At 49.5% G+C, this 138,269-nt stretch overlaps 1 protein-coding gene across 3 annotated transcripts; it reads right to left on the minus strand.

Moving 5' to 3' along the window:
* Positions 1 to 28,124: 28,124 nt before the first annotated feature.
* Positions 28,125 to 119,418, minus strand: BANF2 (BANF family member 2). 3 transcript variants are annotated; one of them, XR_009247422.1, is made up of 6 exons: positions 119,272 to 119,418; positions 92,488 to 92,726; positions 87,782 to 87,907; positions 76,895 to 77,060; positions 28,586 to 28,657; positions 28,137 to 28,325 (listed from the first exon to the last, which is right to left on the minus strand). XR_009247422.1 is itself a non-coding variant. In XM_058679327.1 (5 exons), the coding sequence occupies exons 3-4, from the start codon at positions 87,905 to 87,907 to the stop codon at positions 76,914 to 76,916; spliced, it is 273 nt and encodes a 90-aa protein (XP_058535310.1). In that variant the 5' UTR covers positions 92,488 to 92,726; positions 119,272 to 119,418; the 3' UTR covers positions 28,125 to 28,657; positions 76,895 to 76,913. The 3 variants fall into 3 exon arrangements, 2 of the variants coding, with proteins under 2 accessions (XP_058535310.1, XP_058535309.1); XM_058679327.1 differs by having other exon boundaries at positions 28,125 to 28,657; XM_058679326.1 differs by lacking the exons at positions 28,137 to 28,325; positions 28,586 to 28,657 and having other exon boundaries at positions 76,870 to 77,060.
* Between the last annotated feature and the right edge of the window lie 18,851 nt (positions 119,419 to 138,269).

Genomic DNA, 138,269 nt, shown 5'->3' on the forward strand with positions numbered 1-138,269 from the left:
TGGATCAGACAGGTTCCCAGCCCTAGCTTTAGTGTGAGCGTGTGAGCCATTGAGTGGTATTTGGCAGTGGTTGATGTTAAGTAGCCCAGGTCAGGTCTCCATGTGGGTTGAGTTAGGCTTCACTGCACGGTGATGTGTATAAGAGCTGAATGGGATGTGGGACAGACCAGACCAGTCCACTGCTCATGCTGGCAGGCACAGGAACCAAGGCAGGGGAGCAGCCCAGTGGGGGTGATTGGGGTCACTCTGACCTGGCTGCAGCTCCCGATGGTGTATATATGAGGGTTGAATGTGTGGTGGGTAGAGTTGGGCTGGGCCGTAACACTCACTGGTTTGCATAACAGATGGGGCTGGAGGTCTCAGCTGAAGCTGCACAAGGGCAGGTCCCAGTCCACTGGCAAAGTCAATGCCTGTTGCATCTCCATCTGCATTCAGCCAAGAAAAGTCTCTGTGTGTGCCTGGGAGCATGGCTGAGTGAGGGGACCACCTCGCTGGGCGGGTAAGGCCCTTACACCCACTGCCCATTGTGGCAGCCTTGTTCTCCGCCCTCATGGAACTTTGGGGACCTCCTGGGACGAGAACGAGAACACGGTCATGGTCAGGATGGGCTTGCTCAGATCCACCCTAATACGGAGAGAAAGCTGGGAGGGACTGAGGGAAGGGTTCCTACGCCTGGCACAAAGCCTAACCAGAATTAGTTGCTGGCCACAATCCCCCTGGCAAGGACCCCCACCGGCTGCTGTGTGTTCTGTCTTGAATGGGCACTCATCACTGGGCCAATAATGATGGTTTGAAAATATCTGAGGCACTCCCCTGTAGTCTACCTTTAGATTCCCGGCTTCCCCTGGCCTCCTACTCTCTGAAAACCCCCAAGGGTCACTGTGGCATGCAGATACCCAGGCCGTGCTGGTACCCAGTGCCACTGTCTCCGCAGAACCTCTCTCTGGTTATCTTCATGCATCTACCGCAAAGCAGGCAAGTCAGAGAGAAAGTGCTTGAGAGGAATGCTTCCATTCCCTGGATCATTCCCCAGGACACCTGCCCCTGCCAGGGTTGGGCCATGTCAAAGCCAGGAGCAGAGAACTCAGCCCAGCTGGCCCATGAAGGGGCCCTATGCCCTCCCTCCTTTGCCTGATGTCAGGAGGAAGTTAGATGGGAAGCAGAGCCAGGAGCATGTGTCTTGAACAATGGTACCAAACACCTGTCTCTCACTATATTGTCACTCTCCTGAGGCTGGCAGGGTGATGTAACAGGCTAATCCTCCACCTACAGTGCCAGCATCCTATATGGGTGCCAGTTTGAGTCTTGGATGCTCCACTTCCAATCCAGCTCCTTGCTTGTGACTTAGTAAAGCAGTGGAGGATGGCTTCATTCCTGGATCCGTGTACCCCTGTGGGTGATCTGGAGGAAGCTCAGCTTTGGCCATTGTGGTTATTTGGGGAGTGAACTAGCCAATGGAAGATTTTTCTCTGTCTTTCCTTCTCTCTGTACATCTGCCTTTCTATAAAGACACAAATCGTTTAAAAACAGCATACAAAGCCCCATCTCTAGACACTATTGTTTGGGATTTGAGGGTCACAACTATTGAGTCCCTAACAGAGAATCACCCAGAGCAGCTGGGAGGCTCCCGGCTGAATCTCCTCCATCCTGGCTTAGAACACAGGGCTCACACCCTGGTGCCAGCTGAGTCTGATGCCCATGGGAGATACCTGGGGCTTCTGGGCTCAGGAGAGGAAGGGCTGGCTCTGAGAGACGCAAGGGAAGGGGGCAGACAGGCTTGAGAGCCCCAGCTGGCCCCGGCTACTCCCCAGTCCTTCAGGAACAGGGGTGATGTTGGAGCCAGGAAACCCCACAGGTGTTTCACCCTGAGGTCCTCAGAGGGTCGGTGCTCCCTCCATCTCCACTCTTCTCTGCCTGTCTTTCTGCCTTTGAAATATTAGAAAAAATAATGAAGGAATCAAAATATTAAATAGATGGATCCTCTCGGGCCATGCAAACTGCGAAACAAAGTACTTTATTTATTTTTTTTTAAGATTTATTCATTTTTATTACAGCCAGATATACACAGAGGAGGAGAGACAGAGAGGAAGATCTAACGTCCGATGATTCACTCCCCAAGTGAGCCACAACGGGCCGATGCGCGCCGATCCGAAGCCGGGAACCTGGAACCTCTTCCGGGTCTCCCACATGGGTGCAGTGTCCCAATGCATTGGGCCGTCCTCAACTGCTTTCCCAGGCCACAAGCAGGGAGCTGGATGGGAAGTGGAGCTGCCGGGATTAGAACCGGCGCCCATATGGGATCCCGGGGCTTTCAAGGCGAGGACTTTAGCTGTTAGGCCATGCCGCCGGGCCCAGACAAAGTACTTTACATCTTCCCAGCACAGTAGACCCCAGCCAGCCTCCTGCTGCCAGGGAGACCCTATTAGGACCCCCTCCCTGCTGACTCTGAGCCAGAGAGGAGGCCTTTATGGTTTCCTTTATTAAATGTTATCTTTCTGAGATGAATGATGCACACAAGAAAATGACCTAACTTTAGGGGTACGTTGGGGGGAACTCCGACAGACGCATGCCGTCTGTCCTCCTCCCCCACAATGCAATAACTGCTTTGGTCACTGGAAATCCCCCCATGCCAGCGACAGCCCACTGGCCCCTCCCCGGGTTTTGATTTGGTTTAGTATATACTAAGTAACCTCTCTGTTTTGCCTTCCTAGTATTTTGCCTGCAGGGGTAGGGACCCTGTTTCTGCTGAGAGTCATCTGAGTATCTGTGACATTGTTCATGGGCACAAAATCAGCAACTGAAAAACAAGCCTGAATTTCTTTTTTTTATTAATTTTATTAATTTTTATTGGAAAGGTGGATATATAGAGAGAGGAAGAGAGTCAGAGAGGAAGATCTTCCGTCCAATTACCCACTCCTCAAGTGACCACAAAGACTGGAGCTGAGCCAATCCGACGCCAGGAGCCTCTTCCAGGTCTCCCATGTGGGTGCAGGATCCCAAGGCTTTGGGCCGTCCTCAACTGCTTTCCCAGGCCACAGGCAGGGAGCTGGATGGGAAGCGGGACCGCCGGGATTAAAACCGGTGCCCATATGGGATCCAAGTGTGTTCAAGGCAAGGACTTTAGCTGCTATGCTATCATGCCGGGCCCAAGCCTGAATTTCAAGTCCTGCCTGCAGTAGCCTTGTCACCCTGTGATGCTAACAGAAGGTAAAAGATATCCCACTGCCCTCAGTATCTCTCTGCCTCGTAAACAAGAAGGCAAACAAATAAAAAAACACATAGTGAAAAACAAAGGATGCAGGGGCCAGAATGGTAGGGTAATGGATAAAGCCGCCCCCTCTGTGATGCCAGCATTCTATACATGTGCCAGTTTGTGCCTGAACTGCTTCATTTCCAGCCCTGTTCCCTGCTAATGGTCTGGGAAAAGCAGTTGAGGATGGCCCAGTTGTTTGGGTCCCTGCCCCTTATTGGGAGACCTGGAGGAAGCTCCTAGCATCAGCCTGGCCCAGCCCTGGGATAGCAGGTGGGTGGTTTCGGGTTTGGCCACCCACATGGGGGACCTGGGGGAAGTCCCAAGCTGCTGGCTTCAGCCAGGCCCAGTTCTGGCTGTGGGGGCATTTGGGGCAGTGAACCGCACCTGGGAGACCACCTTCTGTCTTTCTAAGACTGAAGCCAGTGGACTTGAAGTCCACCCCTGCACTGCCAAGTCTGAGAGTTGGGGCAAACAACGGAACTTCTTCAAGGAGCGCCAAGCACAAGTTCCCCACGCGGGACAGGAGACCCTCAAGAGCAACCAGCAGGGAGAGGGCGACCCCCGGGGCAACAGCAGGTCTAACTCAGGTTAGCAGCCCCACCTGCAGGACCCTGGCCCCACACCGTATCCCCTAAGTCTCTGGTGACTGGTTTTTAGGGGCTGTCTCAACCATACCTCCCAACCCAGGGCACATTTCCAGGAAGACGGCAGCGTCCCTGAGGGCTTAAGCACGCCGAGAAATGCCAGTTTCGTCTGAGTCCCCCAAATCCCAGGAGGAGCAGTGCCTGATTCAGGACCCCCGCAGCTAGAAGGTTGGGCCCAATCCTGACATTTGAGGAAAGGCAGGCAGAGCCCAGAAGGGGTCCGTGGGCCAAGGCACAGCAGCCAGGGGTCCACAGGCCAGGTCATGCATCCGGGATTCCACGGGTCGGTCCGGGCTTTTTGGTCTCAAGGCTAATCCCTATTAGCCTAGACTTAGAAGCTGCGCGCTGGAGCGCAAAGGTGAATGGATCCTCTTCCAGCCCTCGCCGGCCTAGGACGCCGGCCTCTGTGAAGCGGTACGCGGATGGGACGAGGAGAGGTCCCCGACCCCAGGCCTAGGAGCGTCGGGCGAGCAGCCCTCCCCGGTCCCGGGCTCGCACCCGGGCCATCCACATGCTCACCTGGAACCTGCGCCGGCCTGTCGGAGCTCCTCCACGCAGGGCAGGTTGACAGCTCGGACCCGGGCGGCCGCTCCCAACGCAGGCAGGGAGGAACCAGCCCCACCTGGGGACTCTCAGGAGCCCCTTCGGAGCTGCGCTCAATACGGAGAACAACAGGTGACCCTGACTTTCCGAAGAACCCACGGAGGAAAGGGACATGAGCACGCTGCTCGCTGCCTCTCCGTGCCTAGCCATCCCCTGCAACAGTGCCGGAATGGTTCGTTCCAGACTTCCTGATTGGTCCCTTGCTTTTGTTCCAACGCCGCGGGGCCCCAGTTGCCAGGCGACCGCTTAGCGTCGCCCAGACTCCGCGTCCCCCACCCCTCCCAGGTGGCCGCAGGTTCTCCTGGCAGCTGCTGGAGCCTCGTGGGGTGACATCCTATGGGGACTGACGCAGCAGACGAAAGATCTTTCTCTCTGTATCTCTCTCTGTATATCTGTCTTTCCAATAAAAATAAATTAATAATATAAAAAATTATTCTAATTTTGAAAAAATATTTTATACTTAGAAAAAAAATCTTTCAAAAAGTGATGGGATTAGAGCACCCAGCGTCTGAGGGCTTCATTCTTAGCTGCGTGCGGACACAGACACATAATCACATATGCATATGAATACAAATGGCAGCGTGAGACACATGGCAGCGTGCAAAAACACATACGTGATCTCACATGCACACACATACAAAGACGCACACAGATACACATGAATGACGCAGACACGTATACACATGCATACACACAGCCTTCAAAACTGCGTGGTTGGTGCCTCTTATGCATGGACTGCAATCTTTTTTGCATCAAAGCAAACTTACCCCTTAATGCTCTCTTCCACACTTTTGCAAGCAGCTTCGTGTCCATGGGACTCTGGGATCAGGTGGCTGGCTCCTGAAGGCTTGGCTGTCAGGGAGCCACTTCCTCTGGCTGACTTTGGATCCGTGTGTCCTCATTGCCAGTTCCCAAACATGTTCAGAACTCATGAGTCCGAGTGGGGCCCTGGAACCTGAATTTTTCCAAATGTTTCCCCCACCCACGTATGCTTTTGGCTGGCCAATCAAGTTCATTCAGTCGTGCCTCTTTTTTATCTATCCAGTGGCAAAACTGTCACCTAGAAAGGGACACCGATGTGGCCTGAGCTGCCCTGAGAGACTGTCCTGGCCACTCGGACAAGCCCTACAGAGCCCACTAACATTCTGGGGCCACTTCTGTGGTGGAGGTGCTGAGGGGCCTGGGGTGGGGCAGGGTGCTGCAGACTGAGCCACTTGCCGGAGCAGGTTCGGAGTGTCCTCCCACCCACTGACTGTAAACCCCCGCGGTGTCCTCAGGGCTGAACCAGCTCAGCCAGCGTGGTCTCCATTCTGCTATGGCTGTAAACTACTCAGCAGCATGGCCTGTAACACCCACCTGATGCACAGAAAGTGTTTGCAAGTCTCTAGTCTCTTTATTAAACAAACAAACAAATAATAAAGACAAACCAGTTGGGGTCTTGGAAAACCGGCAGAGAATCTTAGAGGCGGGAGCATCGCTAGAAGAGATGTTGGGCTTTGTGGCCCTTGGGGAGGTGGGGATACACTGAACACCCCCCATGACCTGACCAAAAGTGATGCTGGGGAGTCCCTGTGTGCCAGGTGCCAGCAGGCTTGAAGGGCTGCTCTCCTGGAGTGGGAGATGGGGCGTCTCACCACTCCCAGCCCCTCCCCCAGCCTGCAGCCTCCTTGCTCCAGACCAGCCTCCCCCTGGGGGCTCAGACTCTGGCCTCTGCTGCCTGCTCTGGCTGCCAGCTGCAACTGCTAACACGGAGAGTGGAGCGGGAGGATGGCTTGTACAGGGTGACAGCCGAGTGACAGGCAGTGAGTACCACCTGCTGTTGAACTTGATCTAAGCCAGGCACTGCCCCCACATGCTCTACCTGCGATAGGTGCGGGGTTTTACTCCTGTTCTCCTGATGCAGGTGCAGGGGGGGCAGAGCCCCCATTCTCTGTATGGCTTGGGGTGAGTCTCTTCTTCCCCAGGCCTTCATTCTGCCCACAAAAACAGCCGGGAAAGAGGAGCCCAGGAGGGTGACAGAGTGGCCTGGGGAAACTGCAGTTCCTTTCAGCTCTGATGGCCTCTTTGGGGTTCAGTTACTGGCTCTGGCAGGGGTGGCCACCCCATTTGAGGCTCCATAGGCAGGAGGTGAGCATGGGATATAAGGTGAGAGAGAGGCAGTGGGGGTGTGCTGCCGGTGCCAGGGACATCTTGGGGAGTTGGGTCAGGGGGGCCTTCCAGCTGGGGCTCCCTTGGCAGTCCTCATGGGTCCCGTAGGGGAATAGCAAGTGCTGGGGTCTCCTGGGCAGCAGGGCAGGACTCTCAGGACCTGAGGTGTTCACCTGTCCCCTGCCAAGCTCCTCCCTGCCAGGGACCAGCAGGGCCGGGAAGAGGCCCGGCAAAGGATTCTCCCTTTCCTCAAAGGGGAGACAGGAAGGGAGGGGAGCCGCAGGGCATCACAGCTTCAGGATCTCTCTCTTATGGTGTCTGGGAGAAGGCAGTGAGCCACAGGAAGAAAGAGGCAAACAGATCAAAGGGGAAGAGGAGGAAAATGGAGACGGAAGAAATGAGAGGAACAAATGAAGGTGGACACTGCAGGGGTGGGGAAAAAGAAGCGGAGGCGTACTCAGGATGACAGAGGTGACTCAGTCTCTGAATTTGCTGATGTCGGAGACCCAGAGGTAAAGGATGAGCGGGCAGGGTTGGAGTCAGGTTGAGTCACCACTGTGCAGAAGGCAGCTGTCCTGAAGGACACCTTGTGGGATGTAACATGTGATTAGAAATGTGGTTGGATGGGCACCGGTTCTAATCCCAGAAGCCCTGCTTCCCATCCAGCTCCCTGCTCGTGGCCTGGGAGAGCAGTTGAGGACAACCCAAGGCCTTAGGACTCTGTACCCGCCTGAGAGACCTGGAAGAGGATCTGGGCTCCTGGCTTCGGATTGGCTCAGCTCCAGCCATTGCGATCGTTTGGGGAGCGAATCAATGGACGGAAGATCTTCCTCTCTGCCTCTCCTCCTCTCTGTGTATCTGCCTTTCCAATAGAAATAAAATAGATCTTTTTTTTTTTTTTAAGATTTATTCGTTTTATTACAGCCAGATATACACAGAGGAGGAGAGACAGAGAGGAAGATCTTCCATCCAATGATTCACTCCCCAAGTGAGCCGCAACAGGCCGATGCGCGCCGATCCGAAGCCGGGAACCTGGAACCTCTTCCGGGTCTCCCACGCGGGTGCAGTGTCTCAATGCATTGGGCCGTCCTCAACTGCCTTCCCAGGCCACAAGCAGGGAGCTGGATGGGAAGTGGAGCTGCCGGGATTAGAATTGGCGCCCATATGGGATCCCGGGACTCTCAAGGCGAGGACTTGAGCCGCTAGGCCACGCCGCCGGGCCCGAAATAAAATAGATCTTAAAAAAGAGAAAGAAACATGGCTGGTAAGAAAGAACTGAAATGTTATCCATGGATACTTTATGTTTTCATCTATTTTTTTTTAGCATCAGGAATGATTAATTTGTAAAGATTTATTTATTTTTATTTGAAAGATAGAGTTTTGAAGAGAGAGAAGGAGAGACAGAGAAGGTCTCTTCCATCTATGGAGGGAACTGAACCAGTGTCCACATGGGATGCTACTGGGTGGAATTGTCTGATGTACCACTGGCAATCCCCAACTTCCATCTACTTTGAAAAAGTTTCTATATTCAATGAAGGTCACAAATTCCTTGGATGTTTTGAATGGGGATTCGTGAGTTATCACGCTGTGGAGTTGTGCTGTATGTGCCACAGCAGATGCTTTCGGTGTCTTTCCAGAAGCCCTGGGACTCTGCCCCAGGATTTCTGCACTGGCCATGGCCCTGCGTGCCAGGGCACTGGTTTTCTAGATTTGAGGAGCATCACGAGCCAGTGGCCATGGGTCTTGGGCTAGCCAAGCATCCCAGGTCAAAGTGGTCAGGCTGGTGTGTCAGCTGGCTCAGTCCTTGGTTCCAGATTCTGCTAATGCACCCCTGACAGGCAGTGCCCACAGCTCCTGTAGGCATGGGTTGACAGCCTGGCTCCTGGAGGTTTGGGGAGTGAAAGCAGCGGATGGCAGAGATCTTTTTGCCTGCACTACTCTCTCACTCACTCAAGATAGGAAAGGAACTCCCCACTCCTTCCTTCTGGGATAAAGAGGATGCTGAGACACATGTTTATGGGAAAATGCAATTAGAAGTTTATTTTGGGCCCGGCGGCGTGGCCTAGCAGCTAAAGTCCTCGCCTTGAACGCCCTGGGATCCCACATGGGCGCCGGTTCTTATCCCGGCAGCTCCACTTCCCATCCAGCTCCCTGCTTGTGGCCTGGGAAGGCAGTTGAGGACGGCCCAATGCATTGGGACCCTGCACCCGTGTGGGAGACCCGGAGGAGGTTCCTGGCTCCCAGCTTCGGATTGGCACGCACTGGCCAGTTGCGGCTCACTTGGGGAGTGAATCATCAGATGGAAGATCTTCCTCTCTGTCTCTCCTCCTCTGTGTATATCTGGCTGTAATAAAATGAATAAATCTTTAAAAAAAAATTCCCCAACCTCTCCACAAATGAGGGCAAAATCCTGAGAATCAAAACAATCTTGCTTCAACTCCCAGGGGAAGCTAAGTGCAGGGTACTCTGGGGCTGTGGGGGGCAACCCTGTTGGCCATGTCATCCTTTCCTGTAGTGTGAAAAGCCACACCATCCTTTCTAACCCCAACAATCTGGGTTTATAACCTTCTTCAACTGTCTTCTGGCTGTGTGATCTCAGACAAGTTCCTGAACCTCTCTGAGTCCAAGGAGCTGAATCAGTACAGCAAAAAAAGCCAAGGACCACTGCTGGTATCCCCCACAGTACTGCTGCATGTACTGCTCTTTTTTTTTTTTCTCATTTTATTTTTATTACAAAGTCAGATATACTGAGAAGAGGAGAGATAGAGAGGAAGTGGAGCTGCCGGGATTAGAACCAGCGGCCATATGGGATCAAGGCGAGGACCTTAGCCACTAGGCCACGCTGCCAAGCCCATGTACTGCTCTTTGCAGAGAACAGCATGTGGCAGCCTCATGGGACATGACTTCTGTTACTTTTACTGCAAATCACAAACAAGATAGCAAATGTCTCACCATGCATTTTCACAAATAAGCCCCAAACTGGAGGCAAGAGGACTAGAAGGCAAATGAGAAACTTTTTTGCTTATCTCATGTTGAAAAACGAAAGAGGTTGTATTTATTTATTTATCTGAGAGGCGGGGAGAGTGAGGATCCAGTACAGTCCCCAGTTGCTAGATTATTCTCAAAGTCTGTAACAGCCAGGAACGGGTCTGGACTGGAGCGTGGAGCTAGGAACTCAATCCAAGTCTCCCACAGGATGACAAGAACGCAACCACCTGCGTCACCACTGCTACCTCCCAGGGACACCATTAGCAGAAACACATTGTCAGCAGCTGGGCTGGGAACTGAACTCGGGTACTCTTAGGTGGGATACAGGCGCCTTAACGGCCAGCCTAAATACCCACTCAAAAACACATTTTAGGGTGCGGGTGTTTGATGCATGTTTAAGGCATGCATCTCAGAGGACCCTCAGTCTCCCTTTGGTTTCTGAGTCAGTTTCTTGCTAAAGCATATCCTGGGGGATGATGATTCAAGTACCTGAAGCCCTGCCAACCTCGTGGGAGACCCATATGGAATTCCTAGCTCCTGGCTTTGGCCTTGCCCACACTCCCACTGCCCCACTGCCCCACTGCCCCACTGCCCCACTGCCCCACTGCCCCACTGCCCTGCTGCTATGAACAATCAGGGAATGAGCCAGTGGATGGAAGGTCTCTCTCTCTCTCTCACTCTCTGCCTTTCAAAAAAAAAAAAAATGACTTTTCAAAATAAAATATACCTCCGGTGTTCCTGGTGCCTGAGCCCATCTGAACAGCCACTGTGGTTCTCCTGTTCTCAGTTTCGGCCGTTTTCCAGCTGCGGTGTTTTTATTCATTGATCAGAGAGAAATCCCCAAGGTCTGTCAAAGGAAGCTTTTAATTGCTCTGCTCACGATAGACCAATCTGGGGCTTAGCTGCTCAAGCATGTAATCGAGAGAGGGAGGGAGAAAGAAAGAGCGAGCGAGATCACTTTGAGACTGCCTTCCGCCCAATCTGCCCAGTCCGGTTCCCACAAGTTCCAGAGATCAGAACATAGACCAGTCATTGGGTTTTCCCAATGCTTTGCAAAAGCAGGATGAGAGCAAGGATAATCGCTCCTTGTTAGCCTATATGCTTGTTAGGGGTTGGCTTTGCCCAGAGCGTGCAGGACGGGGATTCAAACCCAGTCGCTCAAGAGAGGAAGGGCTGGCAGTGCTAGGAAGGGCACATGGAAAAGAGAAGCAAGGAGCAAGCAACTATCGGGCAATTAAAGCTTGCGTGTCCCACAGGGATTTGGGGAGCCAGTGCAGGGGAGGTCATCAGAGCTTGAACGTCCCTAGGGAACTAGGACAGGGGCGGGGGAAAGGATGTTCATGGAAAGTGAGTCTTATGAAAAACCTATGCAAGCATTTCCAATTTTTTGCACCAAAATAAACTTCTTTTTTTTTTAAAAAGATTTATTCATTTTTATTACAGCCAGATATACACAGAGGAGGAGAGACAGAGAGGAAGATCTTCCATCCAATGATTCACTCCCCAAGTGAGCCGCAACGGGCCGATGCGCGCCGATCCGAAGCCGGGAACCTGGAACCTCTTCCGGGTCTCCCACGCGGGTGCAGGGTCCCAATGCATCGGGCCGTCCTCAACTGCTTTCCCAGGCCACAAGCAGGGAGCTGGATGGGAAGTGGAGCTGCCGGGATTAGAACCGGTGCCCATGTGGGATCCCAGGGCGTTCAAGGCGAGGACTTTAGCCGCTAGGCCACGCCGCCGGGCCCAGAGGTTGGGAAATTTTGTACCTGGGGTTCCCAAGGCCTTGGCTGCCTGTGGTTGCAGAAGGGGACATAACCATCACAGTGGTGGACGTATCCCCCGCCCCAGGGACTCTGTGTGACTCCCAGTGGCTCTGTGTGCCACCACCCGCAGGCCAGGTCCACTGGACCTGCTGCTGTGCTGGAGAACAACAGAGTGATGGAATGGGAACATTTTTTTTTTTTTTTAACTTTCTGGCATATAGCAGGTGCTTAATAAGCCATTTAAAAATTTATTTATGTATTTTTATTTGAAAAGCAGATTTACAGAGAACTAAGGAGAGAGAGAGAGAGAGAGAGAGATCGATCTTCTATCTTCTAGTTCCCTCCCCAGATGGCCACAGTGGCCAAAGCTGAAGTGATCCACACTTGATCTTAGCCGAAATGCCGAGAAGCGATGGGCTGAAGTGATCCAAAGCCAAGAACTTCTTCTGGATCTCCCACGTGAGTGAGGTGCCCATGCACTTGAGCCATCTTCCACTGTTTTTTCAGTGGAGGCACTAACAGGAAGCCTGACTGGAAGCTGAACAAGCAGGACTCACATTAGTACCCAAGATGCTGGCGCCGTAGATGGAGGCTTAACTTACTCCACCACTGTGCTGGCTCCTCAATAAGCAGTTTTGGGAAAAATGAATAATGAGAGTGATCCACTTTACATAATGATAAACCAAACTATGTCAGTGGTGCTGGAGGTGTGGCTTCCATACACTCTGAGCCTAAGGTCGGGTGTGGTGGCTGGGGTGCAGCCCTGTGCCCTCCCACTGCTGGAAGCGGGAATGAGAACACTGAGCTTGGTGCTTGGCAAGTCGACTCTCAGAAGCAGTGGTGGTGTCTCTACACGATGGGGGTGGGGAGCCCTGGGATGTGTGCCCCAAGAGCCCTTCCCAGTCTGGCTCCCAACACATGGCTGTTGTGACAGGCCATGGCCTTGTTTCCGGAAAGTGCCCTTTCTAAGAAGGTGTGGGGGCAGGGCTCGGGCACTCAGCCCAAAGTCCACTCTGTACAGTTCTAGGTAGTCTGCTGGCTGCTTCCTGGAGCCTGGTTAGCCTCAGACTTTTCCACATTTCCTGGAGTAGGTGGGTGAGCAGCAGGGCGGGGACAGGTGGCCAGGTCGCCTGTCCCGGCCACCACTGAGGTCTGCTCAGGACATACTCTCCTGGTCCTTACTGTATAGCATTGGGTGATGTTTACTGCATGCCCATCTGTTGAAGGCTTGCCCCTCAAAAACCAAACCATGTGACCAGAGGACCCTGAATTTAAAACATTCTCAGCAGACTGAGAACTCTGCAGGAAGCAAACTTCCTGCTGAAATTGTGGGCCGCCTTGCTGGTAAAGCGTGCCTGGGGAGGTGGGAGGCATCCTCACCATCTTCTTTTAGTGGTTGTGGCCTAAACACATCTGAATACAAACAAAGCTCTGTTAGAGTCCTTTTCTAGTTAGATTTGTTTGTTTACCGGTGTTGGTTCCTGTAACTCATGTTTGCTTATACTGCCCCTTGGAGCCTGGTGATTGTTTTCCAAATCCCTTGTGATCTATTGTTAGAGTAGCTAGTATGCTATTGTTCAGTTAACTAGTAACTTGTATCTGTCTGCTTGCTCTGCAAAAATCATGGTATAAGTTTCTCAGTAAAACTCAATAAAGCGTGCATTGGTTCGTCTTATCTTTGTGTCCCGATTCTTCTTGGTGCGGTTGTCACATCTCCAGTCCCGGTCCCCACTAGGGGGACCCCTGAGACCCATCCTGGGCCATCTTCATCTTTCCATCCCAGAGATAGCCCACCACATGTCATCCAGAGCACCACGTGGCCCTAACCTGTAGGGGTGTGTGTGTGTGTATGTGTGTGTTCATACATTCTCTAACACTGATAGAAGTGGGGTGCCAGCACATGGGGATCTCCAAGGCAAGCCCAAGTGCTCGTTGGAGCTTTGCTGGAGGAACTGGGAGTGGCACATTTTTCACAAGAGCTGTCGTTTTGACCCCTGGGCAAGCACAAGCCAAATGGGTAGCCCAGGGTCCACCGGGAGATGAACACTGCAGCACTGGGACAGGAGCAGGGAAGACCAGCAGGTGCCGAGAGCGGACAGGAGGCAGGGTCCTGAAGCCACAACGCCTGGGAGGTGCCCAGGGGCTGGCTCCCTCAGGCTGCTCCTTTGAATAGTGCCAGGTGCTGAGTTAAGAGTGCTCCACCACTGCCTCTCGAGGGCTCTCGAGGACTGCCTGGGCAGTGCCAGGGTATTTTTAGCTTCCCAGCAAATGGAACAAAGCGCTCTGAGCAGCGCTGCTCACTCTTGGCTCTGGGCATGGAAGCAACTTTCTGAGGAGGCTGGAGTCCCTGTTGTCATCTTGACGTGGGCAGAGTCCTGTTACCTGCTTTTTTTCAAGGCCCTCCCAGCAGCAATTTGGGAGGACAGCAATGTGTACCCACAGTGGCTACAGAGAGTGGCTTTCACAGCCCAGAGCCCGGTGCTCCCTGAAGGGATGCTGGCCATTCCTGAACACGTGTGTTGGAAAGACAAAAGAGGTATCCCAGAATTGTCTGGGGTTAGCTGGGAAAGGCAAGGAGCTGAGAAAGCAGGTGTGCCCTTGTCCTTAGCTGAAAGGCAGGAAGTATGGGGGTGGTGGGAGGAAGCCACTTCCTGATGACCCAGGAGTGGCCATTGAAGGTTAACCTTGAGCATTGACTGACCAAATATTTGCTGGGGATTGCTGACCCCGTGGACTTTCTGCCCTTACTCCTCTCCAGCTGCAACCTGGAAGGGTGGGTGCTGTTTGCCAAACAGACCTTGCCAGGCAAGGGTGGCTGCGCAGGTGGACACCCGTGTGGAGGTGTGGATGAGGGAGGACAAGCTGGAGCCTGGGGCAGGCACCCAAGCTGAGCTGGTCTGACAGTCAAGGATTAGTACACCTGCCCACACATGGCCCCTCCCCACCATGGCCACTCTGTCCACCCCGTCCACCCTGGCCTGGGCAAGAGACACTTGTTTCTTAGAACAGGGAGGTAGAGGCTAAGAGGGGCTTTGACTAGCGGCCTGGGAAACTCTCCCCTTTTGCTCTCAGCCCCCTCATATGCACTCACATGCATACAGATGAACCCCGAGTGCCCATTGTGCTGTGTTCTACACACGCTTGCACAGCTGGTGATGGAAAGGAACTCAGTGCCTAGACTGGGCTGTGTCCTGGCCTGCTGCATCCAAGGGGAAGAGAGGAAGCTGGAGCAAATTGTGCACCTGGTATCTGAAATTCTGGAACCAGGGTGTGCTGAGGTGAAGGGCTGTGTAGAGGGCAGAGTGGCTGTGGATGTGGTGGACCAGGGATGCCCCAAGATCACCTATTGGGCCAAATTTGTCCAAGCCATCACTGTTTGGGATTTTCTGTCATGGAGAGCCAAACTGGTAGTAATGTGAATCCTGTGGGCTGAGCCTCCAGTCTCTCTCTCCCCGTTGCCTGGGCTGTTCCCTCAGGCTTCATTCTTACTGTCAAGGCCCAGCTATAAAGACCACCTCCTCCATGATGCCTTTCCCTTGGTGTCTGCCCCATTGGGAACTAAGAGGTCCTTTTCCTTCCAAGTGTCCAGGCTCTCTCTGTGCTCCTTACGTTGAAGTTGCCACGTCTGATGTGTAAGCATTTTCCTGTCATAGTCAGTATGTGAGAAGAGAGATCTGTGTGTGTGTGTGTGTGTGCGCGCGCGTGTTTTTTCCCATGAGGGTAGTGATGTGTGAAGGTGACGCTCTGATGGACACTGCTTGTCCATTCTGATGGTCCAGTGAGTACAGCAGCTGGTCACAGATGTGTGGAAGAGCACCCTACCCTTCCTGGGCTGAGCCACCCCCAGCTGCTAGCGGGAAGAATAGCAAGGGAAATGAGCATTTGTTTTCATGGCGCCTGGTGCTTAGCTTTTGCCTGAGTCGCCCATCTGTAGCTGAAGGACATTGAGGGGAGCCTGCTCCCTACCAATCATCTGTGAGCATAAACCCCAGATGCCAGCCCTGCCAGTCCTCCTGGTGCAGGGCCTTGGCTGGGATCTTAAAGTCCTCCTAGCCCCAGGCCATAGTCCCACACCACAAAACCTGCCAAAATGGGAAACCAGCAGATATGCACTCCCCGGCTGCCTGAGGGAAGATTTGGAAGGAGGCATGGAGTCAGGGCCCCTACTGGGGTATGTTAGGTTAAGCTGCCACCTGCTGTGCTGGCAGCTAGTATGAATGTCGACTTGAGTCCCGGCTGCTCCACTTCTGATCCAGCTCCCTGCCTATGCACCTGGGAAAGCACTGGGAGGTGGCCTATGTGGCTGGACTCCTGCCACCCATGTAGAGACATAGGTAGAATTCCAAGCTTCCCTGGCTTGGCTTTGGCCTGGCCCTACCCTGGTAGCCATTGCTGTTTGAGGACTGAACAAGGGAATGGAAGACATCTCTTTCTCTTTCCCATAGAAGGACTGTTTTATTCCACTGTGTAATACCTTACATTATTGCTGTAGAACAGCAAGGGTCACACATATCTGGGGTGGGGAAGAAGGAGACAGTCACGTCTTCAACCACAGATACACCTACTGGCTTTTGGCTTGACAGTACCATCCTGCTGTGGCCTGTGAAGGAGTATGTGAAAAACCAAGCCCTACCCATTCCACCCTCAGGATTTGAATAAGCGAAACTCAGTAGCAGTGAAGGCGCATGTAGAATCTCACCGCAGCTGCATGCAGTTCTCTTAGAACCAGCTGTGTGACCCTGGACAAGTCACTCCAGCCCTTCTGGGGCCACAGGAGCATAGGGTCATGTTGGAGAGCTGCACAATGACACTGATTCACTCACTGATTCACTCCCCCAACAGAACCAAGCCAATTCAAAGCCAGGAGCCAGGAGCTTCTTCTGAGTCTCTAATGTGGGTGCAGGGGCCCAAGCACCTGAGCCATCCTCTACTGCTTTCCCAGGTGCATCAACAGGGATGCTGGATTAGAAATGGAACAGCCGGGACTCAAACCTGTGCTCGTATCGGATGCTGACACTGCAGGTAGAGGCTTTACCAGATATGCCACAGCACCGGCCAGACCCTGTGCCTTTAATACACAATGTCCACCTTATGATGATGCAGATATAGTGTATCTGAAGACTCACACCAATGTCTACCCCTTGGATCACTGAGCTCCTTCTCATGAGCAAGCTGGTGGCACTGGACAGATCACTCAACCTCTCTGATTTTCCGTTTCTTCCCGTGAGATCTCATGAAAGGTTTACAGTATGAAATCCCAAGAAACATGGAATTAAAGCACATATGATGAAGCCATGTACTTCACAACACAGGACATATACAGCTTTTTTTTTTTCCTATCCATTTGTGGATAACAATGTTGACCTGAAGGTCTAATTTGGTCTCAAGCAGCGGCATGACCTCCTGAGGCCCTCAGGGATGCTCTCATTTTTCAGTTTCACTTGCAGGAGGACACCTGGGGCACTGTTTTTGGCCTTGGTTTTGTGGGAACCTGGGGTGCTTGTAATGAGGATGCAATGAAGCCATTTACATCAGGTGTGGTGCTGTGGGCCAGGACCAGGAGCTGCCTAACAGACGGCAGCTGCCATGGTTGTTCCTGCCCCAGGACTGGGGGCTCACTCCTGGTGACAAGGCGTTTGAGTCTCACCTATGGCTGAAAAAGCCATGGGGAACTGTGGTGCAGCAGCTTAAGCCATTGCCTTCCATTCTGCTGTCTCCTAGGGCAGTGTAATTTTGAGTCCCGGTTGCTCTGCTTCTGATCCAGCTTCTCTGCTAATAAGCCTGGGAAGGCAGATGATAAACTGAGTATTGAGGTGCCTGTCACCCATGCAATTCCAGGGTCCTGGCTTTGACCTGGTGCAGTATTGGCTGTTATGGCCATTTGGGGAGTAAACTAGTGAATGGAAACTCTCTGTCCCAATTTTTTACCCCTGCCTTTCAAATATATAAATAAGCCTTTTCTTTTTTTTAAAATAAAGATTTATTTTTATTGGAAAGGCAGATTTATGGAGGCAGACAGAAAAATCTTCCATCTGCGGGTTCACTCCAGAATAGCTGGAGCTGGGCTAACTCAAAGCCAAGGGAGAGGAGCATCCTCCTGGTCTCCCACTGAAGTGCAGGATCCCAAGGCTTTGGGCTGTTCTCTACTGCTTTCCCAGGCCACAAGCAGGGAGCCGGATGGGAAGTGGAGCAACCAGTACATGAACTGGCACCTACACTCATACGGGATCCCGGACCGTGTGGAATTGTACTGGGCCCTACCCTACCCTCTTGTTGAGCACAAAGTGGCAGACCCTTCTTTCATGTGGCTACTCCCTTCCATTGCTGCAAGGATCATGAAAGACCCACAAAAGCCAACAAGGCAATCTGCTGCCTCAGGTGGGTATGGAGTAGACTTGCCCATGCTGGGTGGACAGTCAAGGGCAGTGCAGCTGACCAGTTCTCTGTGTGGTCTGCCCTCTGTGGTCTAGGACTACATTTCCCAGGCTCCCCTGCACTCCAGCTTCCTGGCAGGTTCAGCTACCACTGGCAGGAGATTGGTGCTTGGGAAGGAAAACCCAAGGGAAACACCTGCCAGTTCTCTGTGCCTCAGGTGTCAGGATCTGCTCCAGAACTCTAGCTCTTATCTTTTGTCCTCCCAGCCCTAGGAAAGTAGCAGATTCTCGTCTCTGAGCTGCTCTGTCTTCTCCTTAAGGGTTCACCTTTAACATCATTCATCCATCCCTAGAGTATGTGGTCTGGGATTTGTATTCCTGTTTGGGACTCTGATGGCTGTGGCCACCACAGTGGGACCTCAAAGCTGTTGTATTCCATGGGTTTTGATTCCGTGAAGTCAACCGTTGACTGTAGATAGTTGGAAATTGCCCTTACTGAGCCACCTGTGTCCCCTTGTCATATGCTGTGTGCATAGCGTTTCTGTTGTATCAAGTATTCATGGCAACAGAGGGATGTTTGAAAGTGTAGGGGGAGATTGTATAGGATCATGCCATTGAAGAAGCATCCACCATCTGTTGGTTTGGGTATCCCCGGGGGGTCTTAGAACCAAGTCCTCCCAAATCCTTTGGGGCCACCCTATCTCATAGTTCTCTCCCCACAGTGTCTAGAGACCTGTGATTTGGCAAGAGAATATCCTCAGGGATTTTTTTTTCCCCTAGGGCAGCTTGCACACCAACTTGCTCCCAGGCTGACGATCTGCACTGCCTCTGGCAGACTTGGTCAAGTCCGCCGCAATCCCTCTGCTCTGGTGGCACTACCTTTTAGCACAGGACAGGGCTGCTCCTCCCAACCACATCCCACCTCCTGACTCCACCACACTCAGCTTAGGACTTAGCCGATAGAATATGGTGTGAGCAAGCTGGGGCCTCCAGGGGCTCAGTGGGCTTCTGTGTACTCTCTTGGACACCTGCCACGCTGTGGGGCAAACAGGCCTGGGCCTGTGTGTTGCAGAATGAGTGAATACGGGAGTGGAAAGTAGACACACACCCCTGCTGAGACCATCTGGGACCAACTGGTCCCTGGCAGGGCTGGCAGCCAGGCCCAGATGTGCCGGCCAGGCCCAGGCCAGCTCAGCATAAACCCAGACTCCTCCCCCTCTCCCCGGAGACGTGGGCATCATGGCACACTGCTTGTATTCTGAATTGCTACAGAGTTCGTGCAGCCTGGCGCGCCTGACACTGGGCAACACAGAACTCCACATGCGTGCTCTGTGCTGTTGACTGGTCACTTCAGAGGTCCCCCAGGGCCAGCTCACTCCAGGGCAGCAGTGAGGCATCCAATCGAGTGGGCTCCAGCTGCAGAGGTGGGTGGGAGGCTGAGAGCAGAGGGCAGAGTAACTACATCCTCCTTGTCAACTTGCACGTATGGGGGCCAGACACAGGGCCTGGTTCCTGGGGTGACCATGGATTCTAAAATGGGGGTACTCCTGTGGTGGGAGGGTCTGGGGAATGAGAGGTGGCTAGTCCTTCCACTCCACTTCACTTAGGGGGAAACTGAGGCAGGAAAGACTGCTGGCTGCTGACCCCGACCCTTGGTCCCTCTGTGACTTGTTCCACAGCCTCTAATTCCCTGTAGAAGCGGTTGGATGTGATCTTGGCCCAGGGGGGTCGTCTCCTTTGCCCTCCCCTTCCCTCACCACTTTCAGTTTCATCCGGCAGCCTGCAGGATACCTGCTAGCAGGGAGTAGATGGGATTGTGTGGCTGGGCAGTTCCCATGGCCTCACCAACTCCTTATCCTCACGGGGAGGGACAGAGCCCTGGGAGCTCTGGTGGGACTCTCTGGGACCTGAAGCCGGGTAGGGTCCTCCTCCCTGGTTCCATGGGCAGCTCCCTGAAGTCGCTCAGACCTGGCTCGGCGAAAACCCTTGACTCAACCCACTCCCCAATGATCCCATTCCTTTCCTGGGTTCACGGAAGCTCATTTTCCTTTTCCCGGAATGTCAAGCTCAGGCCATTCCCACTGGACTTGCTGCCTTCCTCACATTCTGTGACATAGCCAACAAGGTCTTTCTCTCTGGAAGCAAAAACCACCTAAGTTCAGTTTCTGTTGGGGCCCCTCCTTGACAAGTCATGTAGCCACAGAGGGACCATTCCGTGAGTCTGCCTCCTGGGTACTCAGAAGCCACAGGCTGTGCCTCATCTGCTCCATTTGTGCACCTCGGCCCCCACACCTGCAGGAACAGTGCCTGCTACCACGTCCTTCCGCTTTGAGACCACCCTGGAGGCCCTAAACTCCCAGCTGTGTTCTCCCACCACAGGCAGATGTTTTTGGCAAACCAGTGGCCTGTGGTTAGCGTGTGCGTGTGTGTTGGTGGGGTGTGCACGTGGGAGTTCCTGTCCCCACCCCTGGCCCCACAGACTGTCTGACAAAGCAAGCCATGTGTATATTACAGTGACCATGGGGCCCCTAGAATAAGTCATGTGACCAAAGATGTTGCAGAGGATATGAGCTGCTTCAGCTGAGGCCAGGAGGCTCAGTGAGCAGCCTGGTTCCAAGGTCTTGACTGAGCTGAGAGGCCCCGTGCATCCCAGACCAGGGTACCGGGCTGTGCAAGGAGCAGGTGATCTGACTCTGCTGGCCTCCCAGGCTCCCCTGGGGCCACAGGGCTCCTATAGCCTGCACAGGATTCTTAGAACCGGGCTACTTCTGAGCTCCCAGAACTGACTGCTATTTGGTGCCCCAGAAAGTGTCCAGGTTTGGCCAAATGACCGACAGCTGGAGGGTGGGAGGCTGGGAGAAGTCAGGGTTCCCTGCCCGCTGCTGTCAGTGATGGCTCTGGCACCAGCTGCGCCTCTCTTGGCCCCACCTTCTCCTTGTATCCCTTCCTGCCCCAGTCCAGTAGTGGCAGAAATTGCACTGGGCCCCCATGACATCCTCTGTCTGCTATGATTATCATTACCCCCAGAATCCTGCTTCCAGGGACAGGGATCTGCTCCCTGCACCTTAGGTCAGCAGGTGTGAAAGTGACACACCCCATTCTTTTTTTTTTTCTAAAAATTATTTATTTTTATTGCAAAGGCATGTTTATAAAAAGAAGGAGAGCTAGAGAGAAAGATTTTCACTCGCCAAATGGCCACTATGGTCATTAGCTGAGCTGACCCAAAGCCAGGAGGCTGGAGCTTCTTCCAGGCCTCTCGTGTGATTGCAGGGGCCCAAGGACTTAAGCTGTCCATGCCATCCTCTGCTACTTTCCCAGGCCGTAAGAAGGGAGCTTATGGGAAGTAGAGCAGCTGGGACATGAATCAGCACCCTATGGTATGCTGGCACTGCAGGTACAGTCTTAGCTTACTATACCTAGTCCTGGCCCCATTAGTTCACTTTCTTGGGGGAATTTCCTCCTTGATTTTGGCCTCGGAGCACCTTGGGTGGAATGAGATTGTCGCCTAATCAATAGGGACTTCCCCATGCTAAAGCGCTGAAGCTGGTGGGACCTTGGGCATGCTAAGCCAAGGTCCTCAGGGCCCAGGGCTCAGCCTAGTATGTGTGTGACTGAAGACAGATGCAGAGAACTGAAGGGCAAGCTGCTGGAACCCAGTCTGGCCCTTTTCATCGCTTCCCCCTCTGTCCTACCCACCCCGCACGTTTCTACAGACCTCCTTCCAAACCCAGGGGAGTTGGCACCCAGTGGGATCTCTGGTGCCATCCCCCTAGGGGCAGGGGAGGGGGAAGACTTACCATCCCTGTGCTCTCAGGCATGTGCCACAGCTCCAAGGAGTCACCTAGCCTTCCCTCAGTCAGACCTGCTGAGAGCCAAAGCTACTCTTGGTGCTGCCTGACAGGGCTGCTGACCCTCACCTGCCTTCTGAAGGTGGTTCAGACAGGTAATTCCAGTGCAGTTCTTACACGTGGCCCTGCAGTCCCAGCTGCTAACCCTTCTTGCAAAACCTTCAGAGGAAAGTGCTCAGTTGATCTGCCTCCTTTGCTTCTTTCGCAGGTAGGTGCTGGTGGCTGAGTGAGTGATCAATTGCAACAAGTGCCCTGTTGTGTGTTGAGACTATTTAGGGCCCTGGCCCGGTTCTGCCGTGCAGGGTCGCTTGCAGGGAGTGGAACGACGAGGTCCTCACGGCCACGGCGCTGTGCCACGTCATCCGTCCTGTGTGCGCCAGCAGCGGGCGCAGCCGGGCAGCCCGCCCAGGCTCTCACCTGGAGCTCGGCTGAGCCTCCGGAGCCGCCCCGCGCTCTGGCCGAGCCAGGAACGCCGCAGCCAGGCCCCGACTGCCTCTTTGGCAGCTGGATTCAAAGCTAGGGGCCGGGTGCATCTCCGCCGGGCCCCGCCGCTGTCTGCGGCTTCCTTATTTGGAGGAGAGAAGGCGGCTCGGGGAGGGAAGCGTAAGGCAGAGGAGGCCGAGGAGCCCGGGAGCGGCGGGCCCGGGTGTCCGCGCGTGCGGGGCTGAGCCTGGGGCTGGGCTTCGGGCGGAGCGCTCCTGCTTTTCACAACGTCCTTTCGGGGGCTACGGAAGGGCAGTCGCTGACACTGGCTGGAGCCTGGGCACAGAGCAGGTCCTAGCCTCCCTCTCCGCCCCAGGCGGACCCCTCTGCCTCCTCTTTGCGTTCATCCGTGAACTCATCTCCTTGGGCAACTCCACCCCCGCTACAAATGAGAAAGTCCTGGGCATGAGCAACGGCACAGAACCAGGCAGGCACAGCGGCACTGAGTGGAGAGTGTTCTGACCCGTGTTGTGTGCTTTAGGGTTGCCAAGTACAATCAAGGGGGCCCTGTCGAATTTCAGTTCGACAATGAATAAGAGGTTTTTATTAATTATCTGGAAGGGGGCAGGGATGCCCAAAGCAGCCAGGGCTGGACCAACCTGAAAGAAGCGGGGGAGACCAAATGTCCACCCCGGCCTCACACAGAGGTGATAGGAGCCCCAGTGTTTAAGTTATCCCTGCACCTAGCAGAGTACAGTTAGGAAGTCACTGGAATCAGGCGGGGATGGGACTTGAACTCAGACACTTTGACAAAGAATGCAGGCATCCCAAACATCCTAAGCGCTGCACCAGATGCCTGTCCTGGGAATACCATGAGCACAAGTGTGTTCCATGCAATATTTAGTGTATGTCCCAAATATTGCCTGGGGGGGGGAACACACTAAAACAAAAATATTCATTTTTATTTGAAATTCAGGTTGAGCTAGCCACTCTGCACTCTCATTGCTTAAAGTTGCTGTATTTCCCGTCTTTTTCTGAAATTTTTAAAAAAGATTTATTTATTTTTATTTGAAAGGCACATTTACAGAGAGGAGAAGCAGAAAGATATTGCATCTGCTGGATTACTCCCCAAATGGCCTTAATGGCTGGAGCTGAGCCAGTCTGAAACCAGGAGCCAGGAGCTTCTTCCAGGTCTCACTTGTGGATACAGGAATCCAAGCACTGGAGCCATCCTCTGCTGCTTTTCCAGGCCATAAAGCAGGGATCTGGGTCGGAAGTGGTACTCATATGGGATGCCAGCACCACAGGAGGAGGCTTGACTCTCTAAGCCACAGCACCCTTCCCAGAACCCTTTTTAATCCTGCCCCCCCCCCTCCCTGGTGCTGGGTTTTATTTACTTCAGCAAAGTTGCTCTGAGTCTCCAAGTCTTTGATGTTGTTACTGGAGGCTGGGGTTGAGGCGGCAGAAGCTTTTAGGAAGGTTTCTTCAGGACATCGGGAAGAAATTAAACCTCAGAAAATATGCTTGACATTTTTTTTTCTTGCTATAAAGAAAGTCTGTGGGCCGGGCTCTGTGATGGTCACGGGGGCTTGCAGCACTGGGTAAAGCCAAACAGCTCATTTCTCAACTGCCACCAGCTGCAGCCCCAGCAAGGCAGTGGTTTCTCCCTAGCCGTCCCAGACACTTTCTCAGGGTTTCCAACCTCACCAAACTTGTAGGCTCAGAGAAAGAAGCCCAATCCACGCTCCAAACTATGTTGTACCCAGAGGTGACTTGGCATAGACCAGCCCCACTTCCCCAACTCAGGCATTTTGGGGATGGGACCCAGGCTTCACCATGTGAAAGTGCAGCTCTCCAAGAAGGTTCTGATTCGAGACCCAGGGAATCAGAGCAGAACTCAGGGCTGCCTCCTCATCACAGCTTCTGCCCCCCACCTTTAAATCTTGCCACAGTCACCCCTCCTCACTTGTGCTGCTGACAGGTTTCAGGCTATGATGGGGGTATTCTTGCCTCATAGATTGTTTTCTGCTTTTTAAAAAATAATTATTTTAAAAATTTCTTTGAAAGGCACTTACAGAGAGAAAGAAAGACAGGTATAAAAATCTTTCGTCCACTGGTTCACTTTCCAAGTGGCTGCAATGGCTGGAGCTGAGCTGATCCGAAGTCAGGAGCTAGGAGCTTCTTCCAGGTCTCTCATGTAGACTCAGCGGCCCATGGTTTTGGAGCACACTCTACTGTTTTCCCAGGCTACAAGTAGGGAGCCAACTGGGAAGTGGAGCAGCTGGGACAAGAACTGGTGCCCATATGGAACCCTGGCATTGCAAGGTGAGGATTTAGCCACTGAGCCATCACGCTGGGCCCCTGACTGCTTTTTAAATCACATTCAGTCCTGCCTCTGCCTGTTTTGCTCTTGGCAAAATCCATTTCACTTTTCATCTGCCATCATTAAAGACAACTCTAACACAGTAATCAACACTTTCTTTTAAAAATGCATTTATTTGAAAGGCAAAGTGATAGATGAAGAGAGAGAAAAGAGAAGTCTTCCATCCATTGGTTCAGTCTCCATAGAACCAGTGTGCTCAGGAGCCCGGAATGCCATCTGGTATTCCATGTAATGTCAGGGACCCAAGTACTTGCGCTTCCTTCTGTGTTCCCAGACACATTGTCAGGGAACTGGATCAGAAGCAGAGCAGCCAGACCTTAAACCAGTGTTCTGATATGCAGTGCCAGCATTGCAAGTGGTGTCTTAACCTGCTGAGCACTGCTGGCTCCCCTCCCCCGCTTTTTATTCCCAGTCAACATCCTCAATACTAGTTATTATCCGGCATTGCACTAGGTGGGCAACAGAAACAGCTGTATACAAGTGAACATATCCTGCGCAGTGGATGCCAGGTCTGTGAACCCCAGGGGTGATGGGTCTGGTGGGGCCAGGGTCGCCGGGCCTGGGGCCTTGAGCCCACCTGTGAGAACTGGTCCTTCTCACTGGAAAAGGAGGAGCAATGCATGGCAGGCTGTCATGAACATGAAGGATGTGGCAGCCCACTGGGGCCTGCAGAGGACATCTGATGTCACAGTAGAGGAAAGAGAACAGAACAAATTAGACAACTACCCCAGCCAAACAATGACAGCAAAAATCTGGTCGGATGGAGATGTGAGGTCGACTGTGTCAGCCAATGGACATTGGAAGGGCTTCTTTACCCTTGGATCGGCGAGATCGACAGCATTTCAGAGCTATTGAAACAACCTGGGCAGAGCCCTCGGTGTGTGCACCACATTGGGACTCTGGGTTGATGTGGGGTGGCCATTCCCCATCCCTGGGTACTGGAGGTGGTTGGGAGGCTGGGTATGGCTTCTCACCTTATCTCCTCCCTGCCTCTAGAACAGGGAGAAAAAAAATAGAAAAATTAGAAACAATGATCACACCCACTTTTCCCTGACCCTCGATCCTTCCCATCTTGATCAACTATGTAAACATCATCATCAAAAAAAAAAAAAAAGTGAACCCATCCTAGGCCTGATGTGGTAGCCTAAAGGCTAAAGCCCTCGCCTTGTATGTGTTGGAATCCCATGTGGCGCCAGTTCATATCCTGGCTGCTCCACTTCCTTTCCAGCTCCCTGCTTGTAGCCTGGGAAAGCAGTTGAGCATGGCCCAAAGCCTTGGGACGCTGTACCTGTGTGGGAGACCCGGAGGCAGCTCCTGGCTCCTGGCTTTGGATCAGCACAGCTCTGGCCATTGTGGCCACTTGGGGAGTGAATCGATGAACAGAAGATCTTCCTCTCTGTCTTTCCTCCTCTCTGTATATCTAACTTTCCAATAAAAATAAAATAAATCTTAAAAAAATACCTAGGAATTTTGACTTTTACATGAGTTAACATTTCAAAAGCTCAACTGACTTTGAAAATAGATTTTGAAAAGGTCAACATATCTTTGTAACAGAGTTGATGAAATTATCCACGAAGCCAGGCACTAGGAGCCGTCTCCAGGTCTCCCATGTGGGTGCAGGAGCCCAAGGACCCCAAGCGCCATCCTTTAACTGCTTCCCAAGCCATAAGCAGGGAGCTGGATTGGAAGTGGAGCAGCCAGGATTTGAACTGCTGCTGCAGGTCGAAGGTCAGTCCACAAAGCCGTGTCACCAGTCCCAAGCTGGACCTTCAGATTCTTGTGCCCATTAGTCACTTGCCAAGGAGTGTAGGTGAGGGACGAGAGTGTGAGTTTCTAGGCTCTTGGGGCTCTCTGCCTCACCAGGCACAGTGGCCCCAGCGGCAAACCCTCCAAGGAAGAATACCAGGTGCACAATGTGGGAAGACAAATTACCTGCCACTTAGGGATAGGTGGGGAAGGTTCAGAGACACATAATTGGCCAAAAGGGATTCACGGCATGGGTTGGAGGACCAACAGGGCCCACTTCAGGCTGGGATAAAGGGTCCACTTGCAGCCCTCAGCCCTCATTCTACCATGAGATGTTTTGCTTAGCTTATGCCGTGTCAGCTGCGCAAGGCCCTAAAGATTTTTTTTTTTTTTTGCAAGAGTGACCACTGTTTAAGTTTTGGGTGAGTTTTGTACAAAAACCCAGTCTCTGCTCCCTCTAGAAGAATTGGACTTCTTATCAGAGGCCCCTGTGTCCATGTGGCTGCAGCTGAGGGAAGCCGGAGTCCACCCAACCTGACTAGATTTGTCTGGTATCCCCGAATCCATAGTTCCCATCACTCTCTATTAAGTCCCCCCAAACCATGGGCTATCATTTTTCTTACAGGGTAGCTGAGAGGAGAGACGAATATTCTCTTGATGTCACATTTGTAAAGTGGAGGGAGAAAAGTGCATCGCTTGGGATAATGAAAGGGAATAAGAGATGTGTCTGTGTCAAGAACACAGTTCGGGGGCCAGCCTTGTGGCACAGCCTGGTAAGCAGCCACCTGTGAGGCCATTGTTTCATATTAGAGCACAGGTTCGAATCTGAGCTGCCCTGCTTCTGATGCAGCTGCCGGCCAATGCACCTGGGAAGGCAGTGACCCCAGTACTGGGGCACCTACTCTGATTGTCGTGGCCATTTGGGGAGTGAACCAGCTGATGAAATATCTCTCTTTTCTCTTCCTTTCTCTCTGTCACTTCATCTTTCAAATACATAATGTTTTAAAGATTTATTTATTTTTATTGGAAAGTCAGATTTATAGGAGGAGATACACAGAGAAAGATCTTCCATCTGCTGATTCACTCCTCAACGGGTGGAGCTGAGTCTATCTGAAGCCAGGAGCCAGGAGCTTCTTCTGGGTCTTCCATGCAGGTGCAGGGTCCCAAGACTTTGAGCCGTCCTCTACTGCTTTCTCAGACCACCAGCAGGGAGCTGGAAGGGAAGTAGAACAGCTGGGACAGGAACTGGCACCCGTATGGGATCCTGGCACATGCATGACAAGGACATCAGCCACTAGGCTACCGTGCCGGGCCCCATAAAATTTTATTTTTAAAACAACCACCCTGAGCCCAGCTCAGGGGTTGGCATCTGGCATGGTGGATTGGATGTCACTTGGTTCAGCCGGATCCCATACTGGAGCGCTTGTATTTGAGTCCATTTCCCTACTGATGTGCACTCTGGGGGGGGCGGCAAAGAGGGGGTGTTTCAGGTGGGTGGGTCCCTGCCACCCACGTGGGAGACCGTGATGGAATTCCTGGATCCTGGTTTGAGTGCACGATAGAACATCTTGCTCTGTGTCTGTCCTTTCAAATAAACAAAAGCAAGTAAACATCTTAGATAAATGTACACACTTAAAAAAAAAAATACGACCCAGGCCCCTGGCTAGGCCTGTGGTTTGACTCCTCCTGCTACTCTACCACAGTCCAGCTGCTCTGTTCCCTTCCCCCCAACCCTTTGGGTTAAAAGCAGCTGTTTTTCCCCTTCTAGCTCTCCAAACGCTGATTTCATCTCTTTCCCAACAAAAGTTTGCAGCGGGGAGAGAAATGGTTTGGCAGCAAATCAACACACGGTGGGAGGAAGGAGAGAGCAGATGCCATGGGGACTGGGATGCAGGGTCCGGGCGAGGGCTGGGCCAGATCTGAAGCCCCCTCCCCAACGGGGCAAAAGCAGCTGGGTGATACTTGCCCTCCACCCGGAGACAGAACCCAGAGACGTCTTCCCAGGAGCGTTCCCCTCCCTGTAGCTTGCCAGGGCTGGGGAGAAGCCAGCAGGGGAGCACTGGGGAGTCACTCGGATCCACAGCAGCTGGCTCCATTCCCCGTCTATACTCCACAGACAGACTTAGGAGCACGGAGGGTGTGTGTGTTGATGGTGCTGAGGACGCAAAAAAGCAAAACAGGCAATGAGACACTTAGGAGAAAATAACCCTGGACTAGGCAACTGGTCAACAAGGCAGACCAGCCTCAGAGGCTGATGGGCAGCTGGGAAGGCAGGCAGTTCAGGAGCTGCAGTGCTGTCTGCACCCATGCTTTGCTCAGCCCTACTTCCCGTGGGGGTGGGGAGACCTGGGGTCGTCCCTGCCTACCCCTCCCCGCCCACTGCAGTTTCCACAGCTCTCTAATTCTCATCCAAACCAGTCTTCCCGACCGAGCCGGCTGAGCCAATGTCTTTGACTGAGTCCTGGAAAAAGTCCTTTTTTCTGGACTCTGCCAAAAAAAAAAAAAGTGGGTTAAACATTTCTAAAAAGAACAACAAACTGATTTATAGAGGGGAGAGCTGAGACTTTGAGATACTGGTGGGATTACAGGGCACAGCAGTCCGGGTCCATCTTGATCCATGTCTCCAGGACGTTTTGTTTCTAGGGCTGGGGGCGGCGGGGTAGAAGTGTCCCTGGGATTGTGTGGCTTGGCTGGGCAGAGGCCAGCACACCCAGCCAGCCATCGTGTGTGTGTGTGTGTGTGTGTGTGTGTGTGTGTGTGTGTGTGTGTGTGTGTGTGTGTAGTGGCTGGGGGCGGAGCTGGGGCTGCTTCTTGCTGGCCAGCACCTCCGGCTTGCATGGTCCCAGTCCTCTCAGGTCGTTCTCCACCCCTAACCACATCCTGGCCTCCAGCCTGGCCCCAGCCCTGCCCCTTCCTCCTCCCTTTCCCGGAAGCCCCTGGCTCCTGGCTCAGGATGAGCACTGCTGTCCCCACCCCCCATTACTACCAACTCTCCTGCCTGTCCAGCCTCGTGAAGTCCACTCACAGGACACAGGCTTTGCCACCCAGGAGTGCCCATGGCTCTGATGAAGCCACCAATGGGCCAAGATGGACTTTCGCCAGGCCTCAGCCATGTTGGAGGTCCCCTGGGTCGTTGGTGTCTGGCTTGAGGGACTGAACTTCACCTTGGGGAAGTCACTGCCGACCTACTCAAGTGTAACAGCTGTAGAAGTATTATTTCAAAATAGGCAATGTGTGTGCGTATCTCCTTATCCCCTGTCCAGAGGCAGCCACTGCCTTGGGCATCTCTCAAAGGGATTTTATGCAAACACCTGCACTCACACAAGGTGCTAATCTATGCAAGCCCACACAGCATGCTAGTGTACAAACACACGTGGCATGCTAGCTATACATACAGATCATTTGCTAGTACATATGCACATGGTGTGCTATGTCGTACACAGTTTGCTAGAACACACAAAATGCTGGTTCACACACACACAATGCTAGCATACATACACATTCCACATCCAAAAAATCAACCAACTGCAGATACTAAAAAAAAAAGCAACTGTACAGCATATGTGTAGACTTTCCTCCTTGGTGTTACGCGCAAAACAAGTCACTGTAACAACTATGTACACAGCATTTACACTGTATTCCATATGCTAAGTAACCTAGAGATGATTTACAATATGGGGAGGGCAGGCCTGGACTATATGCAAACACGATAATATTCTACATAAGGGAATTGAGCATCTGTGGATTTGGGCATCTGCAGTGGGTGGAGGAAGGGGGTAGAGACAGCTCTGTGTATGTGTGTGTGCACAGCTAATGTGTTGGGACAATCCTATAATATCAGCACATAAACTGCTTCTTCATTACAAATGCTTTACAGTGCCCCTTGTCCAATTGTGCACGTGTTCAGCCACTATCTTGCTGCTGGGCATTTGGCTGGCATTTCTCTCAGGAAGCTTTCCAAGTAGATGGGCAGGTGTGTCCCTGCACCTGTCGGATAGTACCCTAGAAGTGGATACTGCCCAAGTCCATGTGAGTGTTTATTTCTCTATGTCCACAGCAATGTACAGCACTACCAAGTCTTTTGCTGCTCTTAGGGCTAAAAGTGATTGGTGGGCAACAGGCATTACAGGGGTTGGTGTGGTGGTACAGTGTCAGTGACATTTGTATCAGAGCATCAGTTTGAATATCGGCTGCTCTACTTCCAACCTAGCTCACTGCTAAGCCACCTGGGAGGCAATGGTAGTTGCCCAAGGGCTTGGACCCCTGCCATCCATGTAGGAGACCTGGATGAAGCTCCTGACTCCTGATTCCTGGCTTTGGCCTGGTCCAACCCTGGCCGTTGTTACCATCTGGGGAGTGAATCAGAAGCTAGATCTCTCTTTTTTCTCTCTCTCCCTTCCACCTATCTCTCCCTCTGTCTTTTGAATAAATAAAGTAAAAAAATTTAAATACTTATAACTTTTTAATTTTAATGCAAGTATTGCCAATAGTCTTCTCTATTTAAAAGTCATTTTTGGGGCCAGTGTTGCAGTGTCCCATATAGGCACCTGTTTGAGCTCTAGTTGCTCTACTTCCAAACCACTTGAAACCAAACTACTTGAAAAAGCATCAGAAGATGACCCAGTACCTGAGCCCGTGGCACCATTATGGGGGATGAGAATGGAGTTACAGCTTCCTGGTTTTGGTCTGGCCTAACCCCAGCTATTTCAGTCATTTGGGGAGTGAATGAGCAGATGGAAGATTTCCTTCTCTTTTCTTCTCCTTGTCCCCAATAACTGCCTTTCAAAAAGTCATTTTACATCCATTTCCATCAAATGTGATGAATCCTTTATCATTTCGTAAAAATTGAGTCACTGTGTTTTTATGATTTTTTAAAAAGATTTTTAAAGATTTGTTTATTTGAAAGGCAGAGAGAGAGAGAGAGAGAACTTTCCATGTGCTAGCTTACTTCCCAAATGGCTGCAAGGGCCAAAATTGGGCTGGTCTGATGGCTAGGAGCCAGGAGCTTCTTCCTGGTCTCCCATATTGGTGCAGGGGCCACAGAACTTGGGCTATCTTCTGCTGCTTATCCAGGAGGAAGAGTGGCTGGATGCCGCCCTCAAGGTGTCCTCATCGGGAACTCCTCGAAGAAGGTGGCGGCCTTTGGATGTCCATGCGGCTCAGCCCTGCCCGCTGCCACCTCGTGGACCAATGCTTATTTCCATGCCCTGTTCCTTTCTCTGTTCGCACAAGTTGCCCCAAGGAGCGTGGCTTTCCTCACCTCTAGGCGGCACTTACATTTGCTGCCTCTCCGCTAGCCAGAAAAATATCAGGAATCATTTTTATCTTCTCTCTCCTTCTTTCCTCCTTCCCCTGTCCCTTCTGTTTTGACTTTTCACCCCTTTCCTTTGATTTTTTCTTTTTCTTAGTATTTTGCCCCACTATTCTGTCCCTGCATGATCTCCTTATGACCATAAACATTTTCCCACAAAATACTTGTTTTAAAGGCATTTATTTTTTTAATGTATATTTTCATTTGACTTATAAAGAGAAGCAGAGAGGGCCCAGCGCGATGACCTAGTGGTCTAAGTCCTCGCCTTGAAAGCGCCGGGGTCCCATATGGGCACCGGTTCTAATCCTGGCAGCTCCATTTCCCATCCAACTCCCTGCTAGTGGCCTGGCAAAGCATTTGAGGATGGCCCAAAGGCTTGGAACCTTGCACTCGTGTGGGAGACCTGGAAGAAGTTCCTGGCTGCTGGCTTTGGCTCAGCACAGCACTGCCATTGTGGTCACTTGGGGAGTGAATCACCGGGTGGAAGATCTTTCTCTCTGTCTCTCCTTCTCTCTGTATATCTCACTTTGCAATAAAAATAAATAAATCTTAAAAAAGAAGAAGAAGAAGAAGGAGAAGAGACAGACAGATCTTCCCTCTCTGGTTCACTCTCCCAAATAGCTATAGCAGCTGGAGTTTGGCCAAGCTGAAGCCAGGTGCCTGGAACACTCCAGTTCTTCATGTAGGTGTCATAGACCCAAATACTTGGGTCATCAGCCACAGTTTTCCAGTCGCATTAGCAGGAAGCTTGCTCAGAAGTGGAGCAATTGGGACCCAGCACGATAGGATCCTATGTGGGCACCGGTTCTAATCCCGGCGGCCCTGCTTCCCACCCAGCTCCTTGCTTATGACCTGGGAAAGCAGTAGAGGATGGCCCAAAGCCTTGGGACACTGCACCCGCGTGGGAGACCTGGAAGAGCTCCTGGCTCCTGGCTTCAGATTGGCTCAGCTCCAGCCATTGCGCTCACTTGGGGAGTAAACCATCGGATGGAAGATCTTCCTCTCTATCTCTCCTCCTCTCTGTATATCTGCCTTTCCAATAAAAATGAACAAATCTTAAAAAAAAAAAAAAGAAGTGGATCAATTGGGACTTGAACCAGCAGCCATCTGGGAGGCCAGTGTCACAGTGGCAGCTTAAATTGCTGTGCCACAATGCGGGTCCCAGACTTTGTCATTTGTTTTATATCATTTCCCTTCAGCTCAGTCACCTGGCATCTTTGCTGGGCTGCCTTTATCTTTCCTGACATCTCAGGCCGTTTGATTTGCAGGATTACATTTGACCGATGATTCCTCAGGAAGAGATTCAAGCTCCAGTGCTTTGGCCTTTTGTTGTGGTCAGGATCAATCAGAACCTTTGCTCCATTCTATTTTTGCATACCTGTTAACACTGGCATGAAACACAATCCAGGAAGTACACAATGTAATTACTGAATAATCTGCCTTTTTCCCCAGCCCCAGCAGGTGCCGCAGGTCCCTCCGGGGGTCAGCAAACCCTTCTTGCAGTTTCTGTATCTCCTTCTGAAGGTGACGCTAGGCAATGCAGCATACACTGGCTCCCAACTGTCTAACTGAACTGTTCAGTGGGCAGCTGTATGTGATGTGCCTCTCACTTAGAATCTCTGGAAAATGCTTGTGCGGGATGAGGGGTGGTGCACGTAAGCACCTTACCTGGCCCACAAGGTCTTGTGCTCAGGCCTGGCCTACTCCCAGCCTCACACTGTTCCACTCTGCCTGGAGAGACCCCGGCATTGCAACCTCTGCACTCCCACCTCCCAGACCCCCAAACATGCTGCTTGCTCACTCTCTCTCTCTCTGGATTGTTCTTGCTGGTTGGCCTGATCAACTTTGCAGGATCCCCAGCCCCACCCAGGAAGCCCCTCTTGGCACACCCTGTTCCCTCCCCTTGTGCCAGGAAAGAGGCACTGCCTGCAATTTGGGCACCAAGCACATTGCCTGACACCTAGTAGGTTTTCAGCAAATATTTCTGGAGAGAGTCACCGAGGGAGTTGCCTGCTTCCTGCCCCAGATCCTTCACACTTAAACCCTTGGAGATTGGCCTGCGCAGGGAACTCTAATATTAGTCAGGTTGAGAACCACTGTGCACTCCAGAGAGGCAGAAATGGAAAGAGAAAAAGACAGGGGCAGGTGTATGGTGCAACAGCCAAGTTGTTTCTTGGGACCCTGGTTTGTCCAATGGGGAGCCTGGCGAAGTCAGAGGTGTGGGGAGGGTGAGGAACGGCCTGGCCTGTGTTCCCATGGCTACGTTTTGACACGTCTCTTACCAGGTTCTCTTGCTCCACTGGAGCCTGCCTTCTGCACCAAAAGCACTCCTGAGTCCCGAAGCCACGCCCTCTCCGTAGGACTTTCGACTCAGGGCAGTGAAAGTTCAGGTGAACCTGCCACACCCCGTCCACAACTGGGTGAATGACCCACTTTGAATTATCATCCCACTTTAATTGTCGCATTTCTTCCCCGTTGGGACTCATGTTCTTGGGATGCGAGCTCCGAGATGACTGCGAGGGGTAGGGGCGTGGATAGGGGAGTGCTCTCGGGTGCAGGAGGGCAAAGTGAACTGCCATGTTGTCCCAGTGAGGATGGGAGTGGGACTGCGAGAGATCTGAAGCTGGGGTAACCTCTGGAGAGAAGCTAAAGACAAGGTGAGGGAACTGGATTTCTAACTTACATCCCCAAATAACCATGCATTTGATGCTGGGAGGGATCAGCACGTAGATCTGTCGCTTTTCTTTTAGGAAGGGCCTCCAGGTAGCCCAAGAGTCTGGCTTCTGGGGCAAGGTGAGATTTTGTCTCAAAGCGGACAGGGCCAGAGGTTGGGAGGGAGTTGTGCCCAATGGAATTCACTACAAACCTGACGTAGGCCTGGTTGACTGAGCTGGGTCTTTCATTCCCTGCATCCCCATACCCAGCACAGTGTCTGGCCCACAGCAGGAGTTCAGCAAGAGATTGTTAAATGAAGGAGTAGAAGTAGCAGTGACTTTCTCAGAGTGTTTATGTCACTATCCTAAGATTTTTATTTGACTTTTGGCTATGAAATATGTTTCTGGAGCCAGCTTTGTGGCATAGTGAGTTAAGCTAACACCTGCAATGGCTGGTACCCCATGTTGGGGGCCCAGTTCAAGTCTCAACTTGCTCAGCTTCTAATCCAGCCCCATGCTAAGTACCCAGGAAAGCAGAGAAGACAACCCAAGGGCTTGGGAGACCTGGATGGAGCCAGGACCCTGGGTTCCACCTGCACAGCCCCAGGCCATTGCAGCCATGTGTGGAGTGAACTAACAGAAAGAAGCAACTGCCGGGATTCCTAAGATGTGCCAGTTCATGTCCCAGCTGCTCCGCTTCTAATCCACCTCCCTGCCAATGGCCTGGGAGAGAAGAAGAGGACAGCCCAAAGCCTTGGGACCCTGTACCCACGTGGGAGACCCGAGAAAAGCTCCTGACACTTGGCTGTTGGCTTCTGATCAGCTCAGCTCTGGCCACTGCAGCCATTGAGGAGTGAACAGAGAATGAAAGATCTGTTTCTCCTTCTCCCTGTAAATCTGCTTTTCTAATAATAATAAGAAAAAAGATCTTTTAAAATAATCAAAAAGAATTCAGGTGTGGGCAGTGACTCGCAGCTGTGAGCTGATGCACAAGTATGTTTGTGTTCCCCAGGGGTCCCTGGAGTGGCCCCTGCTGGAGCTCCCTCTGCAACCCACGGCTGATGCCGTCATACCTCACCCTCACTTCACTTGTTTCACTTGCTCGCCTATCTTTCTGCCTTCCTGGGCTCCTACACCCATTGTTGGAAGGCGTGTCCTTCCAGGAGGGTTTTGGCTCAGGATCAGATTAACGCTTTGCTTGAGCAGGAATGTGACCCCTGCCCATCACTCCCAATCTCCTACTAAGTGCAAAGTCCACAGCGCTTCTCTTCCTGGAAGTCTTCTTCATCCCATGGGGAGGAGCTACCAGGCCCAGTTTCTGTTCCTAAGAGTCAAGGTCTGAGCGTTAAATACCTACCCAAGGTCACACGCTGAACTAATGACTGAGCTGAGGTGAAATCTAGGTGTTCAGACCTGCAGCTAATCTAAGTCTGACATCTGTTCTGGGGGCTTTGTTTTTGGCTTTTTCCAGCCCTTCTCTGTCTACAAACCAGATGTTTTCTGCTTAGATCATCAAGACCATTATTTTATCTTATGAAGCCAAGTGTTACCTGGTTGTAGACTTTCAGAATACAGCAGCTAAGAGCGTTGAACTAAATTATCATTTTTGAAATTCTTCTTTTTTAATTTATTTATTTTTACTGGAAAGTCAGATACACAGAGAGGAGCAGAGGCAGAGAGGCAGGTTTTCCTTCTTGTTTCACTTAGCAAGTGGCCATGATGGTCAGAGCTGAGCTGATTCAAAGCCAGGAGCCTGGAGCCTCTTCCGTGCCTCCCACATGGGTGTAGGGTGCCAAGGCTTTGGCCCATGCTCAGCTGCTTTCCCAGGCCACAAACAGGGAGCTGTATGGGAAGCAGGGATGCTGGAATTCTAACCAGCACCCATATGAAATCCTGGTGTGTGCAAGATGAGGACATTAGCCACTAGGCCACCGCACCAAGCCCCAACTCTTTAAAAACATTTATTTGAAAGGCAGAGTTGTAGAAGAGAGACTTTCATCTGCGTGTTAACTCCCCAAATGGCTGAAATAGTCAGGGCTGGGCTAGGATGAAGCCTGGAATCAGGAGCCCCTTCTAGGTCTCCCATGTGGATGTAGGGGCCCAACTACTTGGGTCACCTTCCGCTGCTTTCCCAGGCCATAAGCAGAGAGCAACCAGGACTCGAACCAGCACCCAAATGGGATGCTGGTGCTGCAAGCATAGGAATAACCTGCCACAATCACACCCCTATTCTTGCTATTTTAAAGATTTATTTATGTGAAAGGCAGTTATGCATATCTGCTGGTTCACTCCCCAAATGGCTGAGCCAAGCTGGTGCCAGGAACGCCATCTGGGTCTCCTGTGGGTGTCAGGAGCCTGAGCTGTCTTGCCTTGTTATCAGCATGGAGCTGGATGGGACGTGGAACAACCAGGACTTGAACTGGTGCTCTGGTCCGGGATGGAGCTTACTCCATGCTCACTGGGCTACAACACTGGCTGTCACTTTGTCTTCTGACCAGTGTGTGGGCTGCTGATGTGGAATGAGCCCTTATAGGTGAACCCGAGACAGGATCATCTGGGTTGTTGGGGTGGACACCATAGCACAATCTCTTTTTTCTTTCATGAGTGTGTCCTCAGTTGGCCTGGACTTGGCAAAGTGAAAGAATGGGACACAAACCTACTCTATGCCTTCCCCACTGTGGTATTTCCCTTCCCACAGAGGGGCTGGGGCCCCGAGGGAGACCTGAAACCTCACCAGGTGGCAGCCTTAGGGGGGGCCTGTTTACTGGAGAGGAGGCTTCAGCCAAGTCCCCGGCCCCCAACTTCTGATCAGTCTCTGTCCAGAGAACCCAGACATTGCCAAGAATTCACCATTAGTGTTTCAGATTTCTCTGGAAGAATTCTGATTCACAGCGAGCTACCCATCCTTCCATGACCTCTAGGCCCAGGCTTGGAGCCTCTGGGTTGGTGAAGACCCTTGAGCAATTGAGTCTGTTCCCTCTTCTGTTCCAGCCACAGCCCCAACCTCTTCTGTTAGCTGTCTCCTCCTCCCAAGCTCACCCTGCTTCTAGGCCACACACCGCCCCACATGTCTGCTACCTGCTTCATCTTGCTGGTTTCCTGCTGCTTGCAACATTCGGCATTAACTGCTCAGCTTCACTTTGAACTCCCTCTGGAATCCATCTCGTTTCCAGGCAAGAGTCAGCTCTTTCCTGGGCCCCCTCCTCTCTGAACCAGCCTCCCACCCTCCTTCCACAGCCCTTGTACTCTCTTGCTTCTAATCTAAGACTCCCTCCGGTTTAGAGTGCCATATCAGAATCCCCACCCCGGACCTGCAACTTTTGCTTAGCATTCACTGTACCTGCCTCTTCATTTCTCGCCTTTGGGGTCTGTTTGCTGAGTGCCTGAGCTAGCACACCGCAGCTGGCGAGAGCAGATGCTGTGTGCTGTTTCTCTAACTCCAAAACAAAATCATTTCGGCCTTTTGGAATTGGTCATGGTGGATTTATACCGGGGAAATCGGCTGAGGCAGCCTTCTAGAGACCTCCCATTTGTGCCATCTGCACACCGATCATGGAGCTGCTGTTAACATGCACGGGAATGCCAATGGGGGTGACTCCCATGAGACAGGATCATTTGAAATGATAGGTGGACTTGGGTCATGGTCAGAAGAGAGAGGCTCTTAACCATAAGGCACCCCCAAAACCCTTTCCCATTGTAGGATGTCATTGTCATAAAGGGCCCCTCAGCTCTGTGGCCTCCAATTTGTGCCTTCCTTGTTTGAAAAGTTATGATAGGGTAATCTGCTACCTCCAAGTGCCAGCATCCTATATGGGCACCAGTTTGTGTTCTGGCTCCTCCACTTCCCATCCAGCACTCTGCCTATGGTCTAGAAAAGCAGCTGAGCATGACCCAAAGCCTTGGGACCCTGCAACCGTGTGGGAGACCTGTAAGAAGCTCCTAGCTTTTGGCTTCAGATCAGCTCAGTTCCAGCTGTTGTGGACATTTGGGGAGTGACCCATTGAATAGATCTTTCTGTCTCTCCATATCTCTGTAAATCTGCTTTCTAATAAAAATAAATTAATCTTTAATATTATTTCCCGGATGTGTGGTGGATTAAAAATGGTCACATAGCCTTTGCAAGTCTTTACACTGTGAAATGGAATCTTGGTCCTCTTTCTCTGAATTTAGCAAGGCTCTATGGACACGTGGCCAGTAGAAAAGTGGCAGAAGTCCAAGTCCTGTGTTCTGGCTTTTGGACTGAGACCTCAAAAGTCTGGCAGCTTCCACTTCCTGACTTGAGACTCCTCTGCTACAGTGTGGAGTGGGACTGTCCCAGCTTGTCATGTCAATAAGGCAATGTGTGTTCCCTGCTGGAGAGTGCGTGCTGCCTGAATAGCATGCAACCTCCTCCTGGGTCTCAAGTGAGTTTTCTCTCTAGGTGTGTACCAGGGCACCCGGGACTATAGCATGTGGGTGCACAGGTGGCCAAGGGGCAGCTCACCGGGAAGGACTTCAGGCTGGTGTTCACGCACCTGCCTGTAGGCCCTGTGTGAGCTCTCTTGATGCTGCCATGTTATGGAGCAGAACACCACAGAGCTCTGGAATCCTGAGTTCAAAGCCAGCCTCCCAGATCTGACAGGATTATGTATACGGAAGTTGGAGCAGGTTTTAGCAACAGCTCATTTGCCTGAGTTATTACATTTAAATGCACAGACATGTGGTACATGGGCCACCACTTGAGCTCTTGGTCTGGGGGGCTGGCCTGCACAGCTGAATAGTGTCTGAGCTAGGACTGGAGCCCAGAGCTGGCAGATGCCAGGCCTACCACATGGCATCGCCCTCAACTTCTTGCCTGTGGGGACTGGAGATGATGAGGGATGGCTGGGCCAAGAGGAGAAGCAAATGCTAGGGCTTGAAGAGTGCTGGAACAGCACTGGATGATCTCAAAGTCATTTCCAATCCAGGCCAAGTAAAAGTGGCTGCAGGGTGGGGCCCACTGGTAGGCTGCTGGAGCCGTGGGACTGAGCTGCTCCGGAGTCACCCTGGAGGGATAGGAAATGACTTCAGGGTCCCTACTGGCCCCTTAATGTAAAGCCAGTGAGGAGGCCAAGACTAGTGGCTCAGGGGTGGGAGTGGGGAGAGGAACCCACCCCGAATGGGGCTCATCTGCAGCTTTCTCTGACCCAAGAGCTTGCATCCAACATCGGATGCTGTGACAAGTCTACACTGCTGGGCCATGAGTGTTACTGCTGGCCAGCAAAGGATGCTGGGACCCTGGTCCATGTAACCCTGTGCTGCTGGGCCTGCATCTCTGAGAAAGAACCTTCCATCAGGAAAAGAATTCAAAAGATGATGGTTTAACTTCTAAAGAAAGCACCCAAGGGAGACAGAAGTGGGGGAATGCTTTTCAAAATGAGTTTGGTTTTGTCGTTGCTGCTGGTGGTGGGGAACTGTAGGTCTGGAGCCCAGACTCATTCCCAGCCACGTGGCTGGGATCCTCCATCCCGGGACGGTGGCCTCCCGCTGGCCGGAGACTGGGTTTCCTGACATGGACTTGAGATCACTTTTTCCCCTGTCTCAATAGGAAATTCTGAGAGCATGAGGTAAACCATGTCTGGGCGGGAAGGAATGTGTGGCGGGGAGTTGCCAGGGTGCAGACTCCTTGCAGGAGCTGGAGAAGGGAGGGGAGGGAGGCAGTGAGCCTGCTGCACAGGCCTTTGTTCTCAGCTCTTCCATGTGATATTCCCGGGGGCTGCAGTGGGCCAATCTGATAGATGGGGGACCAATGGGGCTCTGTGACTTCAGAGGAGATGAGCCACGGTTGGGGAGCAATTCCCATCTAGGCTCAGCCAGCAGGATCCTGCTTCCTGGCCCTGGGGGAAGCCAGGAGGGAAGAATCCTGTGGCTGCTGCTGGATTCAAGGGCCTCCAGGGAGAAGTCAGGCATCCCATTTCCCAGCCTTGCCCAGGCACCTCTGGGACCTATCAAGGTGCTTGGGGAAAGCTTCCCATGCAGTTAAATCCTGGGGAGCCCCAAGGGACACCCAGAGATTTCACTCAGGGAGTGTGGCTGGGATCTCAGCTTTGGCCTTTTGGGGAACTGGGATGGAATGTGGCACCTGTGTGGAAACAGGTGCTGTTGATAGCAGCTTGATGGCTCTTGAAGGCCACGTGTGGGAAGTCCGGTCCTCACAGTCAGTGGGCAATGGGCTGAAGGTGGAGGCTTGATTCAATACTGGCCTTAGGGGGGTGGATCCATAGGCGATCTGATGACCTCACATTGAGGCTGAGGGGAGGCAAGCCTTGGGATAACAGCTAGAACACAGCAGGACCCAGCTCCTTTCCCACCTGCATGCATCCTCCCTCCACACTCACTCCCCCCTCCACACTCACTCCCCCTCCAACCCTGTGTTTTGGGGTAAGGGTCACCATCCTACCCAAAACAGAAGGTTTCTGAAACAAGACACTAGACTAAAGCCTCTGCCAGTTGGCAAAGTGTGAACTGTGTCTGAATGTGTGTGGAGGTTTTCTGGGGTTCCAGTCCTGACTCCAAGGAGGCCTGCTTGGCTCTGCTCTGCTCATCTGCAGAATGTTTCCTTCTGCGACGTTCCCAAAGTGGATCTGTCAGCAACGTAGACTTTAGCTTATCCCATTGCTTGACAAATGTTTATGTACGCGTGTATGTGCACAAGCCTGTGTGTAGTTATCAGTGTATATATGTATACACACGGGTGGGGGAATGTAAAAAGCTCACGGAAGTGGAATTGGGACGCAGGTTTTCTTTTGGCACACCAAATGTTGAAATCCTGTCTACACAGAGTCTTTCGAAAGTTCACGGAGAAGAGCCAGGGTTATGGCACTGTGGGTTAAGTCGCTGCTTGCAATGCGGGCATCCCAGGCCAGAGTGCCTGGTTTGTGTCTTGGCTACTTTGCCCCTGGGGCAGCATCCTGCTAATGCACCTGGAAAGCCATCCACATGGATGACTCGGATGGAGTTATCAGATCCTGGCTGCAGCCTGGCCCAGCCGTAAGCTGCTGTGGCTATGTGGGGAGTGAATCAGCAGGTGAAACATCTCTATTTCTTTGTCACTCTTTCAAATAAATACATCTAAAAAAAAGTGTATGGAAAATACATACTATGAAAAAATTATGTGTGGATTTCCAGATCTGTTTGTGCCAAAAGGAACATATCTTTACATTTTCATGAAGTTTTTGAAGTAGCTTTGTACATGCTTAATCAAACACACACAATTTAAAATTAAATGTTAACTTTAAAAAAAGATTTATGTATTCATTTGAGAAAGAGTGAATGTGTGCGCAAGACAGAATGCTTTTATCCTCTGGTTTACTCCTCACATGTCTGCAACAGTCAGCACTGGGCCAGGACAAAGCCAGGGGTCAGGAGCTTCAGTGGGGTCTCTCACATGAGTGCCAGGCCCCAAAGATTTGGGCCCTCTTCTGTCGCTTTCCAAAGTGCATTAGCAGGGAGCTGGGCCAGAAGCCCAGCAGCTGAGATACAAACTGACGTCCATGCCGGATACTGACACTGCAGGAAGTGGTTTTATCCACTACCCCTCAGTGTGGTCCCTCACATTAATGGTTCTTAAGTACACCAATCAGTAGCATTAAACAGTTGCCCTAAAAGGAAAGTACGTCTCTCTCACTTCTTTAGCTGCCCTCAATCCCAGGACTGCTATTTGGAAAAACAAGGTTTTATTCCAAGACGTGAGTGCTGACTTGAGTGTCTAGAAGCCTGTGAATCTTGCGGGTCAGCTGCAAACCTCACAGGCAGCAGTGAACCTCCTTCATTAAGCAGTTGTTGCAGGGTGCGAGCGAGATCACACCAGACATGTCTAAGGTTTATTAAGTAGTCTTTATTAATCAAGCTTGAAGACAACAGAGCACAACAGCAAATTACAAGTCCATACAGCAATCCACCTAATCATAATCCAACCAATATAATCCCAAAAGAAACAAATGGTCATCATCCTTAAGTCCATCCATTAAGCTGAAGACCTATGTCCCAGCTTCCCCAACAATGTATGTTATCCTAAGAGACATGCAACAAATAACCTGGACACACTCACAAAGAACCTGGACACACTCACAAACCTGCAGACATTCACCTTTCCCTGGCTTCTTTGCCCACATTCTACTACTGCTAGGCCTCACCTCTCCTGGAACTCCTGATAGCACACAAACCAGTAACAACATTATTATAACCGTTGTCCCATCTAAGCAGCACACAGGGACCATGCTCAGGGGATTACCTGTCCTGGGTCAGCCAAGAGTCGAGGTGCCAGAGTAACAGAAGCACCTGGAGAGAAAGAGTGAGAACCCCTGCTTCATGGGCCTTTTAAAGGGGCTTGTGAGGGGCGTGGTTACACACAACACAATACCCTCCCCTCTCAGTTGACAGGTGAGTCACAGGTGGGCAGCAGCGAATACTCAAGTGTTGTGGGCCAAAGAGTTGATTAATGCTGGTTAGGATGAGCAGGAACAGGAACTAGGCTTATAGCTAAAAACACCTAGACTAATTGGACTTCCAATATCCTGGCTCATTTAGGATGTGGGGGAAGTGGTTGAGGATGCAATTGCTATTCCATTGCTGTTAGGATCTACCTTCAGGACAGAGGATAGGGGACACAGCCAAATTTCATTTGCCCACTGTCAATGGGTGCTGGTTATCACTGGCTGCACCCCATAACGCAGTAACTGCTCCTTTTCTCTGTGGACTTGGAAATGCTTGCTCCTCACCCCATCTTTGAAAACTTTATTTTCACCTGATTTGAAAAGCAGAGAGAAGGGAAAGAGATCCTCCTTCAGCTGGCTAATGTCCCAAGTGCTCATAACAGCCAAAGTTGGGACCAGCCAAACTAGGAACCTGAAACTCAGATTTCCCACGTGGGTGGCAGGGACCCAAGGACTTGAGACATCACCACCACCTGCCAGGATGTAATTAGCAAGAAGTTGGGTCAGAAGCAAAGCTGGGACTCAAATCAGGTGCTCTGATGTAGGATGTGGACATGTCAATTAAAGAACTACCTGCTATGCCAAATGCTGCCAGTGATCCTTTATTTTTGAAGATTTTTATTTGGGGGTTGGTGCTGTGGCTCAACAGGCAAATTCTATACCGTGTGGCACTGGTATCCCATTTGGGCACCAGTTTGTGTCCCTGCTGCTCTGTTTCTGATCCAGCTCTCTGCCTATGGCCTGGGAAAGCAGCAGAAGATGACCGAAGTGCTAGGGACCCTGCACCCATGTGGGAGACGTGGAAGACTCTTGGCTCCCGGCTTTGGATCAGCTCAGCTCTGGCCATTGTGGCCATTTGGAAAGTGAATAATTGGACAGAAGACCTCTATTTCTCCTTTTCTCTGTAAATCTGACTTTCAAATAAAAAAAATTAATATTTTTAAAAGACTTTTATTTGAAAGGTAGGAGCCAGGAACTCCATATTGGTCTCTCATTTGAGAGGTAAGAACCACTCCAGGCTGTCATCCATTGCCTCTTGGGCACCTTAGCAGGAAGCTAGAAGGGAATCATGGAGCAGCCAGATTGAATTGGCATTTTGATGGGGAATGTGGCATCCTCAGTGGTGCCTCAGCCTCGTACCAACCCTTGCCTTCATTGCACATTTGATTGTAGAACATTTTTTAATTTCTTTAAGCTGAGGTGCCCACTCCCTCATACACACACCCCAATCCAGAACCCAAGCTAAGGTTAATGGCTTGGAACTTGGGTTTAGGGTTGTGCCCTGAAAGTAAGGGTTTTGCAGGAGCACAGCTGAACCTCAGGCACTATATATATATCAATAGATATCTAAGATATATAGATATATATATAGTTGTGCAGCATTTGCAGATGATTGTGTGTGAGTGAAGGTGGCATGGAAAGCCAGAGACGTGCCTCAGGGAGACAGATGCAGGTGCTAGCAGCTGGGGGACAGTGGTCCTCCCTGAAGTGGCATGGGGTGGGCACTGCCAGCAGCCCCTATGCACCTAGGGTGCAAACCACATGTAAGATCTGAACAGTGCCAGGGCTTGGGAAACCAGAAGACCATGAAACACCCCCTTGACAAGCCTGGATCTAAATTGGGGGAGGCAGGTTTATTATAACTCAGCACAAGCTTGCTCAGAGAAAACCCGGGTGAAAGGCCTGGCCACTACATCATGGGGGAAAGTCACCGCCAGCTGTGCTAGCATCCTACCTGGGCCCGGATGGAGACCAAGATGCTTCCCTTCTGATCCAGCCCCTGCTAAAGCATCTGGGAAATCTGTGGAGGATGCTCCAAGTGCTTGAGCTTCTGCCCCATCTGGGAGCTCCTGGCTTTGGATCAGCTCATTGTGGCCATTTGCGATGTAAACCCATGGATGGAAGAACTCTCTCTGTGTCTCCCTTTCTATGTACTCTGCCTTTCAAATAATTGAAGAAAACTTAAAGAAAGTAGAAAAATGAAATGATAATAAAAAAACTGGCTATGAGAGGCAGAAGGGGCTATGAGACCCATGAAACAGGCAGACAATTCCAGAGCTGTGGAGTTGCTTTTCATTTGTTTTTGCTGTGGAAGCTCAGACAGAAGTTTAGTCTTGGGTATAACACAGGTGGATTTTAGCCTGCCAAGGCAAATTCGGACACATGTGGCCATGGCCAATCAGAGGGTCCCTAGACTTTCTCCAGACACCTCCCCAGGTCAGATTCAGCACTGCGACATTTCAGGTGGCAATGCCTGGCTCAAGGTACATGGAGACTGCTTCCATGGATTTTGTTTTCCCGTAGGTTTGGGGCCAGTGTCAGGATCGTCTAGTGGGCAAGATGGCCACTGTCATGTCCCTGTGGACCCTGGTACATACCCATCTGCATTCCAGGTAAAGCTACCCTGTGAGGACAGTCACCCTGCCCCACGTGAGGGGTCCTGCCAAGACATCTGGGTTTGGGCGGAGACACGGAACCACGGTAGGGCCTGGGGATTCCTGAGTCTGTCTCTGGCCTCCACAGAACCATGCCAGGCATGGCTCCCAGTGGTCCTCACTGTGAACAGCTGCCCTTTCTGTTTCTATCCTGTAAATAGCATGAACCATGTGGAAACCAGAGTTTCTTAAAACAGTTCCATTTAAAGAAAACAAAAGGACCATCTCTTGATTAACTTCTTTTTCACCACAGGCCACCAGCAAAGCAGAATCTGACCTGTTACGTACAGGGGTTCCCAGCCCCAATCCACCCTGCAGGGGGTATCTGCTTTCCCGTAGATGCAGCCTTCACACATTGCAGACCCCAGATGGCTCTTCCACCAGATGTGTGGTTAGGACAACCCAGGAACTGAACTTTAAATTTCAATGGAGTTCATTTGCACATAGCCAAAGGTACCCGCTGAACTGAGCAAAGCAAATGTGGAAGTTGGGCCGCCTCCTCTGGGCTGGGTCTGGGCCAGGGATGTGTATGGGTCTCGGGTGTGTATGGAGAGTGACACATGTGCTCCAATGTGTGTCATACTCAGGACCGCAATCCCAGAAGAGGCCCTCAGATGGTTTATCCTCCAACTCCAAGCTTTTCCAGGTTAGAATACAACTTGGAAAGAGTCACCTGGGCTGATGAGCCTGCCTGTGGACACCAGCTTGGGCAGGCAGAGCCAGCAGGTTCAGCGTCTGGTGACATCAAGATCTCTCAGGTGAGCCGCTTCCCTCAACCTCGGTGACACCTGAACCCTCAAGTTTCTGGGGAGGAAACAGAGGCAAGCAAACTCCACTGCCTGAGTTTCCTAGGAGAGAATGTGGCAGAGTTGGGATTTGAACCCAGGTCCTTTGCGGCTCACAGTTTCCAGGCTCCAGGCTGTGGTTTTGCCTTGAGGGGGGCCCGCTGCCCTGAACTTTCTTCCACATTCCTGTTGGAAGTTCCCGAGTGACAGGGACGGCTGAGAGGTCAGCCTGGGAAGCTCTCAGCTCCCTTGGGGGGTGAGGAGGTGGGGGGCTGTTCTCCGGTCAATGCATCCTGCCCCCACCCATGGGCCTCAAGTTAAAAATAACAAAGAAGGACAAACCCCGGCTCTGCCATCAGGAGGACAGCATGTGGTTTTAATATTCTTCTCCCTCTTTCCGAATTCTCCAGACTTGGATTCAACATTAGAGATCACTTCCTGACTGAGGGGCTGGAAGACACGGGGAAGAAGTATCCAGTGGAAAATTTCTTCTCTAGAGAATTTTTTAAAAAGTCATTACATATGAAAAAAAACCTCAAAACTCTCAATTATAAAATCCATACATATTTCTTAAAGGAAATATGGGAAACAGACAAATTTCAAAAGAGGAAAAATGATCACTCAGAGAATTGCAACTGAACATTGCCATATTCCATTTAGTCTTTTTTTGTTTGTGTGCATAAAAAATATGTTTTGGGCACCACTTTTGTGGCATGCAGGGGTAAGCTGCTGCCAGGGGTGCCAGCATCTCAAATGGGTGTGTTTTGAGTCCCAGCTGTTCCACATTTGGTCCAGCTTTCTGTTAATGCACCTGGGATAGCAGCAGAAGATGGCCCAAACTGCTTGGGGCCCCAGCCACCCACAGGGGTGACCTGGATGGAGTTCCAGGCCCATGCAGACTCACCAACATGTCTACCTGGGCTGAGGTCAAATTGCTGAACAAGTTTCTGGGTACTCACTACTTTCTGATTTCTTTTCTTCCTCTTTTTTCCCTTCCTCCCTCCCTCTTTCCCTTCCCCTCTCTCTTTTTCTTTCTTTCTTAAGATTCATTTATTTTTATTCGAAAGACAAATTTTACAGAGAGAGAAGGAGAGATAGAGATCTTCCATCCACTGGATCCCTCCGCAAATGGCTGCAACAGTCAGAGCTGAACTGATTGAACCTGGGAGCCAGGAGACTCTTACGGGTCTCCCACAGGGGTGTAGGAGCCCAAGGACTTGGGCCATCCTGTGCTGTTTCCTAGGCTATAAGGCAGAAAGCTAGATTTTAAGTGGAGCAGCTAGGATACGAACTGGTGCCCGTATGGGATGCTGTTGACATAGGGCAGAGGATTAACCTGTTGCACCACTGCACTGGTTCCTACTCTCTTCACACTAGCCCAGGGATCGATCTGAACTGGCACACCGGGCCTTGAGCCAAACTCCACCCGCCACTTGCTCTCTGCTAAGGATGGTTTTTACATTTCCATTGACTGGAAACAAAAATCCCAAAAGAGCAATATCTCCTGACATGTAAAACTTCCATGGAAGTCGGAATTTTTTAATGTAACATCAAAAATATAAGAAAGTCCTTCAAAATCAGTTTTACTTTGAAAGCCAAGGTTTAGAAAACCCTCCTGAAACACAATCGCGCTCATTCAGGTTTGCACCAACCGTGATATGAAACGGGGCTGGTTGCAGCCTCAGTTGTGAACCTGCCAAGCCTAACCTGCTTACCACTGACTTTTTATTGAAAAAGTTTGCTGACCCCCAGTCCAGAGCTATGGTTTCCCAAGCAGCTGCCTTCCAGGATCACTGCAGAACTTTAAAATATCTGGTTGTTTCTTGGTACCCAGGGGTGTTTGGTTCCAGGATTTCTCCAAATCCACAAGGGCTCAGGCCTGTTCCATGACCTTGTGTGTGGGATTCACATTCACACACATCCCATTACCCCTCTGTGTCTTTAAATCCTCTAGACCAACACAATGTAAGTGCTATGTGTTATATACGGGGTGACAGCAGGCAAGTCTGTACGTACTTGGTACAGACATACTTATTTATGTATTTGAAAGGAAGAGTTAGAGAGAGACAGATCCTACATCTTTTGTTTCACTCCCAAGATGGCCACAACAAGCAGGGCTGTGCCAGGAATAAGCCAGAAGCCTGGAACTCCATCTAGGTCTCCCATGTGGGTGGGTGTCAGGGACCCAAAGTCTTGGGCCATCTTCCATTGCCTTCCTAGGCATCTTGGCAGGCAGCTAGACTCTAGGCAGCTAGGATTTTATATGGGAGGTTGGTGTCACAAGCATCAGCTTAACCCACTGTACCACAACATCAGCCCCAGATACTGGCTTCTAAAAGGTATTTCTCACCTGTGGTTGATTAGATTTACACTGCACAAACCAGTAGAAACAGTCCATGCAGTTTGCCAGGCCCCAGCCCCACCCAGAGGAAGCAGTGTGCAGATGGGGCCTAAGACTGTGTGGTTTTTTTTTTTTAATTGGAAAGTCAGAATTACAGAGAGAAGGAGAGACACGTATCTCAACTGGCTCCAATGGCTGGAGCTGAGCCGAACCAAAGCCAGGAGCCAGGAGCTTCTTTTGGGTCTTCCATACGGATGCAGGGTTCCAAGGTTTTGGGCCTCGGCTGCTTTTCCAGGCCACAAGCAGGGAACTGGAAGGGAAGTGGAGCAGCCAGAACATTAACCAAGCACATTTGGGATCCAGGCACATGCAAGATGAAGACTTTAGCACTAGGTTATAGTGCCGAGCCCTGGACTATGGACCTTTTAAAATCCACTGCCCCCGACCCCTGTCCACAGGTGGGTGTGACGTCCAGTATCTTTGGGAAGTACAATCCAGGTGTGCCCAGGAGCTTGAGTCTGTGGACAGGCCCCAGGCTGCAGCGCCTCCCATGACAGCTCCCTACTCTGTACCCAACCTGAAGCAAGCAGACAGACCCCAGGGTATTCCCTAGGCCATCTCCAACCCAGGACTCCTCCCATATGGGATCCCAGCGCATGCAAGGCAAGGATTGAGCCATTAGGCTACTGTGCTGGGCCCCTTACACTTTTTAAAAAAGATACATTTTATTGGGCCCAGTGCAATGGCTCAGTTAGTTAATCCTCTCCCTGCAAGTGCTGGGATCCCGAATGGGTGTCAGTTCATGTTCTGGCTGCTCCACTTCCCATCTAGTTCTCTGCTTGTGGCCTGGAAAAAGCAGTAGAGGATGGCCCGAGTACTTGGGCCCCTTGCATTCCTGTGGGAAACCTGAAAGAAGCTCCTTGCTCCTGGCTTTGGATTGGTTCAGTTTCCAGCCATTGTGGCCATTTGGGGAGTGAACCAGTGGATGGAAGATCTTTCTCTGTCTCTCCTTCTCTCTGTAAATTTGTCTTTCCAATAAAAATAAATCTTTTAAAATATGCATTTTATTTACTTGAAAGCAGAGTTAGTGAGCGAGAGAGAGAGAGAGGATCACAGGGGGCTCTTCCATCTGCTGATTCACTCCCCACATGGTTGCAACAGCCAGGGAAGGGCCAGGCGAGGAGCAGGAGCTTCTTTCAGGCCTCCCACACAGGTATAGGGTCCCAAGCACCTAGCCATCCTCTGCTGTTTACCCAGGCACATTAGCAGGAAGCTGGATTGGAAGTGGAGCAGCCGGAACTCAAACCAGGACCCATATGGATGCTGGGCCACAGGCAGCAGCTTTGTCCACTGCACCATAGCACCAACCCCTCCCCACTATATTTTTTATTTTTAACTGACAGTTATTGTGTATATTTATGGGGTACAATGTGGTATTTTGATACGGGTATACATTGTGACAGGGTTTAGTCAAGCTAATTAACATAACCACCACTTCACCTACTCACCATTTTGTTTTTGGAGAGGAAACATTGAGTATCTACTCATCCAGCAATTTTGAAGTGTAAAATATATAGTGACTAACCATGGTCACTAACGCGTAGTGCGCCAATCTACATGCAGTCATGTACCGGGGTCAATCCTTCCGCATCCTCTTCCCCAGCTCCCCAACCCACTGTTCTACTCTCTGCTCTGCAAGGCGCCTTTAGGAGACTCCACATCTCTGGGAGCTCACCTGGCAAGTGTCTTTCTGATCTTGGCTTATGCTGTTTCATCTGTGTTGCCGCAAATGATAACACAGTCTGCTTTTTAAAGGCGGATTAGCTTTCCATTGAGTACCAGGTCTCCTTACTGAGACTGACTCTTGGCTGCTGTGATTACTATGGCAATGAACTTGCGAGTGCAGAGGTCTCTCCCACCCACCAAGGACAGCTCTTTTGGATGCACACCCAGTGGTGGGATTGCTGGATCGTCTGGTATATCAGGTTTTGGGAGTGCTTAGGGGTTAGAAGTTTGGTCCCCAGTGAGGTGACTTTGAGAGATGGATCCCAGGGGAAGGTCATTCGGGCCCTGCTGGTCCCACCTTCATGACTGGGGAGGGCGGGGCTTGCACAGTGGGCTGGCTCTCAGAGAGAGTTGGGATAAAACAAATTCTGCTGGGCTATCTCTCACAATTCCTGTCTCTGTGCCATCACTTTTGTAGGGCTCCCCTCGCTGTAATGCCCTCTGTCACAAGCCCTTCACCAGCACAGAGCCACACCAGGCTGGCACCACATTCTGTCACCTCCAGTGTGAGGACCCAGCCTCAGGTTACAGCAATGCAAAACAGAGCAGAGTGGCCAGCATTATGGCACAAGAGATAGGAGGTTCAACTGCTGCCTGCAGCGCTGACATCCCTTGTCAAAGCGCTGGTTCAAATCCCAGCTGCTCTGCTTCCTATTCAGCTCCCAGATAATACACTTGGGAAAGCAACAGAATATGACCCAAATACTTGGGCCCCTGCTACCCACAGGGGAGACCCAGATAGAGTCCCAGGCTCTTGGCTTTAGCATGACCCAGGCCTGGGCTGCTGTGATCATTTGGGGAGGGAAAAAGAAGATCTCTCTGTCTCTCGCTCTCTCTGTCTCTGGTCACTCTGCCTCTCAAGTAAATAAATAAATCTTTAAAACAAATAGAAGAAAATGGACTAGATAAGGAGAAGCAACGACTGGTTTCAGCCACGCCTTCTAAGTGTTTCCCACAGCAGAGAGCAGTGTGGCAGAGCAGACAGAGCCTTGTGGTGTTGGATGCACAGTCTCCAGCTGTAGCCTTCAGTGCACCTGTTCCTCAGTCCATCCTCTAGACCAAGTTGCAAAGGCTTTTGGAGCCTTCAACTGCTGCTTCTTGTTGTTGTTGTTCTTCTTCAAGATTTATTTACTTTTATTTTTGAAAGGAAGAGTTGCAGGGAGAGAAGGAGAGAGAGATCTTCCACCTGTTAGTTCATTCTCAAGTGGCCTTCAGGACTGGAGCTGGACTGATCTGAAGCCAGGAGCCAAGAACTTCCTGCTGGGTCTCCCAGGTGAGTGCAGGGGTTCAAGGCCTTGGCCTATCCTCTATTGCCTTCCCAGGCACATTAGAAGGGAGAAGAATAGGAAGTGGAACAGCCATGACTTGAACCCATTGCCCATATGGGATGCTGGCACTGTAGGCTGAAGTTTGGCTTGCTAAGTCACAGTGCTGGTCTCTCAAGTGCCTCTTGTGCCACACGAATGACTGATAATATTTGCATCTTCCAGGTGACTTAGTGGAACCAGGAACTCAGCTTTGTAAGAAACTCTATGAAAATCAGTCATATCTGTAGTCAAACTGCAAACACAGCCAACGCCTGTTTGGACTACCGGTGACAACTTGGCTGTCTCCCACCTGGTTAGAGTGGCTGCCCAGCCCAACAGCTGTCGAGCTTCTCACCAGGGCAGGGCTGGAGGTTGGGCATCAGGATAGAATTCAGGGTGCGGATGGAGCTGGCCCTGGTAGGCAGATGGCATCTCCATCCCTTGGGGATGATAAGCATCCCCTGTGGGGGCTTCTCAGCTCTCCTGGTGAACTGTGCTGCACACAAGCAGTAGCCGCAAAGCTTCCTGGCCCCAGATAAGCATTCATTTGCATCTCTCATGGTTCTAGGGGTTGCTTGTGCCCAGTGATGCTGGCCTCACTTTAGGAGTCTATGTTTTGGTGATAGGTGTCACCCACGTGCTCAGCCAGGCAGGGTCCCTGAAGGCTCCCCACCCACACCTGACCATGTGCCTCCCCTGCCTCTCACTTGCATGGTTGGCGTTGACACCAGGCGACCAGCTGGAAGATCAGCTAGGGTATTGATCCAACCCCACTTCCTGCCATCTCTTTACGTGGCTTGGGCTTCTCTTGCAGAGCAGTCAGGCTCTGAGCAGGAGCTTTCAAAGAAAACATGTTTCAGGAGAAAGAAAGCAAGAGCTGTTTCTTCTGTTGTAAGCTAGGCTGGACTTGGCAGGTGGCACTTCTGCCCAGATCCAAGGGGGTAAAAGGACAGACCTCCCTTCTCCTTAGGAGAAACTGTACCTTAGAGCAGTGTCTTAGAGACTGGTCATCACATCACCTTGGCCACACACCAAAACCATCTGAGTGATCAGCACTCAAGGTCAGCTGTACCCTAGGGAAAGTCATGATTGATGTTTCCGAGTGGGACCTGGCTATTAAAGTACTTGGAAGTTCCCAAGGTGATGCTAAGGTACAGCCAAGGCTGAGAACCATTGGATTGACCCAACCCTGAAGAAAAGCAAAGAATCCAAAGACCCAAGGAGAAGAAGACAAGATTTGGTCCAGGAGCCCTGAAGGTTCCTAATTAGACATTTAGGGTCCTCCTCTCCAGCACCTTCCCAGAGCTGCTTGATTCTCAGGGGCATCTGGTGCCTAGTTAGCACACATGCTTCAAAGTCCAGGATGGAAAGAGTTAAGTGTTGATGGGACCAGTAGAAATCACAAAATGGCCTGAATGTCTCCTTGGTCCCAGGCTTTTGGTCTGAAATTGTTTGGCTGATTTTCCCCATTGCCTTAAATTGTATCGAAACACGCTGCATGTTCAGACACAAATGGCAGAAATCCCACTGTTAACAGCATTCTGGGTCAATTCTGTAAATATGCCTTTCCAATAAAAATAAATAAATCTTTAAAAAGGAAATGATTTAGTCTATAGTTTTCAGGATTGTTAAAAGTTGGACCTATGTCCTGCTTTGAGTTTGTTACTTTAGCTGCTTATTAACCCATGTGGGAGACCCATAAGGATAAAGACGTGTGTGTGGTCACAGAAGTACAGTTCACAATAGTGTGAGCTTTGATGACTCCCCTGCTTCTCATGTTTTGGGAAGACATTTCCAAGTGTAATCTGCAGAGCTCCTTGGAGGAGTCCTGGAGGCTTAGGCCCCACTGCCCACAGCAGTGACCAGCACCAGACGCTCACTGCTTACTGGGCACTCTTTCCCTTCTTGCTGTTCTTTGCTGGGACACCCACCCCCCCACCACCTGCATCAACTTCTGGCATGCTCCACGTCACCACAAATTAAGACATGTTGAGAGTAAGGAATTGCTCCAAGTGCATTGGTGCGAAGTCCAAGAAGAGGCCACTGCAACCTCGGTGGTGTGGAGACAGCTAGGGGGCTGAGGAGGTGGATCCAGAGTGGAGGAGAAGGTTTCGAGAGGGCTGCCGCCATCAGAATGTCCCTTCCTAACATATTCGTCCCACTTCCAGCCGCATCCTGAGCCTCCTCTCCTCCCAGATCTTCTCTGGTCTCCCCTGGGAGCTGGTGTTGCTCTGGAATTCTCTCCATGACTGTTCTCTCCTAAGGTCTGGCATCCATGGAGGCAGTCTCTGGCTACTCTCTCTCTCTGAGTGGTGCAGAAACCATACATAGCATTGTGTTTGGAAATATCACCACAGACATCCACCCAGCCAGTTCAGCAGTGAGGTAAGCAGCAGTTGACTATGGAAAGAGAGGCGCACTTGACAACACTCAGCCATCTGTGCAAGGCTGGCCGGTTAGCCTGTGCCAGTCTGGGATGCAGACAGATGCCCACATAGCAGTGTGATGACCTTGAGCCCATCTGCTGCCAGGGGGCAGCTGGCCAATGCATCACTCCTTCCCTGCTGTCTGCTGGGAAACAGCCCACGGATGCTGGTCAGGGCTGGAATCATCTGCCGGGCAACATGCAAGGAGCCAGGCAGCTGCTCTCTTGTGGAAGGCCAGGGACCGAGGTCCAGCCAGGCCTGGGTCCTGCTCTGAGGAAGTCCAGGGTCTTAGGAGTCCCTGAGGACCTGTTTAGTCCTCACCCAAGGCCTGCTCCAATTGCAACTCAGGCTTTGCCATGGATTTGGAAGAAAAAAGGAGGGAGTGATGGGAGAGGAAGTGAACAATACCACAGGAGGTAGCACTGAATTAAAGAGCGATGACTCTGTGTGAGCACGTGCATGTGTGTGTGCATGAGTATATACACTTGAGTATATATATGAATGTGTATACATGTATGTGTCTGTGGGAGCATGTATGTATGCACACTCCTGCTGCTTTGCTAGGCACATCAGCAGGGAGCCCGACTGGAAGTGGGGCAGTCAGGACTCAAACTGCTGATCCTTCAACTTGACATTGCTCACTCCACTGCTCCTAGGGCCCTAACCTTCTTCCTGGCTGTCAGCCCCAGCCCCACTTCCTAGCTGCTGTTCCTGTTCTTTATGTCTTACTACATCTTCTGCTCACTGAGCTTGCTGATTGTCTATTCTTCCCTCCTCTTCTGCCAGCTAACTGCAAGTCCACGCGGGCAAGGCATTTTCTTTCTTTTTCTGGGGACCTCCCATGGCAAAGAACACTGCCGGGCACACAGTAGGGGCTCCACAGATATGGGCAGGCATCACTTATTACGGAAAGAGCGAAGTCCTGAGAGACACGTCCTTAGCTGATTTTGTCCTTGGGCACACACCACGGAGTGCACTTACACAAGCTCGCGGTGTGGGGCAGTCGGCCTCCTGGTGCAAGAATGAGGCAACTGCTGCCCTAACAGGGCGCCTTGCTTTCAGTCAGCAGGTTGTGTGTGTGTGTGTGTGTGTGTGTGTGTGTGTTATTCAATAGGCAGGGGCAGACAGAGATGGACACAGAGAAATCTCCAATCTCCCCAAATGACTGCAACAGCCAGGGCTGGGTCAGAGTTAGGAACCTGGAACTTTTAATCCAGATCTCTCAGATGGGTGTTAGGGACTCAAGGACTTGAGCCATCACTTGCTGCCCCAGCCCAAGATGCATGTTAGTAGAGGATGGCTAATGAGCACAGCCAGAACTCAAACCAGACACAGGCATCCCTGGCCGTGTCTTAACTACTGTACCCAATGAGCACACTCCAAAGTAGCATGAAAAGTTTGGTAGTAGAGACACACAGAAGCCAGTAACACAGGGGTTTATTAGCCTCAGGTACTGTGTGCTTTACGTAAGTGTGTGCACTTTTCTTTTATCTGGTGGTGGGTGTGTTCACATCAGCATCACCTCAAACAACACAAGTTAACATGTCGGACTCTAACTTCTGAGAGCCATGACGTCACAAGGCTACAGGAATTTCCTGCCCTCTTATCATTTCCTGGGGCCACCATCATATGTGTGGTTCCACCCTTTGCTGTGTGGAGGGCGATGACATGATCTGCACAAACCGTGATGACACACCATCACATCACTTGTTGACACTAATGCATCTCCTGTGCTCTTCAAGAACTTTCTTCTGTTTGTCCTTTCTACCCAGAAGAGATGAAGCTGGCAGCATGATTTAGAGAGGCCGGGAACACAGATGGGAACTACATTTGCCTTATGCCAGAGATGTCCTATGGTTACCTGTCCTGAGCCTGGAGCTGGGCTGCAGGGCACACAGAATTCTGAAACCATTTTGCCAGTGCATGCCACGGTCAATGAATTCACTATGTAGAAGGCTCTCTCTCTCTCTCTCTTTTTTTTTTTTTTTTGAATCAATGTTGCACTTCTGGCAATAAAATAAAATAAAATAAAATAAAATAAAATAAAATAAAATAAAATAAAATAAAACATTTCCTTCTCACCTTGCATTCTGGTGCTCCACCTTTTCTCCCCAGGGGTGACCCCTGATGAGATCCTTGTTGATTGTTCCAGACACATGATTGCATTTACAAACATTTGTTTTTCCTTTCACACACCAGACCCATTCTTTCTCATGTTGTTTTTTTCACTTCACAACACGTCTTCAAGGCACCTCCATCTCACAGCACTGAATCGACCATAGAGTATTCTGTAATGCACTCTCTCTGCCCCCGCCCCATATCCACAGGCAGGCTTTGCTTATTACAAACAATGACAGCATGCAGGAACCTTTTGCATAGGAAAAAAAGAAAAAAGAAAATGAGGAAAGAAGAGAAAGAGGGAAGAAAAGGAGAGAAAGACAGTAATCCATCCCCAAGGGCTCAGAATGTATAAGACACGTAACTATCTGTGCAGCATTTCAATGCCAGGTTTGCCGTTAAGCACAATAGGGCCCTTGCCCTCAGAGTCATTCTAACAATGAATCAAAACCCTGCTGCCTTTACCCTGCCATAGAAATTCCTCTTTGTTTCTCCTATGGGGATGCAGAGAGGAGGGCAGTAGAGAAGAGGGCTCTGCTTGGCTTTTAACTTGGCATGCCACGCTGGGTTTTATGTGGTGGTGGCAGCTCCCGCCAAGGTGCATTGGGGAGCAGCATGAGGATTCTAAGTTTGCTGTGATATATTTAGAGTGAGCCCTTTAGTGGTGCCCTGAGCAGGAGTGTAAATAGCTGCTTACACGGGCACTTAGAGCCAACCTAGAAAGAGGTTATAATTGCAGAGTGCAGGCAGTGTTCTACTGGAGAGCTTTTCTAAAATGACATGCTATTTGACCCAGTAGTTTCCAGAAGGGGGAGGTTTCTTTGATCAGGGAGGCAAGCTGCCTTGCACAATGACTGGTTTCCTGTAGTGCTCTGGCCAGACATGCCTGGCCGGGGTGGAGCTGATAACAGGGAGAACCTGCGCTGAGAGCTTGGGGGACTGGAGTTTTGTCTGAATTCTCCTAGAAGCAGCCAAGGATCAAGTTCAATCAGACTATTTAGAAGGTGGTTCCTGGGCCAGGCGGCGTGGCCTAGCGGCTAAAGTCCTCGCCTTGAGAGCCCCGGGATCCCATATGGGCGCTGGTTCTAATCCCAGCAGCTCCACTTCCCATCCAGCTCCCTGCTTGTGGCCTGGGAAAGCAGTTGAGGACGGCCCAATGCATTGGGACACTGCACCCGCATGGGACACCCGGAAGAGGTTCCCGGCTTCAAATCGGCGCGCACCGGCCCGTTGCGGCTCACTTGGGGAGTGAATCATCGGACGGAAGATCTTCCTCTCTGTCTCTCCTCCTCTGTGTATATCTGGCTGTAATAAAATGAATAAATCTTTAAAAAAAAAAAAAATAGAAGGTGGTTCCTGGGCTCTCAGGCATGGGGAAAGTAGGTCGAGAACAAGAGCGAGGCTTGGGGTGCCGCCACTTCCCCCTCTTTTAGTCTCTATTTCCTAGAGCCCCGAGGGTGTCATGTTGGGACACAGCACCCAGAGGTTCATCACCTCCATGGGCCCTAGGAGCCACTGCAAGAGGGCCCAGGGAAGAACATGCTGTTGTCTGTGGACAAGTGGAGGCTGCTGGCAATGATGACTTCATATTTTGGGTCTGGATTTGCCACAACCTTTTCCATCATACCAGCTGCTTAAGAAATAAGGCTCTGAGATGACAGCGTTTCAAGAGGTGCAGTCACTTTGAAACATGGATCAAACTCTTGAACTCAGAGCATACCAGATATGTTTGTAAATTAACTTCTGACATGAATGCTTAATGTGTCTTCTCTGATATAAGGAATGTGATATTGGAGCATGTGTCTACCTTACAATTTACATAATACTAAACTATTAGTTTCTTAAGACATGTATGACTTAGCTTGCTATATGACCGGAAATTCTGAGATTTTATTTACTTAATTTTTTGCTTTTTTGGGGTTAAGACATTGTTGGAAGCTTAGCAACATAAAGTTAGAAAAAAAAAAAAAGGATGGTTCCTAAGGGGTACCTGGAGGGTGGTAGGGAAGAAAGGGAAGACAAGGATGAGAAGCAAGCCATGAACAGTTATCACTGTGGACCTCTGAGGCCCAGTACTTCTGGGGACTCTTGGAGACCAACACGACATGTTTCTGCACTCCCCTGTGAAGGGTGAGGGATCTTGGGTATTCATTCAACCAACATGCACCTGTCACCAGTTATAGGCTTTTTGGCAGGGGTGGGGTAATCTGTAGTTTGCCCTGCATGAAGCCATAGAGTTTCTGAGTTGGTTTCTGTGGCATTTTATGGAAACCCCCCACCCCTGAGCCAAAAAGTACTGGCAAACGATGTGCAAATTCGCCAGATGCTACTGGAGTCTGGCAGATCCAACTGAGTTCCTACATGCAGTGTGTGTGCTTCCAGGTTGCAGCTGGGCAGACCACACTCCTCTCTCTGAGGCCTGGCTGTCCTGCCTGAGGGATGTCTGGTCACATGGTGGACCGAGTGGCTCTGAGCTGACCCTCAGCTCCTAGGATAATGTGAACGTATCTGCCTTTTCCACTTAAAAAAAGATTTCAGTCAACTCATGTGAACTGGAACAAGATCTAAGCATTTGAAAGCTGTGAGAGTAGAACAAAGTTGGAAGATTCTTTGAATGGGACACAAATAGTCCTCTGAAAGTCTCTGCTGCAGGGAAACGACAAGGTGGACCTTGTGAGCAGTGAGACAGCGGCTGTCAGGAGGTTGATTCGGGTTGCACCAAACAGACCCTCCCATCTCCAATGCCTCACTTCTGGAATTTCCTGCTCGGGAGACGGTGTTCCATATGACTTCAATCCATCCCTTCTTCAGCTCACAGGCCAATTAAAATTTCACTGGGTCAGAGAAAGTGCCTGAGCTACTTGCCCCTGGGTTTAAATGAGTCTTTCTAATGAATTTTTTTTTAAAAAAGATTTATTTATTTATTTAGAAGTTGAAATTACAAAGAAAGAGGGCAAGAGAGAGAGAGAGATTTCTATCCACTAGTTTACTCTCCAAATGGCCACATTGGTCAGGGCTGGACCAGGCCAACGCCAGGAGCCAACAGCCAGGAGCCAACAGCCAGGAGCCAAACAAAGCCCCCAACATTTGGCCATCTTGTGATGTTTTCCCAAGTGCATTAGCAGGGAGCTGGATTGGAAGTGGAGCAGCTGAGACTGAAGCAGGTGCTCTTATGGGTTGTCTGTGTTGCAGGCAGGAGCGTAACTAGCTACCTTGACACAACACTGGCCTCAGCAAACATAATCTTGAAATGGTCAGAGCTTAAGAAAACAGGAGGTGGACAGGTAAGTCGATGCATCAGTAAATTACCTTCCTTTGAAATGCTGATGATGTTAAACGTCCCCATCACAGTAGATGGCCCACAGTGGTGGATTCGTAACTGCTGTCAACACACGATTGTTGAACAATATTGGGCAACTGGGACAGGTTCTGAGGGGAGGTGATCTATTGGGAAGAATGGCCATTAATTTCATCTGCTGGGCTTCCTGGATTCTGAGGCCCAGCTGGGCTCACCAGGAAAAAGTGGTCCTCTCTTAGCTCTGTCTGCCATGGATGTGCAAGACTTTTGTCACCCTTGATCTAGTACATATCAGATTCTCCATGGAGCCTTGGAAAATGTATCAGTTTTGCTATCAAGATTTTTCTTGTGAACTAAGGAATGTTTATCTTGGGCTCAGCATGTTGGTGCAACTAGCTAATCCTCTGCCTCCAAGTGATGGGATCCCATATGGGCTCTGGTTTGTATCCCAGCTGCTCCACTTTCCATTCAGTTCCCTGCTTGTGGCCTGGGAAAGCAACAGAGGATGGCCTAAAGCCTTGGAACTCTCCATTCATCTAGGTGATGTAGGGAAAGCTCCTGGCTCCTGGCTTTGGATTAGCTCAGCTCTGGCCATTGCTGCCCTTTGACGAGTGAAACAGCAGATGGAAGAGCCTTTTCTTTGTCTCTCCTTTCTGTAAAACTTCCTTTCCAATAAAAATAAATATATATATTTTCGGGCCCGGCGGCGTGGACTAGCGGCTAAAGTCCTCGCCTTGAGAGCCCCGGGATCCCATATGGGCGCCGGTTCTAATCCCAGCAGCTCCACTTTCCATCCAGCTCCCTGCTTGTGGCCTGGGAAAGCAGTCGAGGACGGCCCAATGCATTGGGACCCTGCACCCGCGTGGGAGACCCGGAAGAGTTTCCTGGTTCCCGGCTTCGGATCGGCGAGCACCGGCCCGTTGCGGCTCACTTGGGGAGTGAATCATCGGACGGAAGATCTTCCTCTCTGTCTCTCCTCCTCTCTGTATATCTGGCTGTAATAAAATGAATAAATCTTTAAAAAAATATATATATATATATATATTTTAAAAACAAATGTTTATCCCATTTTCATTTATTTCTTGATCCATCTATTAGGCTACCTAGAATGAGAGGAAAGGTTCAAGCCACCATATACAAGTTAAAAAATATGAGGGAGCTGTCGTGGCACAATGGGTTAAACCACTGACTGCAATGCTGATACCCCAAATGGGCTGGAGTTAAGTCCCAATTGCTCCACTTCCTATCCAGCTCCCTGCTAATGCGCCTGGTTCAAGAACTTGGGTTTCTGCCACCCTAGTGAGAGGCCTGGATGGAGTTCCAGGCTTCTGTCTTCATCCTAGATGAGCCCCAGCCATTATAACCATTTGGGGAGTGGACCAGTGAATAACAACTCTCTTTCTCTCTGTCTCTTCCCACCCCCACGTTACTCTGCTTTTTAAATAAATAAATCTTTAAAAACAAATAGAATCCATGAGTTCAAGGTGCAGTTCTGTGCTCTGCTGTGTGGCTTTAGGTAATTTACCTCACCCTTGTGGTACCAGCCACACCTGTGCCTCTCATTGTTCACTTGAGCTACTCCATTCCTCCTACCTGGTCTCTACCCTCCCCATGGATGCCCCTACAGGTCCCCTCCACAAAGCAACCCGCCTACATGTTCCTAGATATAAACCAAGGTGTGCTAGGTTCTCATAGGAAACATATCAAACTCGCAAACATTATGAAGAATTTCTAGGGAGAATCTACTGAGGTTACCCAAGGCCTCCTCCATGACCCAGCAGCTCCACAACTAATCGTGTCACCCAGCAGAGTTCATCAATCAATCCACACCTGATTTTGAGGGCTGCCCTTCCCAAACCTCCTTGCCACTCAGGAAGGTCTTGAACCCCACCAGTAGGCAAAGCAGCTGTGTTCTAGGCTGAGTATATTTGGATATAACAGGTACACAGAAAAACACACAGGCTGTAAGCATGTGGGTGGCCAGTTCTCATAACCCAAACACATTTTGGCAGCCAGCACCCAGGTGGAGGCCCATGATGGTCCCAGCATACTCTGCAACCTGGACCTACGAGGAGCACAGCTGCAGGGCATCTCTTGGCCTTGATGAATGCAACTTCACTTGGCAAGTGCTCCTCTGGCAGTCTTTGCTCCACAGGAGGTCCTGTGCGCAAAGCTCATTCTCTTTGCTTGGGAATACGCCACTGGCTAGCACTGAATTATTCATCTATTTATTCATTTATTTATTACAATTACAATGGATTCCATTTACATCCATTGTGCTGCTGATGGACTTCGGGTTGTTTCTGATCTGGGGCAAGAGGAGTTCTTGCCACTGACAACCTTGGCTGAATGAGTCTTTGAATCAAATGCTTTTCAGTCAGGTGCTCAGCCAGAACAGAATGGAAGGTGGGGCTGACAATGGGTACATCTGCTCTGTGTCCATTGAGTCCATCGACTCACAGCACTGACTTGGCTTTCTTGTGGATAAGGGACAGTTGAGGGCTCTCTGGTCCTTCCAACTTGTAGTACAATGGGCATGACTTGGCTGAGGTTCTCCAGAGGTGGGAGAACTTAATTTTTTTGCTAAGCACTTTTGGATATTTGTATCCATCTTAGTGAGCTCTACAAAATCAGCCACTTAAAAATTAGCTTGCTGTAGATTTACTGGGTTTCAAGTCTTGCCTGTAGTTGCTGTGGCAGAGCCAGACCAAATGATTTTTCGGGCCTTTGCGGGATGACCCCTACCTGCATGAAGCTGCCACTCTCCCTTCTTCCGCTACAGGTGACTTCTTTTTCATTTATTTCTTCTTTAAGATTTATTTTTATTAGGGAAGTCAGATTTTACAGAGAGAAGGAGAAACAGACAGAAATATTTTCTATCCACTGGTTCACTCCCCAAGTGGCTACAACAGCTAGAGCTGAACTGATCTGAAGCCAGCAGCTAGGAGCTTCCTACAGATCTCCCACACAGGTATAAGGTCTCAAGGCTTTGGGTCATCCTCTGCTACTTTCCCAGGACACAAGCAGGGTGCTGGATGGGAAGTGGAGCAGCCGGGATGCAAACTGGCACCCATATGGAATCCTGGCACATGCAAGGTGAGGACTTAGCCACTGAGCTGTTGTGCCAGGCCCTATAGGTGACTTCCGAAACAAGAGCTATAAGACCCTGGGTCTTGGGGGGTGCACATTTCTTATTCCTCCCAAGCCCAGCTCCCCATTCGGCCTCCTGTGCCCCTCAGCATCCACCCCTGGATGGATCCTGCTGGAGGGGAGGAAAAGGAAGCCTTGTGGCCCTGCTCAACTCCTTGTTGTCGGCACCTGCTGAGCCCTGCTGTGAAGCTGCAGGACTTCCAAGAAGCCAGAGAAGTCCCTAAAGCCAACCAGAGAGATAGACAAAGAGAGCCACAGAGGTCCTAAAAGAGTGAGAATGAGCAAGAGATGGAGGAGACAGAACAAGAAGAGACGGGGAAAGAGAGCGAGCAAGAAGGACAGAGACAAACAGGGGTAAAGCCAGCCGCCAGGATCAAGACAGTGGCATGGCAAAAAGAACAGAAACCGTGAAGCTATGAAGTGAAACCAAATACCTCTGGGGAAAAATCTCTACCGTCAAACAGGTGACAAGTGTGGTTTTGTGACTAAATTGTTGTAAGATGTGGGTTCAGTTTGAAAGGCTCCCAGGGATGACTCAAAGTAACTGCAGGGAAATGACACAGGCTGCAGGGAGGGGAGGGCATGGCTGAAGCGCAGGGCGGGAGGCTCAGGGATGAACTTGGGGCCCTTTCTTCACTGGTAAGGGAGAAAGGTGGTTGCGAGCAGCCTCACAGAACAGTCTGCACCCACAGAGCTGACAGCCGCAGTGACGGGTAGCTCAGTAGCTCCTGCTTCTCGCCTTTGCAATCAGGCACCTGCTGGAGCCCGCAGCAGCCCAGGCCCTTGTCCTGCTCCCAAGGTCTCACTCAGAACTGCACACATTCCCAGAGACCAGGGAAGCAGGACAGGAAGGTGAGGCCAGGCCAGCAGCTAAGCGAGGAAAGGAGGCTCTGAGCTTGGGGGCAAAACTGAAAGGAGCACCCAGAAACCTAGCAGGCATGAGAATTAGCTTTATTGTGTCATATTTAAAAAACCATGGTGCAGGGGCCAGTGCAGTGGTTTATCAGGCCAATTCTCAGCCTGATAAACCCATGTGGGCACCAGTTCGTGTTTCAACTGCTCCACTTCCCATCCACCTCCCTGCTTGTGGCCTGGAGAAACAGTGGAGGACAGCTCAAAGCCTTGGGACCCTGCACCAATTACTTGAGCCACCACTGCTGCCTCCTACGGGTGTGCATTAGCAGGAAACTGGAGTCAGGAATGTGAACTAGGAATTGAACCAAGGTATTCTGATGTGGGACGTGGGTGTCTTAACCACTAGGCATACTGCCCCTTCTACCAAAGTGACTTTTTTTTTAATTGAATACGGCTGAACTTCTTTAATGAAGCCCTTGGCTTGCTGGGTATCAGATGTCGTAACAGACAAGGATTACAGGTGTGGTGATGTTGAGAGCAGCAAGTAGGGGATGGAGGACAAAGAGGGGGTTATTTGTGGGAGACCACATGAGTAGGAGTGGTGGTAAGAGGGCCAACGGCCCACAAAAACTAGGCCCCTCTTTACCTGGAGCAATATTGTCCTGCAAAGCTCCTGTGTTAGAAACTCAGTCCCCTCAGTCACAGGTTGATGGTGTCTACAGACAGGTCTTCGGGAGGTCATGGATAGGGCATGATAGTATCAGCAACTTTATAAGAAGAGGGACACAGGCCTGAGCTCTCTTACCATGTGATACAGTCTGCCGTGGATTAATGTAGCAAGAAGCCCTTTGCTAAGTGGATGTTGACAACATGTCCTCTGCCTTCCCAGTCCTCAGAACCAAGAGCCAAATAAACTTTTGTTCTTTCTAAATTGTTTCCTATCAGTGTGCCTCCTGTCAGGACCACGTGACCAGTTCCCACCAATACCAATGGAAGGTGAGCAGAACTGAAGCAGTTAAGAAATGGGAATGTCTTCATTCTATTTTTTCCTCACCCTGGCTAATGCTGTGGACTCTAAGGCAGGGAAAGGTAGAGGAGAATTTTAGATCCTGGAATTCACAAATGAAAGGCAACTTGTCAATTTCAGACACACACACTTTGGGCTTTAAGTGATCAAGGAAAATAAGACAAAGGGGTTAACCCACTGTAACATAGGAGCTTATGTGTTATAGTGGCTAGCAGTGTCTCAACTCTCAGAGGGAGGCATCAAGAACTGAACTCCGGAAGTAGGTCACACAACAGGCTGACCTGAGTGGCTTCTTGATGGGATTAGGCTCAAGTCCAACAGAACTTCCAGACTGGGAGCAAAGAAGGGCTTGAGCTCTCCTTTCAGCAGTCTCACAGGGGCTTCTCAAGTTAGCAGTCAACTTGGAGGGGACATGTGTGCTGGGGTCTGCAGGGAATGCCTGCCCCTCTCCCACGCCTTCACTATCAACAAATTGCCCATCCTGGTGCCCCACCCATTGGCCACAGCTCTATCATCACCTCGCCTAACTTTTTAAACTCTGGAACTAAGTAAGGCTCAGATTCTCTCTTTCTAGAAGGCTCTGGGATTGTGGGTTTCTCATTTCTCAGATTGTGGAAGTTGGAATCTGAGCCTCCTAAGGAGCACAACTAAAGGGCAGGGAGAGAGCGGGACAGGATTGGATTGTGGAACACAGCTGCCTGAGTCCCAGCCTGGTTCCCATTCTCCCCACCCACACCAGTTTGAGGTGGCTCAGAAATGGCCCTTTGCAGCAAATTCTCTCTCTGATTCAGGCAAGCTCTAACTGGATTTCTGCCACATACATGCCAAGAACTCTAAACCTAACTGTATGGAACACCTACCTTGTGTGTCTACTATGGTGACTTGGTGGAAGGGCTTTGAGGAGGATGCTTCAGGAGGACATTGAAGAGTTGGGCACCCCAACAACTGGGCTAGGAGCCTCTGCCCAGAAAAGGAGAGTATGTCAGGGGAACAGACAGAGAGAGACTGACTCCCACCCACAGCTGTGTTTAAGGAAAACAAAAAATCCATCTGCTCCCTGCTCTGTCCCAACCAACCTCAATGTCCTGTGACTGATTCAGAGGCATAAACATCATTTTTGGACTCAAGCATAGCAATGTCCTGACGGTGGCAACCTCAGCTCACAGAAGTTGGGCACCAACAAATGTGAATATGAAACCTTGCAGGAAACAGATATTAGAATGGCAAGAGCTATTTTGCTTTTTCAAAGAAAAACCCACAAATGAACAGATTTAAGATGAAAGAGAAGGATGGCCAGTGAGCAACTGAAGAGACGTTCAATATTTTTAGCCTTTAGGTAAATGAAAATCAGAGCCACCAAAGATCATCCTCTCACACCTTCCAGAAAGGCTGAACTACAGTGACAGCGCCGGATGCTGATGGGGACATTGGGAAGCAGGAGCCCTCATTCATGGATGCCGGGCTGCAGAATGGACCAGCCACTCTGGGAAATGACTTGGCAGCTGCTCTAGAAAAACAAACATGAGACTACCATGTGACCCAGACGTTTATCACGGAGAAGTGAAAACATATGTTCACATGAAAGCCTGAACACAAAGATTCACAGCAGCTTTCTGTATCCCAGCCAATGGCTGGTACTTGCCCAGGTGGCCTTTAACAGTAGAAAAGTTAAGCAAACTATGAATCCATGTCATGGAATAAAGGCATGAGCTGCCAAGAGCTGCAACACAGATAAATCTCCAGGAAATTGTGCTAAGAAAAAACACCACCACCAACAACCAAAAAAGTCTCCAAAAGGTTGCATGTGGTATCATTCTATTTATGTAACATTTTTGAAATGTCAACATTTTAGAGACAGGGGCAAGATGAGTGGCTACCAGGATCTAGGGCAGGAACCGGGATGGGCTGGCTATTCAGGGACCTCGTGGTCTCTCTCCTGTTTTAATGTCAACATCCTGTAGTGACCATGTAACTATTTTGTCCAGATGTTAGTTTGGGCAACCTGAGTAAAGGGTACAAGAGCTATCGCTGTATTATTTCTTCCAATTGCACTTGATTCTATTTTGCTCTCAGAATGCAAAGATTAAACACAAAACTGCCTGAAGGCACTGGAGAGAGAGCAAATTAGGAAGAGGCTGTGTGGGTAGAAGAAAGGAGAGGCATAGGAAGAGAATCCCAAGGTTGTCTATACTGGCTCTCAGCCAGACAGTTGTTTCCAGCCTGAACACAGGGTACCCACAGCACCCATAGAAAACCTGCAGTGGCTCTGGCTTGAAGAACCAGAAGATGGGGTCCGGAAAGTGAGAGATGAGCAGGAGAGAGGATGAGCTCACTCATTAATCCTACATACACCTCTGGCTGACCCCTGATCCACACACGACTGGCACACGTGGGGCAGACATGTAGCAGCCTGGCCAAGGCCCAGAGACGAGACTGAAAGCTGAAATGTGTGTGGCCAAGAGGCCGAGTCTGCAGTTGGAGTCTAGCCTAGTTTACTGCTTCACAAAACAAATCAACAAATGGACAAACAAGCATCAAGGTTTCCAGAAAACAACAGAATCCGGAGTCTCTGCAAAATAGCTTCCTCAATGTCTAGAAAGCAATCTTCTATAAAAATGTATTTATTTTTTACTTGAAAGACAGAGTTACAAAGAAAAACAAGGAGAGATAGAAATCTTCATCTGCTGGTTCATTCCCTAAACAGCCACAACAGCCAGACTGTGCTGGTCCTAAGCCAGTAGCCAGGACTTCTTCTGTGATCTTCCATATGGGTGCAGGGTCCCAGGACTTGAGCTGTCCTCTACTGCTTCCACTGCTCTCCCAGGTCATTAGCAGGGAGTTGGAGCAGCCAGGACTTGAACCAGTGCCTATGAGACATTTAACCTGTTACTCCCAGAATATAATGTGCAATTATTGAACAAAAGGAATGCCAAGAAGTTGTCCTGGACTGGTCTCTGCCTCTTGTTTTCTAAAATCAGAGCATTCACAGATGCTGTCAGCTCTACCTCCAAACACACTCATACTCCTTGGTGCTGTCCTCTGCACTATGACCTTGTCCTAGCCACCGCCCCTCCCTGGCCTGGATTACTACCTTGACTATGATAGTAAAAGGATTTCCTACTGAGCTCCCTATTTCCACCTTGCTCGTTCCCTGCACAGCAGTCAGAGACACCTCCTGGAAGTGCAGCCCACACCACTTGCTTCCTCACCATGATCCCCAGGGCCTTACAGGGTTGGTCCAGCCTGTCTTGTGGGCTCCTCTCCTTTCATTCATGCCCTTTCTTAACACGTTCCACCCTCAGCTCTCACATTGTTGGTTGTTCTTCCAGCATCCTTAGCACCTTAGCGTGTTCCGTCCCACCAAATCCTTCTGTTAGCCTTCAGGCTTCAGTCCAGAAAGATCTTCTCTGGCCCTTCCTTCTGCCTGCCATGACAGCTGAAGAGTTGTTATCACCTCCCTGTTCTTACTGTTCTAGAGCCTTGAGTCACTGGCTGAGTGTTTGCTTTGGTTATCTCTTTTCCCCAGCTAAAGTGTTCACCCCAAACAGGAAGGACTTTGTCTAGCTTGCTATCTGCAGTACCTGCAACAGCACTGAATATATAGCAGGTTTCTTTCTTTCTTTTTTTCTTTCTTTCTTTCTTTCTTTCTTTCTTTCTTTCTTTCTTTCTTTCTTTCTTTCTTTCTTTCTTTCTTTCAAGATGTTTTATTTTTATTGGAAAGGCAGATTTACAGAGAGAAGGAGAGACACAGAGGAAGATCTTTCATCTGCTGGTTCACTCCCCAAGTGGCCGCACTGCCTGGAGAAAAGCTGATCTCAAGCCAAGAGCCAGGAGCCTCTTCTGGGTCTCCCATCTGGGTTCAGGATCCCAAGGCCTTGGGCCATCCTCCACTGCTTTCCCAGACCACAAGCAGCGAGCTGGATGGGAAGTGGAGCAACCAGGACACGAACTGGCAACCATATTCAATTCTGGTGCAAGCAAGGCAAAGATTTAGCCACTGAGCCATTGTGCTAGCCTCCTCTTCCCTTCCCCTTCCCCTCCAGCAGGTAGCTATACCAGTTGTCTCCAAACTCTGAGACTCTAGACATGATTCTTTTTCTGGGAACAGCATACAAAAATTCATGGCCATATTTAGAGGACTCCAGCGATTCTTAACTAATACTCAAATGGCCCTGTATTAAGATATCTCTAGTTAATTGATCTTCAATAGTAAGGACTAAACTCGGTCAATACTGAAAAATCTCCAAAGGCTAGGGCCTAAATAAGTATGTTTCCTCCAGGACAGCTCACGGAAAGGGTCATTCCTGTGTTTGCTCTGCTTCTTGTCTTTTTTGCTCTCATGAACAACTCAGCAAAAGAGGATATGGGTCATTGTTTTGGGTTTTCTAGCATTGTAACTTCGTTCTCAAAGGATGTCGCTGGATCAGACAGGCACAATGCAGCCTATGGGGGCTTCTCCAGCAGTATGGCAAGGTGTCCTGCCCTTCTTGGCCTAACGGTCTGCAACAGGGAGTGACCTGGCTCAATTGAACCTGGCAATGAAGTATTGAATGTCAGTGGGCACATGCCAATCTGGATTACTCCACCGAAGGGAAAAGCTGAAGGGTGTGGTTCCTTCCTACCCCTTTCATCAGCTGCTGGCTGGGAAGGTTTTAAGCCATCCTAAAAACTCAAGTTGGAATTTGATCCAGGGCCAACTCACCCCTTGTTGAACATCATGAGCACTTTCCCAGAGTACTTGGGAAGGAGAGATGGCAAACTTCTAAACCTGGTCAAAAAAGTTATAGATTTTTACCAACACATGTTTGTAAAAGTTTGTTCTGTATGTAGCATTGAATTGAAGGTGGAAAAGGTTGTTAGTCTCCATGCGTGCCAGGGTCCTTTGTAAGGCAGCAGCTAGTATAGTTCCCAGTGTCCTTCCATTTTTTTTTAAATTTGAGTTTTATTTATGTATTTGAGAGGCATAAAGATGAGCGAGAGAGCTAGAGATATATTACTAAAATGTCTGCAATGGCCAGGGCCATACTGGGACCCAAACCAGAGTCTGACAACTCAATCCAGGCCTCCCACATGGGTGATAGACCTGCTGCCTCCCAGGTCTGCATGGGAGTCAGGAACTGAATCTGGGCACTGCAGTATGGGATTCAGACATGACTAGTAGACTAAACCACCTGCTTCCTCCTACTTTCCTCAACCATTTCTATGCTTACTGCTGCCACCCCTTGCCTCCTGTTCACTCCTTAATCTTCCCGTCCCCCCGTCTGCCTCTGTCCCCACCCAACTGACCCTCTCAATGTCTCGGTGTTTCCGTGTGTGGAACATTCAAAAACCTCATGGAACATGCATATTCTGAAAAAAAATGAGGCATGAATTCCAAACACTTTTTTTGCACCAAAATGATCATCTTTTAATTTCATGTCTTTGTGAACTTTTGGACATATCCGGACATATCCTTCCCCAACTCCTCATCCCTCTGGTCCTCTCTCTCTCTCTCTTTCTCTCTCTGTCACACACATACACACACACTAGTCTCAAGGCTCCTTTAGTTCTCCATATCTTGCTCACTCTGTTTCCACTTCCTCCTCTTTCCACAGCTTCTTCTGCTACCTGTCTCTGTCCTCAAATCCCACTCAGTCACAACTCTGAGGACATGTGCTTCTGACCTGGTGCTAGCCCAGGCTGGCTCAGAGTCCCAGGATTTTGACAGCCAGGAGAAGGGAAAAAGGCAATGCCATGAGTGAATCTAACCCATGCAACACAGAGAAGCCAAGCCCAGAAGTCTCCCGGGTACATAAAGTTCAAGTGCAAGCTGAGAATCTCTGCTGTTAGGAGACAGAAGATGGCCCTGGGAAGGTGGATCTATGCCACACTGGGAGTGTTCTGCTTTTGACCTAGAGTGTGTGCTGGGGAGAATTTAGCAAGCTGACACTGATTCAGCACTTTCCCGTGTGGATCGTAGACCTAGATTCACTGTGCTCAGAGTACTAAGGAGATTAATTTTGGGCTCTGGCAGCAATTTCAAAGGAGGTATTCTGAGCCATGCGTGGGTGTCCCTCAGCTGTAATGGGGCCCCCTGACCACACTGGGTGGGCACCGTTCATCCTCCCCCATGAGTCAGAACAGGAGCCCTGTGATTCTGAAGGCTAAACCTGTTTGTATGTGCAACTTAGAGAGCAACTCGACAATGTGGAAAACCTCCGGATTGCTTTCCTTTGGGGTACAGAGGACCCAACTCCGACGCCATGCCTAATGGGACCTTGTTTGCCCATTGGCTTAACCAGCACTTCACAAGCACTACTGTGCTAGGTTTGGGAATCTTGACCCCACACCTGCAAGAGTGGCTCAGGGAGCCTGGCCGGAAACGTCACACAATGGGAGGCCCCAAGACACCAGGGTCTTTACAGGGTTCACTACAGCAGGGATTTCCCTGCTTCCTGTAGGCTCTTCCTCTCCCGCCCCTATGTCCCGCATGGCAGGAAACTGCCCCCTTGGTAGGGCACAGGCAGGTTCTGTCCATATTTGGGCACTGGCGCTAGCCCATTGGGAGGTCCCAGGGTAGTCAGGGCACCTAGGTCTGCCTGGCAGGCAGTCACACACCGAAGCAGGGTGGCCACTGGGGGGTGCCTTGTGGGAGCTGCTCTGTGTGGTTGGTCTACATTCATTGCAAACACAAGCCCTTGCTTGGCCTGGGTCACAGGAGGCCTTTTCCAGCAAGATCAGCCTCTTCTAGCATTCTCTACCTAGAGCAAGAAAGCAGAGTTGACAAGGACGTGTTGCAGGGGCAGGAAATGTTGGCATAAGTAGGTGGTACCGAGGCCCTGAGTGTTGTAAGAGCAAGTGGCAGACCCCACAAAGCCTCTGCCTACAGTGCCAGCATCCTATATGGGCACCAGTTTGAGTCCCAGCTGCTCAACTTCCTTACTCTTATGCCGGAGAAAGCGGTAGAGGATGACTCAAGTGCTTGGGCCCCTGCACTCATTTGAGAGATTTGGAAGAAGCTCTTGTCTTCTAGCTTTTGCTTGGCCCAACCCTGGCCATTGCAGCCATTTGGGGAGTGAATCAGCAGATGGGAGACCACTCCCTCAAGGGCTAGTCACCAGCTCGACTCAATGCATTTATTGTGCATGAACCCATGCCAGGCTCTGGGCCAGACTGTAATGATTGATTTTAGTTGGTTGAGATAATATAACAGGTGAGTAAATTGCACAGTAGAGTAGATGATGCTAAGTGCTATGGAGGGAAAAATGAAGTGGGGAAAAGGGAGGAGGAATGCTGGGAGAAATGGTTTTAATGGGAGGCCTCATGAGAAAGTGAGCCAAGGACTGAAGGAGGCAATGAGCCATGTGGAGTCTGGGGAGTGTGTTCCACGTGCAGAGAAATGACCGTTGGAGACCACTGACCTCCTTGCTATTGCTGCCTTTGAGAACAAGGAGGCTGGCTTGGCAGGAACAGACAGCTCTGGCACGGTAGAGAGAAGAAGCTGATGAGGCAGGGAGCCTCATGTAGGGTCTCCCAGACCATCACAAAGATTTTGTTTTCACTCTGAGACCAGGTAAGATGGCATCCAGACTCATCCAGCACCAGAGTCAACAAGTTGGGTCCAACCATTCAAGAAAACCAGCTATGAAGTCAAAACCCTTGAAATCTCTCTTTTCTGCTGCTCAAACACCTGTAATAGTAGGGATTGGACTAGGCCAAAGCCAGGAGGTGGAGAATTCATCTGGGTCTGTAAGCTTGAGCCAATACCTGCTGCCTGCCAGAATGCACATGAACAGGAAGCTGGATAGAACATGGAAGTGGACTTCTAAGCCCAGCAGTTGCTGTGGGAAGTGGGGACCCCAGCCATTGACTTCAGCCTTATGCCCAACACCTGCTGTGGGAAGCGGGCACCCCAGCCAGTGGCTTCAGCCCTATGCCCAACACCTGCTGCTGTGGCAGCTTTGAGGGCCAGTTACTGTAGGCTTCATCTAGGCCCTTGAAGCACAGCTGTCACTTTCTGGGTAATCTCAGTACAGATGAAGGCTCCTGATCCCCATTAAATTTCTGCAGGGCAGACACCCTGCAGTAACTGGATTCTCCAACTGGACCAGCTCCCAGGGTACACTCAGCCCTTGTCTTAGAAAAACTGGGAGAAGACTGTTGGCTTTACAGAATCCAGCCCGCCCTTTACCTGGTTCGACAGTTTCCATAACCACTGTGTGCAGCAACTGAATTTATTTCCGCTTTAAAATCCCTTCTTTCCCCCTTTTTGTCCTCTTCCCTTTTCCCTTATCCTCAGCTTGTTCAACTCTGACACTCCCTTTTAATACAAAGCTCAAATGTCACCTCCTCTTAGGAGGCTTCCCAGACCATACTACTGGTCAACACCAATTGCTCCCTTCTCTAGATCATAAGGTTGCACATTTTAATGCTTGAGTTTTTAGAGCTCCCAAGCACGAAGCTCTTAGCAGGTGCCAGGAATCTGAAACCTTTTAACACCTGAGTAAATGCTGTTATCACCATTTTACACCTGGACAGCTGGGCCAAGCGGGTAGCTTTACAAAGGCCTTACAATTTGCAGTCAGGGCTGTATTCTGTCTTCAAAGCCAGGCCTTTCCTACTCTAAAACCCATCAATGCCTGCCCATGTCCCCCCACCCCCAACCCTGCCCCGTCCTTACAGTTTCAGAGCAGGTGTGGGGCCCCTCCGTCCACCAGCAGGACCTGTAGATCTTCGCCTGAGCTTTTGCCCAGAGAGGTTCAGGTTCAGGAGCTGGGGAATACTATCCTGTGGGGGCAGTGCTCCACAAGCGAGGGGGAAGAGAGGTGTTTCCATACTTAAGGGTGGGGGATCTGCACAGGCTGGCAGTGACAGAGGGTAACAGCACCTGGAGGGCTGCCTTCCCTCCCTGCTCTGCCCCAACCTGCACTGGCTGGGAGAGCCTCCAAATAACCCTCTGCCATTCAGGCTCTTTAAGTCGCTTAAGACCCACTTCTCAAGACCTGCTGCGTGACCCTTCCTTGTCCCATCCACCCCCCACCCTTGGAAAATGACACCTCCAGGAAATTGGAGAAACTCCTGCCCCTCCCATAGCAGTTAACCACGTGGAGCACGGTAGATTGTAAATGCCAACCATCATTAGGTGCTGATTCATAGAGCCATTCCCAGCCCCAGTACCCCCCACAAAAACAAACCAAAAAACTACATCTGTGAGGCCCAGAACAGATGAACAATTACTCTTCCTTGTGGACATCCAAGCTCCTGTTGAAATCCATGGTCAAAGCCATGACCTTGGCCAGTGTGCTCAGGCACCCATCTTCCCCCTGTCCTTGAAACTACTGTCCTTGAAACTACTGCCCTGCCAGCTATCAGACTGACTGCTCCACATATAAGCTCCTCTGGGGGCCCAGTGCAGTAGCCTATTGGCTAAAGTCCTTGCCTTGCACATGCCAGGATCCCATATGATTGCCGGTTTACTGTTTCGGTAGCCCTGCTTCCCTTCCAGCTCCCTGTTTGTGGCCTGGGAAAGCAGCTGAGGACAGCCTAAAGCATTGGGACCCTGCTCCCACGTGGGAGACCAGAAGAAGCTCTCGACTTCGGATCAGCTTAGCTCTGGCCATTGTAACCACTTGGGGAGTGAATCAGTGAACAGAAGACCTTTCTCTCTGTCTCTCCTCCTCTCTGTATACCTGACTTTCCAATAAAAAATAAATAAATCTTAAAAAAAATAAGCCCCTCTGGGGAGCAGGGGGCTCATGTGACCCCCCACCCTCCCAAGATCACAGCCAACATCAATATCTGCAATTCGTTGGACTTTCATTTTTTTCCCTGCCTATCCATTACAGTGTGTAGGCCCTCACACTTACCTAGTGTCCTACTGGGCAGACCTGGACTAGACCAGCTAAGCTCACAAATTGGGAGAAGGATTTATTTTAGTCTTTGCTTCTGAGAGGCAGAGAGATAGACAGCTGGAAATCCCAAATGATGTCAGTGGTTGACTTGAGCCGGGCTCAAGTCAACAGGTGGGAACTCAGTCCAGATTTCTCACCTGGAAGGCAGGCACTCAACCACTGAGCCACCACCTGCTGCTTCCCACTCTCTGAGCTGGCAGGAAGCTAGGATGTGGATCCAGAGGCTGAACTTGAACCCAGGCACACTGGTAAAATTGGCCACCTTTGGTGACTGGTGCTGGACCGGCAGTGTGTGAGCTTGGGGTAGTCCCTGAGACAGAACCAGCCGACTCAGCGATTCTGTTTCCTAACTCACAGGAACTATGTGAATGAGATTACAGCTGTGGTTTGAAGCTACTGCATGTAGGAATATTTCTGATATACGCCCAATGATCTAATACATGAGAGTCCTTCAAAATGTTTGTCCAGGGCCTGGTGAGATGGTTCAATTGGCTGATCCTCCACCTGCAAGTGCCAGGATCCCATATAAGCATCGGTCTGCTCCACTTGCTATCCAGCTCCCTGGCAGAATCTGGCCCAAGGCCATGAGACCCTGCACCCATGTTGGAGACTGGGAAAAGGTTCTTGGCTCCTGACTTCAGTCAGCTCAGTTCCGAAAGTCATTGTAGTCATTTGGGAAGTGAAACAGCAGAAGAAAGATCGCTCTTTCTGTCTTTCTTCTCTATAAATCTGTTTTCCCAATAAAAACAAATAAATCTTAGAAAAGAAAAAAAAGTGTTCATGGAAAATCAAAATGAAACCCAAATTTATTTTTGCGCCCCCCAAATGTTAAAATCTGTTTACAAGGGCTATTTAGAAAGTTCACTAAGGGGTGGGTGTTTGGCTGTACAGTTAGAGCAACAGTTGTATGTCCGTGGAACATAACTGAGTGCTGGCTCAAGTCCTGCCTCTGCCTCCCAATTCTGTCTGCTAGTACACAGCCTGGGAAGTGGCAGGTGGTTGGATCTCTGCCTTTCTTAAGGGAGACCCTGAATGAGTTCCTAACTCCTGACTTGAGCCTGGCCAGCCTCAGCCACTGCAGACACTTGGGGAGTCAAGCCATGATGGGAGTTCTGCCTGCCTCTCGGCCTCTAAAAATGAAGTTTATGAGCCTGGTGCTGTGGCTTAGTAAGCTAATCCTACACCTGTGGCGCTAGTATCCCATATGAGCATTGGTTTGAGTTCTGGCTACTCCATGTCCAATCTAGCTCCCCGCTAATATGCCTGGGGAAGCAGCAGAGGATGACCCAAGTGCTTTGGACCCTACATCCATGTGGGAGACCCAGAAAAAGCTCTTGGCTCCTGGCTTTGAACCAGCACAGTTCTGGCCATTGCAGCCATAAGGGTAGTGAACTAGTGGATGGAAGAGCTCTCTCTCTCTGTCTTTCCCCTCTCTGTATATAACTCTTTCAAATAAAAAGAAACAAATCTTTTGAAAAAGGTCATGAAAAGTGTGCATAATGAAAAACTATATATGGATTTTAATTTTCTTTCAAAATACCATGTATTTTTTTCATAAAATGCATTTTTCATTAACTTTTTGAAGTCCCTTTGCTTGTTTGGATTTCAGTATTATGATTACACCACACACACAAAAAAAAGTTATCCTTTAATTCCATTTCCACAAACTTTCCAAAGTACTCATTTACACTGACTTACATTTTCATTGTTTTCCCCGGCGCAGTAGCTTCGCTGCTAAAGCCCTCACCTTGCACACGCCAGGGTCCCATACGGGCACCAGTTCTAACCCTGGCCGTCTTGCTTCCCATCCTCCAGCTCCCTGCTTGTGACCTGAGAAAGCAGTCTAGGATGGCCCAAAGCCTTGGGACCCTGTACCCACGTGGGAGACCTGGGGGAAGCTCCTGGCTTCGGATCGGTGCAGCTCCAGTCATTGCAGCCACTTGGGGGTCGGGTGAATCAGTGGATGAAAGATGTTCTTCTCTGTCTCTCCTCTTCTCAGTGTATCTGACTTTCCAATGAAAAGAAATAAAATCTTAAATTTTGTTCATTGTTTTTGAATATGATCATGCACTCTTTGTCATGAGGTTATACTCTGAGATCTTTGGCATGGTACTCATCGAAGGAGAGTGGCACTGATTTCTGGGGAATGAGTTTGGGGAGTAATAATTCTTGTGCTTATCCTTGCTGCCCTTGAACTACTTTTTATTTTTAAAGATTTATCTGTTTTTATTGGAAAGTCAGATACACAGAGAGGAGGAGAAACAGACAGAAAGCTCTTCCTCTGTTGATTCACTCCCTTAAGTGGCTGCAGTGGCCAAAGCTGCACCGATCCCAAGCCAGAAGCCTCTTCCGGGTCTCCCACGCGGGTGCAGGGTCCCAAGGCTTTGGGCCGTCCTCGACTGCTTTCCCAGGCCACAAGCAGGGAGCTGGAAGGGAAATGAACTCACACCCATATGGAATCCTGGTGTGTGCAAGGCAAGGACTTAAGCCACTAGGCTACCACGCCAGGCCCTGAACTACTCTTTATAATGTGTATCATTCATGTTCAAAGCACAAATAATGGGTTATTGTTGTGGCACAGTGGGTAAGCTGCTGCTTGCAAAGCAGGATCCCATATCAGAATGCTGGTTCCAGTCCCAGCTACTCTGCTTCACATCCAGTTCCCTGCGAATGTGCTTGGGAAAGCAGGGGAAGATGGCCCAGGGTGCTTGTATTCCTGCCACCCACATTCCTGGCTCCTGGTTTCCACCTGGCCCAGCCCTATTTGTCACTCTGCCTTTCAAATATAGACATCTTCACACACACACACACACACACACACACACACACACACACACACACAGATTTGGAACCGGTGGAGGGAGAAGAGGTGGAAGAGGTGTTATTCACCCAGGTCCTGGCCAGGTGTCTACAGGAAGCAGGTGCACCACTCCTTCAGGCATTTGGAGCTCCTCTTGGCCTCACACTCAGTGGCACCGCAGCAGTAGATGATCCAGTTCTGAAACGCAGCTTCGTTCTTGTGCATCAGAAGGAACTGCCCCAAGAGGATGTAGGCCTGAGGGGGAGTGGGCAGAGAGACAGGGCATGGATATTATAGTAATCCGGCCTCCGTGTTTTCTTCCTCCTTCACCCACCGCAAGACAATCATCAGGGCTCATGGGTTCCCCTCAAGGCAGTCTCCCACACCCTGCCACCCTGATGGGGGCTGTGTGGATGCCCAGGTTAGCATCCAGCTCATTCTCTGAGCTGGCTGGGGGGCTGCCAGCCTGGGAAGAGCGAGACTCTGTGCTCTTGAAACTGTGACCAACTCAGGACCCCCTGATGTCCCCATCAGAGGCAGGTGTCACTCAGAGGGTCTCAGCCTGGAGGAGAGAAGGCCAGCGCTTCTGCCCTGCTCCCTGCTAAGGCCAGTCCAGGGATCATGGTTTGAGTGCCAGGGGCTCAGCCTGCTTCTGAGGCTCCCATCCCATGCATGATCTTGGATTTCTTTCTTTTCTATTTCTTTCTCATATAAAGCAACCTTTATGCAAAATACAAAACAAATAGATATATAAACATGTATATGTATTCTCACAGATTAACTGTAGAATGAAGACTGCTATACCAGGAAGTGAACATCCGTTGCAGTATGTAACTCTACTCCCAAACAGAAGGTGAACTCCCAATGAAGCTGTTAAATATACCTTGACAATAGGATACTAGACTTTGTATCATTGTCTACACTTACAGTGCCTTGACACATTGAAACAGCAGAATGTTTGGTGATTGTCACTGAAGGACTATACTATTATAATATGGGGAAAATAGCGGGGTGCCATGAGGGGGTGGAAAGGGGAATCCCCGTACCTATGGAAGAGTATCATGAAAATTTTTAAAATAAATAAATAAATAAAATCTTGGATTTCTGTCTTTGAAACACACACAACATGGAGGCAGAGAAACTCTGACCCCAAACCGCCTCCACGGCCATGGCTTGTCAGCCTTGGCACTGGGGAACTCTGTGTCATGAGCAGCTCTTCTATGCGTGGGAGGTCGTTTAGCAATGTCCCTGGCCTCTGTCCACCAGACGCCAGTGTACCTCCTCCCTCCCACCCACCATCTCCAGACTTTGGCCAAATGTTCTGCACTTGAGAGCCACAGCACTCGGGGCTGGCAGAGTTACCTTAGTGTGGAGGTGCCTTGGGGGCTCTCAGGCAACTCAGGTAGCCTGAAGTCAAGCTCAGTATCTCAGGCAAATTAAGAGCCCAAGTTGGGCCAGTGGGCAGGGGAGGGAGGTGGGAATGGATGACAGGATGACCATGCAAACTCCTTTTTTGTCCTGGAAGAGGAAGCCCTTTAGGAGGGAAAAGGCAGGTCCCTAAACCTACCTAAACTCAACCCGAGAATTTGCTGATGAAAATAAGCCATGCACTGAGGATCAGGTTTCTGTGGTATTGTGTGTTTATTAATGCTTTTTAAAAAAAGATTTATTTATTTTTATTGCAAAGTCAGATATACAGAGAGGAGAAGAGACAGAGAAGATCTTCTTCCATCTGTTGATTCACTTTCCCAAGTGGCCACACAGCTGGAGCTGGGCCGACCTGAAGCCAGGAGCCAGGAACTTCTTTCAGGTCTCCCATATGGGTGCAGGGTCCCAAGGCTTTGGGCCATCCTTGATTGCTTTCCCAGGCCACAAGCAGGGAGCTGGATGGGAAGCAGCGCTGCTGGGATTAGAACTGGTGCTCATATGGGATCCTGGCATGTGTTAAAGTGAGGACTTCAGCCCCTAGGCTAGCGCACAGTGTCATATTAATGTTTTCAAAGATTTATTTACTCATCTGAAAGGGAGAGTTACACAGAGATCTTCTAATCTGCTGGTCCACTCCCCAAATGGCCACAATGACTAGAGCTGGGTTGGTCTGAAGCCAGGAGCCAAGATCTAGGAGCCAGGACCTTTGGGTCTCCCACATGGTGGTACCCAAGCCCTCAGGCGATCCTCCAATGTTTTCCCAGACACATTAGCAGGGAGCTGAATTGTAGTTCAAGAATAAGAACTGCAGGAAGCAAAGGAATTCCTAGGCACTGTGGCCATGGACCTCAGGTCCATCCAGGGCCAGCACACAGACTGGGCTGCAGATTCTCCAGGCAGCACCCAGCAGCCAGTCACCCACGCCTCTGGGCTCCAGGCCCTTCCAGGAAAACCTGCTGCTCGCTGTTTACTTTCAGTGGCATCCAACAAAGCAAACTTGATCTTAACCAAAGGGAACATATTTTTTCCCCTTAAGAGATCCGATTGAAGTGGAATCCCAGCCATAAAGTGTACCCGGGCTTTGGAGCTTGGGGTTTTATTTTTGGTCATGGTCTCGTTGTCGAAAAGAGAAAAGAGCCAGGATTTCATGGTGATTTGCAGCTGTGGCTTTAATCATCTTTTTAAAACAGCCACACAGTGATGTTCAGTGTGATCTCGCTTTGCTTTCCCTGGGGTGGATTTTACTGAGATCTTTTTTTTTAAAAGCAAAATTTTTAACAATAAGCATTTATTATAAAGTGCTGTAGGTCTGTGAAATGTTGAGGTCATGAGGACAGGTTCAAGAGGTAAAGAGCATTGTCCAAGGACACAGAACACATCAACGAGAATAATAAATGTTACTGTTATTAATTAATACAAGTTGAGCATTCCTGACCCAGAAATCCAGAATGTTCCAAATTGCAAGACTTTTTGTGCACTGACAGGATGCTTGAGGGGGAATTCCATCTCATGGACAAAATTATTAAAACTACTGCATAAGATTACAGGCTACATGTGTAAGGCACACAGAAACAAACAAATTTGGTACTTAGACTGGAGGTGCCTAAGGTGTTTTCTTGTGTACATGCAAATATTCCCAAATCCCCAAAACCTTGAATGAAATCTGAAACACTTCTTGCCCCAGGCATTTTCAATAAGTGATAGTCAACCTGGTTCTTTTTTTCTTCCTTCCCTATATATATATATATATAACTTGAAAGGCAGTTACAGAGAGAGAGAGAGAGAGAGAGAAAATTTTTCATCTGCCGGCTCACTCCCCAAATGGCCAGCCAGGAGCTTCTTCCTGGTCAATGTAGGTGCCCTGGCCCAAGAACTTGGCCATCCTCTCTGCCTTCCCAGGCACACTGACAGGGAGCTGGATTCAAAATGGAGCAGCTGGAACTACCCCATATACCACACCGCTGGTGGTAGCTTACTTCCAGGACACCTGGCATGACCCTTACATGCGCACACCTGTGTGTCTCCAGTTGCAGCAATGCCAGGGGTGGGGATGAAGGCCGATGCTTTCTTTGTACAGCCCAGACACCCATAATTTGACCTGGAGGCTCGGGTATCTTCTGAGACCTTACTGTTGGCATCAGCTGCCGTGGCCATTGGAACCTCTACCTCCCACCAGGCTAGCAGCAGGAAGCCTGGGAGTGTGTGGCACACAGGACCCAGGCAAACTTTCCAGGAAGAAGGACCTCGTCTTACAGTCTCCGGGGCCAAGATGCAAACTGATGCTGTCTCCTCAGCTTTCCCTCCAGTCTCCCCTTGCATCTTCTTGCAGGTGAGGAGTGAAGTTGGTGCCTTCTTTCATCCCTGAAGAGTAGCCCTGCTCCCTAGGGAAGCCTGGGCTGCTGTCACCACCAGGCACAATGCTTGAACAGTCTTTCCACTCAAAGCCAGCCCCTCTCTCTCCTTGGGCCAAGGCTCCCAGAAACCCAGCTGTCAGCAGCGTGACATATAAACACGGAGACTCTCACTGTCCTGGACTGCTGCCATGGCAAACCAGGGGTCATGTTCTTTTCCCGTGGATAACAAGATGGGAGTTCAAGGGCAGTTCTGCTCAACTGCAAGTTCAACAAGGAAGTTCTCCCAGGGGCTTGGCCTTCCAGCTCGCCTGGTCCACTCTGTTGAATGGCCACATTGGGGTCAATGCCCTGTGCGTGGGACCTGTGTTCCGAGCAGTGTTCTGCTCTCAGTAGAGTCCTCAGCTTGGTTCAGCTTGTGCTGCCACCATCGCAGGGTCTGGACACATCCAAACAAAACACCTCACATGGCATATTGCACTGAACCCTGCAGATCAGACAGCTGGCCCTGGTCCACCTTCAAAACGCTCGGAGTCCACTATGACAGCTGGCCTTTTGGAGACTTACTGCCTTGGATTCTCTTACCCACAAACTTCATGTCCCCTGACCGAGTCCTTATAGCCTTGGCACCTGTACTGTGCAATGACAGTTATCTAACTGGACAAGGGCTCCTAACTCTTCAAGTTCACAAGAGCCAATGGGATCCAAGTAAATCCAACATCTCCTGGTCATTTCAGGTTTAATACTCTGTGACTTTGGTGTGAAGGCTCAAGCCAATGTGAGCTTTGCACCCTTTTTCCTTCTCCTGGGACATGCTCACATCAACAAAAATCAACTTTAGGCCTGCACTGTGGTGCAGTTGGTTAGGATATTGCCTGTGACACCAGCATCTGCATATGGGTAATGGTTAGTTTCCAGCTACTCCATTTCCAAATCAGTTTCCTGCTAGTCATCTCGGAGGGGAGCGGAGGATGACTAGTGCTTGAGGCCCTGTACTCTCATGGGAAATCCAGATGAAGCTCCTGATTTCTGGCTTTGGCCTGACCCAGCACTGGCTATTACTGTTGTACTTGACTGGGGAATAAACCAGGAGGTGGAATGTGTGTGTGTGTGTGTGTGTGTGTGTGTGTGTGTGTGTGTGTATTCCTGTATGTAACTCTGACTTTCAAAAATAAGTGAATAAGTGAAGGGGCTGTGACATAGTGGGTAGAGCTGGTGCCTGCAGCACGGACATCCCACATGAGTATTGATTTGAGTCCTGGCTGTTCCACTTCTGATCTAAGAAAGCAGCAGAGGATGGGCCAAGTCTTGGACCTCTGTACCACATGGGAGACTTGTAAGTAGCCCCTGGCTCCTGGCTCTAAACCAGCCCAGCTCTAGCCAGTAAGTCCATTTGTGGCATGAACCAGTAGATGAAAGATCTCTCTCTCTCTCTCTCTCTGTAACTAGGACTTTCAAGTAAATAAATACATCTTAAAGGAAAAAAAAAAAAAAAACTTCTTTATCTAAAATTCAAATTGAACTGGGCCCCTTGTTCCAAGTAGGAATTTTTCTCTACCCAAACTGGGTAACTGACCCTGTGCGGCACCCAACATAAGTAGTTGGCTCAGTGCCAACAGCTGGACAGGCAGGGACCCCTTCAAGCCATGGGAACCTGCACACTTGAGGGAAGGTGGGGCTGATCACCCCGCGGCCTGCTAGTCCTGAGTGCAGCCTTCACTTCTTTCTACTGATTGCAACCAAGCAGTTTTGGAGCAGAGGAGAATCCCGGAATCTGGAGCATTTGAAGAAGAGGGCATGGCTGAGGACAAGTGAGTAGGTGCAGCAGAGGGCAGAACCTGGCAGGTGGGGGAGTGGATGGTGCTGTACCTGGCTGTGCACATCCTGCAGCCTGCATGCCCGGATTCAGATTTCATTACTGTTACCTCACTTTGAGTTACTCACAGATGGGCTGCCCTGTGCCTCAGTTTCTCCATGGGCAAAATGAAATGAACCTTGCAGATTTTTTTTTTTAAACAATTGATGGTGATAGACATCTGTCAGTCACTTAGAAGAGACTCACAGGGCAGGTGGCACTCAGCACATCTACTCTAACATCCTGAGTAGCTCTCAGGCGGAAGCAAGGGGTCCAGCAAGGGAGTTTCCTAGCATCCACAAAGAAACACTGCCCCCATGGCCTCCTCTGGATGCTCAACTCCCTCAGTGGTACAGTAGATCTGTAGACTAGTACCCACATCGTACTCCATTGCCCACCAACTCCATGTCTGGAAGCCTCCTGCCACCTACATGGAGTCCCCTCCCATGAAGGCGGGGAGCCTGGAGAGAAGCCCATGGGCAAGCCATGCATCTATGTGAAGAGTGTGGGCTCGGCACACAGAGGTACGGGTGCAAAGAAGAAGGGCTTCCTAGAGGAAGGGGCCACCAGTGGGGCTGTAGCTAGGTCAGAGTCCATTCTAAGAGTGGCCCCAAATGGGAGGGGGGAGTTCTCATCTATGCTTACAGTTTCTGGAGAGTCTGGCAGCAGTACCATTTGGGGGAAGGTGACGGGTTGTAGATATCACTTGTGATTCTAGCACTCTGTATCAGGATACCTGGGTTTGAATAGTATCTCCCCCTTCCAATTCCAGCTTCCTATTAATGCACCTTAAGAACCAGCAGGTGATAGCTCAAATACTGGGTCTCTGTCCCCATATGGGAGATCAGGATCCTGGCTTTGTTCTGGACATTTAGGAAGTGAACCTACAGATGGCAGCCCTATGCCTCCAATAAGTAGAGTATTTTTAAAAAAAATATTTAGGGCCCGGCGTCGTGGCCTAGCGGCTAAAGTCCTCGCCTTGAAAGCCCCGGGATCCCATATGGGCGCCGGTTCTAATCCCGGCAGCTCCGCTTCCCATCCAGCTCCCTGCTGTGGCCTGGGAAAGCAAGAGAGGATGGCCCAATGCATTGGGACCCTGCACCCGCGTGGGAGACCCGGAAGAGGTTCCAGGTTCCCGGCTTCGGATAGGCGCGCGTCAGCCCGTTGCGGCTCACTTGGGGAGTGAATCATCGGACGGAAGATCTTCCTCTCTGTCTCTCCTCCTCTCTGTATATCTGGCTGTAATAAAATGAATAAATCTTTAAAAAAAAATTTAAAAATCAAACAGTGTTGGGCCTGGCGGGATGGCTCAGTGGCTTAAATCCTTGCCTTGTAACTGCCAGGATCCCATATGGGTGCCAGTTTGTGTCCCAGCTGCTCCACTTCCCATCCAGTTCCATGTTTTTAGCTGGGAAGGCAATGGAAGACGATCTAAAGCCTTGGGATCCTGCACTAGCATGGGAGACCTGGAGGAAACTCCTGGCTCCTGACCTCAGATTGGCTCAGCTCCAGCCATTGCAGCTACTTGGGCAATGAAGCAGTGGACAGATCTTTTGTAGGACCCAGTGCAATAGCCCAGTGACTAAAGTTCTCTCCTTGCACATATGGGCACTGGTTCTAATCCTGGTGGCCCCACTTCCCATCCAATCCCCTGCTTGTGGTCTGGGAAAGCAGTCAAGGACGGCTCAATGCCTTGGGACTCTATGTCTGTGTGGGAGACCCGGAAGGGGCTCCTGGCTCCTGGTTCCAGACTGGTGCAGCTCCAGCCGTTGCAGCCACTTGCAGAGTGAATCAATGCATGGAAGATCTTCCTCTCTGTCTCTCCTCCTCTCTTACATCCGACTTTCCAATAAAAATAAGTAAATATTTTTCAAAAGATCTTTGTCTCTGTAAATCTGCCTTTCCAATAAAAAAAATAAATATTTAAAAAATAATTAGAACTATAGCCAGGCCAGGGCAAGCCTGGACTCCCTGTGCCTTAGGTGTTCTCTCACTTTCATAATTCCTTTTGTTCTCCTGCAGCTCTTCCTCTGTCACATCTAGGCCGGCACCATCCATTAGACAGACACCAGGTGAGCCAGCCGCGTCTGTCCTTTCTCTTTTTCTAGTACCCATGGGAAAAAGGGGAAGGAAACAGATCAAATGAACATTCTCAGAATTTCTTTTATTTCCATTTACTCCCCTGCTTGTGAGGCAGCATCATTCCAAGATGTAGCCAATAAAAACATGGCTGCTGACCTCTATGGAGCGAGGAGTTAGGGAGCACGGGCTGTGACATCCCAGTGTGTGCTTTCTATTTCTGGCACATGGTCGTTCGGCTGAGTGCTCAGCAGGCCCACGTGGCTGGGAGCCGCAGCCTTGGATCTGGATCAGCCGACCAAAGCTGACTGGCCCCTCCCCCCGGGAGGCAGAGACACTAAGCAAGTCAGAACACGGTCCCAGCTGTGGCTTTCGAGCTCCTGAAGAGAATCCACAGCAGAATGCATGGTTCGGAGAGTCAAGATGTAGACTGTGAGCTAGATGACCCAGCCATGCCATTAGAGCTCTGGACCCCCGAGAAGGATGTGAGGACAACAACTCCATCATCCAGCCCTGGTGTGAAAGACTAAGGCCTGTGTAAGGACAGGGACAGAGGAAAACTGATGAGATGTGGGGACTGGCAAGAGCTGCAGAAGGTAGCTCTGTACCTGGCCCCATTCATGGCTACTACCCTACAGAGCAAGCATATTACATGTTATGTTATATTACAAGTACGTTAGCCAGCTAACTCACCGCATCCAGGTAGGTGGCTAGTGCCTTATCTCCCCCTGTGCATCCAACATTCTGGTGTCTCTGGGGGAGCTGATAGCTAGGAGAGGAGTCCAGGCAAATGAGATTTGGGGTAGCCCAAGGGTCTGCATCCCAGGGTGTCCTCTGGAAGGGTACAGAGAGAGCCAAGACAGCCAGTGCCACCAGACAGGGACAGTAAGGAAGTGGCAAAGGACACTGAAGCTGAGCCCCAGTCTGGAGAGGGGTGGGTGACAGGCAGAGGGGACATCAGCGGCCAAGGCAAAGGGCAGTGGGAGGCCCCACCGCGCCAGGATCAAAATGCAGGTGCTTAGGTTCTCTCTCTTTTTAAATTTATTTTCACTTTATTTGAAAGCCACGCAGAGAGATCTTCTAGCTGCAGGTACATCCCCAAACATCCAAAACAGCCAAAGCCAGGAACCTAGAACCCAATTCAGGTCCCCAAATATTTGTGGCAGAAATTCACTCCCTGCTGCTACCCAGGGTGCGCACTGGCACAGAACTGGCTCGGAAGTGGAGAAGGAACCAGGACTTGAATAGTCATTCCCAAGTGGTGTCTAGACCAGTGTGCCAAATGCCAGCCCCAGAAGGCTGCCTCTTTATTGCCAACTCTGAAGACCCTGCTCTGCCAGGCCCTGCTTGCTGCAGACATTCTCATTGTAGACCGTGGGGATCGCTTCTCAGCCTTTTGGCTAAGATCAAGTGCAGGCCATGTGGGACCTCATCGCAAACTCACGGCTGAAGCCCCTCTTGGCCACACGAAACCACTCAGGCCTGGTTCCTGCTGTGCAGTCCATGACGACACAATCCTCAATCATTCTCATTCTCCCTGGGGACCTGAATCAGGGCATCTCTGAGTGCCTGTCTCCTCGCTTTCAAAGTGGAGACAGTGAATCTCATCACCTCAGCCCCAGGTGGAGCAGGTCCAAAGTAAAGGGTGACAGTGGAATCCCCAGCGTTGGTGTCTGCAACTAGTGGCTCTCAGAATGCTGAGGGTGAGTGTGCAATCCCCCTCATCACAGCCCTGGCCAGGAGACTGGGAAGACAAGAGTTTATCATCCAGGAACTGGGCCACTCACAGGAAAACTGTCCCTGGAGTCCCAATTCTACGGAGGCAAGTTTATTGATGTGTGAAATTTTCTCATTGATTATTCCTACCTTTCTTTTAAATACATTTTTTCATTCCACATACAGTGCTCATCTAAAGCACTGTAAATTGAGAAAGACATAATCATAAACGTAGGTACAACAAATCCACAAATGCCATGAACTGGGGCTTCTGAAAATGAAGGGCACAGGGATGATTCTGGAGTGAAGGGGTGGATAGTTCTGTGTCTTGGATGAGGTCGGCTCCAGCACTGCACACATCTGCCAAAGCTCATAGAACTGCTACTGGGAAAAATGAAATTCATTGTGTGGAAAATATACGTTGGTAACAACAATTTTCAAATGATGAGCACTGCTCAACAGTAGCAATGACACTCTACATTATGCAAGCATTAAATCAGTGGTAATAGATGCTATCCCTGGTGTTAGGGGAGAACATGAAAACCATCTGGAATTTTGGAGGCAGACAGATCCAGACTACTGGATCTGAGTGGTGGTGAATATATAAGCTCTTCATATCAACATTCAACCCCAGTGCCATCAAAGTGGCACAGCGGGTTAAACCATAGCTTAAGAAACCAGCACCCCATATAGGGGCCCCAGGTCAAGTCCCAGCTGCTCTGCTTCCAATCCAGCTGCCTGCTAATGTGCCTGGGAAAGCAGCAGAAGACAGTCTAAGTACTTGAGATCCTGTCACCCATGTGTTTATAAAAAACAAAATAAATCTTTGTGAAAAACAAGAGCAGGGGTAGGGGGCAAGACTGGTCTCTCCCTGCTCTCTGGTTTCTGTTCTTACCACATGATCATCTTGTGCACACGCTCCGACACCATTGGCTTGGATTGTGATGCAGCCAAGGGAGCCCACCAGGAACAGTGCCCATGCTGCGCTGCCTGAACTTTCATGACTCCCAAAACAGTGAGCTGAATAACTCTCCCTCCTTTGTAAGTACTTAGCACCTGGTGCCCTTCATAGCAACAGCAAACAAACACACAGTCCAATTCCATCTGGTACCCTTGAGGCTGTCCTTGGATGAGGACTGACCTCTTGGAATCACTCCCACTCCCTGAGTCTGATGTAGACCCCATGGCCAGGCTGGTGACCCAGCAGATGGCAAGCACCATTCCATGGTTTCCTCCCTTCAGGTGCCAGATACAGCACATGCAACAGCTCTGTTCCACTTCTGCCTACTCCAGAGCATTTGAATAACCATGGAGTTTTGCCTAGCCCAGTTGCTGGGGCTAAAGCGATCCTATCTGCTCATTGGACATGTGTTCCCGAAGCTGCCCAAGCATATGGGGGCAGTATTACCGAAGCAGGTGGCACCCTGCCACGTGGCAACTTTGCTTTGGGACAGCCCCTCACAGGGATACATGGCAGGGACTTCCATCTGGCAGGACTAGTGAGAGAAAAGTTGGGAAGAGAGGTTGCAAAGGGATAAAACAGTTACCTTGCTGAAACCTTTGGCGACTAAAGTGTCGGCAAGCGCCTGGCTGATCCCATCTATGCAAGCAACATCTTTGTCTCCCATGGGTTCGGAGAGGAAAGCTCTGAGCCTGGGTGACACGTAAGCCATCTCCTGCAACAGCAGCGGGGAGTGAAAAGGATTAGCAGGTGTCACCGTTCTCAGTGCAAGTAGATACTGGGGGAATTCCCTCAGCTGGCCGAGGAGATGGGGATGGCAGATGGTAGGCGCCCTCCCACCATGTAGCATGTACTGCCTGCTCTGAAGGCCTTACACATCCATTCCCATCTGGGTAGATGAAGGCAAGAATAATACCAACCACAAATGAGTTCCTCAAATCCACTCTCACAGGCTATACTCCATGGTAAGAACTGCAGTGGGTTTCTTGCCAACTCTCCCCTCTCTGTGCTTAAAGACACAGCTTGTGGGACTGGTGATGTTAAGCCTCTACTTGGGACACTGGACCCCACATGAGAGTGCCCATGTGAGTCTCAGCTGGTCCACTTTCAATCCAACTTCCTGCTGATGCACCTCCCTGGGGAGGCAGCAGATGATGGCCCAACCATCTGGGATGGAATTCTGGGCTCCTGATTTCAGCCTGGTCTAGCCCTAGACATGGTGGTCATTTGGAGAGTGAACCAACAGGTGAAAGATCTCTCTGTCTCTTTAAGATGAAACAAAAATAGACACAGACAAAGCTTGCATCTTTTAACTAATTAACCTACCCTTCTATCTTTATTACCTGATACTTTGAAAAAAAATTTATTTGAAATGCAGAGTTTGAGAGAGAGAAGAAGAGAGACAGTGTGAGAACTCTTCCATCTCCTGCCTAACTCCTCTAAGCCAAGACTGGGCCAGACCAAAGCCAGACGCATGAGCTTCTCCTGGATCTCCCATGTGGGTGCGGGGCCCATGCACTTGGGTTTTTTTCTGTTGCTTTCCTAGGCTTGTTAACAGGAAGCTGGATTGGAAGTTGAGCAGCTGAAATTCCAACTGGTGTCCACATGGGATTCTGGTGTCAAAGGCAGTTGCTTCACCTACAGTGCTGCCCCCCTCCCTCCACCTGATACTTTTGCCGCATTTTTTAAAACAAGATTTATTTATTTTATTGGAAAATCAGATATACAGGAGAAGGAGAGACAGAGAGGAAGATTTTCTATCCAATAATTCACTCCCCAAAAAGCCGCAATAGCCAGGAGCGTTTTATGGGTTTCTAAAACGGTTGCAGGGTCCCAAGGCTTTGGGCCGTCCTCGATTGCTTTCCCAGGCCACAAGTGGGGAGCTGGATGGGAAGCAGGGCCGCTGGGATTAGAACTGGCACCCAAATGGGATCCAGGTGCATATGAGGTGAGAACTTTAGCCACTTGGCTGCCATGCCAGGCCTGCACCACATTTTATTTTGAAGAGTTGCTATACTCTGTTTCGGTTGGATGTTTGGTTGCAGTAATAGAACACTCTTTGAGCAAGTGCACATATTAAACATGGCATTATATAGCTCAAAAGTCCAGGAGAGAGGTTAGGTATAACATAATCAGGGTCCAGCTCCATTTACCTTTGATTCTTTGCCCTGTATTGGTTTCCACCTCAGTTCTCCTCGTGGTGGTAGGATAGCTCATATTTTCCAACAACTGCTTAGCAATGTTTTTCTGATATGCAACAAGTTCACTTTTTGGTTTGAGATCAGAGTTAACGGCATGCTGCAGTCATAGATCTGAAGGTAGAGTTAGCTTGCTCTAAGATACATAGGCTGAGAGTTCTGAACAAAATCGGGACTGTTATCCAGTAGAGGGGTGATGTTTGTTACAGCAGTAGCCCATAATATCTTACTATGAGTCACCTCTCTTGGGCTACTCAACATCTTACTTTTACCTGGTGAGCAAAAATACACTTGGCTATAGCAGACTCACTCTCTTCTGCAAAAGGATGCAACCCTGTTATAATTCAATTACTGGATTCAATTCAAGGCTGTGTTTAGGGGTGGGGAGGCACATTATACTCTTTTGCATATGGGGAAATTAAATGTTCAAGTTCAACCCCAGAACACAACTAGAAAGGAGAGGAGAGACAGGGAAGCATGTTTCTTGTCCTTGGTCACTGCTGGATCCCCTGTTGCAGTGGTAACGTGAGGTCCTTGACCAGGCCATTTGGCAGCCTCCAGCTTTGTGCTTGTTGGCATATGAGTGGGTATGGGGTTGATGTCTTCCTGAGAGACTTGCTGTTATAGCACTGCACTGCTTACGGGGCAAATTCAACGATTGCCTGTGGGGATGAGCTATCTCAGGCCATGGCTAGCTGTATTACTCAGCAACTCAGCTCCCTTAAGAACTTAATGTGTTCCTTTTCCTCAAGTCAGGCTGATGCTCAGAGCCATGCACCTGCTCAGTCAGAATCTTTGAAATGCCAGCTAGCCTCTACAACTCACCATGACCTTGCTGTTTTATCTGTGTGGCCCAAGTTGGCACCCCAAATCTTCCCCTGATCATCCCTTCTACCCTTGCCATACACCCTGCATCCTTACAATTAGTCAAGTGCTTCCTTTTTTATAAGTGGCTGTACATTTTTTAAGTGTTATTTTTATTTGAAAGGCAGAGTTATAAAGAGAAGGCAGAGACAGGCAGGGAAAACTATCTTCCAGACACTGGTTGGCTCCCCAAATGGCTGCAACAGCTGGAACCGAGGAAGCCAGTGCCAAGAGCTTCTTCCAGATCTCCCATGTGGAAGCAAGGGCCCAAGGACCTAAGTCTCATGGCTGAAAGTTGCTTCACTGGGGGACTAATGCTGTGGTACAGCAGACTAAGCTGGCACTTGCAAGGCCGGCATCCCGCATGACCACCCTTCCCTCCTTCCTTCCTTCCTTCCTTCCTTCCTTCCTTCCTTCCTTCCTTCCTCCCTCCCTCCCTCCCTCCCTCCCTCCCTCCCTCTTTCTTTCTTTCTTTCTTTCTTTCTTTCTTTCTTTCTTTCTTTCCTTCCTTCCTTCCTTCCTTCCTTCCTTCCTTCCTTCCTTCCTTCCTTCCTTCCTTCCTTCCTTCCTTCCTTCCTTCCTTCCTTCCTTCCTTCCTTCCTTCCTTCCTTCCTTCCGAGGACCTTAACTATTACGCTATCACGCCGGCATCCCGCATGAGCACAGTTTCTAATCTCGGCCGTTCCACTTCTGATCCAGCTCCCTGCTAATGCAACTGAGAAACGCAGTAGAGGATAGCCCATGAGCTTGGGATCCTGCCACATGCATGCGAGATGTGGGTGAATTCCAGTTTCTGGCATTGGCCTGGCCCTGTCCTGGCTGATGTAGGCATTTAGGGGGTTCATCAGTAGATGGAAGATCTCTCTATCTCTGTGACAGTCTACCTTTCAAATAATTCTTTCTTTCATTACACAGAAATGGAGCTAAAGTGTATAACACATGTTTTCCCTGAATCTTCTCAAGTCCTCTGGTATTCCCAGGGGATGATGACAGCCTCGAGGACCATAGCTACCTCTTAATGGCACCCACCCTCCACCCAGCCTCCCTGCTTGGAACTGTGCCAACACAGGGTTGCACTCACTGCCTTCCGATCACAGCATCTGTCCCCCTTGTCCCCATTCTCTAGAGCTATCTACAGAGTTGAGCTCCGTTTGGGAGCCTTTTTGTGCAGGGTCAGTCTGTCCACTTCAGAGGCAGGAAGTCTGAGGGTCAATATGGATGGATGTTAAGGCATTGAGTTTAGAAACAGGGTCCTCCTAAGGCAAGTGGGCTTCATGCATACTCTGATTCTTGAAGGGAAACAAGATGAGAGAGTGTTCCAGGTCCCTGACCCTGGGGGTTTCAACACACAGGGGTACTGGAAACTGTGACTCCACTGTGATGAGGAGGGTTTCCCCTAAATACAAAAGCTGGGGAGCACTTCAGCATCCACTGGCTGTCTGAGTTGATGACTGGGAATGGTGACCAGCTGGGCATTGGCCTGGAAAGAATCCAGGACTCAGCGGCAAGGAATTGCTTGGAAATCCCGTAAGCCACAGCAGCTGTGCTGAGGGAAAATTCCATACGCTCCCCTTGTTGGCCATCTGGTCAGTTAAATGCCTCTGCCTGCTCAACCTTCTAAGAAGAAATGCAAAGGACAACACTGCTATCAGGGCAGCAGCAGCAGCAGGAGAGGTGAGGCCCGACTAGTTGCCCCTTCCATGTGTTTGCTTTTCTCACGCACCTCATCCAGCATGGATCCTTGAATCACCTACTGTGGGTGGTGGGCTGGGCTGGATGGTGATATTTTTTTTCAATCCTTTTAAAGGTCCAGCGGCAGTAGCATAAGCCGTCAGAACCAGCAGTCTGTGCATTTCTCAAGATGTCTTCGGCTGTAATGGTAGCTCCCTGCTGGGGGAACTCACCAGGCAATGTCTGGAAACACCTGTCATTGTTCCAGTTGCGGGAAGGAGCCATACCACTGGCATCTCGAGAATGCTAAACGTCCCACAATGCACAAGACACTCCTGACAACAAAGGGTTATTGCCTCAAGTGTCAACATGGAGAAAGGAACTCTGGCCAAGAAGCAAGAGAAAATCCTGACTTCACTGGTCTTACTAAGCAATATCTCTCATCTTCCAATGTCAGAAACCCTAAAAGGAGGCAGGACCCTGGATTTCGTCAGTTGGTGGCTCTCTGGACTGAACCTGCTTCTCAAGGACCAGGCCAGCTCTCCCCCAGGCTCCCAACACACCTGCAGACTGGCTTGGATCTATCTCGACAGGAAAGCAACTGTAGGAAGAGAGCCCATTTCTTGTTGGTGGATGTCAGCAGCCTGTCTCAGAAGCTCTGCAGCAGAACACCAATGGGTCTCATGGGCTGGAATCAGGCGACAAGCCCACCGAGAAGGCAGTCACTGGCTGGGTGAGGCTGGGTGTGGTCAAGTTAGCCTTCCTGGAAGCACATGGCCACTGAGGCGAACATCCGGTCTATAAGGAGGAGAAAGACAGGAAGTGGATGCTGGGCAGACAAACAAGAGACACTCCTATGCCTGCTAACCCTGATTTCTTGATAAAGTTTATTTGAAAGGCAGAGAATAGGAGACAGAAAGACATCAGGTCACACCAAAGCCAGGAGCCAGAAACTCAAAAAAAAAAAATGTATTACAATGATTGCTTCTCAAAGTTTAGCAGGTGTAAGAACCACTTGAGAACAGGTCATGTTAAAAATAGAATGCAGGATCTGGGGTGGGTGTCATGGTATAGCAAGTTAAGCCCCCTTAGGTGTCCCAAAACAGAGTCTGGGATTAAACTCCATCTCTGGTTCCACTCTAACTTCCTGCTAATGCACCTGGGAGCAGTAGATGATGGAAGGTTCAAGTACTTGGGTTCCTAGTGGAGTTCCTGGCCCCTGATTTTGGCCTGGTTCAGCCCTAGCTGTTACTGGCATTTGGGGAATGAGCCACGGATGAAAGATCTCTTATTTTAAAATAAAATAAAATAAAATAGCCCAACAAGGTAGCCTAGTGGCTAAAGTCCTTGCCTTGAACGCGCCAGGATCCCACATGGTGCCGGTTTGTATCCTAATGGCCCTGCTTCCCATCCAGCTCACCGCTTGTGGCCTGGGAAAGCAGCTGAGGATGGCCCAAAGCCTTGGGACTCTGCACCCACATGGGAGGCTGGGAACAACTCCTGGCTCCTGGCTTCAGATCAGCATAGCTCCAGCTGTAGTGACCAGTTGAGGAGTGAATCAACGGACAGAAGATCTCTATCTCTCTTCCTCTCTGTATATCTGACTTTCCAATAAAAATTTTTAAATGTTTTTTAATTAAATAAAAATATCTTTTAAATGCAGGTTCTGGCTTGTGCATCAGCTCAGCTACAGCCAGTCTAGCCAGCTCTTGATCCACAGGCCCACCTGCGGTCATAAGTCACTAATGATGACATCTGTCTTTTCATGTGATGTTACTGTGAGCAAACACAGCTCGCCAAATTTGCCATCTCGACCATTTCTAAATTCACATTCAGTGCGTTGGGTATGTCCACGCTGTGGAACAGGCAACTTCCAGACCTGTTTTGCAAAACTGAAGCGCTGTATCCATGACACAGATTCCCCATCCAGCAATCCTCAGTCCATGGCATCTATCTGACTCCTACTTTCCATCTGTGTGAATCAGATTGCCCTAGGTTTGTCAGACCAGAGCAATCGGTCAGTTTGTGAGCCCCTGTGTCTGGCTGACTTCACTTAGCATAACGCCCTTGAGGTTCATCCATGAATGTGGACTTCCTTCCTTTTCAATGCCAGAATTCTGCCCTATTTTGTTCATGCTTCATCTGTTGATTGGCACTTTTGCTCCCACTTTTTTTTTACTGTTGTGAAAATGGGTGCACAAATATTTCTTTGAGACCCAGCTTCCAGTTCTTGGAATATAAACTCAGCTATGGCGTAGCTGGGTCATGTACAGCTTCTAGTTTTCATTTTTGAGGGAAACATCCACTGATCTAAGGGGCAATGTCACTGGTTCCTAGATACGAAAGCTCATATTCAACTCACATGGGAGAGATGAACAAACGACTGGTGCTTTGGCTCCTCCTCTGGAGAGGGATTTCCTGGCTGCGGCCAGGACATCAGAATCTTCTCAGCTCCCTAAGTGGCTCCAAAGTTGCAAAGTTGGAGGACCACTGCCACCTATTTGTCATTGCTTCTTTCTCACACATTCTGAGCAGCCTTGTTAGGATGATGGGACTTCCTGTTGGGACCTGAAATGCCCCTGACACCTTGTGCTGTAGATTCCTCGGCTCCCAGGTAATGCTACCCCAGTCCCCAGCACATCCTATCTTCCTTAGCCATCAACAGGAAGACTTAACGATGACCCTGATGTCTTTGAAGTCACAAAACTTCAGAACAGGCAATTTCCATAATCACCTTTTTCCCCTGCCTACCACCCCCTAAAAAAAGTTTTAAAGGATTGAAGATCTTTAAAAGGAAGTTTTACCTGTGATTTGACCTGCCCTTAGAAGCCACTCTATTGGCTTAGGAATGAGGGGGAGACACTAGAAGTGCCCTGATCCACATGGAACAGGGCTCTGCACAGCACTCTTGTGTTCCCTAGTCCGTCCTGATCTAGCCTGAACCTCTCTCTTCACCCGTAAGAACAAGTGAGGACCTAGAACTTAAGTAACCTGCCCTAGAGCAGGCTTCTAGCAGATTGCCCACTCACAGTCCCAGGGGGAATCAGCCCTCCTCCAAGTCCAGCTTCGGGGCTGGCTGGGTTCTCATCAGCTACAGCACCTTAGCAAATGCCTCAACACAGCTCCATCCTGTAGAAGGGTTTGGGATTCTCTCAGTGTCTTTGAACCTCAAAGTATTGCTGGGGGAAGCTGTGTTGTGACCTCAATCAGTGCTGGTTTTCTAGATGTTCAGAGAATTGCCTAGTTAAACAAGGGATAAATGAGTCAACAGCTCCCAGTTGCTAATGTTTGATCATCTTTAAAGATCATTGGAAAGTTAAAAAAAAGAGAGAGAGAGAGAGAAAAGCTGTAAGCTGTCTTTATGAGAAGCGGGTCACAAACATGTGGGTTTCTGATAAACCAGGGGAGATGGGAACACATGGGAGGGGTGCTGTCTGACCATGCAAACAGCTGTTTGGGGTTTGGGATAAAGTTTTCCAGTGGGGATATTGTCTACAAATTCCACAAGTGAAGCTGATATTCTCTGAAAATGGCAAGATAATACAAAAAGTGACTCTCATTGGAATGTGACTCCCCCTGAAACGTGAATGGGAAAAGTGCAGTTGTTTAGAATGACTTGATTATATGTTATTTTAAATGTATATATTTAAATTATGAAAGTATAAAGCTATTTTTTCTGTGCCTTTTAAAAATTTCATAAATTCAGGAGCCAGCACTGTCATACAACAAGTTAAATAGACACCCGTGAAGTCAACATCCCCAAGTGCCCTGGTTCTAGTCCTGCCTGTTACACTTCCCAACCAGTTCCCTACTAATGCACCTGGGAAATCAGTGAAAGATGGCCCAAGAGCTTGGCCACCTGCCACCCATGTGGGACACCCAGGCTGGCACAGCCATTTGGTAAGTGAGCCAGTAGATACAAGATCTCTTTCTCTGAATCTCTCCCTCTCTCCTTGTGACTCTTTCATATAAAATAAAACTTAACAATTAAAAAAATCATACATTCAAATAGCCAAAGCCCATTTTGCAAACATTAGAGCAAGTTAAGGGATTATCTTTCTTATTTATTTGTTTTTGTTTTAGAAAAAGAAGGCTCCACCTCACTGGTGCACGCCCCCAAATGCTCACAATAGCCTGGGTCCATAGCCTGGAGCCAGGAATTCCATGGCGTCTCTTGTGTGAATGGCAGGAATCCAACTGTTTGAGCTCCCAGGGTGCACAGAGGCAGGGAACTTGAATCATGAATTAGAGCCGGGATGGGAACCCAGGTGCCTGACCCAGCATCCCTTTTTTTTTTTTTTAAGATTTATTTATTTATATTGCGAAGTCAGATATACAGAGAGGAGGAAAGACATAGAGGAAGATCTTTGGTCCAATGATGGTTCACTCCCCAAGCTGCTACACCGGCTGGAGCTGAGCCAATCTGAAGCCAAGAGCCAGTAGCTTCTTCTTGGTCTCCCACACAGGTGCAGGGTCCCACGGCTTTGGGCCGTCCTTGACTGCCTTCCCAGGCCACAAGCAGGGAGCTGGATGGGAAGCAGAGCCACCAGGCTTAGAACTAGCGACCATATGGGATCCAGCTGCATGCAAGCCGAAGACTTTAGCCACTACGCTATAGAGCAGGGCCCCCGACCCAGCATCTTAATCACTCAGCAAACACCTGTCCCAGAGCCACTGTACCTTCACATTGGCCTTATATCTGGGCACATGTGGCATTGCTTATCCCAGAGCACTGAGATGTTCACACTCAAACTTTGTGTATTCCTTTCATGTTACCCCTCCCCTACTCATTACCCCCCTTTTTCTTAAGAGATGTATTGATTTATTCTGCTGCTTTTCCTAGGCCATCAGCAGGGATCTGAATGGGAAGCAGAGTACCTGGAGCACGAACTGGTGCCTATACAGGATGCCAGTGTTTCAGGCGGTAGCTTTACTTGCTATGCCACAATGCTGGTCCCTTCTTTCCTCTTTCTTGAGGGGTGTAAGAAGAAACATCACAAAGCAAGAACTCTGCATCTGTTGTAACATTGTTGAGAATGCCATGACTTGCACTTTGCTCTATAATATCTCCCACAGGATATATTTCTTTGGGCATCTTAATTGCAAGGAGAAAAAAAAAAACTTTCTCCAAAAAAGTTTTAATATCGTGTTTCCCTTTCCCCTCTGTCTACCAGGAAGCTCTGAGCTAAATATCATGATTATATGCAGGGAATGAAATGATCTCTCCCTTAGTTAAATCGTGCTTCTTTAGCACAATGGCTTTACTGCAAAACATTCTTGTCCCCCAAGTACCCACACCCTTTAGCTAAGGCTTCCAAGAGACAGAGAAAGCAAATCCTTCCAAGCCAAGCAGATGCACAAGAAAGCCCAAGATCCATCTCTAACACCCCCAAAGCAGGACAGCTGTCCTTCACCAAGGTCAGGGGTGATCCTGGGATTGTGCCTGCTGAGGCTGGGAGGGACCCAGGCCTCCTCATGAGGGTGGTGGAAGGGGCCAGCCTGGAGGCAGCTGTCATTCTCTCATGCTTCCCCACATCTGGGCTCTGAAGGATCCCTGTCTAATGGTCAGTACTACTTCCTGGCTCCCTGCACCTCTCCCCCAACTCTTATACCTACAGCTCACCTCCCACCCCAGGTCAGAGAAGAAGAAAGAATAAGAAGGGAGAAAGAAAAAAAGGAGGGAGGTGGTGTTACTTTGCACTGAGGCTAGCCTTGTCACCCCCATGCTGCTAAGGGTCCCGGAGGACCCCGGAAGGAGAAACACCTCTCTCTGTCTCCCTCTCCTTCTTGGGATAGAAACTCATGCTCTCAGGTAGTCATCACCAGACCTGCCTTTCATAGTGCACCCCAGGATCCCGTGGCTGGAGAATGTTCTTCTACTTCCCACCTCCCCCCCCCCCCCCCCGTCCCAGGGTCTGCTTCCTCTGGGAGGATGGCTCAGCTGGGAGCAGAGCTTGCTGCTGGCCCTCCCTGCCCCACCTGAGGAGAGCTCACCTGAGAAGGCAGGGGACACTCATCACTCACATGCCCAGATCTGGCCATGCCTGGAAAGCATCTACCCCAGGTTTGTCAGCTATGTTAAGCAACATAAAACAAAACAAAACAAAACAAAAAACAAACAAACAAAAAACCCAAAACATGGTTTTGTTTAATTCAGTTTAAGTTGGGATTGCACACTCCACCACCCCATCCTTTTTTTTTTTAAGGATATATTTACTTATTTGAAAGCCAGAGTTACAGAGAGAGATCTTCCATCCATTGGTTCACTTCTCAAATGACTGCAACAGCCTGGGTCAGGCCACAGCCAGGAGCAAAAACCTTTTTCTGGGTCTCTCAGGTGGAGGGGCCATCTTCAGCTGCTTTCCTGGGTGCATTTAGCAAAGAGCTGGGTTGGAAGCTGAGGAATACAAACCTGAACCTGTGTCCATATGGGATGCTGGTGCCACAGCGGGAGGCTTAACTTGCTAGACTACAACACCAGCCCTGTGCCATTGCCCCATTTAAAAACAAACAATCCTAACTGTGCCACAATTGTAACTCATTCACTCACCCACTCAGCATGTTCTTGTAGAACATGAGGTATGTACCAAGCGCCGTGCTGGGCACAAAATTATTGCCAGACAGCTGCAGATCTAGAGTAAGATTAATCTCATGGCCTAGGCATCAGGAAGAGAAGAAATCATTTTTCTTTGAGCATTAGTGGTCAGCTCTGAAAAACGAAGGTAGTGGTGCATCACGTTCAACCTCTGCCTGGGTTGCCGACATCAAATTGGGCAGCCAATTTGAATCCTGGCTGCTCCACCTCCAACCCAGCTCCCTGCTAATACACCTGAGAAAACAACAGAGGACAGGCCAAGTCCTTGGGTCCCTGCATCCACATGGGAGACCTGGAAGAAGCTCTGGGCTCTTGACTACAAATTGGCATAGCCAGAGCCACTTTGGTCACTTGGGGAGTAAACAGTGGATGGAGAGTTCCACAGTGGATGGAAGATGCTCTCTGTTTCTCCCTCCCTCCCTCTCTCGAACTCTGCCTTTCAAATAAATAAAAATGATAAGTATTATTATTATTACTTTCCTTGGTTTTTTTTTTGTACCACTCCCACTGTCACAACAAGTTCTTTTATTCCTTTGCTCCTGGTTGGCTCACGAGCACCCTTCATTATGGATCTTTTTGCTATTGGTCCTTCAGTGCCAAATATGACACTTTCCCCAGGGCCTCATCAGAATTTCCCCCACATTTCACTAAGCCCTGTCTGCGGACAAGGTCTTGAGGTCAATGTAGGAACCTGCAGAGCCAAGGCCGACCGCAGATGCCTCCTTCAGAGAAAACTCAACTGGATACACAGAGTACGGGATACTAGATTCCAGGAGTGGAGAGCTCACTTCTTTGGAGAACTTGGAAGGTCAATGCAAGTCAAGGATACAGACCTCAGACCAGGACCATCCGGGTCTGACAGCCACTGCCAACTTCAGCTGGGAGTGACAGGCTGCGGCCCTATCTCGGCCTTGATGGGCACCAGCAAGTGACCTCGAGCAGGTTGCAGAAAACTCAGAACACTGGTAACACTCTCGTTCATCGTTCTAGTTCCTTCCAATGCTCATCTCTGTTTAGTCTTAAGATGGTACAGCTGCATAGAGGCCACAGTCCCTTTGTTACCCCTTTCAAATCCAAAATGCTCTGAACACCAGAAGTTCTTTACATGTTTTGTTTTGTTTTTCCTTTGGGTTCGGGCAGGTGGGCACAAGAGACTTTGTTGGCAGCCAAACCTGGCCTGAACTGATGTGAGGCTATTTATAGTCTTTCTGATCCCACTTAGTCTGAATCTGTGTATGTTTTGCCACAGGAATATTAATGGAATTGTTTACAGGGAGCATTGCCAGACTCCACTGGGAATGTTTAATATACAGAAGAGGCAGCATCATGCCTTTATAAAATAAATAAATAGATAAATTTCAAACATTCAAATTCCTATATACTACAGGCTCAGCAGGTTTCACAGGTGGTCAGCAAGACTACTGTGCCTGCAGTGTGGTCTCCGCAGCCAGTCCACACTCCACCTTGCTGCTCCACGATTCTCTGCCTCCCAAGCTCCCTCTTTCTGAAAACTGCCTCTTCTGGTAAAAACCTGATCCAGGCTGAGAGTGTTTGTCTAGTTGGTGATTCCAGCCAGGACTGTTCTTTCATGAAAATAAGAGGTGGTGTCACTTCAACAAGTCTGTGGAGGGGAGTAAATCAACAGACCGAAGGTCATCCTCTCTGTCTCTCCTTCTTTCTGTATATCAGACTTTCCAAATAAAAATAATAAATAAAAAAAAAATCTTTAAAAAAAAGTCTGTGGAAAATCAGCTTAAAAGATGTGTCTATTTGGGTGTAAAAAAGGTTTGAATTTTTTCTGGCTGTCAGACCCAGATGGTCCTAGAAGCAAAGTCTGGAGCCCATAAAATCGATCTGCTCTCCGCTTGCTGATTCTCTGGGACAGGCGAGCCCTTCGCTTTGGCAATGTCCCTTTACAGTTCATGCATGTTAGTGCAGCTTGCAGCTCCCACGTGGGAGGTGCGGATGCAGTTCCTGGCTTATTAAGTGTGGTCCAACCCTGGTTGTTGTGGCCATTTGGGGAGTAAGCCAATGGATGTTCTATCTCTTCCTTCTGCACTCTCGTAATTCTGCCTTTGAAATACACAAATGCTTGAAAAAATAATAATAGTGCATATCATCATGGTAAAATGCATATTATCAACAAGCTACACATTGGTTGCAAAAATGTCTTGTGTGAAAAGAAACTTGCCCTTCAGTTCCACTTTTCTCAAGCATTTGGAACTTTGCTGTATTGCCTTCCCTGGGGGGCCCTGCTGCTTGCAAGATATCTGAAGCTGATCTGTTGAGCTCTACCAAGAACAGTCATGCGCACGCGATTGCCCTCCATGATCAAGACATCTGCCTTCGGCAAAGGTGGACGATGCTTCACCTTTTACTTCTCATTGTAGCAAAATGTACCACAAAAAAAGGTTACCGCCTTAGTCATCTTTACACGTGCAGCTTAACTGTGTGATGCAGTCACGTGACTGTATCACCAATTTCCAGGAGGGTTTCACACCCAGTAAACAGCTCCTCATGGCCCCTTATCCACGTCTTGGCAACCACATTGCACCTTCTGTCTCCATGTATTTGACTACACTGGCTACCTCAAATAAGTGGACTCAGACACTGCCAGTGCCACATCTGTGCTTAGACACAGGATGCAAATTCTTTATGACTGAATAGTATTACCATATGCATACACAGTCACCTATCAGTGGCTGCAGCGGACTGGTGCCAGGATGCCCCTAGATACTAAAACCTACAGATGCTCACATGCTTTATAATGCATATATTTGCAGGAAATCTACCCATGTACTCCCTTTTCTAGATTACTGAATACAATTAAAATGCTATGTGACTGTAGCTGCTACATTGTTGAAAGAATATGGATAGAAGAATCTGAACTTACTCAGCATTGCTGCCATTTTTAAAAACAATTTTAAATTCATATTATTTGAATGCACAGAAGTGAAGGGCCATCATGCTTTGCTTATCCATTTACCCATCAATTGACTCTTTTTGGCCATTTTGGGTAATACTGTTAGGAACACATGTGTCCTTATATCGCTTGAACCTCTTCATGTGCACTCTCTTGTACGTGGAGTGTAGTTATTTTTTAAATGGGTCTTTGCTTATTTATTGAGAGTTAGATCAGGAGCTCCCGCAGGCCAGTTTACTCTCCAGATGCCTACCACAGCCTGAGGCTGGCCAAACACTGCTTCCCAGTCCAGCATTATGAGTGCACTTCTTTTTGCCAGGATAATCCTAGAGAGAATGCAACTTGGGAAGGTGAAGGAGTGGCTGCTCCAGGAGAAAGGAAGGGGAAGGAGGGTCGCCTTCTCTGCCCCATGGATTCTAGAAAAAGGAAGGTGAAAGCTCATTCCACGGTGCACAGGAGCCTCTTCCAGCGAAGGCGGAAATGACAATGTTTGGGAAGTAGGCAGTGGGGGCAGGGACTTGACCTTTCCTCAGAGGGACAAGAATCCGGAAGTGGGCAGACAAGTTGCATTCCAGAGGCCAAGTCTGGACTGTTGGATGGACTGTGGGGATACATACAGGGGCATGGTGCATGAGAGGGAGAGGTCTGCTTCCCAGGGCTTACAAGCAGATGCCAAGGACAGGGACACGTCCAAAGTACTTGGGGGCAGTGCCACAAATGGTGGTCAGACAGGGCAGAAGATCCCTCAGACATTGATTGAAGAGTCACCCCCTGCAGTTAAGATGAAGAGGTCCCATGAGTGGGGACCTTGGCAGCTACCACCAAGTGACCAAGCCGCAGGCTGCAACCCGGCGCACCCAGGCAGCTCTCCCAGAGTGAAGGAGTGTGCACTGATTGCCACAGGATCACCATCATCCCACAAACCTCAGTGTGCGATTCCCTGCCCCAACCGCCAGGAAGACACAACAGCTGTGTGCTTGTGGGTCTCTTACAGCTCTCTCTTACAGCTGTGTGCTTGTGGGTCATTAGGAAGAGGATGGGGAAGGGCAGAGCCAGCCAGGACAGCCCAGGCAGAAGCTGCCTGTTGACACTGCAGTGGGTATTGTTTGAAGAGACAGAAGTATAGGTGCCATTGCTGCCACGCCCAGGTCACCATGACCAGCCAGTGTACCCAGCCCAGCTGCTCCAGGTGCCAGCTATTCCTCACCAAGGAGCTGGAGGTTGCTTGATCAGACTCTTGCCTAAGGCTATCAACCTGTAGATATGCAAGTCCCAGATCAGAGCCCATCATCTCAAATTCTCTGGCTGGAATCAGACAAAAGGCAGCTCACCTGACACAGTGTCTACTTCCCTTGCTGAGCCATGTGCACATACACTGGGGGGAAGGGGATGTCCCCTTGGGCTCTGCTTCTAGGATGTGCCAAACAAGACATAAGCGTTTTCCCCTAGACTGCATGTCCCTGCTCCCCAGCAGGTGGAGGTGCCCAAGCATAAAGAAAGGGCATGAAAGGGCATTTCCTTAGCATAGGAAAATATAGTCAGAGTGAGTTTGTACCCGTGACTTCAGAGCTTAACGATGTCCTAAGGTCAAGGTGACTCCAATGAAGAATTTATGCCCTAGAGGAAGAACCCCAGGAGAGACCATGTGGGGGCAGGTGGCTCCTCTTGCCTGCAGCCTCTCTGGGAAGTTGCTGTGGCTCTCCCAAGCATCTCCCAGTGCACTTTTTCTCCCATTTGTCCAGGCAAGCTCATGCTGGCAGATTTAGGACATATAACAAGGTGCCCAGTTAAACCTGAATTTCATATCGACACTGAATCACATTTAAAAAAATTTTTTTAAAGACACAGTGACGGAGTGATTGAGAAAGAGATCTTCCCTGCCTCAGCGCTTCACTAGTCAAAGGGCTGCAACAGCCAAGGCCAAGCCAAGCTATAGTCAGGAGCCTGGAACTCCATCCAGGTCTCCCATATGAGCACAAGGACCCAAATACTTGTATTATCTTCTGCTGCCTTCTCTGGTGCATTACCAAGGAGCTGGATTAGAAGCAGAGTAGTCAGAGCTCAAATCGACACTACAATAGCAGCTACTACATATTTTAGTCCCAGTAAGATCATAGATTTTCACAGGACACACTAAGAAAACTATTCAAGCAGATCTAGAAGTGAAATCTTCCAGTGGGACTCAGGCATTCCATGCCTAAGTACTTTGGTTTGAGTCCTGGTTCCACTTCTAATCTAGTTTCCTGCTAATGCTCACCCTGGGAGGCAGCAGGTGACGGCTCAAGAAGTTAGGTTCCTGACGCCCATATGGGAGACCTGGATTGAGTTTCCTCCTCCCAGTTTCGGTCTGTGTGCAGGCCTAGTTGACACTGGAATTTGGGGAATGAACCCATGAATAGGACCTCCTGAAAAAAAAATAAATGAATTAAAACATCTTACTCATAATTAATCTGACATTTAACTGAATATCCTAATGTCACCTGTCAACTCTGTCTCACACAGTCTGACTTGGCAGAAGCCCCTAAATCTAACCACACTCCTAACCCCAGATGGCCAGCATGGAAGGGACAGGGTCAGCAATCCTTCTGTTGGGTTTAGGCGTTGTGGGGCCAGCCACTCGGTCCTTCCTCCTTGGCTTGGATGAAAGCCACAGCCTTGGGGCCCAATGCAATAGCCTAGTGGCTAAAGTCCTTGCCTTGCATACACCATCCAGGATCCCATATGGGTACTGGTTTGTATCCTGGCTGCTCCATTTCCCTTCCAGCTCCCTTCCTGAGATCTGAGAAAGCAGCAGAGGATGATGGTCCAAAGCCTTGGGACCTTGCTCCTGCATTGGAGACCCAGAAGAAGCTCCAGGCACTTGGCTTCAGATCAGCTTGACTCTGTCCATTGTAGCCACTTGGGGAGTGAACCAGTAGATGGAAGATCTTTCTGTCTTTCTTTCTCTCTGTAAATATGACTTTCCAATAAGAATAAATAAATCTCTTAAAAAAAAAAAAAAAAAAGAAAAGAAAGCCACAGCCTCATACAGCTTAGACCTCAAGAGGAAACTGAGGACATGCAGCTAGGGTAATCACATGGCAGGCCCTGTCACCAAGAGTCTGCGCTGAGGACAAACACGAGGGAGGATATCAGTTCAGTAAGTCTGCTTGTCCTGGAAGAAGCCCTGGTGCCTGCCTGACTCCTAAGATGAGAAAGGGAACAACTGGGAAAAGCAAATCCAGATGGAAGAGGCTCGCTTTGGCTGAGCCTCCACTGTGTGCCGGATGGCCACTGTTACACCTATCCTTTAGTTGGGTGTAACTTGGTGCTGCTGGACAAGTGCGCCCATTTGATGAAACTTCTTCCAGGTTTCCCATGTGGTTTCAGGGGGTCAAGGTCTTGAGCCATCTTCAATAGCCTTCCCAGGTGCATTAACAGTGAGCTGCATAGGAAGTGGAGCAGCTGAGATTCCAATCAGTGCCCATATGGGATGCCAAAAGCAGTCTATAGACCAATATGCTGTGCCACAATGCTGGCCCTCTACAACGGCGATTTGAGCATGTCCATACCCTCTCATGGTTCCCTTGGTGAATACTCCTGGTTGTTCACTGTGAGAGAGACTGAGTGCCCATGCTGGGTGACAGCCCATTGGGAGCAACCCCAGCCAGTGACAGATGTGGCTGGATAAGCATTCAGTCCTCAAGTAGCCAGTGGGAGGAGCCACGATGGCTACCACAGTAACTTTCTCATGGTAGTCTCCTTCCCCTTCCTGTCTCCCTCCTTCCCTCCCTCATTGTCTTGACCATTGAACAGCACAGACTCCTTGACTGGTGATGGAGTGACATCCAAGTTAAAAGGACTGTAAGTCCCTGCAGAAGGCACATTGCTCCTACATCATTGCGAGCTCAAGAGATGCTAAGTCAGGATGATGCGTACCCTACACTCAGTTGTCAGGGTTGGGACCCCATACTAAGAGAGTGGCCAAAGCTCACTGAGGCTTATTGAACACTGTGTTAAGTGCTCCACATGTAACATCCCATTGAACAAATTAGTCTACATGAATAGATGGGTTCTACCTTTATCCTTAGTTCACAGGTAGGATACAGGCGCTGGCCTCAGTGTGCTTCAGATTCACATTTGAGTCCTCTTCCTTTCTTCCTTTCCTCCACTCTCTCTTTTTCTTTCTTTCTTTCTTTCTTTCTTTCTTTCTTTCTTTCTTTCTTTCTTTCTTTCTTTCTTTCTTTCTTTCTTTCCTTCCTTCCTTCCTTTTTAATATTTATTTTTCTTCCTTTGAGAGGCAAAGTTGTAGAGAAGGGAGAGGGAGATCTTTCTGCTGGTTCACTTTTCAAATGGCCACAATAGCTGGGACTGGGGCAAGCCAAAGGCAGAAAACAGGAGCTTTTGGGCCCGGCGACGTAGCCTAGCGGCTAAAGTCCTCGCCTTGAAAGCCCCGGGATCCCACATGGGCGCCGGTTCTAATCCCGGCAGCTCCGCTTCCCATCCAGCTCCCTGCTTGTAACCTGGGAAAGCAGGAGAGGACGGCCCAAAGCTTTGGGACCCTGCACCCGTGTGGGAGACCCGGAGGAGGTTCCTGGTTCCTGGCTTCGGATCGGCGCGCACCGGCCCACTGCGGCTCACTTGGGGAGTGAATCATCGGACGGGGGATCTTCCTCTCTGTCTCTCCTCCTCTGTGTATATCTGACTTCGTAATAAAAATAAATCTTTAAAAAAAAAAAAGAAAACAGGAGCTTTTTTCAGGTCTCCCATATGGGCCTTCTTCTGCTGCTTTCTCAGGCACGTTAGCAGCCAGCATTCAAACTGGTGTCCTAATGGGATGCCGGCACTGCATGTGGTGGCTTAAGCCACAATGCCAGCCTCAATGTCTGAGTCTTTAAGAAAGATTCACACTGGACTTCTGGGTGGTTGTATCATCCCCCTCTTCTCCTCTGGATTGAGCACAACAGGGGTACAAACAGGGCTGCAGCAGTTGGCTGTCGGCCAGCAGAGGGACATCTTATGGCAAAGGTGGGGGTGGAACTGTGTGATGTGTGGTGTTGTAGCATTACATTCATTTCATTGCTAAGATATTTAAGGCCCACAAGCTCTGTTTTCCTCTGGTTCTTTGCCAGACAGAATGCTTCACTGAAGAGTCACCTTTGTGTTTTTGCTCTGCTCTCACATTTTAAAAAAAGATTTATTTAAATTTGCAAGGCATATTACAGAGAAGGAGAGACAGAGATCGTCCACCCACTGATACATTCTCCAAATCAACTGGCTGCAACAGCCAGAGCTGAGGCAATCCAAAGTCAGGAGCTTCTTCCAGGTCTCCCACATCGGTGCACAGCCCAAGGACCTGAGCCATTTTTTTTTTTTTTTTTTTGCTGTTTTCCCAGGCATAATAGCAGGGAGCTGGACTGGAAGTGGAACAGCCAGGCCTCGAACCAAGGCCCATGTGGGCTACTCCACCATGGTGCTGGCCCCTCTGCTCTCACATCTTGTGTACACTGCCCTGGCCTGCTGGTCCTCAGTGCTTTAAGTCCTGGTGCCTTTTAGGAGCCCACTCCACTTGCACATGTCTTCCTTCATTGAGTGGGCATTAAGCAGGTGCATATGTAGGCTTTGGTATAAGAAATGGACATCTGGCCTAGGGATTAAGACACTGATTGGAATGCCTTGTATTCACATCAGCAGTACTTCAGTTCAATTCTTAGCTCCAGCTTCAGGTCTAGCTGCCCACATGGACTTGGAGAGGCAGCAACGACAGTTCACGTTGTTAGCTCCCTACCACCCACACGGGAGACTTGGATTCAGTTCTCAGTTCTCAGCTTCAGCCCTGACCCTTGGCCAGTTGTTGTGGGCATTAAAAGAGTGCTCAGGGCTCTCTGCTTGTTCTGTCTTCTCTTTTTCTCTGTCCCTTAAACAAACATTTTTCAAAAGCAAAAGAAATCAGTTCAGAGTGGCTTGCCTGATCTTTGCAAACACAAATACTCAAGACTTAAAAAAAATCATTATGCTAGTTGGCTCTGGCTTCAGAAAGGAGATCTCAGCAAGAGAGTTCTTTTTTCAAAAGATTTTTTGTTTGAAAGGAAGAGTTACAGAGAGAGGAGTAGAGAGAAAGAAAGAGAGAAATTTTCCATCTGCTGATTCACTCCCCAAATGGCCACAACAGTAAGGATTGGGTCTCCCACCTGGATACAGAGGCCCAATCCCTTGGGCCATCCTTCACTACTTCCCAAGGTGCATTAACAGGGAGCTGGATCAGAAGTGGAGCAGCCAGGCTGAAACCGATGCCCACATGGGATGCCAGCCTCATAAGTGGCGGCTTTACATGCTGTGCCACAACACAGGCCCCAAGATATCTGTCTTTCTGATTTGCTCCTTGCAAAGCCAAGTTCCCAAGGTCATGAAGAAAGGATTTCTCCAAGACTGCTGTCACTTTCACTCAGTGCATTATTATCTGAGAATTCTCTGGCAGAAGCTACAGGAATAAGTTTCAGTGCTTTTGTTTGTTTTAGTAGCCATCAGATATTAAGCGTGGCTGTGTGGGAACCCTTAGGTGAGTAGCATTAAGCACATTGCTCAGGGAGAAGGGCATCTGCGTTTGCAGTCGGGCAGATGGTGATCCGCTCCAATGGAGGCTTCCTCTCCACGCTGGGTTGCCAGGGAAGAGTTGGAGCTGCGAGGGCTCAGTTTCAATGACATCTTTGAAACCAGGCACCCTCTTGAGCTCCTCTTAAAAGTTCAGGATGGAGAGACAAATGTAAAAACTGAGGTACCAGACAAATGAAAGGAAGGATGAAATCAGTGAGCCAAACCAGTGCTAGGGCAGGCAGAAATGAGGACTGACACTTGGCCTCCATTGGGAAATCTTATAAATGGTGTGGGCTGTGGTCTTATCACAAGCCAAGTAGATCCCTCTCTGCAATGTAGGTTCCAGGAATCCAATCTCGTGAGCCTTTCAAGGGAAACAAATTTAAAAGTTTTTACATTAATTATTTTCACTTTATTTAAAAGTAGAGAAAGTGACACAGAGAGACAGATCTTCCATCTTCTGGTTCACATCCAAAATGTCTGCAACAGCCAGTGCTGGGACAGACTGAAGCCAGAGTCAGGAACTTCATCTGGATCTCCCAAGTGATTGAGTCACTACCTGCTACCTTCCAGGGAGGGCATTAGCAGGAAGCTGGTTTGGAAGCAGAACCAGAACTCAAATCAGGCACTCTGAAAGGCAGAGAATTCTCCCATCCACTGGTTCACTGCCTGAATGTCTGCAACTCATGGGGCTGGGCTGGGCCAAAATCTAGGTGCCAGAAACTCAGTTCAAGTCTCCCATATTGGTGGTAGGATCTCAACCTCTTGAACCACCACCTGCTGTGGGTGGGGGTGTATTAGTGGGAAGCTACAATCAGATGCAGAGCCAGGACTCAAACTCAGGCACTCTGGTACAGGACGTAGGCATCTTAAGTAGCATCTTAACCACCATCCCCTAAATCTGCCTTCTGCGTGGACTTGGGATGGAATCACCTGGAAAGGACCAAGCAGACACACCTACCACCCTTCCTCCTTCCCAGAGAAGAGCTGAGAGAGCTGCTTGCAGCACTCTGTGCTCGTCGAAGACTGCAGCTCTCAGAGTGGTGGTGCAGGGGGACAGAGAGCCATGCCACTGAGTTTGGCTTGGCTTCTTACGAGCTGGACACCTGGCCCTGCTCCTATGCCCCCATTCCCTCCACCACCTAAGGAGTCCTTTCCCTGTATGGACCAGGCACATTGCTATTTCACAGATGTTATCTTATTTACTATTCATAATTGAGCTGGGAGACAGGAATTCATGTTAACCTCATTGGCCAGCAGAGGCAAACACAGGCTGGAGGAGGGTATCAACACTGCCAAGCTCACGTGTGTGTGCCAGGGAGATGAGCCAGAGTTGAATCCTTCACACAAACACCTGTGCATCCAGGCAGCCGACTGACGGCTGCTTCTCTCTCCTTTGTCTATGTGGGTCAGGGTAAAGCCTGTAGCGGGTCACTGGGAGTCTTAGAACAAGCTCATCTGAAGTGCCCACAGAGGCTCTCAAAAACAGGATTGTTCCAGCGGCTGCCCTGGCGTCAGCACAGCACAGCCCTGACGCACAAGCTCTCTCTGGCTTTCAAGTGCCTGCCGGGCTCCAGGAATATTCCTTTCCCTCCCTCGCCTCCTGCCTGGCTCCCTCCACGTCTTCCTGGCACTGATTTCTGCAGGTTCAGCCAAGCTTTGAGCCTCTTCTGCCCCCATCAGCGCCATCATTTCGCTGCCTGGGTGGCTGTGCTCACCTAAGGCCAGACCCACAATATTCCTTGTGCTTTTCAATAGTTCCCTTGGCCTACAACTCAGAAACACGTGTTCCAGGGAGGGGTGAGGGGGCACTCGGGGTGCCTTCACCCACTTGCTGCAATCACATGACCCTGCCCAAGTCACCTTCCCTTTCTTAGCCTCAGTCACTTCATTTGTACAATAAGTACAGCAGACTGACAGTGACTGTTATCCACCCAAAGTTTCTAATCTTCCATCCATTCTGGTTGGAAATTCACAGTGCACCCAGATAACATAATGAAGGCTCTGATAAGTTCTGCATAGCCAGGGGACTGCTGACTTAGCCTGACCTGGAGTCTCCTAAATTCCCAAAGTGACTTGGCCTTTTAAGTAACGTCAATTGCTACGCCTTGTACCAGTGTTGTGTGGAAGACACTTTGGCCAATGTTCAAGTTCCTTTTGGGGCTTAAATTCTTGAATTTGACAGCCACTTAGAAGACAGGATCAGGAGGCTGTTTAGATGTGTGTCTTTTGGACTCTGCAAGACCCCCGTCCTCTACTTTCTCAGTCAGAATAACAGAATACATATCTGCTTATCTGGCCAACCTGGGTCCCCACTAAATCCCCCTATTTCTGGCATTAAAAAATAGATTTTATTTATTCAAAAGTCAAAAGTTCTGCAGAGAGGAAGAGAGAGAGATCTTCCATATGTTGATTCACTCCCCAAATGGCTAAAACATTGGTGGCTGGGTCAGGCCAAAGCCAGGAACCTGGAGCTTCTTCCGGGTCTTCTATGCAGGTACAAGGTCCCAAGGCTTTGAACCACCCTCCACTGCTTTCCTGGGCCACAAGCAGGTAGCTAGATGGGAAGTGAAGCAGCCAGGACATGAACCAGCACCCATATGGGATTCTGGCACATGCAAGTGGAGGATTATTTAGTTGAGCCATCGAGCCAGTCCCATCAACTAAATCTTAAAACAAAATTCCTAATCTACCAAACACCATGGATTAGCCTTGTCTACCTTAAATATATTTAAGATACTTTGTTGGCCTACAGCCAGCCAAAGTCATCTAAAACTAAGGCAATGTATAATAAAGTGCTGCATGTCTCATAATCTATTGAATGTTGCACATTGTAGAGTAGTGGTTTTTCTCCTTCATGGCCACATGGTTGCTTTGGAGCTGGGACTAAAGCTGAGCACTTTCCAGCAGCCACTCAGGATATCATCCAGTGCATTACTAGCACGAGAAAGAATCAAAATGTAAGTCTGATGTCCACCCACAGTATTTCAAATCCACATCATCGTCATGTTGAGAAATCATCAATGTGGCCACTGTGAATTGGGGACCTCTGCAGCCGGAGCTTGGGCTCTAATATCCTGCAATAGAAAGAACCCATCTCATCTGTTTGGCAAGGGGCATGATGAGAATCAACATGAGAGAAAGCAAAGAAGAAAGGTGCTAGAGGGTGTGCAGCAGGTGAGGGAGGGGGAAGAGCTTGGCCGCTGGAATGAATAGTCACCCTATGGGACTGTGTAGGCACCAGCCCAGGTGCCAAGGAGAAAGGGCCGATCACGGGGACCTCAGCAGGAGTGGGCAATGCCTAATCCGGGATGGACCTTGTGGGGTCACTGCTGTGCCAAACAAGGTCAAAACAGTGCTAAGTACAAGACCAAGCCTGACAAGAGGTGCTTATAATAAGCCCAGCCACTCTGACGGCAACCTGTGGCTCTGCAACCTTGGCATTTCCTGGTTCCCTCCCAGACCCAGCGACAGAGCCTGCATTTTAACTTGCCCCTAGATTGTCTGTGTGCCCACTCAGGTTTAAGAAGTATGCTATTGCATGTTGAGGCAGTGTCTTTTTTTTTTTTTACATTTATTTACTTATTTATTGGAAAGGCATAGTTGGGGGGGAGGGAATGGAGAAAGGAGGGAAGGAAGGAGGGACGGAGAAAGAGAGAGAATGAATATTCTTTCCTCAAACGACCTCAACTTCTGAGGTTCGGCCAGGTTGAAGCCAGGTCTCCAAGTACATGGGCCATGATCTGCCACCTCCTACGCACATTAGCAAGGAACCTGGATCAGAAATGCAGGGTATCTGAGACTCAAACAGATGTCCCAGTATAGGACAATGGTGACCCAAGCAGTGATTCACCTACTGCATCACAATGCCCACCACTCCTCCTTCCTTGCACGGGCATAAAGCCCAACCCACCAAGAAGTGATCAGACCTTGCTCTCCTGGAATCAGAGTGCCCCTAAATGCTCGGCTGCACCAATACTATGTGATGGAGGAAAACACTGCAAGGAAACCCGAGACCCCAACACAGAGAAGCCACCTGGCGGGCCCAGAGGCACAGGTCTGTGCCACGTTCAGGTTCTTGCTAAAACAGCTGATCACTGACCATCTCCAACATCACAGACAGCCGAGCCCCACTCCAATTTCCAGCCCAGAGACTTGGGAAAAACACCTGGCGCTTGTTGTTAGTGGCCACTGCACTGTGGTTATGCTTGATCCTCAGCTACCTGTGGAGGCTCACTCATTCTGCACAGCTGGCAAGTGCTGCTCCCAGTGCAGCAATGGAACAGGGCAGAGGACCTTCCCTGGTGGGACCAATGCACTTGCTCAGGAGATGGAAACAGACAAGGGAAGGCCCAAGCATGTGGTTTCAGAGAGGTGAGGAGTGATGAGGAGGACGGGGAAGCCACTTGAGAAAAACAGGGACATCTCTCCCTGGATCTATCCAGTGGATGGACTGTGAAATGCTCAGACGGAGCTCAATGCCACTAGAGGGACATGCCCAGGCCAAAGTCATCAAGTACAGAAGGTCTGGGAGGGGAGTGCACAGTGTGGGGAGTTGGGGAAGAGGACAGGAGGGTGGGGATGAGATCAGAGATGAAGTCATAGAAGTTGGCAAGGGCTTGGAGCTGCTGCGTCCAGCTCAGCAGCCCAAGCCACACAGGGCTGAGTAACTCAAAACTGAGCATAAGCTCAAATGTAGCTGCTCAGTCCCACTGGCCATGTTTCAAGTGTGCAGTGGTTGCACGTGGCCAGTGGGTGCCATGCTGCATGGTGGAGATAGAGAACATTGCTGATGCAGCTGGCATTGGCTGCAGAACACACCACAAGTAGACCAGGATCCAACTTCAAGGTTAAACTAAGTGCCCTTGAGCTTGGTGTTTCATTAAACTCTTTGAGATTCTGGTTTTCCCCAGGGCTAAATGAGGCTCTTCCAGTCTGATTGTGCCTCCAGATTACCCATGGCAAGATGCCAGGTCCACCAGAGTACTCGCAGCAAGAAGCTAGGCCTTACGCAAAGAGCATGAGCAAGATCTCATCTGTGGCAACTGGCAGCAAAGAGGTCTGTCTGCCTGCCTTCTCTGCAGCCTCCTTTAAGCTGCCAATCTGGAACTCCCTGATGAAAAAAAAAAAAAAAACAAGCAAACAAACAAAACCAAAAAGAACAGAGCGTGGCTACTATTTCAGGGTAACAGAAGGGAAATTGCCACAATTAGCCGAAGCTGACTGTCATTAGCATATTTTCCTCCTTGGCACCTAACATCTGCCGGTGTAGAAACGGCTGCTGGGTCTCATGGCATCAGAGCAAAAGGCCTGGGCAGCAAACCAGGTGGGACCACGGGCAGCCCTGAATCAGCTGGGACACAGTCCATGAGGGCCTTGAAACACTGCTGGGGCAACCAATTTGTCTTGGGAAAAGGGTGAGAAAGAACGCTCCTTTCTCAGACAAGTCAGGAGAGGGAAGCCACATATGGAAATGTCAGTTCTGCTGGGACTCAAGGAGACCTGCTTGGGCATTGATGACATCTGTGACATCCCCTCACGGGACAGTCACCTAACCATCCTCATCTGAGAAATGGGGACACAATGAGATCCCCTGAATGGCATTAGTGGAGAAACGATCTCTAGGAAGGCACCTGGCACACAGTAGGTGCTCAGTAAATGGTGGCTGAGTCATCACCTTATAAGACAGTCAGGTGAGGAAGACAGATGGGCACAGGGCTGTTTGGCTCTCAGGCTCCCAGAGTTCCTTTATTGATTCACTCATTCATTCAACTACATTCACTCTGTGAATGGGTACCATGGCCTTGGACTTTAATCAGCCTTGAATCCTCCTACTCATCTTAGCCCCACTGGGAAGCCCAGCTGAACTCTAGACAGTTCCTTTCAGCTCTAACACAAAGCTGGAAGTTATCCTGGAAAAACTAGGTTCAAACATGGAAAGTGAGAAAACTACTGAGGCCCAGAATCATACAATCCTGGACTGGCAAATATTTGTTTAAGACATTCTGGGAGCCAACATTGTGGCATAGTGGGTAACACTGCCATCTGTGACAATGGTATCCCATATGGGTGATAGCTCAAATTCCAACTGTTCTACTTCTGATCTAGCTCCCTAGTAATGGCCTGGGAAAACAGTGGAAGATGGCCAAAATGCTTGGGCTCCTGTACCCAAGTGGGAGACCCAGATGAAGCTCCTGGATCCCGGTTTTGATCTGGCCCAGCATTAGCTGTTGCAGTCATGGGGGAGTGAATGAGCAGATGGAAGATCTCTCTTTCTTGTCCTCTCTATGATTCTTTTTAAATAAACATTTTTTAAAACGACCCTATGGCCCATTTCCTGAATTATCTCAAGAAGCCCATTCCTGAGGCCAGCCATGTCAGACTGGGCCATACTACCTGCTGACACATGTGAGATCCATTGCTGGGAGTGGACCTTGCAGGGGAACTTGAGGAACAACCCTGCTAGGCTGCAGCTCCTGCTGGTGAGCACAAGAGCTGGGACTGGGGGCTGGCCAGGACAGGCTGGGCTGAAGCACCTGTTATCACACATGTGAGCCAGGTCTGGGGGTGGGCGGGGCTGGACAGCACACAGTCAAATGAGCGAGAACCCAGATGGGGCACAGGTCAGGTCGGGTTAGACTATAACACTACTAGGTCATATGAGGGCTAGGGGTGGCTGAGGGTCTGATAGGGGAACTTTGGGGACTCCCTTGCTAGACCACGGCTTCTATTGGTGAGCATGAAAGCTGAGACTGGGAGCAGGACAGTTTGGGGAAGGGCTAGACTGGGCTAGGCTGCCGTACCCACTGGCATGCATAAGAGCCAGAATGGGTGTGGGCTAGCCAGGCTATGCTGCAGGACCAGCTGGCAAGTGCCAGGACTGGGTGTAAGTTTTGTCAAGCTGAACCATAGTACCCCCTAGCAGGTACAAGATCCAGGGCTGGGAGCAGGCCTGATTGGAGAACTGTGGGCACTTTCCTGCTGGGCTGCAACTCCCACTGGTAAGCATAAGAGCCAGTGCTGGGAGGCGGGCCAAGCTGGTCAAGACAGTACCAGCTGTTGGCGTATGTGTGGGCCAGGTCTGCAGGCGAGTCAGGCTGAGCTAAGCCACAACACTCATTTGGCACTATGAGAGCCAAATAAAACGTAGGACAGACTAGGTAGGCTAGGCTGCAGCACATACTGGATATACAAAAACTGGGACTGGTGGGAGTTACCAGGGGTCTTCCTGAGTAGGCCATAGCACTCATGGGTGTGTGTGAAGACCAGGCCTATGGAGTGCTGGTTTGGGTTAGGCCACAGTACCCATCAGTTGGCATGAGCAATGAGGCAGGGGGTAGAACTGACCAGGCAGTTGCACCCACTGATATGTGCGTTGGGTGGTACAGGTGACAGACTGCACCTGACCTTGCACTGGCTGACACACACTAAAGTCAGGTCTGAGGTCACTCCAGATTTCTTGGCAGACTCTTTAACTAGACCATTGAACTCAGAACCCGACCACAGGGAAAAATCACAGGATGTGTTGTCTAACCTTGTTGTGCATGTGTCAGGGCTCCAACACCATTATTGATGCCTGTGCAGTGGGCAGCATGCACAGACGTATATGGGGGACATGATGGCCAGCTCATTTAGGCTAGCAAAGGATATCGAGTGCCTTGTCAGAAGATGGAAAGCAGAATGCATAGGACCACTCTATCTGGCCAAGTTTTGCAATATGTTCCTGGGTCTGTGGATGCGCTAAAGTGGTCTTGGTCAGGCAATAGACCTTGGAAAGATTTCTCAACCCTGGTATAACAACAGGCAACATCTTAGAACTATAAAAACCACTCAAGTAACACTCTTCCCCACATTGAGGTTTCTAAGGCATTATCAAATGACTCTCTCATCCCCAGGAGCACCAGTTCAAGTCCCAGCTGCTCTGCTTCCAATACAGCTTCCTAATGTGCCTAGGAAAGTAATGTAAGATGGTCCAAATCCTTGGGCCTGTGCCACTCACAATGGGAAACCTGGATGGAGTTCCTGGCTCCTGGCTTCAGCCTGACCTAGTCCTATTTAGTCAATCAGTGGATAGAAGATCTGTCTTGTGCTCTATCTTGTCTTTCAAGTAAAAATAAAATCTTAAAAAGATATAAAGAATCCCATTCTCAGTGGTGCTGATGGATGGATGGTCTCCCACTTGCCTGTGTTCCTGCTGCCTTACAAAGTTGCTGAGCATGCAAACTTGAAGATAGTTAATAACGTATACATTCCAAGATCATGTACCTGGCTGAATGTGGCACCTAACACGGAACAGAGTTCTCAGTTTGTATGTCTATAAAATGAGCACAAGAACACCCACTTCATAGAGCAATGACACAGGTCACACACACAGTGGTGGTGGCATTCGCTGGCTCCCTCCTCTCCGGATGAGGGCAGAGAGCCACTAACCCTGGCCCCTGCACTATTTTCCTTCAGCAGGACATCAGATGGAGCTCAAGCATTCTCAGTACACTTGTGAACCACCTGTGTCTTAGGGCAGGGGCTGAATTCAGTCCACCACATAAGAGACAGGATGGACGGTTAAACACCACTTTCTGGCTTAGTGCCATGGGCACCCTGGGAAAGCCAGGGCTGCTGCTGTCAGGACCTGCGAGCACTTGTAAACAGGGAAACAGTTCCTCCAGACACAGAAACTCCATGCATGGATGGGGGAAATAAGAAGAAGCCACCTCTGGGAGGCTGGCTCTGCCTCCTGCTGCTTCTGAACTGATCCGTATAGTTAGTTGTCTTCAGGTCTTTGGTCCATAACCCACCTCTTAACCGGTTGCTGGTGGCCTCTCTAAGAAGGGCCCCATCCTCTAGAGATGGCTGTGGTCCCTGCCTCATGCCAGCCACCTTATTCTACTTGTCTCCTTTTCCAGTGCTCTAATCTACTTGCCACTTCCTATCCCCCTCTAACACCTTGTCCTAAAGGGAAGGTAAGGGATTTGATTTCCTGGGGGATCATGGGGAACTGGATTTAAAAATAGTCCAAATGTGAGGCATCAATGGGAAGAAAGTGAGTGGGACACACTTTAGTGGAGGGAGGCTTCAACTCGCAGTGCACCTACCACCTGCAGCGGCACTCTGCCTGTTAGGAACACAGGTAACCTCTGCCCCGGGGAGCTGGTTGGCACATGTGGCAAACTGAGCCTTGGGGATTATGAAGTACCACTTTCTGCAGATGGCTACCTAGCAGGAAATGGTTAGAAGGAAGGGGTGCTTTTAACAGGTGAGTGAGCTTTCCCTTTTTAAATTTTTAATTAATTTTATTTATTTTTTTAAATAATCTTACTTAAGTTGATTAAGGTACAAAGGGTCAAGAGTTACTGGAAAGTGGGTAATACCATTGCTTCCACGCTAATATCATTTTTTTCCCCTGTATCTGGGGTCAGGGGAGAAACAAAGGGAAAAGCCCCACCCATTCTCCCACCCATCCCAGGTCCCCAACATGAGGCACGCTCTGAGGGTCCTGCTCAAGCAGTTTTGATAGTTCAACAGTTCTGAATTGCTGCCAATCTCACCGTTCCAATTGCGATGGAACCTATTCAGAATCTACTGGCTGACATAGTCTCTTCATGGTTGGGGTTCTGAGATCAGCAGTTCAGTTGGAGGGCTCTCCAAAGAAATTTCATCTGAGAAGATCCCAAACCTGATTCTTGTGTGAATTTGCCAGTACAGGGTCTGGCACAGTCTGTCACCCCAATCAGTTTATGCCCTTGCTGGTTGTTGCAATTGTTGGGTCAGTTCTGCTTCCAGTCCTGTCAGCCACTTGAACCAATGGGTGTTGTAGTCCAGCTCGATCCTGCCCACTTTATACTTGGTCCTCATGCAAACCAGTGGGAGCTGCAGCCCAGTCGGGGCGACTTCCCATAACCCCCACCAGGCCTGCTCCCTTCCCTGGTTCCCATGCATGCCAGTATGTACCGCAGGCTTGTTCAGTCTGTCCCACATCCCATTTAGCTCTGGTTCTTGTCAATGGATATTGAAGCCTAGTTCAATCCAACCAACCTACTATCCAGACCACACACATTCTGGCAGGTACCTTTCTGTCTAGCCACCCCTGCCCCTGTCCTAGTTTTCGTGCTCTCCAGTGGGAGTGGTTACCCATGAGGGAGGTGCCCACTATCTCTCTACCAGGCCACTCCAACTTCTGGATTATGCACTCTCCAGGTGGTTCTGGCATTTGACTTAACAGAATTGGCCCCCGTGCCAGCCTCTGCCATCTGATGTGGCAAAGCCCAACCAATCCTCACTCACTCTAATTTTTGCTTGCACCAGTCGGAACAGTCAGTCCTATCTGGACCCTCCCCAGTCTAGCTCACATGAGGCCCACAGGTGTTGTAGCCCTGCCTGGTCTGGTCTGCCCCCATCCCAACTCATGCTCTCCAGTGGGAGTGGCTGTCCAGCAGGGGAGCCCACATTCCCCTGCCAGCTTTGCCTCCTTCCCCTCCCAGTTCTCACGAGTGCTGTTTGGGTGCTGCAACCACATCTGATACTGATCACCTCACCTTGGCATTCCTTAATGTGCAGTGGTATGTGCTGCGACCGGAACTGGTCTGACCCACACTCTATGCTGGCGCTCGGATTTGCCAGCGGTCGATGTGAACTGGTCGAGCCTGCTCTGCCCCCCACCTATGTCATATGTATGTGGTGGGTATCTTCCTCTTGCTTGGACTGGGTTGCTCCATATTGTGGTTCTTGTGCTTTCCTGTAGGAGCTGTGTTCCGATAGAGGAGTTTTGCAAGCTCCTCCCTCAGAACTACTCCCCATGCCAGGTTTTGCGTGTAATGGTGGTTCCATGGGCCAGACCTCATTGCTGCCCTTCAATCCATTCCAGTTCTTGGTGTTGGCTGTTTCACCCAGCCAAGGCTTGTCCATACCCAGACACTGCTCCCACATGACTCAGTAGGGGCAGAGACCCGGCCTAGTCCGTCCTATACCTACCCAGGTTCTCCAGAGCACCAGATGGTAAAGGTGTCTAGCTTAGCTTGGTGCGCCCAGCCTCAGTCCACATTTGTGCCTAGGGAGATTATAGCCATACCTAGACCAGAATGCAGCCCCCGTGAGTGAGCTTTCCTAAGAAGACTTTGGGGCTTGTCTTGGAACCCTCCTGGCTCCCAGTTTGTCTCATTCAAGGTTGTTTTGTGAGTATAACACCCAAAGCACTAAACCAGCCAGCTATTGGCTGCATCTCCTTCCCCGGGGCTGGGGGTGTTCTCTGTACTCACCAGGTGCACCCAAACCTCAGTGGCAGCAGGTTAGCTGGCCTCCGTTTTGGTGGATCTGTCACTGCAGGCCGGCCTTAGGAGGTTCTACACAGGCCCTGGGCCTGTGGGACAAACCAGTCCCAAGCTCCTGACTCACTACATTGTGACGTCACACCACAGGAGAGCCTGCTGGGGCTCCTGACGTTAGGGCCCAGGAGAAATGGTCACTTCCAGGAGCTGTTCTCAACCAGGTATGTCTGCCACATGGCGAGTGTCTTGTGTTTGACACGCAGCCTACGTGATGCTGATGCAACTACCCTACTGCCATAGTTCCTGTACTTGCTTGGCTTGAATTAACTTGATTAAAACAAGCCTATCTCTTTAAATAACACTTTCCCCACTGAAATCAACTCACATGAGTATTTCTAACTCTGTTCATTGGCTGCGATTGAGTTAAAATCCCAAAGTAGTTTTTTCTTTGGCATACCCCTGACTTTTCCCCTGCTATCCACCTGGTGTGGCCTAAAGCAAACAAAAGAATTTAAATATTAGCTCAGGACAACAAACAGGAACATAAATCAGACTTGCTCCTGTCCCTGCAGCTCAATCCAAAAGAGTTGTCCCTTGGATTATCTTCTATGTTATCAATGCCTGGGCCACTTTAACACTGTAAGCAATTGATAAATCAGGCACAGTTTATATTTAATCAGTCTCAAAGAAGAGGAAAAAGTCACAAAACGGGGCAAAGTGTTACAGGCTTCCAGAAGTTCCAGCTCCTTTTTCTTCTTGGACTTGGGGGTAGGGCGGGGAGCCTTTTAACCAAAGAGAAAACGACTCTGCTTGGTCGCCCTAGATTTCAGAGACGCAAACAGTGGGCGTCAAACGTCAGAATTGATTAGAATCCACTTCCAGTAGTCCTGATTTGGTAGGTCAGGGGGTGCACATGGGAACAGGGACACTGGCCTCCCAGATCTGGCTGGAAGGCAGCATTGCCAGTGGATGGCCATGTTCATGCACAGAATCGACAGGAGCCAGAGCTCTGGAGCCAGAGTTAGTTCAGCTCTCAGGTCCAAACTGCATTGTTTATTAAGGATCTGTTCATCGTCAGAACCAAGCCAAGCACTGTGGAGACACAGCTGCTGTTAGCCTCTCGGCCTCATTACTATGCCAGCTGCAGGCACCTGCTGGTCTTTTTCTGGGGGGTCTTCAGCTGCTGGAATCTACCTTGCCTGAAAGGCAGGCGGCTGCAAGTGCAGGAACTAAAGCCTCCCAGGAAATGTCCTCAACTAGTGACTATTGGCAGTGGGTAGACAGACACCCTGACTTCCGCCCTGCTAGGTAGAACAGCTTGCAGGCACATTCTGCACCACCTCCCAGCGGTCCCCACAGGACCTGTGTCCATGGGGTCAACTATGGTGAAAGAACAGCTTCTGTGGCCCCTTCCTCCCATTACACCTTCTAATTCCCTGCTGATGCTTTCTGCATCAATTCCTCAAACAACTTCCACTGAAATCCTGGTCTCAGGGACTGTTTCTAGGCACCAACGTATAAACCGACTTGGTATCATTTCCAATTTCTGAGTAAGACTGGTGAGTGTCAGCTAGCGGGCACATGGACATGTCTGCTGGTTGCCCACTGGAGTTTCATCTAAGATGCCCTGAGGAAATGCACCAACTAATTGACTCAGGGAAGGTAACCAGGACTTTTTCTTATGCACAGGGAGGCCATAACGGACTACCTGTGGGAGACTGATGTGCTACAAAAATTCCTCCTGCTTTCCAGCCCCTAAACAATTCCTCTGGAAATAATATGAAGGCAGGAGCCAGCATTGTGGTACAGTGGGTTAAGTCGCTGCCTGCAACACCGACAGCACCATATGGTTGCTGGCTCAAGTCCTGACTGCTCTACTCTGATTCAGCTCCTTGCTAATGTGCCTGGGGAAATAGCAGAAGACAGCCTACTACAGCAGGATTAATACAACTCTTCCATGGCCTTTGAAGAGGCCCTAGTACTCATCTTAAACTCCGCTCTCCTGAATAAACTCTTCCCAAGGAGGGTCCCCCGAAACACATAATCCAAGTGGAGACACTGCACGACAATAAAATCTTCTGGTACAGTTCTTAGTACCCTGTGATCAGACACTGCATGTGCAGAAATTCTGGAACTGCCACGGGTGGATTCAATCACTGCTCTCAAACATTACACTTAGGAGAGAAGGCACCCTACAGTTCTCCTCACCTGGGCTCAAGGAAGAATGGAGCCCATTGTCTCAGAGCCTTGTGTTCATAGTAGTAAATCACCATTCACTCCACCTGCGCTGATTCCAAGATGTCAGGATGGAGCCCCGGCAGGAGAATGGCAGCTCAGCTTGTGCCCTGTCAACCACAAATCTCAATGTCCATCTTGTACTTTATACTCTCACACTTACAAAAATGCCTTTGACCTGGCAATTTCTTCTTAAATTTTTTCAAAAGATTTATATTTCATTTGAAAGGAAGAGTTACAGAGAGAGAAAAAGATATCTCAAGAATCTTCCATTTGGGGCACGCCGCTGTCAGCCTAGTGGTTAGAGTCTTTGCCTTCCATGTACCAGGACCCCATATGGGTGCCATTTCATGTCCCAGCTGTTTCACTTCCTTTCCAGCTCTGTTTGTAGCCTGGGAAAGCAGTCGAGGACGACAAAGCCTTGGGACCCTGCACCCACGAGGGAGACCCAGGGAGGGCTCCAGGCTCCAAATTAGCTCATTTCTGGCCATTGCGGTTACTTGGGGAGTGAACCAGTGGATGGAAGATTTTTCTGTCTTTCTCCTCTGTAAATCTGACTTTCCAATAAAAATAAATAAATCTTCAGGGAAAAAAAAATCTTCCATCTGTTTGTTCACTCTCCAAATGGCCATAATAGCTGGGCTAGACCAGCCTGAAGCCAGGAACTGGAAACTTCTTTCGGATCTCCTTCATTGGCGTAGGGACCAAGCACTTGTGCCATCTTCTGCTGCTTTCCAAGGTGCATTAACAGGGAGCTGAATAGAAGTAGAGTAGCTGGGACTTGAACTAGGTCCCCACATGGGATGTTGATGTCGTAGGCAAGTACTTCAGCCATTCCAACACAATAATGGCCCCAATTTGTGCTCTTAAAAATGTGTACATTTTAAAACTTGTATTTTATACCTCAATAAAGGTGAAAATATATATATATACCACAAACATATACATATCTACAGTAGACATGCCAGGAAGAAATATACTAAACTGTAACAAGTAATTGTTTCAATGGATGAGACTATAAATGATTTTTTTCTCATCTCAGATTTATCAAACATTTTCTGGATATTCCTATTTTTTATATGATAGAATGACAAAATTTGATTTAAAAAAATGTGTAAGCTATGAGAGGTAATTATTTATAGTGATTTACAACACACCAGCTTTTTCATGCATGTTTGTGGGATGAAGGCCTATGAATTTGCACCTGTGAATCCAGCAGTCTAAGTATTCAAGCCAGGCTCAGGCTCAAACCTTACATCCCCAACTCAGTTACCCAGTGTCCTCACTAGAAGTAAACACTATGTTTAATCACCCATCCTCTCTTCATACGTTGTTTCTCTTTAACCACATCATATGCTCACCAAGAGCTGGGAGAATGTCTTTATTCTTTGTATTCCCAACAGCTCCTAGCACCTAGAAAGCACGGAATTTTGGAGAAAACAGATGCAAGCTGCCAAAGAGGATGCTGTGTCACTGGCTTGGGTTGTTCACAGCACAAACTCTAAGCAATGATATAAACTGCTGCTGGGTGGATACTGTTCTCCAGGGCATGCAGGGTGCTGGGTCAGATGGTCAGAGGTCCTATCCCTCCACTTCCTAGTAATGTGATTCTAAGGAAGTCATCTCCACCCTGGGTTTCCTTATCTACAGTGGGTTTGCCGAAATGCTTAAAGCGAGGTAGTGTGTGTGTTCAATGCCCTCTACAAACTATAAAAGACTCTATAACATTACATGTGGCATTTTTATGAATCTCACCTCTGCCTTTGTTTCTAACCTCCTGACCTCTTGATTATTACCTCTACTTCTTCACTAGCTTTCAGTTAGCTCCCAGAAACTCTCTCTCTCACACATACATACACACACACCCCACAGGGCCTTTGCCCATGCTACTGCAGCTTCACAGACTTCACCTTTTGCAGCTGGTTCCTTCAGATGATTCAACCTTCAACTTCAGTGTGTCTTGAGGCTTTACCTAACTATGTCAAACTGGCTTCTGCCTTCCCACTATCATTTTCTGTCATTCTGCTTCATTAAGGACTTGATATTATTGTGTTTATTTAGTGCTGATAACCCATCTCCCATCCCAAATCTCTTTGTTTCAAGTGTTTATGTCTGTTTTGTTCTCTGCTGTCTCTCCTATGTTCCTGAAGCATAGGAGGTACTGAAAATTCATTTCATGAATAAACTGACAAACACTTTGGGGCAATCAGGGCACAGGTTGTGTGTCTGCATTTCTGCCTGCCACCTGTTTTGTAAAAAGGGCACACTGTGAGGCAAATAAGCTATCTGCTTCCACCCCGGTGGCGGAGGACACCTGCCCAGAGATCTGAACACTCGTCACCACCGGCAAGGATCTGTGTCAGTCACAGTGTTGGAGAGCAGGGGCCTGGGGAATAAGACAGGCATTATGCTGCCAACCAGGACGCACACATTCCCTTAAATAGCTGGGAAAGAGCTGCCACGAAAGCCCACACCTCTCCCTGCCAGCATCCTTGCTCTGTTTTCTGGCCCCACTCAGTGAGCAAGGGAATCAGACTGCCCTGCTTTACCTTGGGTGCTCGTGGCCTTCTCTGTGAGGTTGCTTGAAAGTTCTGGAGCTGATGTACGCCCTGCCAACACTGCGGTGGAATTTTCTAATCCATGCCAGAAATGGAGCTCATTAATTTTTGTCTCCAAGAGAAAGAAAACACTTGTTGAGGAATGGGCATGCTCCACACTGCTGAACGAGGGGGCAGTCGCCCTGCAGGAAGATTAATCTAGGTATGACCGTGAGCCATTGCTGGTGACATCAGTGCACTGCAAAGCCCATGGTCCACACTGCCAGCCACCTGCTACATACGGGTGACCCCAGACACGGCAAGGAATGTCCTTCCCCACTCCAATTCTCATGTGGCCACCCAATTCATTTCCAGAACATTCTTTTCCCTGTGTCTTCCCAAAAGCCTACAGCTTGTAGGGTGTCACACTTGAATGGATCAATTCCTCAGTGCCTCGACTTGTCACCAGCAGACAAACAGCTAGGATCTTTCTGCATAGGGCGAGTAATTTAACTCATGCAGTGCTTCTTTGTAAGTAGAAAATAGCGCAGAAAGGGGAAAAGTTGAAATGCCAGGACAAGGGGCCAGAGCTTCAGATGATATTCTTTTCCCACCGTTTTTCTGGATACTTTCTCCTGTACTATTATGGACACACCTATACTATTTTTGTGTCCTACAGATAACAATAAAACTATTCCAATTTTGAGAAAACCTGCTTGTGTGGATATGTCTTTTGGAGGAAAAAAAAATTCATGACACTGACATCAGTCTTAACGCCTTCTTGGCACAGATGGTTTAGCAGCCATTCAATCTGCCCTGTTATTAGAGGCAGTTGGTTCAAAGTGTTGGAGACACGTTGAATGGAAAGTCAGTAAACACTTTAGTGTGAATTGGTCTGACTTCTTTCTCTGTCTCCCAAATACACATACCTCATAGAGGGCACCCACCAAGAGCTTTGTGAGAATCTACAGACTTGCAAGACATGAGACTGGAAGGAAGAATGAAAGTTGCCTAAATGAAACTGGCTAGCTAACCTGTGTCCAGACTTGGAGTTCTCTGAGCCAGTGTTCACCATCAGTCTGATGGAGAATATTGGCTCAACTGCAGGCTAGATGCTACCTCCTCGACATCTAACTTTTCTGTAGCACAATTCAAATCAGGGACTAGGTGGGCTGGGCTGAGTTGGGCCAGACAATTTCATCTATTTATTAGCTGCTGGAAGGGACTGCTAGATCAAAGGCAGAGAACTGAACTCAATTGTCCTTTCTAAATTTTATTATACTTTTTTTTCTTCTGCTTTAAGAATCTTCTTCAAAACTCTACTGATTAAAAACATAAAGAAAAAAAAAGCTGATTAGCAGGGTTTGAGAAGAGCCCTCCTGTGATGAAGTGGCTGGGGAAGGCAGGTTTCAGGAGCTATGTTTGGAGAGAAGGACCTGGAAGAGGAGGGCTCAGATAACGATGTTTAAGTCCTGCGCACTCAGTAATCAACTGCCATGCTCTTCAGGAACACGGGGCAGACACCCAGGGCTGAGCGGACTGCCTGAGCTCAGCTCTAAAGCCACTAAAAGCACAACTTTAAGAAATATGTGCACAGTGCAGTGGGAGTGACATAAGGCAGACAAGAGAAAGGACATCTTGAAGTTAAATGCACAGGTCATCACAGAAATACAGTCAGAGAACTCAGACCTTTGGCAAGCTTTAGGATTTCTTCTAGTTTTTTTGTTTTTGTTTTTGTTTTTTTTTTAAAATTTGTTTGAAGTCTGAGTTACAGAAAGAGAGAAGGGACAGAGACTGTCCATTTGTTAATTCATTCCTCAGACGACTACAATGCCCAAGCGTCAACCAGGATTCTGGAACTTCACCTAGTTCTCCACTTGTGCCATCTTCTGATTTCCCAGGCACATTAGCAGGAAGCTGGATCAGAAGTGGAGCAGCTGGGACACAAACTGGCACCCACATGGGATGTCAGCATTGCAGATAATGGCTTCATCCACTATGCCACAATGTTGGTCCCCAAGCTTTATGGTGTGTCATGAAGAGCCATCTAATTCTGTACCCTGAGATGAGAGGGGGATTGGCAAACTTAGTATCAATTATAGAACAGGGGATTGAAAGACGAGAGGAGGGGCCTGGCGGCATGGCCTAGCGGCTAAAGTCCTCGCCTTGAAAGCCCTGGGATCCCATATGGGCGCCGGTTCTAATCCCGGCAGCTCCACTTCCCATCCAGCTCCCTGCTTGTGGCCTGGGAAAGCAGTTGAGGACGACCCAAAGCTTTGGGACCCTGCACCCGCGTGGGAGACCCGGAAGAGGTTCCAGGTTCCCGGCATCGGATTGGCGCATACCGGCCCGTTGCGGCTCACTTGGGGAGTGAAACATCGGATGGAAGATCTTCCTCTCTGTCTCTCCTCCTCTGTATATCCGGCTTTCCAATAACAATAAAAATCTTTAAAAAAAAAAAAAAAGAAAGAAAGACGAGAGGAGGGGGGATGCCCTTCAGTTTGGGGAGAATACGCTTAGGGCAGCGAAATGGGGTAGGCACAGATAGGAATACACAGAGCTAGGCCACAGGGTGGTGGGCAATGGTGTACAGGGATTCACTAACCTCAGGCACAGAAACAGGGACTGGGCCATGATGGGGAACATTTTTAGGCACCTGGGTCTGGGAGTAGGATAAGACAGAGGCAAGAGTTTGAGAGGGATAAGACTGTGCAAGGTAGGGCCAGTACAGTGTTACAGCATGCTACTCCTCAAATGAAAATAAATAAATCTTAATGTGGCCCTTCAAGATGCTGGTCTACCATATAACCATGTGGATTTACGATGGTGCACGTAGCACAAATGATTGGAATGCTGATGAGTCTACCAAATTACTTACTGCATGTGACATTTTCTTTAAATATGTAGATATGTTTTAATCGATACACTGTAATTGTACATATTTACAGGATCCATGCGATACCTCAGTTCAGTTTGTGGAAATGTTAATATCTACCCCCCAACTCGCCATCTGCACTGGATTACGAACTCACTGAGGGTACAGGTCCTATTTGCCTTGTCCTCTGTTGACATCTCAGAAGCCAGTGTGAATCACGGCATGCAACAAGGCTCTGCATTCATTTTTTCCCTAGTTATAGTTTTTAATCAGCTTCATTTTGTGGAAGGTACACATTAACTTTTTAAAAAGATTTATTTATTTTTATTGGAAAGTCATATATACAGAGAGGAAGATCTTGTATCTGATGATTCACTCCCCAAGCAGCCGCAACGACCAGAGCTGAGTTGATCCGAAGACAGGAGTCCGGAGTTTGTTCTGGGTCTCCAATCTGGGTGCAGGGTCCCAAGGCTTTGGCTTTCTTCAACTGCTTTCCCAAGTCACAAGCAGGGAGCTGGATGGGAAGCAGGGCCACTGGGATTAGAACCAGAGCCCATATGAGATCCTGGTGTATGTAAGGCGAGGACTTTAGCCACTAGGCTACTGCATTATTACTTTTTAAGCAGTCGTGATATGGCTTACTGCATGATCTCTCTTCTCTCCACTGACTGGAAAGCCTTTTTAAACATACCAGATTCCTATACATGTTGGAATATGTCTTTGAGCCTTTCTTAGCTTACTGATCTGTTTTTTACTGATCTGGATTCTGGATAGCTAGACATCATATGCCAGAATTTGTTGGCATTTTAGAAGATTTATTTAGGCCCTGGATGGTAGTGTAACAAGCTAACTCTCTGCCTTCAGTGTCAGCACCCCACATAGGTGCCAGCTGGAGTCTGGCTGCTCCACTTCCCATCCAGCTTCCTGCTTATGATCTGGGAAAACAGTGGAGGATAGCTCAAGTCCTTGGGTTTCTCTGTCCACAGAGAGACCCAGAGACAATCTCCTGACTCCTGGTTTCAGATCAGCTTAGCTCTGGCTGCTGCAGCCATTTGAGGAGTGGACCAGTGGATAGAAGATCTGTCTCTATTTCTTTCTCTGAAAAATCTGCCTTCCAAATAAAAATAAACAATTCTTTTGACAGAGAGACAGAGAGAGGGACAGAGAAAGGGAGAGAGACCGACCAGAGACAGAGACAGAGGGAGAAAGAGGGAAAAGGAAATAGAATCAATCTTCCACAGGCTGGTTCACTTTCCAAATAGCTGAAAAAGCCAGGCCTGGGCCTGGCCAAAGTTAGGAGCTAGGAGCTCCATCTAGGCCACCCACATGGGTGGCAGGGATCCAAATACTTTGGCTGTCTTCTGCTGCTTTCTCAAAGCACATTAGCACAGAGCTCAACTGGAAGACTGGCTGGGTCTTAAACCACCACAAGATGAGCCCACAGAATTACTTACTGAGTGAATTTGGCTAGGAATTGAGGTCAGAGACATGTGTCCTGACCTGGTCATCTTAGAGAACAGCCAACATGCCAAACAGCTATGTTAGTCACAGATGCTTTACGCTCAGGGGTAGAAGAATGGGGCCCCATTATACCTTCCAATCCTATGGTCTTTGGGTTTTGTTTCAAGATGTCCAATGTGGGCTAAATGGCCTTGCCAGGCTAACCTCTGGGGCCATAAATGTTTCTCCTGATTGGGCCTTCCTATCTGAGATGGTGGGGTGTCGTCCAGGATCCCTCGTTCATCATGCTGGACAGTGCAACTGGACAGTGTCTTTGGTTCCATGAAAATCCTGTGGCAAGTTTACCAAGTCATCACTATGTTCTAAGGAGTTCCCAAAGGTCAGAAGGATTGGCTAATCCATTGAGGCTCTGTTAGACTCCCTATTTCACTGTTGTTGCTTCCCTGCAGAAGGCAGACGGGCACAGCCCAGAAAGATGCGGTTTGGGGGGACTTTGAGGCCTATTGAGCTTTGTCAAAAATGGGAAGCCTTATACCAATCACTGATTGAACTGCTAAATCTCAATCCTCACCTGTAAAATGATGGTAATAACAATAATATCTCCCTTTCACAGGGATGGAGAGGCTCATTTGCAAGGCATTTTAGACACAGCCAAGTGCCACCTGTTATTCTGTCTTCCCTTGTTTTATGCGGCAACTCACAACAGCACCTGGGTCCTTCTTGTCATTCCTGCCAAAGCCCTTACTTCTGAGCTCATGGCTAACATCACCTACACAACAAGCCAAATATTGCCACCCAAGTTCTCTTCAATCACCACTAACAACCACACAACTTGAGTTCACGGTTACCAGCTGTTTTCTTTGTGTATGTTTCATTTCTTTCTGACAGTGACCACACTCTGCAGGAATTTTTCTTCATGTGCATGACAACAGGATTTTCTGATTTTGACAGCCACAAAATGAAAACCGTCTGAGGGATCTCCTATGTTTTGTGCTCTAGATTTTAACTGAAGTACACAATGCATATGTTGACCTTGTAATAGATGGATCTCCATTCTGTTTTTAAAAACCCTAAATCTGGGCCCGGCGGCGTGGCCTAGCGGCTAAAGTCCTCGCCTTGAAAGCCCTGGGATCCCATATGGGCGCCGGTTCTAATCCCAGCAGCTCCACTTCCCATCCAGCTCCCTGCTTGTGGCCTGGGAAAGCAGTCGAGGACGGCCCAATGCTTTGGGACACTGCACCCGTGTGGGAGACCCAGAAGAAGTTCCAGGTTCCCAGCTTCGGATCGGCGCGCACCGGCCCGTTGCGGCTCACTTGGGGAGTGAATCATCGGACGGAAGATCTTCCTCTCTGTCTCTCCTCCTCTCTGTATATCTGACTTTGTAATAAAATAAATAAATCTAAAAAAAAAAAAAAAACCCTAAATCTGTGTTTAAGGCAGTTCCAACGACACTTCATTTGTTCATTTGAAAAACACTTAGTTGTCCTGTTAAAGTTATAGAGTTGGACTACCCGAAAAACAGCCAGGTTGAGCAAAATCACGCTTCAATGCTATAAAATGCTAAATACTAACATTGAAAAAGACAAGAGACAGCTGAATAGCAATCTATAGCCATTTTAAGGTATATAGACCATGGTTGAATGTAAACCAAAGTTGAAATGTCTATGGGGAAGTCACAGGTTGTGGTCGAGAACATGCATTTTCCTCGTAACATATTGGTTAATCAATACCATGTCAATTAATGCCATAATGCTGTAAATGGTTGTAAATATTGGGTTGAGTTTTTTACTTGATTGGGATGATACTCTGCTGGTTCTGCCTTTGGACCAGAGATGGTCTCACCAGGAAGCCGTTGAATTTGCCAGGACAATTAGATGCTGGACTTTACGATTGGTCAAAACCTCCAATGAAAGAATCTCAACTGAGTTTGAACTATGGAAATACAGCGGGGTGGAGCAATCCACTGTGGGAGGGGGAGGGTTTGGGGAGGGGCGGGGGGAATTCCAGTGCAAAAAAAAAAAATGTGTGTCACATAATGCAATGAAATTAATAATAATAAAAAAAACAATAAAAAAAAAAAAAAAAAAAAAAAAAAAAAAAAAGAAAAACACTTAGGAGTGTTGGAGAGCAGATGCTGTAGGGTGCCCTGCTCACAACTCCTGGGGCACTCCTGGTTGAAAACATGAGCAATCTTCTTTCCCAGTTCTTTTTCTGGGGCAGGCACTGCTAATGCCAGGGCATTCCATGCCTTCAGGAGCTGCGTGCAGACAGGCATGGATCAGAGTCAGTGAACTGCTGGCACCCTTGCTCTCAGCACGTTCCATATGGGCGTCCCAAGTCCCTTAGTGGGATTACACTTTGGCTGCCCACTGTGGCAACTTGTTCTGGATTACTGTTTGGCAGCTTGTTTCATGCTTCCTTTCCCACAACCCTACTGGTGATTCCTGGGGTCACCTTCCTCATCAACTGCTTTCCTTCCAATATTTTTCATGTTGGTTGTCCTCTTCTGGGGAGATCCAACCCAAAGCGAGTCCTTTGTGTTTTTGTCTTAGTGCTTTTTTTTTTTTTTAAAGATCTATTTGTCTTGTGGTCAGTGTGATGGCACAGCAAGCTAATCCTTCGCCATGGGATGCTAGCATCCCATATGGGTACCAGTTTGTGTCCTGGCTGCTCCACTTTCAATCCAGCTCTCTGTTTATGACCTAGGAAAGCAGCGGAAGTTAACACAAGTCCTTAGGACCCTGAATGCACATGGGAGACTTGAAAGAAGTTCCTGGTTCCTGGCTTTGGATTGGCTCAGCTCAGGTCATCATGGTCACTTGGTAAGTGAACCAACTGGTAGAAGACCTTCCCATTGTATCTCTCCTCTCCCTGTAAAATCTGCCTTTCAAATAAATTAAGAATCTTAAAAAGATGTATTGGTTGGTAGAGAGACAGAGGGAGAAAAAGAGAGAGAGAGAGAGAGAGAGAGAGAGAGAGAGAGAGAGAGAGAGAGAGAGATGAGAGATCTTTGGTCTTCTGGTTCACTGCCCAGATAGCTACAATGGCTGGGGCTGGGCCAGGCTGAAGACATGACCCAGAACTCCATCCAGGTCTCCCACATGGGTGGCAACGGCCCAAGCACTTGGGTCGTCTTTGGTTGCTTTCCTAGGCACATTAGCAGGGAGCTGTATCAGAAGGGGAGTAGTCGAGACACCATCTGTTGCTCAAGAGGGAAGCCAGCATCACAGGCAGTGGTTTAATCTGATGTGCTGCAACATTGGCCCCTGTCCAAGGGGAGTTCTTACTAGAATGAAGCCACTGGGTTTAGGTGTTCATAATGACACATCAGACAGAACCCCTGATTCCAGTGAGTCCCCAGTTCAGACAGGAAGATGAGATGGGTAGAAATGTCCAGGTAAACACAGAATTTCATTTTAATATTTAAAAATGCTGTTGGCTTGCATGTGCTCCCTCTCCCTCTTACACACACACACACACTTGCCATTCTGGGCTAGATGAGTGGCATCTCTTAGTGGTATGGTGGAAGTAGCCTACTTATGAGAGCTGCTTGGTATATTTTTAGGACTTTTTCTGGCAATTCATTAAGCACAGCTATTATCCAACTCTACATTATATAAACTTGAGATGAAGTAGATCATATTAAAGATCAAGGTAACAAGTATTCAAGACCCTCCTTCCCTAGGCCTTTTATGGCATTTCACTATTATGTGTGCTCCTGAGACCACTGACATCATCTACAGTGTCTGCGGCAGAGACTGCACAGATTGGTCTGTGGTTTCAATTGCCTTCCCGCCTTTGCCTCTGGTGACTCCGTGGCTTGAAACCAGCGATCTGATGGGAGGGCTGATACAGCAAGAATCAGCAAATGCTTTAAAGGAGCGAGTGCCCCCTCCTCACCGTCACCTTCAAGAGCGCTGGTTAATCCTCATCAGCAGATCAACCTTCTCTTGCTTGGAATCTGGCACCAGCCTCTGGACCCCCAAGTGGGAATTCTGCACTGCACTGTCCAGGGTGCCCTGCACACTGGGCAGGAAGCAGATCAGACTGCCCCAACCCCTTAAAGAAGGGTCCCTAACGGCATCCCATGGCCTCACAGACCTGGTACCCTCTTGCCCACAGATCTGTGCCTGTTCCCTCCCTTTGTCCTTGTGCCCCACACAACGCTGCTGCTCCCTGAACCTGTTGCTAAGTTACCTGCTGTCCCAGAATTTTCGCACTTCTTCCTCATCTGGCTGAGACAAATCAGCTGCTTCTGCCCAAGCTTCACCTCCCCAGAGAGGCTTTCTCTGACCATCTTCTTCACAACCCCTGCACATCCTACTTCCAAGCTCCTGTTCTTCCCTGTCTCTTGAGTCTGTTCCCTGCCCTCTTCAAACCACTTGATCACATTTTGGCGGTATCTGATGATCAGTTTGTCTACTGTCTCTTTCTACTGGAATGGGAGCAAGCTTCACTCATGCAGACAGTTGTCCAGTCCCGGGGCCAGTGACTGCCACGGGGTGGGGGGGTGCTCAGCCAGAGGTTTGTGCTGGATGAATGAATGGGTTTCACCTTCTTCTCTCCACTCCCTCATTCACCCTTCCTCAGCCTGGTGGCCACCTTACAGCCCACCCTCTCCCTCCTCCCTCCTAGGTGCTGCTCTAACGTCCCTGTTGTAGTCTCTGCTGCCTCATTTTAACACATGGCCTGATTTTTATCCGGCTGGATTTCCAGACCACATGTAATACTGCTTCCCATTCCCTATAGCACAACCTGTCTTCATCTCCCTTTCCCACCTTTTCTTTGTGGACTTGGCAGTATGCTGCATTGTTGGTGTCATATCTCTAGCCCTGGCTGCATTTTCTCTCCCCTTGGATCTGGACCCAAATGGAGGACAGGTTTTGGCCAATGGAGTGAGGTGGATGCCAAACCATTCTGAATTGCCACCAAGAGACTTGTGTATTTCTTCTTGTTCTATTTGACTTCAACCATCACTGCTGGAAGGGTGTTCACTCTCTGCAGCTCACTGATTGCTGGAACAGGGGGTAAACCAAGAGCTTAGGAGCAGAGTTTCTGAGGTGCCTGGTCAAGCCCAGACTAGAGGGGGACCCCAGTCCATAAAGACCATTGAGTGAGCCAGTCAAGGTCAGCTAAGCCTGAAGTTGACTCACAGACATGTGAGCTCTAGTAGGAAACCAGATATGTTTTAACCCACTGAGTTTTTGAGCAGTTTGTTACACAGCAGCAGCCAGTTCATGGAGCTTCCTTTTGTCTCTCCAGGTCTCCACCACTGACTTTCTTCTGTCCCCACCCGCAGGTAGCTCATGGCTCTGCACATTGTATATGATCTCTTGGGGCTTGAATTGTCACTGGTGTGGTTAGTTTTTTTTTTTTTAAGATTTATTTATTTTTATTGGAAAGTCAGATATACAGAGAGGAGAGAGACAGAGAGGAAGATCTTCTGTCCAATGATTCACTCCTCAAGTAGCCACAACAGCTGGAGCTGAGCTGATCCAAAGCCAGGAGCCAGGAGCTCTTCCAGGTCTCCCACACTCGAGTAGGATCCCAAGGCTTTGGGCCGTCCTCGACTCGGGATACAAACTCTTGCCCCCATGGGATCCCTGGCACGTACAAGGCAAGGACTTTAGCCACTGGGCTACCACACTGGGCCCATGGTTAGTTTTCAGCCTTCACCCTTGAGCTTTGGGTTCACAGCAGCAGTCAGATCATGTACTGCAAAAACAATGCTTCCTCAAACCAATTGCATATGTGACAGTGGCTCCAGGAAGACTGTATCACCCAGGGACCCCACGACCCTCCTGGACTGTGTAAGTACACATAGTGATATCTGCACGACAACATTTCCTAGCAGCCCGCTATTCAGAATGCATGCCGAACACTACATGACCCATGAGGACTTCACCTGGTCTCCCCTCATCTATCTCATGTTCAACATGCCAAAACAAAATACAACATTTCTCCCATTCTTGCCCCCACCACTGCATTCTCTGGGTGACCTGTCCCAGCAGTGACACTACTAAGGTCCTTGTCACTCCAGACAGAAAGAGCCCTAAGTCCCCTTCACACCTCCACCCATCCCCATTAAGAATATTTGCTTTTCCCTCCTCCTCACCCCTGCCTGGTGTCAAGCTCTTGACACCTGTCACCTAAGCCCCAGCCATGCCTGCTCTTCCAAGCCAATGGGTCCCAGCCTGGTTGAGAATCAGTCATCCAGGAAGAGAATGCCCCATCCACCACCAGGTTAGGCCCCACCCTCCTCTTCTGGAGGCTACCCCACACCTTCCGAGATTTGAGCCAGAACACAGTGAGTGTGTCTGAGGGGTGTAAACCCTGGAGCCAATGGTGCCCCCTCTGAGAAGGGATGTGATAGCAGGCAGGTTACTCGACTTTCTGTGCCTCAGTTTCCTCATTTTTAAAACAGAGATCACAAAGGTACCTCCCTATGAGGTTTTTCTGAGGGTTAAATAACTTGGCATATTTGGAGAGCATCTCAAATGGTGACTGGCAGTGTGGTGAGATCTCAGTGTGTTAAGGATTGGTATGAGACTTTTTCGCATGACATTTTATTCCAGTATTTGTCATTCTTTCACACAGTAGTTGACAAACCAAAAATCTCTTTTGAAACTAAGACATAATACAGCCTCAACTTTCAAGCAATAATTGCATTTACTAACAGAAAATAAAGCACCATCGTGAGCTTATGGTCCATATTACATAACTAGTCTTGTATGTTTAATTTTTCCAAATAAGAATGAAGAGTTTTTGCTCTTAATAGTCAACTAAAATTGAAGACTTTTTTTTAAATCATGTTCACTGAAGTACAATTTGCTTTCAAACCACATTTTAACAGTGCACAATTTGATGAGTTTTACCATAGCCCTGGACCCACCACTATAATAAAAATGGGATAGGAAAGGTGTTTGGGCACTGTGGTGAACCAAGTTAAGCCACCTCTTGCATCCCGTAGTGGTTTGAATGTTGCTAGTCTTCATTTTATCCAGGTGCCTGATAATGTACTTGGGAAGTCAATGGATGATGGCCCAAATATTTGGATCCCTGCCATCTATGTGGGAGACCTGAATGGAGTTCAGGTCTCCTGACTTTGGCCTGGTCTCTATCGCTGCTATTTCAGGCATTGAGGGAGTGAACCAGCAGATGTAAGATCTCCATGTGCGTCTGTGTGGTTTTCTGTCACTCTGTCTTTCAAACACACAAACAAATATTTAAAAACAAAGATATGGGGGAACAGGCATTTAGTCTAGCAGTTGAGTTGCACATGCCCCATATCGGAGGGCCTGAGTTCGATTCCTGGCCCCAACTCCTGACTCCAGCCTCCTGTACACAAGAACCCTAGGAGGTAATGGCAATGGCTCAGGGTCCCTGCCCTGTGTGTGGGACAACTGGATTGCCAGCAGGCTCATCCAGCTCTTGGCACTGCAGATCTTTGGGAACTGGATCAGCAGATGGGAATTCTTAACTTTTAAAAAAGATTTATTTTATTTATTTGAAAGGAAGAATTATGGAGAGAAGGAGAAGGAGAAGAAAAGGCGTTGGGGGGAAGGAAAGACTTTCTATCCACTCCCCAAATGGTTGCAACAGCCAGGGCTAGGCCAAGCTGATGCCAGGAGCTAGAAATTTCTTCCGGGTCATCAACATAGATGCAGCGACCCAAGCATTTGGTTAGTCTTCTTTCTGTTTTCCCAGATGTACTAGCAAGGAGCTGGATCAGAAGTGGAACAGCTGGGACACAAACTAGCACCCAGGTGGGATGCTGGCATTGTAGGCACTGGTTTAATCTGCTACTCCACCAAGTAGCCATGGGGACTCTCAATTTTAAGTAAAAATGTAGAAAAAAAAAAGAGCACATCTGTACAGAACATGTACAGACTTTTTTCCTTGTCAGTTTCCCTCAACAATTGCAACAATGGCTTGCCTAGCCTTCACATTGTTTTAGGTATTGTAAGTCATATAATTTAAATATATGAAAGGATGTGGGTAGGCTATGTGTAAGTACCATGCCATTTCATAGAAGGCACTTGAGCATATGTGGACTTGGGTGTTTGGCCAAGGGTGGGTATAGACTCAAGTCCCCATGGATCCTGAGGGGCAGGTATTGGAACCAAATGCTCCTGTGCAAACACTGCAACAAAGGCATGGACAGGCTCTGGGACAGCTGGTTCTTAACAGGATCTGAGTCACTCTAGGCCACTTACCCAGCTTGGTGGGGTATCTCTGGCATATCACAAACACCAGTGAATGAATGATGGACGAATTTCCTCACTAAAACCTAGAGCTCAGAGGGACTGTCCTGGGGGCGTATACCTGTGTCCACAGAAGGTTATGGCTTGTTCAAGCTGAAGGAGGACTAGCTGGTGTCAACTCTCATCCAGACACTGGGATTCTTAACTTTTGCATCAAGCCAGGGCTCACTGCTGGAAAATGCTGGAGCACTCAGTGCTAATCCAGGTTCATTTTTGTTGATTAATCAATACTGTGCTAAGGAATTGCTGAAATAATAATAATAATAATAATAATAAAAAAACAGGATTGAAAGGTTGAAGTTCAACCAATTTTTCTAACAAGTACAGTCCCAATGACAAACGGGAGGTGGCAAGGTGAGAAGTGACATTGACTAAGAAATAGATATTAAGTATGAGATTCTGCAGCCACTGGAACTGGGGGATGGTGGGCACCTCCTGTAGCCAGGAAGCAGCCCTCCTGGCCTCCTGGCAACCTAAATTCAAAGAAACTGATTTGGACTCAAGTTCAGAGGGTGAGTCTTAAGGGATCTCATATGATCCAAAACCAAGTCTAACACACACACACACGCAAGGCTAAGATACACTCATAGAGATCTTTCCAACACTGGGTCACTCCTCAAATGCCATGACAGCCACGGAGCCCAGCACTCCATTCAGGTCTCCCACGTGAGACAGCAGGGACCTAGGCCATCACCCTCATCGGTTGCTTCAACTGGGGTAGTCATCCAGGAACCCCCAAAACAGGAAGCGGATGGGGTCCTAGATGGAGTCTCAAGACACCGGGGCCAAATGGCCTTCCGACAAAATAAATGATTTTGAGGCTCAGGAAGATTGGCTACTAACAGAAAATGCTGTTAGGAGGAAACACCAAGGAGACACAGGGTTCGGGGTGGATCTTCTTAAGCCACAACCTCTCAGCAACCCATCACGCGGAATAAGGCTTCCTAAGAGGGCTGAAGCTCCCACAAGAACCCCCAACAAGACTGGACCCTCCCTAAGGGCGCCATGATGTCCCCCTCCATTCCCGGCTTCCTCCATTCAACTGAAGGAAAGTCCTTCTGGTGCACACAGGAATCTCGCTAAGGTAAGGACTTACCCTCCTGGACTGACCCCTCGAAGAACTTGCGTCCTCACAACCCGGGGGACCCAAGGGAGGCGCTGCGTTTCCCCGGCTGCTCGCGGGGTTGAGGGCCGCCTCAGCCCCCGCGGCCGTCCTGGGCCGCCGGGATTCGAACATTGCGCAGCCCTCACAGCCACCGCCGGGCCGCCAAGCCAGCGCCGGCCGGCAGGAGGGCCGCGCGGCCCCGGAGGGGCGGGCCCGGCCGGTGACCTCCGTGCGGTGGGCGGGGCGTGCCGGCCTCCGCCCCGCCCCGCCCCCCGCGCACAGCCGAGCGCTGCGCCGCGCGACCCCGCCCCTCGCCGGCCCCGCCCCCTCCCCGTGGCTCCCCGCAGCTCCTCCCCTCTCCCATTGGCCGAGGCGGAGACCCTCCTCCTATGCCCAATGGCCGTCGCCGCGGCTCGACCTCCCGCGTCCCGATTGGTCCGAGTCCAGCAGAGTGGCGGGGAGCGAGCCAATGGGGAGCGGCGGTTCGATGAATGGCTGGCCCGGGTGGGGAA

Source organism: Ochotona princeps, chromosome 22, assembly GCF_030435755.1.
Source record: "Ochotona princeps isolate mOchPri1 chromosome 22, mOchPri1.hap1, whole genome shotgun sequence".
NCBI lineage: Eukaryota > Metazoa > Chordata > Mammalia > Lagomorpha > Ochotonidae > Ochotona > Ochotona princeps.

Excerpts from the sequence above, each read along its gene's own strand:
- BANF2 (XM_058679327.1), bottom strand. The coding sequence starts at position 87,907 with ATGGCTTACGTGTCACCCAGGCTCAGAGCTTTCCTCTCCGAACCCATG. Across the intron at positions 77,061-87,781 it reads TCGCCAAAGGTTTCAGCAAG|GCCTACATCCTCTTGGGGCA; the intron begins GTAACTGTTTTA and ends ACTCCCCCTCAG.